The 144179-nt window shown below is 38.6% G+C and overlaps 1 protein-coding gene across 1 annotated transcript; it reads right to left on the minus strand.

The window, feature by feature from the left end:
• Positions 1-24906: 24906 nt before the first annotated feature.
• Positions 24907-99474, minus strand: LOC131066214 (thioredoxin-like protein CITRX, chloroplastic). Its single transcript, XM_058000926.2, has 4 exons — positions 99146-99474; positions 76767-76889; positions 25415-25495; positions 24907-25267 (listed from the first exon to the last, which is right to left on the minus strand). The coding sequence occupies exons 1-4, from the start codon at positions 99458-99460 to the stop codon at positions 25151-25153; spliced, it is 636 nt and encodes a 211-aa protein (XP_057856909.1). The 5' UTR covers positions 99461-99474; the 3' UTR covers positions 24907-25150.
• Between the last annotated feature and the right edge of the window lie 44705 nt (positions 99475-144179).

A 144179-nucleotide genomic window follows, 5' to 3' on the forward strand; every position in this document is an offset into this window, starting at 1 on the left:
GTTAAACCCTAACCGATCAAGTTTGTTGGTTTATTATTTGATGAGCAATAATGATGGAGACGTGAAGATAAATTCAGTTTGTTTTGGCACGTTTGTTTGTTGACTAGGGAAGGAGCAAAGTGGATTGCATCTAATGCATAGTGCGTGATGAGTTACAAAGTTCGATGAAGCGGTGATAATGGAGCGGTTGGAATTTTCCTGAAGAATGTGAAGAGATTGTTATGATTTCTAAACGGTCAAGATTGTACCAACTTGTTTGTAATCTCGATGATGAGAATTAGGTTTTTGTTGTGTTACTGACCTAATTGATTTGTATTTAAGGTCGATGAAGTTGTTTGTAAAATTGGTTGACAAGATTGGCAGAAACCTGTTGAGTGTGTAGTTGCCTAACCGGTGAATGGATCTGTACTTTGAGTAAAGGCAAATTGAAGCTTAAAAGGATCTGATCAACCAAATGTAGTGCTATTCAGACATATCAAGAAAACCTGTTGCTTTCTAACAATTACAGCAGAAGTGAAATCCCTTAACAAGGTAAGCTCTAACAAGCTTGGTTACTTATTAAATCCTCTAACAAGGTGGTCCATTAGCTTGGATTCTTAAATCTTCCAGCAAGGTTACTGCTAATAGGGTATTGTGCTTTTCATCAAGGCATATTTGTAAATCTCTTTACCGGGTGATTCCTAACCAGAATTAGTTCTTAACAAGACCTATTGTAAAGCTTTAACATGCTTGGCTCCTAACAAGGCGAACTTCAGAAGAGTTCAGATAGCTATCCTTGTGAGTCTCATCTCACCGTGGTTTTTACCTATTTGGGTTTTCTACCTATAAACATTTGTGTCAAGTGGTGAATGTTTTTGTGGTTATGATCTTATTTGTTGATTTGATTAACTTCTGATAAGGCATGATAACTAGAAGCATTAAGAGATGAATATGTTGAAATATGATTAAGCATTGTTGATGTTTACAAGATTGGAGTTGTTTACTGTTAAGTTGTCATAACAGTCAAACCGGTTGATGTCAAGTATTCTTATGAATATTGATCTTAAATGTGATATGTTTACTTTGTGTGATTGAATTTGAGTTTGGGAACTTTGTATCAGTCAAATTGTTGTTTATGACTGTCAAAGTAATAAGTGATGCATTGTTCAAATTGATGGTGATTACTTCCATTATTTTGGAGTTTACATGGTTCTTATCCCTCATCATAGTTTAGATTTTATTTCATGTATGTTAAACGAATGCAAAATCTGATAAGTATTGATTTATGGTGAATCTTCACTCATACTTTTGATGAATAGATGATTTTTGTTCATTGTGTAAAGTTAGTCTAAGCTTACTTTGTGGATGGCGAGACAAGCCTAAAGTCCGCCCAGCTAAGGAAGGTGTCCAAATATTCATGAGGTTTGCATATGGTTGGAAGACTATGAAGTTTGGCATAGACACAAAGATGATCAAGCTCACCAAAGAGAAGGAAAAGATGGCTTGAAGAGGTTAAAGTTCGCCGAACACCTAGAGAAGTTGGCCAATCAACCTACACATGACCAGACATCTACAAAGTTCGCCTAGGGGAAATTGAAGGTAGCAAGGTAAAATGGCACAAAGTTACTATGTCCAAACATGTGCAAAGTCCACCATGACTAGAAAATGATGACAAGATAACCAATTCGGCCTAGCAAGAGACCAAATTTGCCATGAAAGAGGAAAATGGCTAGAGGAACAAACAAATTGGCCAAGAAGCATGAGATCCACCATTGAAAAATCAAACAAGATTGAAAGGGTTGGAAAATAAAGCTCGACACCTAAAATATTTTTATATTTTTTCCAACACTTAATTTGAAAAATTTTGAACACGCGAATTTCTAAAGACTCTTTGGCAACACATTCACCTACCCAGGGAAGGAAAGGAATTTCCGAAGTTCGACCCAAGTGTTGGAATTTGCCAGAATAAAAAATAAAAAAATGGCTAAGTGTGGAATTTTCCACAACAAAAGAATTACATTTTGACTAAGTGTTGGAGAGAAAATGGGAAGAAAGAAGAAGAATAAAGAGGAAAAGTAAAGAGGAAATGAATAAAAAACCTTGTTCAAGGGTGGAGTTTGTCCTACTTAGCACAAGCCAAATTCAGAATTGAGGTCAAATCCACAAGCAAAGTTCATTCGAGCATAGAGATGGCCAAAATCTCGGCTAGGTGTTGGAAGGTTCACACGAAGGTGTCACAAAATGAAATTGAATAGGCTAAGTATGGGAAATGCTTCACTAAGAAAGTTTTGATTTCCTCCATTGTGGCGTAGGCACACAGGAGTTCTTCTCCAAATTCAGGGCACATGAAAGAATTCCAAGGCATCAAGAAAGAAAAGTCCTCAAACTTGGTGAAAATATAAAAAAAATATCAGACTTCTTGGGAGATTTCATCTACAATCCCAGACCTATTGAAGCAATCGGGGCAACTTCTTGAAGGATTTCATCTCTTCAAGAATTAAAGACAAGCTCCCAATCAGAATCAGATGGCAACAAGAATGGTATTCCAAACAAATTTCCATACTTAAAAAATTTCTCGACAAAAATTGGAGAATTTTAAAAAGATATTCAACAATCAAATTGTTTCAAGTCAACATGTATAGGTTCAATGAACCAGACTTATCTAGAAGCTTCTAGAAGGCACACTTCACAATGCAACAACCTTCTATTTTATTATTGGTTTATATTTAGCAAGAAGGACAAGTGTCCTCAAATGTAATTTTCTCATTGGTTGAGGGGTAGCTAGTTGTAGCAAACCCTAATTAGGGTTTTATTTTGTAATCCCGATCGTTGATTTGAAATCAATCTTGGCCATTGAATTGTAATTGGGGAGCCTATAAATTGAGCTCGCCCCTCATTTGTAAATCATGGGAGCATGTTGCAAAACATGATAAGATAAGCAAATTATTGTTTATGACTGCCAAAGTAATAAGTGATGCATTGTTCAAATTGATGGTGATTAATTCTATTATTTTGGAGTTTACATGGTTCTTATCGTAGAGCTTAATTGTATAGACCTTCATTGTGAATTGAACGAGCCAAGCGTAAGTCCCCCTTTTATTTCAGCATGCATAACCAAGGTAGCTATCCAACACAAAGTCGCCCATTTGCACATATAAACCTTGGAGTCGTTGTGTGGACTTTATTTGCAATCTTGGCACACGTAGTGATTTTGTTCAAGAGAGGGTAGAGTATCCTTGGATATTTTATTCTAATGTTCGGTAAATGATGAAACATGAACCAACAAGGTGGAAACGTGTTTCCACCTTGTAACACTGATAAATACACATTGTGGAACAACCACACAAGTAATCAGCACAAATCAGTTCATGGCATTGGCAAGAAAGAATCTTTTCATTATCTATATCAGATTCAAGCAGCACATGCAAGGTCCTAAAAACTTTTTATAGGACAAAATCAAGCAAAGAAGAAATTACAAATAAGTTTATCTATGGAATTTATATTCAAATTGTATCATAGTTTATGAATGATTCTTCATTGCCTATTAAATCACCAATGACTAAAACCCACAAAAATCAAATACTAGAAAGTTGTTAAATGAATAGTATCAAAGATTAGAGCTCCCACAATGCAAAGTCTTTGTAATGTTTTTCCCTGGATGAAACTGTGTTGAAAAACATTATATAGTTTCATAAAGAAAATTTTATAGAAGGATATTATCTCCAATTTATTTGAAGCATAGTTGCAGTAATATGCAAAAAATCACAATTAATCGCCATTCCCCACCATTGACAATCCAAGTCAGACTGGATCACCAATTTTTTTCCAACACAATGGCATGCATTTCAAGGCAGATTTAAATTATGGTTTAACTAACTCAACATTTATATTTTTGGAAGGACTTGGAGCTTAATTAAAAGTGATAAAATGATGACAAATGAGACACACCATGAAGGTCACCATGGCCTCAAAGCTTTTAATTTGAGCTTGATTGCAGAGGTTGTGCCCTTCGACCAAACAAGAAGGCCACCATGGCCTTGAAGCTTTAATTTAGCCCTATAGTGGAAACTGACTCAGATCTACATTTAAAAGGTCCAAACAAGAAGCAAAATTTTCAAATTTTGTAAATTTGTAAATAGAAGATAATGTGAAACATCCGCTAATATGGAGGAACTATGGTTCAACACACCATCACTAGGTCATTTGCCTCCTGACAAATTCCAAAGCTAACATGATTACCTTTCTTTGAGTTCCCTTGTGATTACTGGGTGAACAAGAATTCCACCCCTAGTCTCATGGAATATTTCTACTCTCACATCCCCTTTTTCCAAAAATAGAAACTTCCTAAAAATAGTACATCCACACTATCCAGAAATAGTAAGTCGGGTTCATAAAACAGTTTGAAAAAAATAAATATTAATTTAATAAGTATTTGTTTTGATACAAATCACATTTATCAAACAAATAAATATTAAATTGATGTCCTATTTGGTGGCATTGGTTTTTGGAAAGTTTCCTTGGCATCTTTGGGTATCTTTGGCTAAATTATAAATTTATTTTCTTCTCAAAAGATATTTAATTTAAATGTCTTCCCACCTTTTGGTGTGGAGATTTGGGAAACTTCACTTGGAATCATTGTTGGCTTCAATGGTAATTGGCAATTTTGGTAAAGTTGAGACACTTGGCAAAAGGAAAGTTTCCTTTCCTTTCCTTGGGAGTGGCATTTTGGCATCCAATTTGAGTTTTGAAAGTGATTTCATGTGTTCATGGATTTCGCTTTGTTTTTTATCATTCTTGTTGCAAATTTTATCAAAGTTTTTGCTTGTTTCTTTAGTGGCTGATAAACCAGTGGAGAATGAGACTATAGAACGAGAGTTTGAAAGTTTCCAGGTGATCTAAAGACGGAAGTCAGATGATTACTAGGTGATCTAAGACAGAAGTCAAGGATTGCCTTAGTATAATCTCATTCAAAGATTATCATTGTGCTGAACAGTTTGAGATTTTAGTTTTGCAATTTGTTGGTTGTGAGTTCTTTGGGGTTTGGGTATTCAATTGTTGCAGTTATTTATGACAGATTTGTGGTAGGTGGTTGTTATTCCATTGTAAATCAGTCAGTATATCATAAGAAACCCTTGTTGTAAGTTTGGGGAAGTTTTCTTGATAGTTTATGAGCTTGCAGAACATTTCGGGCTTCATATTTGCTCATAGTTTTTGGATAATTTGTAGCAGATGTACTTTGCTATTTATAACAGACTATGACAGCAAATATAATGTACTTCCATGGAAAAAATCAATGAGATTTCATAATACATTAGTTCTGTGATTGTTGCAACTCTGAGGTGTTTCAATGTCCATTCCTAAAAGCTAGTCCGCATTAATTTTGTTTACTTGAAAAGTTCAATTAAAGAAGTTATAAAAAGTTTTAGATCTGATAATTTATTTGATAAGGGACATTACAGTGGTACCAGAGCCTTGATTCTGCCAAACTAACGGTTTACATAATTCTTTGAATACTGTGTAAAAAGAAAGAAGATCTTGCCATCTTGCAGATTCCTAAGTTGTTGATCGTGGAAGGATTTTTCAAATCTATTTTCAAGAGTTTGGGAATGCCTAGAATCTCTCATTGATTTGATGAATATTTAATGAACTCTAGAGACTTTAAGGCAGCCCTTACATTTTACAAATTTGCAAAGCTTACAGGAAAAGATATGCCAAAAGGAGAGGTTTACAAAAATTTTGTTGAGTACCTTTCAAAGAAAAGATTTGAAATACCATTTTGTGAATGCCACATGAGAAGGAAAGAACAAGATCAGTTGAATAAGGTTGCAAAAATCAGGGAGCTGGAAGAATTGTTGGAGGAGTCGCAGAGTATCACAGAAAAAGAACAAGAAGGTAAAGATTCTTTAATCTTTCAGTATGCATCATTAATTTCTAATGATTTTATATGCCAAGAAAACATGCTTGAAATCAACAAAGAAGAAAATACTATTCAGGAACCTACAACAATAATGGGTACACTTGAAATGAATATACAAGAGACGGCCAATACAAATATGGCTAAGGAAGACCCAAAATTGAGGGAAAGGAAAATATTTTTTAGGAAGCTTTTCAGGTATGTGAGGAAATTCCAAAAGAGATCCAAATTAATGAGCATGTTTTCATGAAGGTGGATGAACATGTTTATTACATTATTTCAGCCCTAGGTATGAATTAATATATCCTACCATGTCTCTACAATATTTCTATCATTTTGGAAAATGTTCTAAAGAGGAAGATAGGAACAAAGATGTGAATTGCAGAATAGAGAACATAAGTTCATTAATCCCAATTCAAGATTGCCTTTGTATATGGGATCCAGGTGACAATCTATCCAAGGGTGATACAAATCATTTTTCTATGGTTTTGACTTATTCATGCATGCTGGTATGGGACCCTGGTTACTTTTCTGATCAATCACAGGGGTAACATTCAGATTCATTTGAAGGCTGAAATAATTGATAGGTTTGCTGCCATAGTCACAAAAAAAATATCCATTCTATGCACTTGGATAGATAGAAAGCTGATTATAACCTTGAGCAAGTGTAAGATATGTTTTGAGTTCTTTGCTAACAAGGTTATTTAAGTCCAGTGTCTATAGTTTTTGGAAAACTATCTCATTACAAAAGATAAAGAAAAGATAAAGAAATGATGAAGGGAAAGATATTGTTTATCTTTTGGAATGAACAAAGGTTTGGTAGAGGCTTCTATATCATGGTTCTAGGAGTTGCAAGATTTTTGAGATTGAAAGATCTTTCGATAGACCTTTCATACTCAACTCGTATCATCCATATTTTTGACATGCATTGAAATGCAACACTTGTGTTTTTTGACATAAAATGGAGGTAATCAATTCATGCTTTGAGTTTTATATTTTTGATTTATCAAATCCTTTTATAGAAGAGTATAGTGTTTCAGGGGACGCTTGTAGGAGAGTAAGCTATTTGGTGTTTAAGAATATTGCAAGCTATGCTATTCTTAGGTGAGCCTCAATCTATCATTTATCTACCATCAAATCAGCAAAGGAGAATTTTTGGATATGTGCTACTAGAATCATTTGTGGAGCGGAGATTTCAGCATGTTATTGATAGTGAACACACCAATATTTCTATATATTTTGAGTTGGTATCAATGTCATGCCCCCACTAAGAACATTACCTTACAGGTCAGAACATACCAAAACTAGAGACATTACAGGAGCCGTTGAAATAAGTGGATGTTGGAGGATCGTGGCTTTCATAATTTGTCAAACTTGGTTTTGTGAATTATACCTGCTCACGTGGCTGTGGCATCTTTCTCACTATTACTGCTTGGTGTGAATATTGGTGTTGTGAAGGGGCTAATTAGCATAAAGAAAATAAAAAGGTGAATCAACTACAGAGAATCGCAGAAGTGAAGGATACAGATGTAAGTGATTTTATTCAATGAAGACAGAAGACAAATGCTGGGAGGGCAATTCATATTTCATGAAGAATGGCAACATTATTAAAAGCTTAAGCAGTGATCAAAAGGACAGGAACAGTTTCATGTTGTTTAAGTAATCAGCAGCAATTAAAGAATGGCAATTAAATAAGATACAATAATTAAGACAGTTACGGAAAAGACACAAGTAATATGCTGACCCAAGGGCGATTCATTATAGTGAAAGACATAATTAATAAAGGGGTGCGATTTCATCTCTCTTTGTTTATTAACAAACAAATATTAAAAAGACAGCAATTATCATATTGAGAAAAGGTGTGATTTGGAAAGTAATGTCTCTCTTCTATGAAAAGGCATTTTGAACGATATATATATAATATAGAGGATTGTTTGAAGTGTTAGGAGATGGGGAAAAAGCATGGAGATAAATATACCGTCAGTTTATAATATCAACTATTGTAGGGCATCAGATGAGCAAATCATTATTAATGACTGGCAAGTCATTCTATATAGCCCCTCATGAGGGTAGTTTGGTTTTGTTAAGGGAAAGGCGGAGTAAATCCATCCCAAAATAGGTGAGCACCAAGAGGTGGTATGGACAAGTGTTCCTGAAACCCTTGGGCCTATTTGTGGAGGTGGTTTCCTAGCACCCTAACAAGTAATTCCCCATCCTCTATGAGGGTTGATAGTTAGGAAAGGAGTAAGGATTGAGGGCTAGAATATGGTAATTATCACTTGTATAATGAATATTAATTGTTCCTTAGTATTAATGATCTAATTGAAGGCATAATGACGTATAATGATGTATGTTAATTACTAGGAAACAGGCAGCCTCCTAGTAGGGGACATTACAATCAAGCTACCTATTGATTTGCAAGGAGCACATAAAGTTCAAGTTTATGCCTAGCTTGACTTACCAATTGAAGGTGAATGAGGTATTACTTTTTGATATGATCTTTGCTGATAACATTCTAGGTTTCAAGACTCTAGTAGATATTTTGGAGCATTTGGGAAAAGTTATGTATATCAACAGCATGAACTACAAAGAGTGTCAACAGTATGGGAGACTGACTTCTTCATATTGGGTCTTGTCATAAGTTTCCAAGACATTCAGGAGGTTGATCACAAGAAGCATTAAAGGAATTTGTTATGGTAATCATCTCATGTTATATACTTAGCATTCCATATTTCTCATGTGCATTATCTTTGAAATGTGGTGCTTCAAGAAAAGGAATGGTTTGGATTTCAATGCAAATATGGGAACCCAATAAATCTTATTTCATCATGTCCCAAGTTTTGAAAGATGGATTCACAAGGTATGATGAGGAATTTCCTGTTAGTTATGCTTGAAAGACTTCATATATCCTATGGTTCATGAAAGATGTGTGATGGAGATAGATCACTTTGAAAGAAGACTCTTTTTGGTTTGGTACTATGGGAGTGATGGGTCACAAAAAGTAGCAATACAAATGATGGTGGTAGATGATTATTTCAGAATGATTACTTATTGGCATTTTTTTATTTTCCATAAAGGTAAAAGTATTTCCATCATGTTAGATTGTGCTGTTGATACGTTTGCCACTAACTCTTTATATGGAATAGAAAAGGGTGTCAAGTATATGCCAAATGATGTTTCTCAGGAGTTCATCATCTTCCTTCAGAATAAGTTGTTGTTTTAACTTGTGGAGACCAAAGTGCCAAGAAATGAATGTTGCTGCTGTTTGATTCCTCTACTTCTCTATATTAGATCCTATAGACCAATCCAGGAGGCTAAAAATGATTTCCCATAGGTTGAGGTAATATTTGGGTCTTTGGTTATGCATTCTCATGATATGTATCTCAGCAGTATAGTAAGAATGGAAGATCTTTTTCCAAAAGATGTATTTGTTGTGGTAGAAGTTGCAACAATTGTTATAACAGTCATAAGAACAGAAAAAATCAAACCCATTACATTAGCAAATGTCTCAGAAGTCTCAAATTCAAGTTGCCAAATGACAGTGCACTTCTAGCTATAGATCCAAGACACTATTTGATTTGCAGAGAAAGATTGTCTTGGAGGTGTTTCCAGGAGGTAATTATCAAGCATATGAGTAAGTTTCCTAACATGGTAGAACATGCCATAAAATTATTTTTGACTATCATGTTGAAAATTTTATTTGAAGATCAGTATGTGCTACTGGAAGGGTTGAGGAAGTGCATAAACTTCCATCAGAATGCGTTACTGTTTGAAAAGTCAATTGTAATGTCCCCATTTTTGTGAGCATCAGAGTTCGAGGGATTAGCCTATTATTTTGGCTAGTATGGTGGATTAGAGGGTCCAGTTTTGGAGCTCTTCACGTGGTCGTTGTAATTGTTTATCTCACTAGATCTTTCAGTTGTTTTGAGGCATTGATATTCAGAGGTTTCTAGTTCCGTTTTGAGGGACTTACTATTTATAGTAAGTCAGTGGATGTTAGAGAGGGACCCTTACTATTTTTAGTAAGACATCCAAATTGACGGTGGGAGCAGTGGGCTAGCCAGTGATGAAGTCAGAATCATTAAATAATGGTTATTAACGGAGTTATGACTGTTGAAATGTAGCTAGGTCGAATCCCTAGCATAATTAATTTTAATGTGGCCCTTGGCCTTAAAATTAATTGTATTGATATAATTGATTAATGTTTAGGGCTGAGCCCCAATCTGGATAGCTTGTAATTGGGCTGGGCCCAAATAGATATCAATGTAACTTGTGAATGTTAAGGGCAGGTCCTATTTGGGCGCTCAACTTATGTAACTTATAATGGTTATGGGGCAAGACCTATTCATTGTATAACTTGTAATTCAATAGGTCAGGACCTATTGAATATGTAACTTGTAACTTGGGGTAGGTTCTATGTAATTTGCAAATTGAATTTGTAATTTGGCACCAAGGCCAACCTAGGCATAAGGGTTAAAGGCATGTATAAAGGAAGTGACTTGAGGTCAGAAGATACACATTTAGCGAATATCCTCTATCTTCATTAAGTAGCAAATTGCCTTTTGTAATCAGCGAATTATCTTCAGTGATTAGCGAATCAGTATTAGAAGTCAGCGAACTTGATTGGAAGATCAGCGAACATAATCTAGAGGTCAGCAAACTCCTTCCAGTTGTGAGCGAACTACTAGTCAGCGATCTGCCCTTGTGTTCTAATCTGCAATCTTCAGCAAGCGAAGTAGAGTTACAGCCCAGCGAACCCTATCAAGACTAAGCGAACATCTTGCAAGGCTGAGTAAACCTCATACAAAGTCAGCGAACTCAAATCTGGGCTGCCAAATGAGCTACAGGGATTTGATTCTTCAAATTGTTATATCTCAGATAAGGTGTGCTTCTGCCCTAGAAGGCTATATTGTAAATCTACTCTGTGGTTAACATAATACATTCTGAGATAGTGGTTGCTAGGTTTTTCACCTCCAAGAGGGAGGTTTTCCCAGGGTACATGTGTGTTATGCGTATGATTTACTTTGCATTCTGATTTTCTGTTCTATACTGCTAATCTGATTGCTAAAACTAACACAAGGTACATGTGTGTTATGCGTATGATTTACTTTGCATTCTGATTTCCTGTTTTATACTGCTAATCTAATTGCTAAAACTAACAATGACATTTAATTATTATTAAAGTGTTACTTTAATAATAATTAATTATTTTAAGGGAATATTATATTGACTTCATGCGATTTTATAATTAAAGGGGATTTAATATCATAAAATCAAATTATAAAGTGAGAGCATTTAATGACTTTATTTGACTTTATTACAGAAGGAAATTTAATGATTATAAAGTCAAATTGTAAAGTGAATATGAGGAATAATATAAAGTACCAATTGCAAGGGAGATATAAGTGATTATTAATATATATACTTTATATTATTTTGTTTTGCACCAAACGAAAAGATCGACCTTTTTAAAAAGTTATTATAAAGTTTTAATAAAACCCTAAAGTGGATTTCAAAAGGGAATTAAAGGCATTTAAGAGTTGAGAGGTTATAAAAGGTTTCAAAAAAGCAAATCAAACTCGTTACTGTTGACCATTTGTCTTTGTTTTTGGGTGTTGTGCATTGAGACCTAGGGTTTCAAGCAACTTCAGCATTGGAGAACGAAATCTCTTCAGTGTTTATGCAATCTTGAGGCTGTGAAAGACCAGCTGAATCATTGCTTGATAGTGGGCTTCATACAGAGGTCCAGTTGGTGCTTCATTGGATAAGATTTACATTTCTTTCAGAATCTTCAAGGGGTTTTCAAAGAATATCTTTTGCAGATTTAAATACATTGAAAGAAGACATTGTTAAAGATCTTCATTATTGCTGCTACGACTTAATATCAGAAGTTCATGCTAGAACAAGGGCGGCTGCATGAGAGGAACGATTTGGCTTCAAAGGGACTCCATTCTTTGCACAAGGATCTGCCACATCTTCATCAATCATAAGAACTTCTTTACATTAGGTTCGTGTAAGCCGTAAAACTAGTTATATTAATGTAATAGTAATAATTAAGTTGTTATATGGGTGGGTAGTTGGTAGTTGTTGGCGGTTGATGGCTCAACCAACTGCAGACTCTTTATATGCAGCCTTGTAGCACCTTTGAAGGTGTGGGTTTTTGGAATGAATAAAAATACATCTCTCAATGCATCTATTCTATGAGTGCTTATATTCTGTAATGCGTGCGTTGGCTTATATTCTGTGATGTATGATTCACGACTGCAATACCTTATACTTAATTCCTCATCAGTGAGCCCGATATATTTATGGTTAGAGTTCTAACCGACATAGGCTACTAACATTTTGGCGCCGTTGCCTAAGTCGAATCTGAAGGTCTCAGGAGGGAAAGCTGGCGAGATGGAAGTATAATGGGTCGTCCATTCAACCAAAGCATCCTGGTGATAGACAGTGACGTAGAGGATAATACGGAAGTAACTAGGGAGGATCAGTTGACACAAGACCTGATTCACGCGTGGAACGTTTCCGTGGACCGGTATGTACAGCGAGAAGCAGAACTGAGCGCTGTCTCGGCTGGTACGGTACGGGTGGAACTCAACACGAACCAGGTCGTGCACGATCTCTTGGGTAGCCTTCCACGGTTGTTGACACGTGTACTCCTGGAACGTGAAGAGGAACGAGAGAACACACGGAGGGAGCAACGGAGGCAGCAAGTGCTTCAATAGTATAGAGAAAGGAACCGAAGGGAAGAAGAACAGAGGGACTCCACTCAACGACGAAAGCACCGTAGTTCCAACAATTAATGCCAAATACACTCAACAAAGATCGAAGCCGACAACCCCCAGAGGAAAGAAGAAGGGAGCCACGAAGACATAGTGAGAAGGTCCCTGCGCATCCAGGAGCAACTGGAGAGGCGCCTGAAACTCTACCAAGACAAGAGCCACGACAGCCCACAGGGAATAGAAAGTAGTGAGAATTGGGAGCAAACAACCGCGTCGACCAAGTCAATCAACAATTCCCAAAGTAAAGCAGGGAGTACGAGAAAGATGGCACACAACCCCGAAAAACAGAAACTTCCCAGGTTCAACGGACTTGGATCAGAGGATCCCGCTCGCCACTGTAAAACTTGTGTCACCATATGGCAGGCCAATGGCGAGGATGATGAGGATAACTGGCTGAAAGCATTTCCGGCCACCCTCCGTGGAATTGCCATTGACTGGTACACGAACCTGCCCACCACTTCAAAGGATACCTGGAAAAAACTCGCCAAGGCATTTGAGCAGGAGTTTCGGCTACTTAGGGACGATGATGAGATCGTCGCAGAAATATACAACACTAAACATGGCAAGACTGAGACCGTACGGTCCTATTACCGCAGACTAAAAGAATTAATTGGAAAAAATGGACAATACGCCAGTCGATGGGTTGAAGAAGCGATGGTTCATCGAGGGTCTGCAACCATCCCTGCGGAAATAGATGAAGGTAGTACCTCCATCTACTTTCATGGACGCTTACAATAGAGCCACGGATATTGAAAGCGAGAACAAGACATCGAAGGGCAAGAAGCGCACAAGTGATGAAGATAGTAATGATCAGGAAAGGGAGGAGGAGTCACGAACGATACAAGCACTCCGGAAGGATATGAGACGGATGATGCAGGAAATGCGGACGCAAAAGGAAGAAAGTAGGGAGAGCAGGGACCTCTGGTGCACAGAGTGCAAACTGGAGGGACACACAAAAACCAATTGTCCAAAGAAAGCTTTTTGTGACATCTGCCAAGTGTTGGGGCATGCTATTAAGGAATGCCCCTACAACTTGAAGGCAAGGAGTGCCCAGGTACTATATACTCAAGAACAGGCAACACCACCCACTACACCCTCCAAGAACACAAACTCAAACACATCACCAGGTGGCTATAGGAGCAGTCGGAGGGGGAGTAACAACAATAGTAATAATAATACCCCACGGGGTCGCATCCAATACGATGCAAAAGGCAGACCAATGATACAATGTCGACAATGTAACGAATGGGGCCATTTTGCACGCGACTGCCAGAGTGGTGTCGGGCAAGGAGGAGGACTACTCTGCAAATGGTGTGGGTCGAGCAATCACGAAGATGCGGAATGTCCAAGGCAGAAAGGCGTGAACATGCTGGAGGTAGTACGGCCAGAACCAGAAGTACTGGCCATTACCCGATCCCATACAAGGAAACTAATATACCCTGACCCAGGTACAGAAAAGGAAAGACTAAAGGAGGCACAAAAGGAAGTAGAAAGGGAAATGAGTGAGGAACGGAGAAAGCCAGTATCCCACAAAACCACCAACACCATACGAACCGAGTCCGAAGCAACCATAATGAAACAACTGCTACAAACACCGTGCCGGTCCGCGTAGTAGATCTATTGCAGACACTACCACAACTGCGGATAGCTATAAACCAAGTGGAGGAGACTAGGAAGGAGGGGAAGACACAGAGCCACGGGGAGGAAATGGAAGAAAGGAACCACTCAAAGGAGACCAATGACCCTATGTTGATGACAATAGGGGTAGGCAGGACACCAGCCGTAGTAGAAATGGAGATTCTCGGGTTCAGGCTTACTAACACCATTGTAGACGATGGGTCTGCTATAAACGTGCTACTTGAGGAGACATAGAAAACCTTGGGGAAGCCGACGCTCTGGCCACTTGCCTTCCACCTCGTAGGAGCCGATCAACATGGCATCAAACCATTGGGCACGCTTATGGGCCAAAAGGTAACTATCGGGACACAACACTTCTTTTTAGATTTCATGGTCATATCGTTGGAGCGGAAGGGATATGATGCACTCTTGGGAAGGGGATGGCTTATCACGGCCAAAGCAGACCATAACTAGAAGAAAAATACCCTTTCCATTGAAAGTGAGGGGAACAAATATGTCATTGACCTTCGGAACCAGCAGGTGAGTCAAGAAGTGGCCTCAGATTCTCGCTCAGAGGAGGATGCCGCAAGGGAAAAAGGCGAGATAGAGCCGAATGAAGAAGGGGTACTCCACCTCGGTAATTGTTCAGAAGATGAGACGAGTTCTCTTAGTGGACTATTCCACTGGCAGATGGAGGACTATGAGATCTTCCAGCCAAAGTGCAATGTGTTAGAAATCCTCAAGTTGGAAAACGATGACACCTACCTGCCACAATTTGCTGAATACGAGGAAGGAGGGGCAGAGGTAGACAGAACCCTGGCACATCAATTTGAGAAAGAGGTGGCACAATACGAGGAACCAAAGGTTCAGAGCACCAACCTGGGGGATGACAAGGACCCAAGAGTAATAATGGTTGGAGATGACTGGGACCCTGTGCTAAAGACGACAGCATTTAAAATATTCTTGGAGTATAAAGATGTGTTCGCTTGGACTTTAAGGATCTGAAGGGAGTACCCCCAAAACTATGCATACATTGGATACCTTTGATGGAGGGGGCAAGGCCTGTGCGGAAACGCCCCTATCGTATGAATAAGAACTATGCGGCCAAGGTACAAGAAGAGATAGAAAAAATGCTAGAGGTTGGGATCATTTTCCGAGTGCAAACTAGTGAATGGGTTTCTCCCATTGTTATTTCCCTGAAGAAGGAAGGAAACCAGATCCGCATTTGCGTAGACTTCAGAAGCTTAAATGCTGTAACCATTAAGGACCCGTTCCCGATACCATTTACGGATAATATCCTGGAAGAAGTAGCGGGGCATGAGATTTACTCCTTCATGGACAGCTTTTCCGGCTATAACCAGATCAGCATCGCGGAGGAAGACAAACTCAAAACCACATTTGTTGTAGAAGATGGAGTTTTTGCGTACAACCATGTGCCATTTGGGCTATGCAACGCCCCAGCAACTTTCCAGAGGATCATACTCCACATTTTTGACAAAATAGCCACAGGGAACTTTAAAGCCTTTCTGGATGACTGGTCAATATATAGTGATAAGGAGAACCATTTGAGGATACTGGGGGAATGCATGGACCGGTGCCGACGAGCAAGACTTGCACTCAATCCCAAGAAATGTTGGTTCCTGGTGCCACAAGGGAGATTACTCGGCCACATAGTTTGTAAAGCAGGGTTAAAAACAGACCCAGATAAGATCAGAGTTATCCTCGACATGGATAGCCCAGTAGATGTTACAGGGATAAAATCCTTCCTCGGCCATGTTGGGTACTATTGATGGTTCATTAAAGGATTTGCCGAAGTGTCCCTTCCACTTGAACGCCTAACAAGGAAAGGGGAACCATTTGTATGGAACAAGGAACAGAAGGAAGCGTTCGAAGAACTCAAAACCAGATTGGTAACTGCATCCATTTTGGCATACCCGAATTGGGAGAACAAATTTCATGTACATGTGGACGCCTCTAACTTTGCGATTGGAGCCACCTTGACACAACCTGGATCCTCAGGCTTTGACCACCCAATATATTTTGCTAGTAGGTTACTGTCGAAGGCAAAAAGAAACTATAGCACCACAGAAAGGGAAGCCTTAGGAATGGTATATGCAGTACAAAAGTTCCGCCATTATCTTTTAGCCACACCATTCACATTCTTCGTGGACCACCAAGCACTTATGTACTTGGTGAACAAACCTGTTATTCAAGGACGGGTAAGCCGATGGTTGATCTTGCTTCAGGAATTCACCTTCAACGTCGTGGTGCGACCAAGGAAAAGTCACGTAATGGCTGATCACCTATCCAGAATAAAATCCGGGGAGTCAGCGGAAGGAGGGGTGAGCGAAGATTTCCCTGATGGTCACTTATTCAAGATAGCCGTATTACCTTCCTGGTACGAGAAACTTGGGCAGTATCTTTCTGCAGCAACATTTCCAGGCGACATGCCCCCAAGCGAGAGAAGGAAGCTAGCACTAAAAAGCACCACGTTCCAACGGATCCAAGGACTCCTATATAAGCTGGGGCCGGACGGTATCCTGCGGAGAGGTGTCCTAGAGGAAGAAATTCCTGGAGTCCTAAGAGAATCTCAAGAAGGAATAGCGGGAGGACATATGGGACCGGATACCACGGCACGGAAAATCTTGTTAGCAGGGCTCTGGTGGCCTACACTCTATGCAGATGCGAGGGAATGGGTGACAAGCTGCGACACATGCCAAAGGGCAGGTAAGCCACTCAAACGAGACTTCATGCCTCTTTTTTCATCCCAACCACAAGAATTGTTCGAAAGATGGGGACTTGATTTCATAGGACCACTTAGGACCAGCAAGGTGCATAGATGCCACTACATAGTGGTAGCCATAGAATACCTCACTAAGTGGGCCGAGGCCAGAGCTTTACCTGACAACATAGCCATGAGCACCGCCAAGTTTCTCTATGAACAGATTGTGACCCGGTTTGGAATACCCCTGCAAATCACAAGTGATAGGGAGGTACATTTTGTCAATCAAGTGATACGCAATATGACAATAGAATTCAAGATATTCCACGCATTGTCTAGCCCATACTATCCCAGGGCAAATGGCCAAGCGGAGTCGACCAACAAAGTACTCGTATCTATTCTCTACAAGACGTGTGGAGTGGAGCAAGGGGACTAGGAAGAGCGGGTGCCTGCAATATTGTGGGCCTACCGGACAACGTACAAGGCAACAACGACACACACTCCTTTTCAACTTATGTATGGACAAGAGGCAGTGATGCCAGCAGAATACACTGTGCCAACCTTGCGGATAGCAGTACAGAACAGATGGGGGGATGAGGAAAGCCTAAAGGAATGACTCATGACCTTGCAGAAATTAGATGAGCGCCACCTAATGGCACAATGGGCCACAAAAGTCGCTCAAAACAGAAGAAAAGCTTGGCATGATAAACATCTAAGGCGGATGAAGTTCTCGCCTGGACAGCTAGTACTCAAGTACAATGGCCGTAATGAACTCCAACCAGGTAAATTTCGCCTCCGACGGCTAGGACCATACAAAGTAAGGGAGGTGGGAAAAAATGGAGCTATTAAATTGTCTAACTTGGATGACAGTCCCATCAATGATCCAGTGAATGGATCAAAACTAAAAATCTACAAGGAAAGGGAGTCGATAGCCATTAATATGGTGGCCATTAAAATGGTGGAACCCACAGGTGGTCACAAGGACAAGGTGATGGAAAAAATTAACGTATCAGATTTCCACAAAACCCAAACAGAAATATGGGAAGGTAGATTAAAGTGGAAAAAAGAAAAAATGAAGAGAGAAGAGGATGGAGAGAGAAAAAGAAGGAAAATTACAAGGCAAAAATATTTAAAAATAAAAGGCCAAGGCGAAATATCAAAAAGTAAAGTCAAGACATTAAAAATTAAAGCAAGGGAAAAATATAATAACATGGCAAAGTGTGTACTATCATTGTACGCTAAAAATCAAAAGGTGAAGAGCGACAAGAAGCGGACGACGGAGTGCGAGTGCACGCAGGGCGGCACAAAGCGAAGGCAAGGGAGGGCCGAGTGCACACAGGGCGGCACAAGGCGAAGGGAGACACGGCACATACGGGGCAGCACGCACACACGCACAAGCGAGGCAAAGCGTACGCAAGGTGGCACAACACGTAGGGGTTGGCGGACGCAAGGCGGCACAACAGGCGGCACAACAGGTGAGGTGTGGCGTACACGCAGGGTAAAGCGTATGCAAGGCAGCACAAAACGTAGGGGTTGGCGGACGCAAGGCGGCACAACAGGTGAGGGGTGGCGTACACACAGGGGGTGGTCTACGCCGGGTGGCACATACACCGGCGGGCAACAAGGTGCGCGGAACAGAGGGGGAAGGAGGTGCGTGCGGGTTGCACAGGCGCAGCCAGCGTACGCGTCACGCACACAGCCAGCGTACGCATCACACACAGCTAGCATACGCGTCACGCACCGCAAGGCACGCACTGCACGAGTGGCACAGGCCCTCCAGTGGAGGAACGTACACACAATCACTAGGCATACGCGTACGCACAACAACAGCAGCGGGAAGCACACCAGCAGGCTGCACACAGGGAAACCTATGCAGGACCTATCAAGCAAGTGGAGCAGTAACCCTAGCATCGCGCCGAACAAAATAATTAAAGATAACCGGGTTGGACAACAATTTGGGTTCGATATGGTGAAAGCTAGTCTGGGTAACCCTAAGACTGGAAGCTACGAGATCAACTTTAGAGGAAGCAATTCGAACAAACAAAACATGACCACCTCCAACAAGAAAGGCCAGGAGAAGACACAGGAACAGGTGACTACAGCGAACCTGGTATTTGAAGGAGTGACTGGGTTGGAATGCAGAAGGTGGTGGGAAAGTACCAGAGATGATCATCCCTTAAATGTTTCCCTGAAGAGGGCAGAAGTGGATAGAATCATATTTATGCCAATATTCAACTTCAAGGAATTCGAGCTCATACTGAGAGCCATGGTCCATGGATATGAGCAGGACAAGCACAGATCAGTAATCGACTACTTGGGGCACACAGTGGTCATTTCATACGCAGCTAAGGAATTCAGGAAATTTTTTGGCATTCCTAGCAAAGGGGATTCAGCCATGAAACCATCCGCGAGAATGGCGACTGAAGAAAAAAAGAGGCTATTGGAACACATATGTGGTGATACACTCACAAAAGACCAATGGAACAGCTTGTGGCTGAACAATAATAGAAGAGGCTTGAAGAAAACATATATTACTTCCCTAGAATGGAGGTGCGTGATGGATGTCCTGAAGAGCAAACTTACCGCCGCAAGCCGAGCATCAGATGTGGCCATATGGATGTTGCACCTTATGTATGGACTGAGCAATGGGAAAATATACAACTGGGGTCGCGTTCTATCCAGTCGGGTAAAAGAGGCTATGCTTCTGAATCATAAGACATTTTATATGCTACACCACATCTTTGCCCTATTTCTCAAAGCACTGAGAATGCAGGTGGCACCTGAACACAGAAAAAAATTTATAGCTACAAGCCGGGTGGAACCATGCAAACCAGCCATGTAGTACTGGGTACATTTGGACAAATGTGCGCAGGCGGAAGCCCTAGGAAAAAGGGTAAGGCTACAACCATCAGGTAGCATGGAGGAAGGGTTGGAAGGAGAAGGTAGCTCTGAGGAGGAGGAAGAAGAAGAAACAGGGGAAGAAGAGGCACTTGCAGTATCCTCATCAGAGGAAGAGGGAGGAGAGTTTCGACTCCAGCCAGGGCCAACCCTTGCAGAAAGAGTGGAGGGGAAAGGAAGTGGACACACAACAAATATGGAGGCCTTAGGCATGGCACATGGAGGAGTAGGAGCAGGACAAGAGATGGTAGCACCTGGATGGGGAGCAAAGAAAAGAATACTACAGTTCCCGTGCACAGCACACCTGGCACAAGGAGTGCAGGGTACCGCCCACACTCTCCACATAAACACATCTCGAGGGGTGGAAGCGGCAAGAGCCATAACCTTGGTGGTGGCACTAGTAGCCGATCCAGGTAGTAACACACCCACAAGAGGAGACTGGGGAGGGGCACACCAAGAAAAGGATATGGAGGTAGTAACTCACCCACAGGAAGCAGAAGAACATCCATAAGGCGAAGAGGATATGGAGGCCAAAGCAGATAGCCTACTGGCCAGGTTTGCTATGGACGTGGAAGTCCCACCACCGTCACCGTCCCTAGGGTTTGGCAGACAGGAGGAAAGCCCAGGGATGGGGGGAACTGCACAGGAAGAGAGCACAGAGTGATGGAACTGGAAAAGGACACAGCACAAGTACACCAGAGGAAGGCACCAGAGGGTTCGAGGCTGCTGCGCAACAATTTGTCTCAGAATTGGAGGTCATGAGAGCAGCCACCCTGAGGATGATTAACCACTCTCGAGGATCTGATATGAGTACTATAGTAGTGGCAACCGAGGCATTGCTGGCTTTTATGATGGAGGGCTGCGAGAAGGAGTTCTCTGAGCATATGAGAGACCTGGGATGGCCGGATAGGGCAACTTCAGAAATGACAGGAAACTGGGTGGTGCCACAAACCCTGAGAGGATATGTAGCAGATCCAGGAGTGATGAGGGCTCTCACTGCCATGGAACAGACCTTCCACACTATCTTTTTGCACCTCCAAGAAGTGACAGGGAAGGCAAGCAGGCTAGAAAGGGAACATGCCTTATCCTTGCAACGAGAAGGTGAGATGCAAGAAAGAATTAAAGCCCTCAAACTCGAAGTGGCACAAGAAAAAACTGCACGGGTGGCTAAGGAACAGGAACTGGCAGTTTCGGAGAAAGATCGGATGGATGCTCTTCGACTACTGAAGGCCACTAGGGGAAAGCAATTGGCTACTGAGAGAGACCTACGAGCTCTTAGGGAGCGGACCACAGCAGGAATAGGGATGCCCTCTTGTCCCTCTCAGTAGATAGTTCCTTAATTTTGTTTTGGTTGTCGTTTGGAAGACGACAAGTTTTGAGGGGGGGATGATGTAAGCCGTAAAACTAGTTATATTAATGTAATAGTAATAATTAAGTTGTTATATGGGTGGGTAGTTGGTAGTTGTTGGCGGTTGATGGCTTAACCAACCGCAGACTCTTTATATGCAGCCTTGTAGCACCTTTTAAGGTGTGGGTTTTTGGAATGAATAAAAATACATCTCTCAATGCATCTATTCTATGAGTGCTTATATTTCGTAATGCGTGCGTTGGCTTATATTCTGTGATGTATGATTCACGACTGCAATACCTTATACTTAATTCCTCATCAGTGAGCCCGATATATTTATGGTTAGAGCCCTGACCGACATAGGCTACTAACAGTTCGGTTCTTTCATGTTTTTCTAGTGTAGTTGGCATCATTTTTCAGTTGTATTAGTCGTTGTTCTTAAGTAGTTGTAGATGCACATTTATATCAGTTTGGTACTTGCATTGGATACATCATTGTAAGCCAAGAATCTTGGCCTTTTGCTTGTCATTTCAGTTCGTAAGCAATCTCATTGCATTCTAATATCATTGTAGTCACAAGGAGTTTGAATGTCAAGAGTTGTCTTTCTCATATTTAGTTTGCATGCCAACTGTTTCTATTAATGTCTAGCTGTTGTAGGTGCATATTTACATTGTGTGGGTCATCTATATGCATTCAAAAAGACAAAAAGAATTGCATTTGCATTATGGTTCTTTGCCTCGACATCTTAGTAACCATTTGAAAGCATTTAAATCACATTTGACATCATTTCAAGCAATTATTACCAGACTGAAACATAGAAACATCAAGTAAAGAGGTTGTATGCAAAGTGTTTGATGATATTCCTTGAGCCTCTAAACAGCAGTTTGAGGTCAGAACTAGCAAGGGATATTACATCGATATCCAGAGTTTGGTGGAGTATGGGCTGCTATTATATTATGCTAATTTTTGTCCCTCAATTGTACCATTTTTGTTCAAGATCAGATCCTAAAATTGCATCTAACATCCTTCAAGCAGAGGCAAAATTTGGTGCAATTAGTAATGTTTCTGACAAGGAATATCTTTATATTTTGAAAGTGAAAGAGATAATTGTTTGCAAATTGTGTACTCGCTATGTGGAGGATGCATTAAATGTTGTAACAGTCCTATAGGTTGCAAAAATCATATTTATATCAATAGAAGTTGCAGGAGTTTCTGGTACAAGTTCCCCAACGTTTGTGCAGTTATACAGTTTGGAAGTCAAGCTAGGAAAGATAAGTTTCTCGAGGAAGGAAATTGGAGAATGATTGCATGGAAAACTTGGTTATGCATCAAAAGGGTTACAAACAGAGTCACTTGACATAGGTACACTTTTAAAGGAACTTTCAAGATGCGTAGGAGGAAGATGCAACGTCACACAGGTATAGGGTCACGATTTGATATGCAGTTAGATATGAGTCATAGACTCATATGACTGATTACATTGGCATCAGAATCCCGAAGCATCATAAATGCAATTGCTTGAAGACAAGCAATTTTGGGAAGGGAGGACTTGTCATGTCCCCTTTTTCCAAAAATAGAAACTTACTAAAAATAGTAAGTCCCCACTATTCAGATATAGTACATCGGGGTCATAAGAAAATTTGAAAAAGAAAATTAACTTAATATATTATTTATTTTGATGCAAATCGCATTTATCAAACAAATAAATGTTAAATTAATGTCCTATTTGGTGGCGTTAGTTTTTGGAAAGTTCCCTTGGCATCTTTGGGTATCTTTGGCTAAGTTATAAACTTGTTTCCTTCTCAAAAGGTATTTAATTTAAATTTCTTCCCTCCTTTTGGCGTGGGGAATTGGAAAACTTTGCTTGGACTGATTGTTGGCTTTAGTGATAACTGGCAGTTTTGGTAAAGTTGACAACTTGTGGGGAGTTTGTGGAGGTTAGGAGACACTTGGCAAAAGGTAGGTTTCCTTTCCTTGGGAGTGAAATTTCAGTGCCCAATTTGAGTTTTGAAAGTGATTTCATATATGCATGGATTTGGCTCTATTTTGGATCATTCTTGTTGCAGATTTTATCAAAGTTTTTGCTTTTGTTTTTAGTCGCTGATAAATCAGTGGAGGAGACTGTAGAGCAGAAGTTTGAAAGTTTCCAAATAATCTAAAGATAAGAATCAGAGGATTATCAGGTGATCTAAGATGGGAGTCAAGGATTACCATAGTATAATCTCATTCATCAGAGATTATCATTGTGCTAAATAGTTTGAGATTTCTTTAGTTTTGCAGTTTGTTCATAGCAAGTTCTTTCGGGTTTGAGTAATCAATTTTTGCAATTATTTATGATAGATTTGTGGCTGTAGGTTGCTGTCGTTCCATTTTAAAATCAGTCATTATATCATAAGAAACCTTTGTTGTAAGTTTGGAAAGCTTTCTTGATAGTTTGTGAGCTTGCAGTACATTTTGGGTTTCATATTTGCTCATAGTTTTTGGATGATTTGTAGCAGATGTATTTTGCTGTTTATAAAAGATTATGACAGTAAATATAATGTACTTCCATGATAAAAATCAGTGATATTTCATAGTAGTTCTGCAAAGATCGTTGCAATTCAGGGGTATTCCAGTGTCCATTCCTAGAAGCTAGTCCGCATTATTTCTGTTGATTTGCAAAGTTTAATTAAAGAAGTTTTAAATTGTTTCAGATCTGATAATTTATTTGCTAAGGGGCATTACATCTACTATGGATAGAAAGCAAAGAGGCCTGGAGATTGTGGATGTGAGGGTGGAGATCCGTATTCTGGTGACCAAATACATTGTTAGCATTATCCATGGAGAGAAGCAATGTGACAGGTTCTAATCAGACAAAAACTATTATCAGCAAAAACCATCTTTGGCATCAAGGGTCATTTTTATATTCTTAATCTGCAATGCTTTTGATTTTAAAACACATAAGAGTCATTGTTTTGAAAAGAATCCAGAAGGCCCAACAACCAGTTTCTTCCTGCCTATGATGATATGTTTTGGACATTGTATAGGATTTGGCATAGTACTTTTTCCAAACAATTTTAGCTTAGTTTTAGCAAATGGCCCCCACGTATTTTTCGCTGGCCTGTGTATTGAGGACCAGTCTTATCTCTTTATCCTTCATTGAGTAGGCTATCTGCATGGGTCCTTCTGCATTTGATCTGGCTATCTGCTCTCCCCTTCCTATGATGGGTGAGATGTAAAAAACAATCAAGAATGGACATTGTAACATGAACTTCTTATTTGATGTAGGCACTTAAGTTCAAGGTAAGCTTTCATTGCTTATGGAATATCGTCAATATGCTGTGTGTGGAGTACATAATATATGCTCTCTTCCAAATTGGGTAGGAAAAGGTGGTCCCAGATTTCCAACAAAAGAAAAGTCAACCAACTAATGTCATTGTAATATTTAATAAACCTCTTTTGTGAAGTCTTTCTGGATGCACCTAGCAACCTTCTTGATATGACAGTTCTCTAAATTAAGAAGTATCCATCTACAGAATACTGTCAAACAAATTTTCTATCATATATGATCTATTGTCACACTCAAGCAAACAGGAACTTAAAACGCCAAAACTCTAGGCGAAAAAAGAGAGGACCCTGTGTAACTTTTGTTTCCAATCTCTAGGCAAAAAATGAGCTCATATCTGATTGCTATTTTATTTTTTGCATAAAATTGTATAAAACAAAATCTAAATACACTACTCAAAGGAATCCATATGTTTAAATGCATTCATGGAGATGGGACCTAAGTAGTAGACTTATCTCCACTTTCTGTAAACACATCAGAAATAATACAGATGAAAAAGAAAGTATATTATGCTCACAATGTACATTGTATCTAAATATTGTATTGGACTTGAGCATTGCTATGCTCACAGTTCAGTGTCAATTATGCTTTTCATTGTTTCATTAGGAAGCAGGCCCTCAATTCGAACTGCATTTTTCTTATGATCTGGGCTGATAAAGATCACAGTGGGAAGACCACGAATCTGAAAACAACAGTTGAGGAAAAAGCTTAACAAAATAACTGAATTTGAAAACAAATCATAAGTGATTCTAACTTGCAAGATATAGAAGATTATATGACAAATTTAAATCTGCCTGCCACATATAAAAGACACAAAACATGCTATTACCTGCAATTGACTTGCAAGTTCATATTCTTCATCAGTGTCTATCTTGACAATTGTCACTGAATCACCATATTCCACTGCAAGCTGCAACAAATTAAAGAATGATAAGTAAACTTGACCATAAGTAGAAGTAAAGATGATTGAGACATTGTAAGAAGCCTAATGGACATTGTAAGAAGCCTAATAACCATGATAGTCTGGAATCTCTGGATATTACCAAATAAAAAGATTTAGTAAGAAGAAATCAAAAGCAAGAAGGTAGTGTGACAAAAGTTTATAATCTAGTTCAATGAATTGATTACCATCTACAACCCCAGTGACAGGAATTAAAACAGGTAGAAATCCGATACAAGGGATATTCAAACCCTACTAGAAGGAACATACATGCTCAAAATTTGATATAGTAGGTAGGAGCAACCTGGACAATGGGGGAGGAGGTATCTGTCAAAAACAGAATGGAAAAGTGATATTTGTATTTACTTACCATGTTGTACAAGAAACTAGTAATCAAGCAGACAAGGCCCTCATAATAGAACTCAGAATAGTTATGGTTCTAGACCACTTTGATGTGGATCAGCACTCCAGTATCATTGTGGAGAAGAACAGAAAGAGGAGAAACCAGTCAGAGGAGAAAGAGGACAGACTCTCAATATCATTGGAGGCCTTGGCTGCACAACTGGAACAGAAAAAGCTTCTACACAAGGCAGAAGAGGAAGCAATGAGAGCAGAAAAAGCCAAGGAAGCCCAAGTTTTGGAAAAAAAAATGAACTAGGATGGAAGTAAGAGGTACATCAGTGGCAACACAACTCATAGTCGTCGGGGAGATGCACACCAACTTCAATGGGGATATCAAGCAGGCATTAGATTCAAACTGGTATAGATGCATGGCTTGCCAGGAAGCCAAATGAGCAAGCTACAAGCAAATTTGGCAGAGAAGAATCTCTCAGATGGAGAGATCAAGAGCATAGAGACACAGGTTCAAATGCAGATGACTCAAATCAAAGAGAGTGGTGCCTACACTACAACACAGTTGAAGGAAATTGCTCCCTTACTGCCTGCCACAATTAAAAGTACACTTGAGAAAGCAAAGAACATGCCATCCAGTTTTTTCCGAGCTGAAGTGCCAACTTGGCAAGCTCTGGCCTAAGAAGTGGCATGTCCTTGAGCAAATTGCAGGAGCTGTATGGATTCTCTAGGAGAGACTGGCAGGTGCATCCAAGACGCGGTAGCAGATTATGGATGTGTAGATTTGAAAATTGAAACCCTGCCCCTAAAGTTTCTAGTCTACTCTCTAAAGGGAGTTATTTTTTGTGTTGTATCGTTTAGTTTCTGTCCATATTTTGACTGTTCTGATAACAAAACATAGGATTGTGCGAGGAGAATGTTAGTGCCAGTTTTGTAACAGTTTCTATCGTGTGCCAGGTATAACTAGGTTGTAGTTAGTTGCACCAAAAATAGATGGAAGCACATAATAGGATGATATAATTTCTACAATTCGATATTTTGCGCAGATGTAAATACAGATTGCATAGGATACAATTGTGCAGCTATCTTTTCAGATAGGCAATGGAATTTTGGGGCTATGAGCTCATGAATGAATTTTTAGGATAGATGAAAGATAAGTTAGGTTTAAAGCAATACAAATATAGTTTGAGTTGTGGGGGAGAAAATGTCTATATAATCATGTCAATGTAAGTTAGAAGAAGATAGTAAAGATCTGGTCATAAATAACATCATGTGACAAAACTAGCTTAGGAGTGTTGACGGGTGTTTAGTGACCACACCAACACAGAATAAAGTTTCCAACGGCCACTCTATCCTCTCTTGATCAAAATCATGTGTATGCTAAGATTGCAGGAAGATCATATAATGACTCCAAGGTTCCAACTGCGTACTAGTGACTTTACGATGGATATAGACTCGTTTGGTTGATGTTGCTGGTAATCCAAGGGGACTTACGCACGCTAAAGAAGACTCAAACAAATTTGTGACTTCAAAGAGATTTTTGCGAATGATTTGGCGATGGATAGCTCTTTTTTGGAATTTTTCAATAAGATAATGCAAAAAGTAAATGGGAAAGGGTTGAGAAATTCTAATCTAGATCTAAGAACTCAACAAATAACAATGACTTGGGTAAGATCGACCACACTTTACTTCACCACTTTCAGACAACTACATAAAGAGGGTGCAATTTTCAAAGGTTGTGCTTGTAGGATTTTAAACCATCAATGAACACCATCAAAGAACAATGTTCATCCAATAATGTAAGTTAAGAACGCACATGTAAAAGCTCAGTCCAACCTTGCACTGTAGATAGAAATCATCTATCGGCAAAAGGTATGAGCATATGATCTCACCACAAAGCAATGCAATCTATCTCATTCATCTAAATACTTGAAGCAAATCTAAACTAAGTGAAGAAGATGAAACCATGCAAGTTTTGAAACAACACGAGTGAACACCAAAAGCCAATGTATCACTATTATTATCTTACAAACTTATCGCAACAATCTCATACAATTCTCCCTCTGTTAAAAATGAAGTGGTGAACCCCTTTTAGAAGCCTCCAAGAGGAAAATGGACGACCCAAATTACAATCCAATCAACGGCCAAGATCTAACATGCAAAACCCTAATTGGGATTTGACCAAAGATTCCCAAATATGACGCCAAGTAGTGGGGGGGAGCAATTAATGAAGAATCTCACCCACTATGTATTAATTGCCTTTTGCTCTAAAAATGGCATCCATAATGCAATAAATTCCCATCACTTCTCAAATTGCTTATCATGCATTAAATGAGCCACTATCTGCTTGAATATGGCAGCCACCATGCAATAAATCAACCACCACCTAGTCAAAACGTCCACCAGCAGAAAATGCGCCATCATGCCCTCATGCAATCAATAGATTCTTGTCCAAAATTGGACGACCATTATCCCGTTCATTGATGACGAATGCAACAAACCTAGCCATGACGGCTTCTATCTCTCCTACGGAAACACTTGGCATAGTCTCCAGTTTGAATTCCAGCAATGAAATGTCCTCTTCACACTTGGAGAAAAACTTCTCCCATCCTGATGTCACTTCTTGAGTCCTGCGCATTGTGTTGGAGAATAAGGAAACATTTTCCAAATGTTCCTTTGAGAAGGATTCCACGAAGAAGAATTCATGTGATATATCCTTCAGATGGTCAACCGTCATCTCTTCCTCGGTCAACCTTCTTGCAAACAATGTTTCAACTGCATTGAAGATTTCTTCCTAAACCTTTCTAACTAATTCCTTCAATGATGCTAACTCCTTACTGAATCTTTCAAATAACTCCTTCCCAATACAGATTGCATCAAACCACCAAGGGAAATCATATATTTCATTTTCTTGGACAACCTTCCCATCAATCAAAGGCTTCTCGAGAATTCCCATTAGTGCCTTCAGGCGCGGAATTGTTAAGTCCTAATAGATATGTGCATCCTCCCGTGAGCTGTCCACAGTCTCAAGCCTATTCAGGATAGCCAGAATTCTCTAGTGGGAGTGAGCCAAGCCTTCAATGAATTTGCCAACTGAAATGAAGACATCTTCTATCCACTCCTTAGAGCACTGAGCCCTTCTCCTTATTTCTTCAATGCTATCAATAGATTCCTTAGGAAGAGAAGAGGGAGGAACAAATGATGGATCTTCTTCTCTAAGTGGATGTCATGTCCCCTCCTTGATCATTATATATATCCTAAATGAAACAATTATTATTATTAATCAATATAATAATTAACAACAAATTATTTGACATTAATTTATTAAATATTATTATTTAATTAATATTTATCACTAATAATATTCTTGAAATATTCAAATAAAAATAAATTAATCTTATATTATAAATTATAAACATAATTTACATATTATAAATTATAAACATAATTTACATATTCTTAATTGTAAACACAATTTACATATTTAAAATAATAAATATATAACATATATTTAATATTGCTGATCAAGAAGATAGAATATCGCATGGGACAGCAAATTCATATATACCGAAGCATCCATAAAATAATGTATCGTATCAGGTATAAGATGACAAGAAATTAATTATCGCACTAAGTAATGTTTACATCGAGCCAAAGGGTAATCCACGAGTCATTGTATTGGATAAGCAAGCATAATATCAACATTATCGCCATCCATGGGAGTTGTCAAATATGTTGAGTTTTATCAAGTGATCCCTTGGTTAATAAACAAAAATGGCATTTAAGAAGAAGATAGCAATTAGCATGAGGAAAGGTGCAATTTGTATCGAGAGGTATGTTTGACTAATTAATAAAAGTGGTGACTAAGAGTGGCCTCTATTCATGAAAAGGTACGGTAAGGTATATAAGACAATGGAGTAGAGTATTAAAAAGGGGGGAATAGATATTATCTGGCAGCCATCGATCAGATCAGATCAGAATTGTTATTAAGTTACAGGCAGTAACTGTTGTGACCTATTTCACACCGCCCCATTGTAGATGGGACCCATTGTTTTATGCTTTTTAGGGTTTTGTCCTAGCTCTGCAGTTTCATAAATCTATTTTCTTTGAGAGTTTTGGAGTCATCCCGAGCCAAGTACTGAAATCAAGATCGCAATTGCTTTGGGTCATTTCTAACAACTTTCTATTTTTAGAAATTTCATTTTTGTTTTTTTCTAAATTTAGAAAGTTTTGTTTTTGGCACTTTGGGCACAATCCGAGAAGCAACTTTTTTTGGCTTGCTTTTTGCTTTTTTGCTTTTTTGCTTTTTGCTTTTTTTTTTTAAACTGAGATTAGGGTTTTGTTCCTCGAGTCATATCCTCAATGCCCATGTTCTTAGAATCGAAAAATTTGGTCTCTAAGTGTAAAAAGCAGGCTAAAAACCCTAATTAGTGTTTTGTTCCAGAACAACATTCCTCAAGCCATTTCATCAATACCCATGTCTTCAAAACTGAAAAATTAGGTCTCCAAGTGCAAAAAGCAAGGTGGAAACCCTAATTAGGGTTTTGTTCTAGATGAATCCAATATTGATATGGCAAATCATATACGAACATAGTAGCTCAAATAAATGTGTTTGGAAGAAAAACTGGCATCAAGGACAAATTCGCCCAAGGAAAGGAATGGCAAACAAAGGTTGCCTAGAAGTTTGGAAGATTGCACATCAACTAGCATGTCCAAGCTCTCCTCAAGTCCGCCCATGGCAGGGGACCTCTCAAGTCCGCCTAAGTATGTTGGAAGGATGGCTAAGACTCTTTAAAGTCCGCCCATGGCAGGGGACCTCTCAAGGCCGCCTAAGTATGTTGGAAGGATGGCTAAGACTCTTCAAAGTCCGCCCATTTACAAACAAGGTTGGCAAGCGAACATAAAACTCCTACCTTCGGTCAACTAACTCATGGCAGAGGTCAAGCTAACTCCTACGTGCAGTTGAAGAGGAAATCAAATCATGTCAAAGGCTTTTCAAAGTCCGCCTTGGCAAGACTTCAACCAAGTCCGCCCATGTCCAAGGCTTCTCAGACTCCGCCCAAGCATGTATGAAGGACATGGCTAATAATGTGCTAAGTCCGCCAAGGCACAAGTCAAACATGGCACAAGAAACATGAAGTCCACCCAAGCATCATGCCAACTCCGCCCTATCTTGGCAAAGACTAAGCCAAGTCCGCCTAGAAAGACATAAGGATGGCAAACACTTGGAAAGCACGTCCAATGAGAGCCAAAGTCCGCCATCTAAGAGAAAAACGAAAGTGAAATAAAGCATGATTAAAACATGTCTAATGCACTTCAAACTCCACCTTAGCAAGCTGTCTATCAAGTTCGCTATGATGAAGACAAAATAAAGCAAGACATGGTTGGAATAAAGCGAATCTTATCTTCAAAAAGTTAGCAAAGGTTTGAAAGATGAAAAGCTAAACAAAGTTGATAAGTTAGAAAGGCTGCAAGAGATAAAGCAAATCAAAACAAACATGTCTTGTCCACCTTCAAGTCCGCCTTGGAAAGAAAACACTTGAAGTTCGCTAGGCATGGAAAAGGATTAAAGCTAAAGAAAGTTGGCATGATGTCTTCCAAGTCCGCCCCATGTCCAAATAAAGTTGGCAAGCACATGATAAACTCCTACTCGAAGTTAAGAAACTCATGGCGAGAGTTAATTAAACTCCTAATTGAGGTTAAGCCAGCAAGACCAAGTTGAAAAAAAAGAAATAAAGCTAAGGCAAGAATTGAGAGTAAGAAGAAAGCAAGGAGTTTGGAATGGCAACATGTTTCCAAATTCGCCAAATTAAAGCAAAACATATATTGGCAAACAAACTTCCATGTCCGCCAAACCTTGAGAAAGAATGGCAAAGCACATTCCAAGTCCTCCAAGAAAGCATAAAAACATGGCATGAAAAGAAGACAAGCACTTGGGAAAATAAAAGAATTAAAGCAAAGTTCACCCAAGAAGGAAAGAAAAGAGAATTGAAGCAAACCATTGTCCAATCACCTTGAAAGTTTGATCAGACTTGGACATTCCAATTTATCCAAGCATAAATGGAATATATGAAGAAGCCTAAGCCAGACATGAAAATTTGGTGTTCGCCCAAGATTTGAAGATCAAACATGAAGATCAACTTACCATGGCGAAAGACAAAAATTGGCTAAAAGAAAAATAATTTTGACAAAATAAGCACATGAAATCAAGGGTCAATCAAACGATCGGGTTGGAAAACAAATTTTGACACATGAAATATTTTGAATATTTTCCAACACTAAGAATTATTTTCTAAGGAAAATAATTTCAACACTTGAAAGATTTTCGAAAATTCAAGAATTTTGGAATTTGGAAGAAAGATCTAGAAGGTTCCTTGCTATTTTGGAATTTTGAGAGAGAAATAAAACTTTCCATTTTGGAAATATTTAAAACATTAAAACACAAAAAAAAAATTAGAAAAAACAAAAAAAACACAAAAGTGAAACTTCTAAGTTTAAAATCCTTAAACTCTATATATTTTCAACTAGTCACTTTCAAAATTCATTATTCAGGTTGGAAATTTGGAGAGCAATTGAGAAGAAGTTTTCTCTCTCAGATTTCTATGAAAATTGATTTTTGAAGAGGAATTTTGAAGGAGTAAAAATTTTGAAGTGTTGAAACACAAGAATAAAGTGTTTTTTCTGATTTTGAGACAGAAGATGAATTTCAGTCACAAAGAGCAATTTCAATGATCCAAAATCTGAATTTGACTGAATTCTTCTATTATTCTATCTTGTTTCTCTCAAAATTCATCAATTTCTAGACCAAATTACTCACTTTCAGTCTTCTTTTTCGCAGAAATTTAGCCTTTTGACAAGCTGAAAGTGAAATTTTCAAGTAAAAGGGTCTGATAATTAGAATTAAAATCAGCAAGTTGTCTTGATTTTTCATGTGTTATGCAGGTTAATGAACACCAAAGGAGCACCTTCCAAAAAACCACAAATGAAGTTTGCCAGTAAAGGAGTACAGCCAGAATCCAAGATCAAATCTAAATGGAAGAATGTCACAGACACTGACCTTGGACATGTGGACTTCGAAGAATTCAAAAAGAGAATGTACAGGCATGATGGATACCTACCGACACCCATTGCTCGCCGGATGATGAGAAATGGCATTGTCCAAGTAGCTGGATTTCCTTCGGCTAAAGAATGTGTTGAGTTGATAGTTGAGTGTGCTATACACTACAATACACAATCAAGAGAGATCATTGCACCTAATGGAAGGGTTTTAGCTAATCTTTCAGAGTTAGCCATTCAAGAGACGTTTGGAATACCGAACTACAATAAAACTTCATACAAGACTAAAGAGGATACCAAGAGGATTTATGATAACCAATCTGAACTCTGTGCGGCAAATATTAACAAGTCATGGTTGGAAAAGAAAAGACCCTGAGGGAAAGTGCCAAGGAATCTATTGCGCCCATACTTCAAAGAGGAAATATGGTGACATCATCTTATTGCTGAATAGAGTAATGGGCAGCCCTCAGGGAGCACTATTTGAGACATAGATGTACTACTTCATAGATGAAATTACCTCGAGAGTCAAGATGTCCAATTGGTCCCGCATAATCAGCAACAATCTTCATGAACAGTTGATAAATTTGGAGAAGACAAAATCATTCTACAAGAGCTCCTACATTATCTACTATTTGGCCAAAAATTTTAGATATTCCGAACTGATCTGCAAAGGCATAGTTGACAATGGAGAAAATGAATTCAAGTCTTATGACTATTACCCACAGCTGCAGCTCAAGGAGAAAAGCCATTTCAAACGAGTCAATGATGCATTCCTGATGTACATCACAAGGACATTACAAGGAGGAACTCACCAAAGGTTATCTCCTGAAGCCAAAAGTTTAATCAGCAAGTATGGATCCTGGTTTATCCAGTTTCCGAAATTTACATATATAAGAGTTCAAGGTTTTGACGGTCGTCCTTACTGACTTCCGATCTATCCAACCAATAGAATGGTCCTACTTGAAGTTCTCAAACAATTGGAAACATATCAAGGCTTCAAAACAATAACACAGAAGGCAGCAATTACCTTTCCAATCTTTATTGGAAATATGCAAGAGTCTTGTTCGATAGCACAAGCAGCTGAAAGCGCCAAGCTAGAGATACAATAGTATCCTTTCACATTCTACCAGTCCAAAGCTAACTATGATCCTTACAGTAATATCGGGGCGGTAAATGGCGAGAGATACAGACATAGAGTGGACATAGAGGATTTTGGGGCAAATGTTGCTGATGAGTTTGACATCAAGAAAAGACTATGATTCAGACTGCCAGGAAGCTTGATCAGAATGACTGAACCTTTCCTTGTGCCAGATCAGCAAGAAGATAATGCAGAATATACTCAGCCTAGCTTTGATGAGCATGCACCTCTTTCTCCTATCAAATGGCCAAAACCAGAGCATGCAAACTTGACCACCTTGATGCGGCCTATTATGAAATATTCCAAGTGGTGGGTTGATCAACAGAGTCATAGATTAAGACGGAGAAATATAACCTTGACTTATGACCTGATGGGTGAAGCAGGAGAATGCTCTTCAAATGCAGAGGCATCTCAAAGTGTCGGGCCAATCGAAAGTGCTAAAAAGAAAGGGAAGGCAGTTGTGAATAAAGGACCTGTTCAGAAGAAACAAAGGCTAGAACCATCTTGTTTTTCTGCATCAGCAAACATAAATGACATATTGGCCATTGATGAGTCATTGGCAAAGATGGAAATTCCTTCCCCAGTTCATGGAGAAATAGAGTCAATCCATCAAGAAGATGAGCAGCCTTCGTCTCCTACCAGCACAGAAGTATTGGAGTTGGACAATGAAATGGATGTTGAGGAAGGTGAATTTCAAGAAGGAATGATTTCCGCCCTTTGGGGTATCACATGTGAAGAAGGCAATCAAGAAGTGGAAGGCATTGAGCAGCCCACTATTCCTGATTGGTTGAAGGAAAGATTGAAAGTAAAGACACAAGAAATAGAAGTTCAAGAAGAGGATGATATGGCCGATTTCCCGGCCAGGTTAGAACGGGTTGCCACAAAGAAGCCAGCCAGAAGGTTTTCCACCATCCAGAGAGATGAAGTCAATGCAAATTGTTGTGCCAAAAGTAGGCAAGGCAAAGGGAGATATTGGTCCCCGTGAATATGAAATCACTACAATTAGTCTAAGACCAACTACCAAGAAACAGGAAGCTGTAGACTTGGATAATTCAGTTGCTTCCATGAAGGCAAGACTGGACAAGGAAGTAGAAAAGAAGAAGGAATCTAAGAAAGAAGTTGAGCGCCTAAGGGATTATATTCAGCATTTGACTAAGCCGCTTGATCAAGCAAACCCAGAAGCTCCTCTACTCTTGAATTCACAGGAAACAATCAAAAATTCTAAGGAAGAAGTAGTGACGGCCAGGGAAACTAAAGAATGGATAGAAAGCACAAGTAAAGAAGCAGCCACATTTGTGGAAAGGTTAGCATTAACATATGGACAAACCTCTTCTTTACTCTCCAGGATTGCAAGCATGGCACTAGCGTGGGCTAATCTCCAGAATATTCAAGACAGAATTGTCCCATGCCTCAGAGAATTAAAAGGAGTTTCGAAGCAAGAACTAATTGATGTAAATATAATTGAAGCAGGAGCTGCATATGATTTCAACAGTTGGCACTAGACATTGGTTGCATGCAGTGAAGTCTTGGAGAAAGTGAAGGCAGATGCTGACAGAGTTGAGGAGCAGATAAAAGAAATTCAAGACAAGGTTTACCTTGTAGCTGCAGAGGTACTTGAAAAGGAAACTATTCGAGAGAAGGATATGAAGCTGGAAAATCTAAAGACCAAGACGCAAGAGGTCTTCACCACTGGACCAATCCTGAAGCAGAATCTGGCTAAGGCATCAAACCTCCTGTCCATCAGAGATGCTTTCCAAAAGCAGGAATTAGATTGGGAAATCACTTTTGTTGTATGTGCAGATGATTTGGAAGGATTAGAATTCAGAATCAATGTGCTGACACATGTCACGATGGAAGAGGTTGATCAGATTGTGTCCAAGTTCATTGAACATTCTGCCTCTCAACAGGAGAAGGGGGTGCAATCCTAAAAGATAGCACCTTGTGCCATTTGTCTTACATGCACTAGATATTAATTTTATTTTGGGAAACCCTAATTAGGGTTAGGTTGTCTTAATCTCAACCATTGATCTTAGATTGATCTCAACCTTTCATTTGTTTTCAGAAACTCTATATAAACTCATTCTCTCATTTCATTCAGTGTGGAGAGATTTATGAAATTCGTAGAGCTACTTGAATAATAAAAAGTTTATTATCAGTATTGTTTTGAAGTCTTGTTGTTATTAGGTGGTTGCATGGTTGCATATTTTCTTCAACACTTAGAATAGATTTGCTTTGAGTAATTTGCTTTACAGTTGTTAAATGAATGAAGGATTGATAGTTTAGATTGATAAAACTTTTGCTCATACTTTCTTTGGATGGATGATTTTCATTCAATCTGTAAAGTTAGCCTGAGCTTTTGATGTGGATGCTTAACTTTTACTTTGAGTAATATTGTTCAATTGTTGGTATTATTCATAAGTGTGAAAATCTTGAGCACAACCTTAGAAGATTGCATATGCTTTGCGTAGTTGTCCAAGAGTGGTGAAACAAAGTGTTGTTTATTGGTTTCACCCAGTCTACACCGTCTCTTGAGTTCTTAGCAGTAGTTTGAATTCCTAAACCCTTATCCTTTTTATCTTTTTTTTTGAAATCCCAAATCAGAAAATCCAAAAACAAAGAGCATTTATTGATAAATTCGCCTAAGTCCAGCTTGTGAATGATATTAGTTGTCAAGCATAAGTCCCCCTTGTATTTCAGCACACACTACCCAAGAAGCTATCCACATAAAGTCGCTCCTTGTGGTCTTTCTCGCAATCTTAGCACAAGTAGTGATTTTGTTGAGGAGAGGATAGAGTATCCTTGGATATTTTATTCTAATGTTCGGTATATGGCAAAACGTACACCAATAGTAACATCCTTGTTTTGGGTGGTATGCATGGAGATGTGCTTATTACATATGCTTAATATATGAAATAATGTTTTTATGCACAATTTAATATTAATATTTATAGACTGCAATACGTATGACAGTCATATTTAATATCAATTATAGTGGCAAACCAAATTTGACGCATGTCAGATCTGTCTACCTTTACAGCCACTAGATAGACTAATAATTAGTGTTTAGGCAATGCTAGCGTTAATAATTTATATAATAGGTAATATTATTTGATTCATTTATTTACGTATATATATATAGAAATATAATGTTTGATCAAACAAATAACAATATTAGATTATAGAATCAGTATAATAGTGGTATTACTTTAAAATATTTCTGCCATTGCTACCAGTAACTAAGGAGAGGTGATGGACTTGTTTCCAAGAGAAGCAGTCTAAATACTGTCAATAGGTTGTTTCCCAAGAGAGGGTGGGGATGAGCGACCTGAGAACCTTGAGAGTAGGGTCCAAAATGGGATAAGGGCTTGGATCTGTAAACTTCGAGGGAAGCCTATTGAAATCGGTATCAAAGCGCTTGGCAACATAGTCATTCTCTTCCTCTTAAACTGGAGTAATGCAAGGGTTAAAGGTTATAATTGTTGAAATTAATCATCTTAAATTAATTAATAAACAATTTACTTATCAATCAATCAAATCAATAGAATATGGAATGACACACATTTGATTATTTTTGTTGAGTTAGTTTCTTATTTTAACTAATCTAAGTCATATTGAAATAAGATTAATTATGATTAAGGGGACATTACAGTGGACACTTCAAGCACCGCAGATATTCGTACAAGGCTTTGTTCTCGCTCTTTAACTTCTTATTCTTCTCTTCCATTCTTTTCATCTACTCCTTTAGTGCTAAGGATGATTCATCAAAATCTTCCACCACCTAAGCCTTGAAGGCGCACCCTAAGTCGACCTTTGTGATCCAATATTCATCAAGTGTAATCTCATTCTTGTCTTTGTTAACTCTGAGCACAACTAAGTGTAATGTCTTGGCTCCTGACTCATTCCTTGTGATCTTGGAGAATTTTCTAGCCACCTTCTCCACTGGCATGTCTATCCTGTTTAGAAGTTCTTCCAATTCCTGTGCAGGATCTATCTCTTCTTCTTCTAGCTCCTTCCTCATTTTTTCCTTCAACCAATCTAGAGCGACTACTGGCTGATCTTGAACTTCCAATTCTGCTTGTTCCTATGAAACTTCCTCAAAAGTTCCTAATTCTCCAAGATTTGTTTCCATGAAGCAATTTTGATCCTGCTGTTATGGATTAGAAGGAAGTTCTTGCTTTTGACTCCTCTATTGAACAGGCTTGTGGGAAGCACAAATGCTGAGAATATCTCATGCCTCTGTTGTGTCAAGATTATCTTCCTGAAGCTAGTTTCTTGAAAGTCCTTCCGGGAACATTTCAACCTCATGCACACTAGAAGAGCTAGCAGGTGACTGTGCTTACTCTAACCTTCGCCTCTTTTGCTACGGCTCTTCCTACTGAATTTCCTTTCTCTTCTTTGCTAGTGAATTCCCAAGAATGCTTTTCTCTTTCCTACGCTCTAATCATTCCTGTGGAATTTCCTCTTCCCTAGCCTAGGCTCCTGATGACCCTTTTGTTGCCTCGCTATGAGAGTCCAAGTTTCCCATCAATTGGTAAGTCAGGTGAGCATTCTTCGCCTTTAACTTTGCAATATGCCACTCAACCCAATGCCTGGTGAATTTCACGACTAGCCTACTTAGGATATTTAAATCATCAACTTCTAGCTCTGCCCAATCTGGAGCCTGAAAAGGCCTATACTTCTCATTTTCATATTCTAGTTGAAACATATTTTCATCTCCTTCCACCTGGTCCGACACTTGTATAAATTCACAAATTCTTATCAGATTGAGAGGCAATCTGGAAAACATCCTCTTCCTGACTTCAAAGTCATCTTTGGCATTGGCCCAGTAATCTTCCAGCCAAATCTTGTGTTTGTGTTTTACTCTAGCAACCATCCCAATTTTGTTGTATGGATCAAAGAATATCCTTGCAATATAAAATGTCAAGTGATAGAATAACAATTCGTCTACTAACTTTTTGGCTGTCGCCAGTGTTGGACACATTTCCACGTAATCTCCTATGACAATTGGGAATTCAAGTGACAACTTCTTCTTGTAGATTTTGACATAGGCGGTCAACTGCTTGGTAACCTCCAACAGTACCACCTTGTCCATTGGATATCTCGACAGCTTATATGGTTGGTCAAAGAATCCTTGGATCCAAATGTAAGTGAATTTCGAGAATTGGATATAGCAGGCTCCATACTTCTTTATTAACTTTATAGCCTCCTACGACAACCTCGTATGAAGTCCTCCTTGTAATGATCTAGTGATGTACATTGTGAAGGTGTCGCTTACCATCTTGAAGGAAGAAGTTTCATACAAGTGCAACTGAGGATAGCACTCATGAACTTTTGGCTGCCTTGGTCCACATCCCATGGGTACTTTTCTTGGCAATCCATTGAACTTGCCCATTCTTGCCCATAGATAAATAATATACGAGCTCATATAAAAAGATTGGGATTGCTTTAAATTCTTCAGTTGCTGGTCCAAGTTGTGGTTGATCATCTTTGCCCAATTTATCATTCCTTCACCCTCCATCACTTTGCCCACGAAGTAATCAAACATGAAGGCCTACAGACATCCCATGATTTTGCTCAACATCAACACAAGGTCAATGTACTCTTGCTTAAAATCAATGTTGGTGATTTGCTTAGGTAATGTTGTGACGTATTCACACATCGCCCCATTGCAAATGGGGACCCCTGCTTTTTGCTTTCTAGGGTTTGTTTTCTAGGTCTTTTAGGGTTTTGTCTGTTAGCCTTTGCAGGATGAATGTTGTCGAGGGGATCGTTGGATTGCAGGCTTTGCTTGAGCCAGGGGAGTCAGCAGGTGCTCCAAGTTAGGGTTTCTTTGAGAGTCTGCCTTAGAGCCTGGTTTTGCTCTTGTTGCTAATTGTGTCTTGCTTTGTGAGTGGGTATCATTCTTGAAGGTCCGAGCTAGGTCAAGTTGGTGAGTGATGAAGTCTGGAATGCCCTGATCCTGATCTTCAAATGCCCTGAAATTTGGCTAAGTCTGGAATGCCCTGATCCTGAAATTTGGCTAAGTCTAGAATGTCTTGATCCTGAAATTTGACTAAGTCTGGAAAACTGAAGAATCCTCCAAAAACTAAATTTTGCAATATAACTCCTGGAGGTCCGAAACCACTCTCAAACATCCTGGGAGTATATATGGAATATAACTTAAAGTATAAGTGACATTTAAGGAAATGTCACTTATACTTAAATGTTATATTCCATAAAATGATCCTGACGGAGAGTCCAAAATGTCAAATTTCGCTCCTGACCCTTCCAAAGGGTCCAGAGCGAAATTCTCCATAAGACATTCTACTTTGACCAAAACCTAGAACTAATGCATTCCTAGGCTTAAATGAAGGCAAAAGCACTTGTTTGAATGAAGAAATGCGAAAAAATGAAGTCAAGATCATGGCCTAAGGTGAATTTCGCTCTTGACCCTTCCAAAGGGTCCAGAGCGAAATTCATATTTCCTCTATTTTTCTCCTTAGCTTGACCAAGTTTGTATACTTTTGAGGCATAATTGAGAAGGTTTGATGCAACTTTTCCTTGGAGAGGAGATTTTAGACTTTGGGATGATGGATTCTAGCCTAGGAGAGGAATTTCGCTCCTGACCCTTCCAAAGGGTCCAGAGCGAAAATCCTTATAACCCTCATTTTCCTTCCTTGTTTTGGATGGGCATTGGTTTATTAGGCATTGTGTGTGAGTCTTGATGTGTTCTTGCCTTGAGAAGTGTTTTGAAAAGTGAGGATCTTGTCCAAAAATAGGAATTTCGCTCCTAACCCTTCCAAAGGGTCCAGAGCGAAATTCTTCATAAGCCTCATTTGCTCCCTTGTTTTGGATACCAACCTTGTTCCATGGGCGAATTTGGGAAGGAAATAACATGTCTCTGCCTTTTGAGGTGATGGAACGTAGAAATGTGAAGGATTTTGGCCAAGATTAGGAATTTCGCTCCTGACCCTTCCAAAGGGTCCAAAGTGAAAATCCTTATGCACCTCAATTTATCACTTGTCAAGACCAATTTCATAGTTCCTTAGGCATGTTTGGGGGATTTTTGACATGTTCTGAACTTAGGAGGTGAGTAAAGGTGGATGAGATGAAGATTTTAGCCAAGAATAGGAATTTCGTTCCTGACCCTTCCAAAGGGTCCAGAGTGAAATTCACTATAATCCTCATTTGCTACCTTGAATGGGCTTAAAACCTGGTTCCTCAAGTGGAAAACTATCTAAATTTGCCTCCAGGAGAAGATTGAAGTTTGAAAAATGAGCAATTAAAGCCTAAATCAAGATTTTCGCTCCTGACCCTTCCAAAGGGTCCAGAGCGAAAATCAACCTAAGACTCATTTCTTGCCTTATTTGACCAAATTTTGATTTGCAAGGCATTTTGAAGGGAAGAGTAGACATGTTTGGACGTTGGAAATGTTTGAAAGCCTTGAAAAAATGAAGGATTCTAGCCAAGAAGATGAATTTCGCTCCTGACCCTTCCAAAGGGTCCAGAGCAAAATTCCTTACAAGCTTATTCTTTTGACCTTGTTTTGGCTTAAGACCTTATCCCTTGGGTGAAGGATGATGTTTAGTTACCTCTTGAGGTGATTTTGAGTTGGAAAAAGGAAGAATCAAGCCCAAATCATGATTTTCGCTCCTGACCCTTCCAAAGGGTCCAGAGCGAAAATCCTCCTAGACCTCATTTCCTTCCCTATTTGACCAAATTGTGATGTCCAAAGCATGTTGAAAGGGGAAATGGACATTGATCTTGCCTTTGAGAGTGTTTGGAAGTTGTGAAAATGAAGGATTTTAGCCAGGAACGGAAATTTCGCTCCTGACCCTTCCAAAGGGTCCAGAGCGAAATTCCTTATAAGCCTACTTTTTAACCTTTCTTGGACATGAAACCTTGTTCCTAGGGCAATGAAGGATGAGATTCTACCTTGCAAAGAAGTTTCAAGTTGAAAGAATGATGATTTTGGGTCAAGAATGAGACATTCGCTCCTGACCATTCCAAAAGGTCCAGAGCGAATTTTCTCAAAACCTCCTTTGCTATCATTTTTTTGCTAGATCAAGTGTGGGCTAAGGTAAATTCAAGGAGAAGTTGCCCCTGAGAGTGACTTTAAGTTGCTAGAAACCATGAAAGATGAAGGAATTGAGCCTAAAAATGATTTTCGCTCCTGACCCTTCCAAAGGGTCCAGAGCAAAAATCCTAAAAACCATCTTTTCTTCCAAAATTTGAGCAAAGTCAAACCTGGACAAGGGTGAGAGAAGTCATTTGGATTGCCTTAGAGTGAATTTTGGTCGCCAAGAATGCAAATTTTGAAGCCAAATGAGAATTTCGCTCCTGACCCTTCCAAAGGGTCCAGAGCGAAATTCTTAAGATCACCCTTTTTCCTTGCAAATCAAGTCAAGATTTTGGTTTTTATGACCTGGAGAGGAGTGAGACAAGTTGTTCTAAGTCTTGGAGGTGATTTGAAGTTGAAAGGATGGTGAAATAGCCCTAAAACAAGATTTTCGCTCCTGACCCTTCCAAAGGGTCCAGAGCGAAAATCCTAAAATCTACCAATTCCTTTCAAATTTATGCTAAGCTATGCCTAGACCAAAGTAAAAGATGCCCTTGTGATTGCCCTTAAGTCGATGGTTGTCTCCAAAAGTGATGATTTTAGGCCAAAAGAGGAAATTCGCTCCTAACCCTTACAAAGGGTCCAAGGCAAAAATCCTTCAATCACCTATTTTGCCTTGCAAAATCAAGATGAACTTGGGTTGGATGAGAGAAGAAAAGTGTTTCCTTGCCTTGTGAGGTGGATTGAAGTTGAAATGATGAAAAAATGAACTACAAACAAGAAATTCGCTCCTGACCCTTCCAAAGGGTCCAGAGCGAAAAACACTAAAATCATCCTTTTCTCCAAATTTTGTGCTAAGTCAAGCCTGGACTAGGTTGAGAAAAGCTATTTGGAATGCCTTGGAAAGATGTTTGACCTTCAAAAATGTGAATTTTGACCTAAAGTTGGAATTTCGCTCCTGACCCTTCCAAAGGGTCCAAGGCGAAATTCTTATAGGGTCTGTTCCTGGAGAAAATCTTGGGCAAGTTTCATGTTAATATCTTTTTGTTGATGATTTAAGTTGAAAATGCTATGTTGAAATGAATTTATCATGTGTCCTTAATCATCTTTTGGTTTGTTTTGGCAGATGAAAGAAGACCAAGCCAAGACAAGGACGGCTTTCTCCAGCCCAGCATCAACAAGGACGACCTTCTCCAGCCCAGCCTCATCAAGGACGACCTCTTCCAGTCCGACATTTGAAGGAAAGACAAGGTGGCATCCCAATCATCACTCCTCCAGTCGGGTTGGTCCACTTCAGCATGTCCAGATTCAATGTACCTGACTCATCAAAGATGGCACTAACTTCGATGTACCTACCCCGGCTATCCATTGGTCGAATATTCCAGAGAAGACGTGTCCAAATAATGCAATTATTTCATTGGTCAGAATTAAGTTTGTTGTAACAAACCCTAATTAGGGTTTCATTGTAAAATCTTGGCCATTGATCTCAAATTGATCTAAGCCATTGAATTGTATTGTGGGCACTATATAAGCCCTGGCTCCTCATTTGTAAAGGCTGATAGTTAGTCGGTAGTTAGAAGGTGAATAGTTAGAAATAGTGAATAGTTAGTTGATAGAATAGCAATTGAAGTAGAATAGAAAGAGAAGGCAAAGATTGTTGCCAAGATGTTGTTGTAAAAGACTTGTAAAACTTCATTGAAGAAATGGTGAAATCTATGGGTCGATTCAACAATTTGCATGGTCTCTATACTTCTCATATTTGATTTCATGTTATTAGATGAGTGGAAGAAATGTGTTGGATTGATGGTGAAATTCGTATATCCATACTACTAGCAGTTTGTTGATTGCAGACTCGCCTTGTGTAGTCAACTGGAATCATTCAGTTTAAGCTTAACTTCAATTGTCGCTTCTTCACTGATATGCATCAGCCTGATGGTGTCTATGCCTGTAGCGATGATCTAAACATCATAAAAGTTTTCCTGCGAAGATCACACTAACCTTGTGGAGATGGTCTTGGGATGTCAAAACAAGACTTAGTTAGAATTTCATCAAAGATCATTCATTGCTCCTACATTCTTAGTGTCAGAATTAGATCCTTTCCCCGCCCTCATCCTTTTTCCTTTTTTTCAAAAAATCTAGGCTAGTGAAATCCTGTGTTCCAGCAATGTTCAAAGCAAATCAGACGTTCAGTCATCAAGCGTAAGTCCCCTTGTGATTCCAGCAAAATCACATCATACCACAAAGAGCTTATCCACGAGTAGAGATCCTACAATGCAGAACCTTGAAGTCCTTCCGATTGATCCTTTTTGCGATATCTTCAGCATTCGGAGACTTTACTCGAGAGGATAAGATACCTCTGGGTATTTTATTTTGTGTTTGGTCATGTACAAAATACACATCAACAGGTAACTTGGAAATATGTGGCTTTGGCCTCTACATCCATACTTTGTTAATTATTCCAGCACATCTCTCGAAGCCAGCATTGTATATCATCGTTTTTCTCTCTTTGCTCTTGTATGTCATGGATTGGTATGTTGGAATACCAAAAGCTTCTCTAATTGCTTCAGCTGAAAGGTTGGCCAGGAGTTTGCCATTTGGTGCCAAAATTGCCCTTCTTTTTGCATTGTAATGCTTCGCACACTCCATAATCAGCTCGGAGCACTGGATGGTTGGAGGAAAGTCGGCACGTGCAACAATTCCAACCTTGACAAACTTTGTAGCAATGGCTGACGGAGGACCTCCAGTTGTTCCATAAACTCTTCTTCTGAATTCTCCCAGCTTGAAAGTTCCCAAGTTGGTGTCACTCACCTTTTTCCACTTCAAAATAATCTTTGATTCCGGAAGAAATCCTCTTTGTTCATTCTTGATTTGTGCCTGCCGGGAGGTGTTTGCAGCTTTGCTGGATTCCGCCATTCCTACAAAATAAAATAACAAACATTAGATTCGTAATAAGGAAATTCAATAAATCCATTGAGGAAGGAATTCCAAGCTACGATTCCAAACTTAGAATAAAAAAACCTCCAAGAATGAGAACTTCTGGAAAATAAAACTTCGCTTTTAACTTTTCTCCACTTCTCTCTAGCTTCCAATTTCTCCAAAAACCGTTGTGAGAAATGAATTCCAAAATGTCATTTAAATAGAAGTCTTCCACTAAGCTGCTAAGTTGGCGAGGGGTTAAAATTGGCAATTGCATTGATTTTCTTCAATCATGTGTCATGTTTCTTTCGACAACTCGCCATGCAAGTGGACCCCGCGATCATTTTGAGTTCAAAAATGGAAACTTTATAAATTTTCAAGTTGTGTCATAAATATGGAATATTCCCTTTACATGTAGCCAACTCATTTATTACGAAAATCTTTCCATTCAAGGCACATAAGGATATTTTGAAAGAATTTTAACAATTTTGTCCACCTTTGAAGGAATCCTGCAAGTCTAGAATTCTAGGAGAGAGAAAATCTTTCTAGAGAGATTTTTGTCCTGAAGGAAGAAATTTGTGGTCTTGTGCACATTTTGTCCTGAAGAAAAAATTTCCTAACCACTAACCATTTTTTCCATGTCTGGGGAATTTCGTCAACCTGAGTCCTGGAGAGAGAGAATTCTCTTCACTTAGCTAAATTTTTCCGTGCCTTGAAATTCTTCTCCTTGGGCGCAATTCCACCTTGAGGAAGGAAATTTGAATTTTTTTAAATTTTCCCCATAGCCTTGAATTCCACATTTTGTTTTATCCTCGAGCACATTTTGAACTGGAGAAGGAATTTTGTTTGAGGAAGAGAATTCTTCCTTGGCCATGTTCTAGCGCTCTCTCTCTTCCCTGGGCACACTTTGCCCATAGTGGAGGAATTTTAATGAGGAAGAGAATTCCTCCTTGACTCCATTTTGGCACCATACCCTTGCCTTGACTGCATTTCACCACAGTGAAGGAATGTTTTGAAGTTTTGAAAATTCTTCCTTGCCTTATGCATTTTTCATTCATCATCTGGACTTGGATGCCAATTCTGGATTGAGGAAGATTTCTCATTGATGTAACACTTTCTTGCCTTAGGATAGATTTTTCATGCTTTTTCAATTCAGGAAAGGATTCCAGACAGCCATTTTTTTATCATCTGGTTGCTTTTTTTAACTTTTATGGATTTAGAACTTGGATTTTCAGGAATGCTCTGCCATCAATGTCTTGCCCACTACCTAAGATAGACCTGCCAAAAATAGACTTACTAAAAATAGTAAGTACTTTCAAACATCAAATTAGGGCACAAACGGGGACAGGGTGACACTTACTTAAAATAGACACTACTAAAAATAGTAAGTTTGTTTAAATGCAAAATTAGGCCAATCCAGGACACAATGAAACTTACTAAAAATAGTAAGTGCTCAAAATTCGCTCAAATTTCACTGGTCGCTTCCTTGAAGAGTCTTGACTTCATTGCTTCGTTCAAATTTTCCAAAACCCTAAGCTACTGACCTCGGATCTAAGTTTGAAGGGTAAAAACCCTAAAATAGACAAAACAAGCTACAGATTTAGTCATATTTACTCAAAACACTTGCAGACTCGACCAAAATTTGTCGAAACACTTGCAAACTTAGGGAGATTGAAGAAATTGTTGCTAAAAGACCCAAAAGACCACAACCAAAAGACCAAGTGGACCAAAAATGTAGGGGGTCCCCATTTGGAATGGGGTGACGTGTGATTAGGTCACAACAAGGAGCAAGTAGCAAAAAGGAGCACTCTTTTTTTAATGAAAAATCTCACCCAAATGTCTAACCCTAAGGTAGATAATACCGATGCAGCTAAGAGTTAGACATTGGGGGCAACGATGTCACTTTTGGTTGACCCATTGAAGAATTGAAAAATGATTTTTGATGGAGATATGCCACTGTTGGGGTCCTCCGTGAAGGGTTCAAAAGGACCAATGGCCCTGAAATCCCTTCCAAGGCAGTGTCATTTTTGCCCAAATCTTTAGCAAGGGGGCAAGGATTGGTTCTCAATAGCAAGGTGAAAAAAAAACTAGATAAGCAAAACAAAACAGGGGATAGTGTAGGAGGGAAGCAACACATTATTGCTCATGACATGACACTAAGAAGTGCAAAAATTGTCCCTTGTATAGACACACCTCCTATCTTGTTACCAGGTAAGGAGGTCCTCTATGAGGAAAAACTTGGGAAACATGCCCCTAGTATGTAAGTTAAATTCTCGCTAGCCTAGTTGGGCTCTCTAGCATGAATAGATCTCCAATACATAGAGAATGCACATATAGAAAACTATAGAGATATTCCCTTGCGCTCAAGATTTTTTTATTTTGTTATACGAATCTGAAGAAGATAGAGCTTTCATTTTTGTAAAAGAACCTTGGCACTAAAAAAGCATGTATTACTTATAAAACTTTTGTTTCCTGAATTCGATCCCATGATAGAATTTTTCTCAGTAATGTTAGTGTAGGTATGCATCCCTAATTTTCCTTTACAATATTGGGTAGATGCATGTTTTCAAGGAATAGGAATAAGTAAGGAAGGTTCATAGTTTTAGCCCTTGAAAAAGATGGGTCAACACACTCCACCTCTACAGGTCATTAGTCACCTAGCTTCAGTGTGTACAGTGGAGAGAAATCTGAAAACAAACCATGTGAGATGGTGGAAAGGAGCGATATATTCACACTTATTGGTTAAGAGTTCGGTGGTAGTGAAGGTAGTTAATAAAGGCATAGCAAAAGCATCTTCTCCAAAAGATGTCGCAGAGCTGACAACTCAAGCGTTCCCAATAGGTAAAACACCCCTACTCCCCTCTTCTCCTCATGCATGTGTTGATGTAGTCCTCACCTTCTCTCCCAAGGAAAATATGGCTTGAAAATTGCAGCAAGCCAACAAAGGGAAAAAGACATCTAGTCTAGAAAAATTGAGGAAGAATAAGATAAAAAACTTTTTGTCAATTGCAAACAAAAAGCAAAATAGAGCTAAAGATCAGATGTAGTAAAAATTTCCTATCCAATATAGCATTCAAAAATTAGTATAGACACAAGACTATTGAAATTAAAATATATAATTCATAAAATTCAGTAGGCATAAAAACTTCCAGATGGCTCACAAAACTTCGCATTCTACTTCGATCGTTTCAAACTCCCGTCTACTTTCTCTTCGCGTGCAGTCACTGGATGGATGCACTAGTTCGTTGGATGCAAGGAGAGGGCTCCCCATGAAGCCTCGTCTTACTTGGATGGAGGTTTGAGGTTTGTGGCACCCTGCAACAGAAGGATCTTGCACCCTCTCAAGTTATCTGTTGTGCCTCCCACCAAACCCTAGCTTGCACTTCCCGTCCAAAATGGAAAGGAATAGATCATTTGGTAGCCAAAAAAACTTCAAGGAGGCGTTGCGCCAAGGTCTTTAAGTCGGTGGTGGGGGTTGCAAGGATTAATCTAATGCACAATTCTCTCAAGACTAATTCTTGAAGTCCACTTCGACGATTTTGCCAATACTAGGGAGGCTCTTTTGCAGGATCATGCCCTAATCTGTAGTTTTACAAATATTTTGCCAAAATTATGTGATCTACACTCATGGGTTTCTAACTAAGTTACCGGTTCGGGTTCGGATTCACGGATTCGGCCAAAAAAAAAAAATCTTGGGTACGGGTACGGGTTCGGGTTCGGGTTCGGGTTCGTCCGTACATATATATATATATATATATATATAAAAATCTTGGGTACGGGTACGGGTTCGTCCGTACATATATATATATATATATATATATATATATATATATATATATATATATATATATATATATATATATATATATATATATATATATATATATATATATATATATATATATATATATATCCATTTACTATATATATGGTCAATATATACAATCCATACAAAAATAAAATATACAATGTGACTTTCCATACATAAATGATAAATCATAAATCATAAATCCATAATTATTAATTGCCAATGCCAATAAATATTCATATATCGCAAATGTAATCAGTAAACTAATAACTAAAGTCTAATATCATATTCATAATTTGCAAAAAAGATAATATTCAAAGTTTCGAGTCTTTTTTAAAAAGTCATAAAGGGGCGAATTAGAGTTTTATTATAAAAAAACTATTTTAAAAAGTCCTTTTTTATTATTTTTTATTGTTTTTTTGACCCTGGGCCCCGTTTTTGGGAAACCACGGCCTTGGGTTCACGCGGGTCCTCTTGGGTTCACGCCCCAGGCCAAAAGGGGAAGAACCGATAACTTAGGTTTCTAAGAAAGAAAAGCGCAGGACCCACAGGGAACCCGGCCACCTGGGAAGGACCTGGGAGGAACCCAAGGAGAACCCGGGGAGAACCAAGACCGAGCAAGAACCAGAACCGGAACCCAGGCCAAAAGGGGAAGAATCGATAACTTAGGTTTCTAAGAAAGAAAAGATTATATGGCGGGAGAAATTTGGATTTACCCCTGTGCCAAGGGGTTCTTTATCCTAGAATTTGATTCTCAAGAGCATAGAGAGTTGGTGAAGGAGAATGGCCTTGGATCTATCAAGGCGGTTTCCTATGTATGAAACCTTGGTTCCCAACTTTTCATCCACGCACAGAAATCTTTTGTACAGCTTATTTTTGGGTACAGTTATCATTTCTCCCTTTACAATTTTGGGAACTTGACTGCTTGAGGGCGATTGGGAATGGCTTAGGGAAGTATCATTGCACTTCCAAGGAAACTATCAATTATGAAAATTCCACTTGCGTTGGAATATGCGTTGCAATGGATTTATCAAACAGCCTCCCGGCAAAGATACTATTGAAGGTGGGTAATAGAAGTTGGAGGCAACTTGTTGACTATGAGAAAATTGCCTTCAAATGCAAGAGATGTTTCTCAACTAAACACTTCACATCCCAATGTCAAAAACAGCAAGTTGTGAGAAATTAGACTTCATCTGGCAATCTGTCCTAGTTTGTTGGGGCTAGGCCTCAACATTACGCCATTCCTCCCAACTCCTCTCAAGACTCAAATCAACTCCATGTTCCTTCTATGGACACCAAGGCTTGCTCCCCTCCATCAGGTGCTCATCCCTCAACTCCATCCATTGTCCACCCCGATGATGGTTCCACTACGAACTCCCAAACTTTGCAAAAGTCACCCACTTTGTTAGATCCCTCTCCATTGATCTCTCTCGTGCTGCTAGAAAATTCAGTTGTGACGAACTGCGAGGATGATCCAGAAGTTGAGGGTTACCATCCAAAAGAACAAGGGTGGACAGAAGCAAAGAGGAGGAAACAGAATCCTCAACATCAAATGGCCTTGAGGTCCTCCAAAAAAAGGATAACTATGGAGTCTTAATAGTTTCAGTTCAGCCATATGGACTGGAAGATAGTTTTTTTGGTGGCAACAAGCATTTGCGCTTGCCAGTGGTTTAGCATAGGCTTTGTTACTATAGGTGGCAATAGTATGTAATGTCCCCATTTTGAAATAGGATTTAATAATAAATACTAATAATAAAATTAAATATAAAAGAATAAAATTAAAACGATTAAAATTTAATTGAGTTTATTACATGATCAAAAGGCATGAAATGAAGAGTTGTCTCCCTCAAACATGAGGTATAAGAGGGATAGAAATGGCACTTTAATCTATAATCACAAGTGCAGATCTCATTTGAATAATAAGACAGCAATGAGGAGACATGGCCCTTTAAATGGATCTCTTTCTAAAGAGATGTGTCTCCTCAATTAAATATAAAAGTATAAAAGGATATAGAATGGAAAAGGGACACAATGGAAAATCATTTCAAGTTAGAGAGGGTCCAGAGCAGAATTAGGCCTGAAATATACGTAGATAAAGCAGAAATAAGGAATAAGAATTCTGAGATCTGCATCGAAATCAGATGTGGAACTAAGGTAGAAACGGTAGAAAATGGAGATCTGATTTGAATTATCAGGCAATAAGAAGATACAGCAGTTAATTCAGAAAGGACCCCCATCTTTATGAAGAGGAGAGAATGGAGGTTACAAGTCAAGAAAGGATTAATGAAAGAAGAAAGAAATGGGAAGAACAAAGGTTGTGACTCTTTCAAAGGGCAGAAACTATGAAGGGTTGTTTTGTTTCGAAGGGTGGTAATTGTGAAAGGTTGTGAATCTTGCCAAAGGATAGACATGAAGAAGAGGTGTGACTTCTCCCTCATATTGGAAGATGTAAAGGGAGAAGGTTTCGTATTGGAAGACATAAAGGGAGAAGATTTCATTTGAGGAAGATATCCAAGGGAGATCAATTTGGAAAATAATTAATTATCCTCAGAAGGCAGCAATGGGGGGTGTGGTGACTTAATTCTTATGAAGGGTGGTGACCCTTTCACTAATAAAGTATAAAGGAGAATTCATTCGAAGTACTGAAGGGGGCACTTATCAATCATACTCATGGATCCACAAAGCAATCATCAATTATCCAATCAAGCAAACACTCAATTAGCAAACTATCCTATCAATCAGCATCCATTCAATCATTATTCACCAAGATATCAAACCAGCCTTCATTACATTATCACTCATCAATCATCTAATCAACAACCACTTAATTATCACTCACCTCAAATCAATCAATCAATCATTCATACAAATATCAATCATTCAACAACCATGCATACATCGAACAAGAGCAGGAATTCTCATACTCTATATATCTGAGTATAAGCAGCAGATGAGATTGATATAAGATATCGACATTCGGGCAAACAACAAACCTGTGAATAAACAAGTATTTGGTATGCAATGTGGATAAATGTTATTATGCATCTATCTATACTCTTTAATATATCTTTGACCGAGATATTAATAAGCTTTGTCAATCTATTATGTTTTTTTAATTAATAAATTATCTATTCTTTGTCCCCACAAGCAACATATGTGGAATGGAAGGAAATATGTTAGAGAGAGGCTGTAAACTGGTCGCCTCATTAAGTAGGGCACCCCAAGTGGATGTATATGTCTTAGTTGGATGTTCCTACCATTTGTGGGCCAAGGGGTCAGTTGTCTTAGTTTGGATGCTCCACACTCTTGGGTTTAATTAGGCTGAACGATACTTTTGTGGTTTTCCACTCCAAACTATACTATGGTTGGCTATGGGGAATAGGCTAGGGTTTAGGTTCTAGTAAGTAGTAGCAAAGTTATTTATTATTTCATATGATGCTAATTGTTCATCAACTCTCAAACTCAATAACTTTTAAATGAGTTAACTCTGGAATGCGATTGGTAAAAATGAATTATATTGTTGGAAATGTTAAATTTGGGCAAGAACCTCAATTATCGATTCGGGTACAGGTACAAGTACAAATATGGGTTCGAGTATGCGGATAAAACAATTTTATTTTATTTTTTCCCTTGGGTACGGGTATATGTATGTGTGTGTGTGTGTGTACACACACACACACATATATATTATCATATCATATATATAATAATAATATAATTATATTCTGACCTGTTAATGGGCCTATTCGGGTTGATCCGGACTTTAATCAAGGAAAGGAGGTAGAATAGACTAGGCTGAATGAAGGATACACACACACACACACATATATATTATCATATCATATATATAATAATACTATAATTATATTCTGACCTGTTAATGGACCTATTCGGGTTGATTCGGACTTTAATCAGGGAAAGGAGGTAGAATAGACTAGGCTGAACGAAGGATGGCACAAATTAAATTTTGACTAGGCCTCAAAAGGCAACCCCGGACTGTCGAGGGCCAGATTTGTGGCAAAAAATTGGGGGGGCAACATTGTTGCCTTTGGTGCTGTGAAGCTCACAGAGGGCACGAATAAGGAAGTTGAGGCCTAGGTGATGATTGAAGCTTTGAAATTGGGTAAAAAATTTGGGTTTCTCAAAAATATTCCTAGAAGGGGATTCTTCAATTATTATTAATGCATTAAGGAAAGGAGATATTAATGCATTGAATTTTAAAAAGTTTATAATTATTACAAAAAAAATTTGGCAACTTTTGATGATTTTGAAATTGGGCACATGAGGAGAATTGGGAATTGTTGTGACCTTTTCGCACTGCCCCATTGCAAACGGGGACCCCCTCTTTCTTGCTTTCCACGCTTTGTTAGTTTAGGGTTTTGGCAGTGAGGTGACAATTGTGAGCTTTCGAGTGCTCGAGTCTCAGTTTTGAAATGATCTTGCCTTGGGGTTTTGTTGTGACGTATTCACACATCGCCCCATTGCAAATGGGGACCCCTGCTTTTTGCTTTCTAGGGTTTGCTTTCTAGGTCTTTTAGGGTTTTGCCTGTTAGCCTTTGCATGATGAGTGCTGTCAGGGGGATCGCTGGATAGCAGGCTCTGCTTGAGCTAGGATGGGTCAGTGGATGCTCCAAGTTAGGGTTTCTTTCAAGGTCTTCTTTAGGCTTGGTTTTGTTGGTGGTGTCACGTTTGAGTTCGAGGAAGTCAGTGAGTGGTTGAACAAATTTGGCTATGACATGGAAGGAATGAATCAAAAATCCTCCTAAGGCAGAGTCAAGTGAAAAAGGAGGTGAATTAAGCCCAAAATGAGGATTTCGCTCCTAACCCTTCCAAAGGATCTAGAGCGAAATCCATTTTTCCTCCACTTTGCTCCAAGATATGACCAAAGTTATAGACTTTCAAGGCATAATTGGGAGGGTCTAATGCAACTTTGCCTTAGAGAGGAGATTTTAGACCTTGGGATGATGAAAGCTAACCTTAAAAGAGGATTTCGCTCCTGACCCTTCCAAAGGGTCCAGAGCGAAATCTTCCCTTCTTGCCTTCCTTTGGCCTTAAAACCTAGTCTGACCTTGCCTGGACCAAGTTGGGTGATAGATTATCTTGATAGTGAAAGGAGGAAGTTGATTTGATCAAGTTTGGAGGAGAATGATGTGAACCTAAGTGAGAAGCTAGCCAAGAACATGTTTTTCGCTCCTGACCCTTCCAAAGGGTCCAGAGCGAAAATCCTTGAGGACCTCAATTTCTTCCTTGTCTAGGTCAAGTTCATAGTTCCTTAGGCATGTATAGGGGTGTTTTGAAATGTTCTAGCCTTAGGAGATGAGTAAAGGTGAAAAGAAAGAAGGATTCTAGCCTAAAGGGTGAATTTCGCTCCTGACCCTTCCAAAGGGTCCAGAGCGAAATTTTTTAAAACACTCACTTTTCCTTTAGCCACAGTCAGGACCAAGGTGAAAATGAAAGGAAAGTAATCTATGTTTGCCCCCCAAAGAGGATGAGAGTTGGAAAAGTCAAGGATCAAACCCAAAACATGATTTTCGCTCCTGACCCTTCCAAAGGGTCCAGAGCGAAAATCTTTGTAGCTCTTATTTTCTTCCTTATTTTGGCTAAGCTTTGGCATGATGGAGAAGGAATTAGTATGTTTTGGCCCTGAGAGGGAGTGGGAAGCTTTGGAAGATCAAGATTTTAGCCTAAAAGAGAATTTCGCTCCTGACCCTTCCAAAAGGGTCCACAGCGAAATTCACTATAAACCTCATTTGCTAGTTGATTTGGGCATCAATCCTTGTTTCTTAGGTGAAAAATGATATAAGTTTGCCTCTTGAGGTGGTTTGAAGTTTGAAAAGTATGTGATCAAGCCTAAACTAAGATTTTCGCTCCTGACCCTTCCAAAGGCTCCAGAGCTAAAATCCTCCTAAGGCTCATTTCCTCCCTAGTTCGACCAAATTTTGATGTCCAAGGCATGTTGAAAGGGAGAATGAACATGTTGTGGCCTTTGGGAATGTTTGAAAGAGTTGAGGAATGAGTGTTTTAGCCAAGGAAGGAAATTTCGCTCCTGACCCTTCCAAAGGGTCCTGTTGGTGTTTGTTCTATCATCTACCAAACATTAGAATAGGATACCCGAAGGTATTCTATCCTCTCCTGAAAAATCACTACTGATTCCAAGGTCTATATGTGCGAACAAGCGACTTTAGTGGAATAGCTTCTTGGGTAGTGTATGCTGAAATTTCAAGGGGGACTTACGTTTGACAAGTATCTTGAACTGTTGGACTTAGATGAATTTAGCAATTTTAGGCTCTTCTTCTTTTTTGGGGAATTTTCTGGGATTTAGACTTTCAAAAGGAAGGGGGAAAAGGATAGGTTTAAGAAGGCTAATCTAATCCTACGAACTCTGGCGACGGTATCAACTGGGTGCTCTCGAGAAACCAAACCTTGTTTCGCCACACTAGGGACAACTACATAAAGCCGGTGCAATCTTCAATGGGTTGTGCTTATGATTGAGTTGTTGGGATGCACAGGGGATGGGCTCAGACTAACTTTGCACGGTAGAATGGAAATCATCCATTTACCAAAAGTGTGAGCGGAGATACACCATCAATTGACACTTATCAAATCCTTCATTCAAATTAACAACAATGAAAGCAAATCTAAATTAATTCTAACTAAGTGTTGAGGCAATTGAAACCATGCAAATCATTCAAATAATAGAGATTACAAAGCAGCGCACATGCAATATATTATCTGGAAATGACCTTAAGCAACAATACATCAAAAACCTCACACTTTCCAAATGAGAGGAGGTAGCCTTATATAGTTTTCAAGAATAAATGAACGACCGAGATCAAAAAGTGATCAAGGGCCCAGATTGAAAGCTATAAACCCTAATTAGGGTTTCCCAAAACTAACTACCCTCAACCAATTACATTTGGGACACTTGTCCTTCTTGCTAAATATGAACCATCAATGAAAATAGAAGGTTGTTGCATTGTGAAGTGTGCCCTTCTAGAAGCTTCTGGATAAGTCAGGTTCATCGAACCTAGACATGCTGACTTGGAGCGATCTGATTGGTTGGAAAATGACGAGGCGCCACCTCAACGTGTTGGATGTCTTCCTTGAATTCTCCAATTTGTGTCAAGAAATTGTCTAAGTATGGAAATTTGATTCCTTCTTGTCACCATTTGATTTTGCTTGGGAGCTTGTCTTTTTAATTCCTTCAGGAGATGAAATCCTTCAAGAAGTTGGAAGTTTATCTAACTTTTCCATATTTTCACCAAGTCTAAGAATTTTTTCTCATACTTAGCCAAATTTTGGCCCTCTCTATACTTGGACGAACCTTGCTCGTGGTCCGGTCTTCAATTCTGAATTTGGCTTGAAACTCCATTTGTGTTTTCTGTGATGATCCTGCCTTCAGCTGCCAATTTATGTTGCGTGGGAGGAGGGTAAAAGCTCTGGATAACCCCTTGCAAATATGAAATGATAGGATCAAGTTGTTCAGACATTGATGTGATCATGCCCTCCCTCTCAATACCCTGACATTTGGAGAAGAATTTCTCCATGCCTTCATCATAATTGAGGAAATTGGAATTTTCTCTGTGAAACATTTCCCATACTTAGCCAAATTTTGGCTATCTTCACGACCGGATGAACCTTGCCTATGAACTTGTCCTCAATCTTTCGTTTGGCTTGAAACTCCAATTGCGGTCTCTATGACGATCTCGCTTCTATTTCTTCCTGCGACCTGTAAAACCAAAGGAAAATAAGTTAGAAATCTATCTTGGATTAAAGAAAATCGAGGCTGCGAACGGCTAAGTGTTTGGAAAATTTCACTTCATTTTCATACTTAGCCATGAGAATGGGATTTTCACATGTAAATTCTCCAACCTTCAAGATAACTTCAAAAATACTCAAAAATTCAGGAGAGATTCAATAATTCGTCCTTATACTGGTTGTCTTTCTCCAAAAATCTGTGAAACTTTTGTCAAAAAAGTTTATCCAACTTCCAGCAATATCCAAAACTTTCTCCAGATGAACTCCAAACTGAAAGTATTTTACTATGCTCTCCTTAATATTTTTGAACTTCTTGGTGTAGAAATGAAGTTTACAACGAAGTATTTGTAAATAAAGTTAAATCCTCAATCAGAGACCCTTAAAATCTTCCAAATCATGTTTCCAATTTTAACTTCATTCTTTTGCAAAGTGTTGTCATGTTTCCAAATTCGAAGAAAATATCTTCCAAAAGTTTCCAATTTGGCTATAAGTTTGAAATATTTATTAATCTTCCAATATTCTCTATAAAAAAACTTTCCATTTTGGATTTAAGTTTGAAATCCTTATCAATCTTCCAATATTCTCCTTTTGAAAACTTTCTATTTTGGATTTAAGTTCGAAATCTTGAAGAATTTTCATGACATCACTTTGTATTTTCGTTGATTCTGTTTGACTTTTATGTGTAGGCAGACTTTTGGAGGCTTACCTTCATCTTCCTCAAACTTGGGCGGACTTTCCTTACCTCTCCAAGGCATGACGGAGTTTGAGAAGGCTCTTCAACATCATACTTAGCATCTACTTCCTTGGGCGGAGTTTTAAAGGGTCCCTTCAACATGGAGGGCGAACTTTGAGCAAAGCTCAATCAAGGTGAATTTTTAGCTAAGGCATAGGGCAGACTTTGGAACACACCCCCTAGGCGGACTTCTAGACATCTCCAACATGGGCGGACTTCTAGACCTTTGCTCTTCATTGTGCTAGGGTAGGGCGGACTTTAGAGGTGGCACCAAAGATATGGCGGAGTTTAGACTTCCCTCCCCTTAGTCTTCCTAACCTATGGCGGACTTTGGAGGGTTGGCCACCAACATGGTAGGATAGGGCGGAGTTTCAAGTGTTGGCCACCATTCACTCAGCAGCACCTTGGGCGAAGTTTTGGATGACCAGCACCATGGGCGGAGTTTTGGATGGTGTTCTCCTTGGGCGGACTTCTGGGTGACCTCAACCAAAGCGGACTTTGAAGGTCTTCCTCATGCATGGCGGACTTTGGTGTTCCCTCCGAACATGGCGGACTTTGAGCACCTCTCCATCATGGGGCGGAGTTTAGAGCTCTCTCTTCAAGGCGGACTTTTGGAGGCTCTCAAGAGGGGGGACTATATATGAAATATAACATTTATATATTGTCAGGATGTTTGAGAGTGGTTTCGAACCTCTAGGACTAATAATGCAAAATCTAGTTTTTTGAGGATTCTCCAATTTTCCAGACTTAGTCAAATTTCAGGATCGGGTTGACATTCCAGACTTAGCCAAATTTCGTAGAAAAAATTCAAAATTTCACAGCTTAATCAAATTTAACCGGATTAACTTGAAATTTGAAATCCATGCCTAGGTGGATCATCTGAGGCATCACGCCCCCTAAAATCTAGGGATTTGGCTTTTTGGGTCAAAACTTAGAATTTCTGAGTTCCGATCGAAGCCGGTCAGTGGTGTAAATGCAAACCCTAGATTTGCATCCTAAAAAAGCAAAAAAGCCTAAAATCTAGGGATTTAGCTTTTTTATGTCAAAACTTGGAATTTTCGAGTCCCGGTCGAAGCAGGTTAGTGGTATCAGTGTAAACCCTAGGTTTGCACCCCGAAAAAGCAAAAAGCCTAAAATCTAGGGATTTAGCTTTTTTGGTCAAAACTTGGAATTTTCGAGTTCCGGTCGAAGCTAGTCAGTGGTGCAAGTGTAAACCCTAGGTTTGCATCCCGAAAAAGCAAAAAGCAAACATCCCTAAAAAATAGGGAAAACTTTCTAAAAATAGCCATACCGAGGATTGGGCTAAAAATGCCAAAAACGAAACTTCCTAAAAAATTGGAAAAAGCAAAAAAGCAAACTTTCTAAAAATGTCCAAATTCGTCCAAATCAATTGCGATCTTCGTCCTTTGGCCTCTCTAAGCACTCTGGTGGTGTTCGCATTTCGGAATCACATAACTTGCAAAAACTAACTTTCAATCGTCAGGGCCTGAAATGCTCTGAACTGGACAAGGCTTGGTGAAACTGCAGCAAAAGGTCATAGGAGACTAACAAAAACCCTAGAAAGCAGGAAAAGAGAGGTTCCCCATTTGCAATGGGGCGATGTGTGAAAAAGGTCACAACAGGTCCAGAGCGAAATTCCTTACAAGCATATATTTTTAACCTTGCTTGAGCTTAAAACCTTGTTCCTAAGGCGAAGAGAGAAGAGATTTTACCTTGCAAAGAAGATTGGGATTGAAAGAATGATGATTTTGGTCTAGAAAGGGAAATTCGCTCCTGACCCTTCCAAAGGGTCCAGGGCAAAATTGTGCAAAACCTATCTTTTCCCTTAGTTTCATGCCAAATCTAGTGTGGATCATGATTAAAGAGGGCCTTAGGAATGACTCCAAATTGCCAATGATTATCAAGATTGAAGGAATTGAGCCAAATGATGAAAATCGCTCCTGACCCTTCCAAAGGGTCCAGGGCGAAAATTCTCCAACCACCTATTTTCCCTTGCACAATCAAGTCAAACTTGCGTTGGATGTGAGAGGAGAAGTGTTTTCTAGCCTTTAGAGGTGAATTCAACTTGAAGTGATGGAGGAATAAGCCTAAATTAAGAAATTTGCTCCTGACCCTTCCAGAGGGTCCAGGGCGATATTTCACCAAAACCACCTTTTTTCCAAATTTGTGTCAAGACAATTGCAAACTAAAGTGAATTGGGATGGAAGAAGTCTTTAGCAGTAACTCTAAGTTGCTAGGAAACATTGAAATTGAAGGAATTGAGCCAAATCAAGAATTTCGCTCCTGACCCTTCCAGAGGGTCCAGAGCGAAATTCTAAAATCCACCTATTCCTTTCACATTTGTGCCAAGCCACGCCTAAACAAAGATGATAGAAGCCCTTGAGATTGCCCTTGAATGGATTTTTGTCTCCAAAAATGATGATTTTGGGCTAGAGGAAGAAATTCGCTCCTAACCCTTCCAAAGGGTCCAGAGCAAAAAACACTAAAACCATCCTTTCTCCAAATTTTGTGCTAAGTCAGGCCTAGACTAGGGTGAGAAAAACTATTTGGAATGCCTTGGAAAGATATTGACCATCAAAAGTGTGAATTTTGAGCTAAAATGAGAATTTCGCTCCTGACCCTTCCAGAGGGTCCAAAGTAAAATTCTGGATAGGCCCTGTCCCTGGCTAGGTTTTTGAGCGAATTTTACTTTTTAGGCCTTGTGAAGATCAAACCAATGTTGCCAAGTTGGGAAGTGGATTCAATGTGAGGGAGTCCAGATGAAGTGAAGTGAAGAAAATGAAATTGGGTGTGAATAGGCAAGCAAAAAGTGAATTTCGCTCTTGACCCTTCCAAAGGGTCTAGGGCGAAATTCCCATTATCACCTAATTTGCCCATGTGAGAAACTAAAAGGATGGATCCCTAGACTTTGTTGGACTAAAACAAGCATATGCTCACCTTCCGGAGGATTTTGAAGTCAAAAAATGGAGTAATTGAGGCCTAACCAAGAAAATTTGCTCCTAACCCTTCGAGAGGGTCCAGGGCAAAATCCTTTGAAACTACTTTTTTCACCTTGTTTGGGCCAGGCGAAGAGCTAATTGTACCTACCCCGGTTATCCATTGGTCGAATATTCCAGAGAAGACATGTGTCCAAATAATGCAATTATTTCATTGGCCAGAATTAAGTTTGTTGTAACAAACCCTAATTAGGGTTTTCATTGTAAAATCTTGGCCATTGATCTCAAATTGATCTAAGCCATTGAATTGTATTGAGGGCGCTATATAAGCCCTGGCTCCTTATTTGTGGAGGTTAATAGTTAGTCAGTAGTTATAAGGTGAATAGTTAGAAATAGTGAATAGTCAGTCGATAGAATAGCAATTAGAGTAGAATAGAAAGAGAAGGCAAAGATTGTTGCCAAGATGATGTTGTAAAAGACTTGTAAAACTTCATTGAAGAAATGGTGAAATCTATGGGTCGATTCAACAATTTGCATGGTCTCTATACTTCACATTTGATTTCATGTTATTAGATGAGTAGAAGAAATGTGTTTCATTGATGGTGAAATTCGTATATCCATACTACTAGCAGTTTGTTGATTGCAGACTTGCCTTGTGTAGTCAACTGGAATCATTCAGTTTAAGCTTAACTTCAATTGTCACTTCTTCACTAATATGCATCAGCCTGATGGTGTCTATGCCTATAGCGATGATCTAAACATCATAAAGTTTTCCTCCGAAGATCGCACTAACCTTGTGGAAATGGTCCCGGGATGTCAAAACAAGACTTAGTTAGAATTTCATCAAAGGTTATTCATTGCTCCTACATTCTTAGCGTCAGAATTAGATCGTTTCCTCGCCCTCGTCCTTTTCCTTTTTTTTTTCAAAATCTAGACTAGTGAAATCATGAGTTCCAGCAATATTCAAAGCAAATCAGACGTTCAGTCATCAAGTGTAAGTCCCCTTGTGATTCCAGCAAAATCACATCATACCACAAAGAGCTTATCCACGAGTAGAGAACCTACATACAAGAACCTTGAAGTTGCCTCGACTGATCCTTCGACGAGATCTTCAGCAATCGGGAAACTTTGCTCAAGAGAGGATAAGGTACTTTTAGGTATTTTATTTTGTGTTTGGTCGTGTACAAAAAACACATCAACAGGTTTGCCACATGCTTGTTAGGGTTTTTATTTTTGAGGTCAATAGGATCATAAGTTTTAAATGCCCTAAATGTTTTTTGTGATCCTAAATTTTGCCTAAGATTGAGGTCACAACAGGTTTTAAATGTGAATAAATGTGTCTAAATGTTGCAAATCAGGGTTATTTTTGTGTTAGAGCGTCTAGAGACCCTTTAGGAGTTATTTTCTTGCTCCTAGGAGGTAAAATTTGATCAATTTGCACATAGTCCCGATGGCCCTTATTTTCCCCCACTCAAAATGATGAAAGTCCTAATGCAAAGTGGTAAAATTTGATAAGTTTTGACTTTTAAAGTGTGAAAAACACCATTGTCCCAATGGAAAGCGTTTCTCCCCATGAAATTAAGGTCATAAAATCAAGTTGTCCCAATGGAGGACATTTTTCCATTGGGTTTTGAAGATAAATTGGATTTTGTCCCGATGGAGGGCATTTTTTCCACCAAGTTGAAAGAGTTTTGGTGGAAAACCTAATGCATCTGTATTCTCCCCTACAGTTGTCCAGATGGACCACATTTTTCCACCAAGGATGAAAGTGACTAAGTACTGTACTATATTTAGTCCAGATGAGGTTTGATTTTCCACCAAGCTAGAAAATGAGTGATACGGAGTTAAGTGCGGACAAAATTTTGTTGTCCCGATGAGGTGCGCTTTTCTCTTGGATGAACTTATGAGGTTTTAACATGATTTCATTGTCCAGATGCAAGTCGAATTCCCTCTGGAGGCTGTTTGATGAATTTTGACAAGATTTTGGTGTCCAAATGAGCCACGTTTTCCCCCTGGAGACCGATTTGTGGACAAAGTGAATGAATTTATGAACTTTTATTGTCCGGATGGGGATCGATTTTCCCCAAATGATATTTTTGGACAAGTTGAGCGAAATGAATGAAAATTTTGTGTCCAGATGGGGGTCGGTTTTCACCAAGAGGCTTTATGTGATGAGTTATGATGAATTTAATGAATTTTGTTGTCTAGATAAGGATCAATTTTCATGACAAGTGTGCCCCAACTTAAATTATTTTTGCCTTGTTGCAAACATTTAATGATATGTGGATTACATTTAATGTCAAATGTGGTATCCCAATATGAATCGATTTTCCACCAAGCTGTTATAAGAAGAGTTTTTTATCCCACATTGCTTGAGTGGTGAACTTTCAAAGTGAAAACATGAATAAATACACCCAGCCAGCATTATAATATTATTATATTGCCTTGATGTGACAGTTGAAGATGCTGATTGGAGGTGTGATTGAAGACAATTTTGTCCAAGTGTCGTAGTGCCCCATGATTGGAGGATCTACATTGTTGATTGGAGGGCACTATTGGTGATTTTGGTGATTCATGTGTTTGGCACCACCATAAATACGAGCCACTATTTTGTGTGTGGCAGATTGCTTCACATTTTGGGGGCGATTTGTGGGCATTTTATTTAGCGCCATTGCTGGGAGTGACTTCGATTTTGTCTAAGTGTTAGCTGGGCGCCATTGTTTGAAAGTTTTGACACCATTGATGAGCGCCATTGCTGGTCCCTACCTCAGATATTGCATTTCCACCTATCATTTGCACAAGGCGACTTTGTTTTTGGGCATCATTATTGAACAATTGAAGGCAATTTTTGTTGGACACCATTGCTGGTCCAGTGTGAAGCATCATTTTCAAAACTATTCTCAGACTGATATTTCATTCCCAGCCACTTATTTGTGCCCAGGCGTGGCCATTTTGCAGCTTTAGATGACAAAACAACTTAAGTATGAGTGTACACCATGACTGTGACCACTTCCAGCCACTAATATTGATCATTTTCTGAGTGTCTAAAAACTTTTGGAAGCCATTTTCAGACCTTGGGAAGGTGTATTCAGACCTTATTATAAGAAAATCAGACTTACTTACACCATTTTCTCAGTGTGTTCAGAGCTGGGTATACTTTTTTGAGCTCCAAATACTTAATTTTTTTAGTATACCAAGGTTTCTTCAGACTTATATTGATAATCAGACCTTAAATAAGTCTAAAAATCAAGTTTTTAGGAGGGTTTTATACCATATTTTGATTGAAAATCATGTTGTTTTCAGAATTTATGTTACTAATTGGTGAAATTTCTGATTTTATACCTTTAAATTTGACAAAATCATTAAAAATCAGAGCTTAAGAAATTCTGAAAACAAATTATTCGAATTAGTTTTCCATGATATTAACTTCGAGCTTCGTACAAGTACCATGTCTAAAGCGGGGATAGCAGCAACAAAGGAACAATTGAAGATCGTACAAGAGGGTTTCTACTTGGAATCATTGTTGTCATCCCGATGAAAGAGGATCACGGATACGAACATGGAGTACCTAGACATGAAGCAGATGAGACAAAGAATGTTTGGAGTGAAGAATCATCTTCCCTCAACCCTATCAGCTAATATCATGAAGAGTGGAATTTACCAAGCAGTTGGCTTTCCACCATCCGTACAATGCAGTGAACTTGTTGTTGAGAGTGCAAAGCACTATGATCCAAGAACCAAAATGATCAAGTCACCGAAGGGGGCGGTGCTTGCATACTTAGCCAAAGAATTGATCACATAAGTGTTTGGAATTCCCAGACATATGGACATGCAAGAAATGACTAAGGATGATGCCTTAGAAAAATTTGTGAAGAGAGCAGATGCATGTATGACAGTTGTGAACAACGAGTGGGTCATTGAGCCAAGGCGTCACCACTCCAGATTGCCCAAGAGACTTCTATGTTCGGACTTCAAAGATGAGTACAACTACTTAGTGTTTTTACTCAACCGCGTGATGGGAGCACCTCAAGAGGCATTGTTCGAGAATAGGATGTACTATTACATTGAAGAAATATCAAAGGGAAAGGTGTTCAACTGGGCCAAGATAATCAGTGAAAACCTCAACTTCCAGTTGAGAGGTTTGGAGAAAACGTGAACATTCAGTATGACCTCCTATCTTGTATACGTACTAGCCAGATTTGTTGTGTACAAAGGACTAATATGCAAGAGCGAAGTCGGGAATGGGGTAGGGCAATACAGAGTTTATGAGTGCTATCCGCAACTCCATATGCACAAGATTGAACATTACAAGAGGGTGAACGATACTTTCACCATGTGCATCACCAGACTACTACAAGGCGGGATCCACAAATGGTTGTCCAAGGAGGCAACGAAGCTTATTGAGAAGTATGGATCGTGGTATATACAGTTTCCTACCTTCACATACCTATGGATTCAGGGATTTCGATCCGAACCATACAAGCTTCCTAGGTATCCAACAGATAAGATGATTATACTTGAGGTAGTGACACAACTTTTGGAGTATGATTTCCTCCAAAAGGAGAAGCATAAAACGGAAATTACTCTCCCAATTGCACTTGGGAAGACATTCGAGGTATGCCACATCGCAGCCGCAGCAAATTCAGTTATTGAAGAACAAGAGTTCTATCACCTTGGAACCTATAAGAGCAGGGATCAATTTGATCCATTTAAGAATATTGTAAAAATCAAGGGAGGAAGATTTACACAGAATCGACATTGAAGACTATTGGGCAAATCTCATGGATGAGCAAGCAGTTTGAAAGAGGATGTGGTCTCGTATGTCAATGGATTTCATGAGAAAATGTAACCTTTTCTCCATTCTAAATCAGGTTGAGGATGATGGTGACCATGCCCAGCCATAGTATGCAAATGAAAAGGATAGGCCCTTCTTGTCACCCAATTTGACACAGCCTGAGTTGGTGGATTTGAATGTATTAATGAGAGAAGTAAATGAATACTCCAAGGAGTGGGTTGACAAGTACGTCAATGAATTGAGGAAGTTGAATGTCACCTTTACCTATAAGAAGATGAAAGATGAGGAGTCATCTCTCAATGATGACAAGAGAACAGTCAGTGATATAAGGACACATGATGATGAGGAGAGTCAAGCTCCCAAAAGAAGGAAGGGAATGCTCGGAGAATCACAAGCAAAAGGCAAGGAGACTATTAGTCAAAGTTCGAGATAGAAGAAACATAAGTCTGACACTCCTTTATCCACCATGAGTACCTCATTTGTGAAAAAGAACGATATGATAGAGGAGGATGAGTCCAGACAAGGTTCTGATACAGAAATCCTACCAGAGAATAATTAGGAGTTACATGCTACAGAACAGTCAGCACCACATGATGATGATGAAGAACAATTGGGATTCCCTACAATCCAATTGGAGGTCAACTTGGGCAACAATGTGGTGGACTTAACCAAAGATAAGGATACAAATGATGATGTCATTTCAGCCTTGAGAGGACTTGATCAGGACATGAGCCTCGAGGATGGGATGGAAATTTCTACTATTCCCGATTGGTTGTTGCAGAGCATAGAGAAGAATAAAATGATAGAGGTACAGCCTATAGAGGACATTGATGATTTCTTAGCTAGGATAGACAAAGGAAAAGAGCAAAAGAAGGCTAAGGTGCTCTCTAGGATTGCTAGAGATGATACAGGTGTGCGTATTGCACAAGTGGTTGTCCTGACGGGTAATAAGACCAAAGATGTCGTCACTTCTATGGATTATCAGATCACCACGATTGACCATGAACCAACTGCAACGAAACAAGAGTTCCAAGAACTTGATGATATGGTCAAGGCAATTAGGGCGCGGTTGGATAAAACTATTGAGAAGAAAGATATGCTTGAGAATGAGAACAGGAGACTGCAAGAATACATTGAAGGGATGAACTCCCAAAGGCATGAGGATCCTACTTTTGTCTCACCTATTGCAATTGATCGCAGATTCCCTTTTGACTATGAGGGCACATTTAGAGGTTGGAAAATGGATTGAAGATGTATCGAAACAGGCGGATGATTTCCTAGCTCAGTTTGTCCAAGCATTTGACAAGACGTCAAAGCTCATATTCAGGATACAATACTTGGAAGGAGTTTGGGATGATTTCCAACCAATGCAAGAGAAGACAATTCCTCACCTCAAAGTGTTAAAGTGAATCTCGATGCCTACGATGATCTAGGAGAGAGTCGTGCATGCAGGTGATGTTTATGATTTTCAATGATGGTATCGTTCCTTGGCTATGCGGAAATTCGCTTATGATCATGCAAGACAATATTGCACGGAGATGGAAGGATAGATCCAAGAGATTCAATCCATGATCCTTACATCAATTGATGAATTATTAGGGATGGATGGTCATGCATCCAACAATTTACACTTAGAAGAATTGAAAGGAACGATGAAGTTTGTTTACTTCAATCGGTTAGAATCTTTGAAGAAGAGTCAGATAGCTGATTTGGTTTCTCTTGTGGTTCACATCAACAAATTGCAAAAGCTCATGCTGGATTGGGAAAGTGTCTTTGATGCTTGCTCAAATGCCTTGGATGTGATTGATGTGCAACAAGAAGCTTTACCTAGTGTCACCATGGAAGAAATCAAATCAGTCTTAGCCAGATTCCTGCAGTGTGCAGCTAGAGAGAGGGATGCAAAGCGAAATCTTCTAGAAGATTCCTTGCTTGATGATTAGGTGTCATCCTATTGGAACTCTTCTTTTTTATTGCAAACCCTAATTATGGTTATTTTAAGGCAGTATTGGCAAGATCTTGGCCCTTGATTCTAAATGAATCTTGGCCCTTCATTTCATTTGAGACTCTATATAAACCCATTTGCCTCTCATTCGTAAGAGAGATTTTTGAGAATTGACGTCCATATGTTGCAAGTTTGAATACAAATCATTGAAGTGTGGTTGTTTTGTTTAGATTTTGTATGCATTTGTGGTTCTTATTGCCTCCAAAATTTAGATTAATTTTTATATAAGAAATTTGTTTCAAGTATTTTAGATTAGAAATTTGTTTCAAGTATTTTAGATTGGACGAAAAGTGTTGAATGCATTTGAATGAGATTCGTACAATCCATACCACTAGCTTCTTGCTGATTGTAAGTTCCCCTTGTGTAGTCAACTGGAATTGAATTGTTAAAAAAAAAAAAAAACGAGAGGGGGAGGGAGTGAATCAGTGTTTTAAGAACAAATAAAAAAATTATTAACCAAAAAAGAGATGCTCAAAACTAAAGAGACAAAGACTGAGATTTTATCACGTGGAAAACTCAAAAGGGTAAAAACAACGGTACTCACTATCAAATATGGGCTCCAACCTGTTGACGTGTATTTTGTACACAATCAAACACAGAATAAAATACCCAAGGGTACCTTATCCTCTCTTGAATAAAGCCTCCGAACGCTGAAGATGTCGCGAAAAGGATCAATCGGGATGACTTCAAGGTTCTTGTATGTAGGGTCTCTACGTGTGGATAAGCTCTCTGTGGTATGATGTGATTTGCTGGAATCAAAAGGGGACTTACATTTGATGATTGAACGTCTGATCTACTTTGAATATTGCTGGAACACAGGCTCTTAGTAGCTTAGATTTGAAAAAAGGAAAAAAGATGAGGGCGAGGAAAGGATCTAATCCTAACACTAAGAATGTAAGAGCAATGAATGATCTTTGATGGAATTCTAACTAAGTCTTGTTTTGACATCACAGGAACATCTCCACAAGGTTAGTGCGATCTTCGAAGGAAAGCTTTATGATGTTCAAATTATCACTGCAGGCATAGACACCATCAGGTTGATGCATATCAATGAAGAAGCGACAATTGAAGTTAAGCTTAAGCTGAATGATTCCAGTTGACTACACAAGGCAAGTCTGCAATCAACAAACTGCTAGTAGTATGGATATACGAATTCCACCATCAATCAAGCACATTTCTTCCACTCATCTAATAACATGAAATCAAATATGAGAAGTATAAAGACCATGCAAATTGTCGAATCGACCCATAAATTTCACCATTTCTTCAATGAAGTTACAAGTCTTTTACAACAACATCTTGGCAACAATCTTTGCCTTCTCTCTCTACTCTACTCTAATTGCTATTCTATCAACTAGCTAATCACCTTCTAACTACTCTCTATCTATCTTCTATTAACTGCTTCTATATCTATATTCTAACTCCCTTTTACAAAATGAAATGCCAGGGTTTATATAGTGCCCTCAATACAATTCGATGGCTTAGATCAATTCGAGATAAATGGCCAAGATTCAACAATGAAAACACTAATTAGGGTTTGTTACAACCATTACATAACATTTAATGCTTGACCAATGATAAAATTGTATTGCTTGGACACATGTCCTCTCTAGAAAATTCGACCAATGAATAGCCAGGGTAGGTACATAGAAGTTTGTGCCACCTTCCATGAGTTAGGTACATCGAATCTGGAAATGTTGAGGTGGACCACACTGACTGGAGAAGTGATGACTAGGATGCCACCTCGTCTGACACTTGTAACTTAGTAAATATTCAACTTGATGTTGTTGAGAAGCTAGCTTTAATTAATTCATCTGGTACTATCTGCTTCTTCAACGAACCCTTGTTCTAACTTCTTGTGTCCTTGATGTGCAGGATGATTGATGTACCTCGCCTTGGAATACTGGATTGGAGAAGTCGCCCTTGATGACGTTAGTCCAAAGAAGGCCGTCCTTGTCGATGCTAGACTGGAGGAGGTCGCCCTTGTCCTTGCTTGATCGTCCTTGGAGGAGACCGTCCTTGATCTGGCTTGATTTTACAACTCCGGGATCTCCATTTGATGCGTACACAAAATATTAAAGTTAGTCTTTTGAGCATCAAACCTCAAAGCATGAAATTTAAGACCTTTCAACGGTAAAACTTAAGATATTAATTTGAAAAAAGTCATGATAAATCAAGAACTACACATTTTCAAATTAATAATGAATGGAATTTGGATCTTCAAGACTTAGACTTTACAAAATTGCAATGGGATCATAATAAGTCTTGAATAAGAACTTCAAAAAAATGATTCTTCATACCTTCCCTTTGAGTATTTAAGTACAAAACCTTGAAAAATGAAGGAAGAGGACCGGATTTTGTTGGGCAAGATTTATAGTCCTTCCTTGGATGAAGTACGCCTCCTCTAGTTTGAAAAAGAATAAACTCCACTAGCCTCTTCAAAAATCTGGAAATTCGCCTTCAAATGTCTTCAAAAAATCTAGAAATTATCCTACAATCTAGCTAGAAATTCGCCTCTCCAAGAGCTTTCAAGATGAATTTCGCCCTCCACTAGCCTCTCCACACTTAGTAGAAATTCGCTCCACTCCTCTGGATTTCGCTCCTCAAATTGCTCTCCAATTTCGCACTTGAAAGGATGATTGAATGATTTGAATTGTGAAACAACACCTCCAATATATAGAGCGCTCACCTTCTACATCTCCCATAGGCCGACTTGACAAAATAAGCCAAAAAATAAAATATAAAAAACACTAAGAAGAAGGCTGACTTGATAAATAAAGACAAAATAATGCCTTGTGCGCTCAACTTTTAATTTTTTATTTCACAAAAATTAATTTTAAATGCCTTTATAATAGAAATTTGATTTTTTTGAGGCCCAAAATTAATTTATTAAATGCTAGTTTAATTTAATTTTTTCAAATATTTCGAAGTTGATGATTTTGGCATTTCATGCGATTTGGAGGATATTAACGCCCAAGTAGAACATAGTGAATGCCAATAACTTCGCTCTGGTCCCTTGGAGAGGGACAGGAGCGCCTTTTCACTTTTGTCCTCAATCCTTCATTTTTTTTAATTGCCAATTCACGTTGTGGGGCTAGCAATGATCCCTTTCGTCCCTTCAGTGCATGTTCAACTCGTTTTTTGCAAGGCAAAATTGATGTTCTAGAGATTTTCGCCCTGGTCCTTCAGTGAGGGACAGGAGTGCCTTTTGCATTTGGCCTAGGATCATCAAGTTTTTGGAGTCAAACCTTTGTTCATCATGATTTAGAAGACCTTTCCAATCTTGCTCAACTTTGCCTTAGCATAATCTCGGAGAGAAATTGTTGATTTTATAAAAATCGCCCTGGTCCTTTAGTGAGGGATAGGAGCGCCTTTTGCATCCATTGCGCAAATTCTTGATCATATCAACCTCAAGGCATTTTAAACATCATTTCAAATTCGCGCCTTGGCTTAGATTTGTCCAAACTTGGCGAGAAGGACTGGATATTAGGTTTTTCGCCCTGGTCCCTTGGAGAGGGATAGGAACGATTTTGCAAATCCAAGCTTATCCGTCCTTTGTTAGCCTTCCAAATTATATTCAATGGATAAATCATGTTTTCCTTGGTCTCTTCAAATCATAAAATTGTCTTGATCCTGCAAGAACAGTGCAAATTTGAAATTCAAGCTCCGGTCCTTCAGTGAGGGACAGGAGCGAATTTTGTCTTCTAGGCCAAAATGCTTCACTTTTCACCATGAAATGTCTTGGGTAAGGAAGATATCATCTTGTTACACACCATGAATAAGAGTTCAAGTCTAAGAAAGGTCTAAAAATGTGTATATAAAGAAAATCGCTCTGGTCCCTTAGTGAGGGACAGGAGCGCTTTTACCTTTGTAGACAAAAACTCCATCATTTCATTGTCTTTGATCAAGTCTGGATGCTCTATCATGCTCATTTCGTCCTTCACCATGCCTTTGATGTTCCAATCTGACCAAACAAGGCCAGGAATGACTCAAATAAGCCTTTCCGCCCTGGACCCTTGGTGAGGGACAGGAGCGCTTTGCCTTGGTCCCTTGGAGAGGGACAGGAGCGAAATTCGCTCTGGATCCTCAGTGAAGGACAGGAGCGAAATTTGACTTTTTGAACTCTCTATCAGGATATTTTTTATGGAATATAACATTTAAGTATAAGAAAGAAGAAACATTTCCTTACTTTAAGTTATATTCCATATATACTTTCAAGATGTTTGAGAGTGGTTTCAGACCTCCAGGAGTTATATTGCAAAATCTAGTTTTTTGAGGTTTTTCAGTTTCCAGACTTAGTCAAATTTCAGGATCAGGACATTCCAGACTTAGCCAAATTTCAGGATCAGGACTTTCAGACTTAGCCAAATTTTCAGGATCAGGACTTTCAGACTTAGCCAAATTTCAGGATCAGGACATCACTCAAGCCGGACTTGCTATCCTATTGATCTCCCTGACAGCACTCAAAATGCAAAGGCTAACTAACAAAACCCTAAAAGACCAAAAAACAAACCCTAAAAAGCAAAAAAAGCAAGGGTCCCCATTTGCAATGGGGCGATGTGTGAAAACGTCACAACACAACCCAGTTACAAGAAAGAGCTTCAACTCTACATAGGTAGAGACACCAACCTCAAATTACACAAGACTGCCAACCTTCACACACAGAGGCACTTACCTTTACATTACAAAGTTCTCAAAGTGAGAAACAGTACAGCTCTTTAACAGCTGTTGATTTTCTCAGTTGCAGACCAACAAACTCTTCTCATCATAAATTTTTGCAGTTGAAACATAAAACAGTCTTCACATAATTTACTCAAAAAGGAACACATTGTCATGCCACATTACAAACATACAGCCACAGTAACTGAAAGTCTTGGCAATAACCAATAAAAACTTCAGCTCCAACAGCGACTCCCTACAAATAGAAGAAAAAGGCCGAAAATAATATCTATTCCCACAGATTGAAACCATCCAGCCACACAAAGGATAAGTTTTCTCAGGTTCGAACAACTCCCTGAAACTCAGAACTTGCTCTCTCCCACTTCAGCTTCAGACATACAATATTATTAAGAAGATGCCCCCAAAACAGTTACACCAGACATCTTCAGCTAGACAATGAACAGGATTCTTTTGTATAGCAGCCTCTGTAATTTTTGAACATTCATCCAAACTCACATAGGACACACACTGAGAACTATTATCCACGCCAAACAAGTATATGAGACTCACCACAGAAAACCCACAGCAACTAACCATGCCAAAACTTCAACATTCTTATCCCACAACTTGATGAAATCTACAGCAGCAACCAAAACGACTCACTTCCCATTCGCATAGACAATAGGTTCAGGTATCGATCAGGTAACGCCTTGCACAAATAATTTTTTAACAGCAAACTCACACGCTATGAATTTAAAAAAAAAGGTCTATCAACTTCCATACTAACAACACCTTCTCCATCACACCATTCTTTCATCTATCACCCACCAAAATAAAATCTTCTTCAAAACAAATCTGCGACTCCAGAAAACTGCAGCTAACCCTGCGACTGTCACTTTCGACAGCATGAAAAATGATCATTATTCTTCAAGTGAATCAGAACAGTTTATAAAAAGACGAATTGCCTCCCAAAATTCTTGCAGGAGTCAAAACTATCGAACCTCCTTCTTGACAAAAAATCAGTTCAAGAAAAACGGCACAAAACACTTTAACAACTCTGTAACAAAAACGCCCAGTGTGACACAAGTAGCAGAAGAATATCGCACATAAACTGAACTGTGAACTGTGACACAAGTCATAGAAGAATATTGCAGGTAAACTTCACTGCACAAATAGCACAGATGGCACAAACTGAAGTAGCAGAAGAATATCGCAGGTAAACTGAACTGTGAACTGTGACACAAGTTGCAGAAGAATATCGAAGGTAAACTTCACTGCACAAACTGAAGTAGGAAAGTAGTGATCAACTCAGACCCACTACTATCTTCCACATGGCACAAACTGGTGCAATCTTGACATCAATGACTCTCTACAAATTTGAACTTAACTTCAATTATTGCACGTCCATTGGTATGCATTGCCTTAATGGTATTGATGTTGATAGTGATAATTTGAACATATATAACCCTACCTTAGATAATTGCACTAAGCATGTGTTGAATTGTTCTTTGATAGTGAAACCTTGCCTAGTTGAATCTCATTGAATCATTCATTACGTCTTGCATTCTAGGTTTTAGACTAGAACTTCTAAACCCTCATTCCTTTTGCATATTATTTGAAAATTCTTGTTAGATTAGAATCAAGAGCTATAAATGAAAAATCATTCGAAGTCATTGGCAACCCATCCTCATTCATGATAAGTTTGACAAATCTGAACGATTGCATAAGTCCCCAAGTGAAAACAGCATATCACATCAAGCCATTGAGTTACCCACATGTCAAGAACTGACCGTAGAAACCTTGGAATCGTCTTAGTTGATCAGATATTTAGCATCTAAGGTGATTTTGTTCAAGAGGGGGTAAAATACTTAGGTATTTTATTCTATGTTCGATTGTGCCTAAAACACACATCAACAGGAATGAAGTGGCGGATCGAGTGTCCAAAAGGGCAATAAGTTTTGATGATGGCACAGAGGACATTTTTTTAGATTCTCATAATCTGGAGTTGATGTGAGGTTAGGTGGATCACTGCCATTTCAAGAAGTCGTTATGGCAAGATATGGCATTTTATCAATGTGACAGGGGTTGGATGGATATCAAAGCCTGCAGGCGATGCCTTTGCAGTCATTGTTGTGGACAGGTGCCAATTGTGAAGCGGGATGGAGGCTACTTTCTCTCTGGTCACCCCACGACAGCAACTTGCTTTCATGGGAAAAATTAGTGAAAAAAGGATGAAGCCTATGTTTAAATTTGAAGATGAAACCTTTTTGCAGATAATGGAGGTGTTGCTCGGCGAGGACTTCATGGCGACTAAGCATAGATATCAGACAAATATTGACATCGTCTCGATGATGGTGGCTTGGGGGCTAGAGGTGTGAAGGAAGGAGGATGTCGTATGGGTCTTAAAAGTGTGTGTTGGTGAAGACTGGTTGTATGGGCTACAGTCTATGTTGGAGAGAGCCATGGCAGGGATGGGCTTCTTGGTGGTGGAGGAGGGCAAAGGTTCAAATGACACCCCCCTGCAATTCATGCCCTGCATTCAATGGGCAAAGGGAATGCATAAAGATGAAAGGCGTGTTGAAGCCTTTATAGGCTGGGACTCTTTAAAGCACTACCTACATGAGAAGGGGAAAGAGCGTGCTCATGGGAAGCGGAAGCTTGGGATGGAGGAGGAGAAGAAGGCACTTCGAACTGAAGGATTACTGGGTCAATCAACCCCTGAAAATGGTGAAAAGGAATTAAATGGATACTATATTTTTTTGTCTTTAGTACGCTATTTTTGTCTATATATAGATGCGTTTATATGAGATAGGTCAAAATATATGGTAGAAGGGGTGGGGAGGGTTGTCTGGTGTTAGCTGTATGGGCCATTTTTGTATGGGTTTGTAGAAATTTCGGATGATATAGATCTCATGGTGTATAGGGTTGATGGTTGTAGGATGTTTATAGCTATGGGTAATTTCCTGCTCTCGGACTGTTGTTTTGATTTTGATACAGATATACGGAGGATGGTTGAATGGACTCCATTTTTGTAACTTTTTTTATTACTAATAAAAAGCATACTATTACCGACAAAAAAAAAAAATTATAATATATATTATACTATAATAGATATATATATATATATATATATTATACTATAATAGATATTATATTATATATATTATTATAGTTGTATTATATATAATAATATTATATATATATGAATTTACGGATCAAAAAGAAATATTATATATATGAATTTATAAAAAACTTTAAAATTAATAAATAAATAAAAAACATATTTTACTAGACATTATTAAATATATAAAAATAAATTTATAAAAACTTTATAGTGTTAAAGACTTAAAGTTTTTTAAAAAAATACTACGTTAAATACCGCTATGGTAAATCCCTAAAATTATACAAAACTGTGTACCTGAAGATTAAATATTGGAAAAATGATGATTAAATACAGCGACTGAAGATTAAATACAGCAAAAATGATGATTAAATACAGCAACTGAAGATTAAGTACAGCAAAAATGATGATTAAATATGGCAAGAAGTAGAACGCGTCCAGCGATTCCCGACAATCTGCTTTGATTCTCGGCGATTTGCAGCGATTTCACTCAACTATGAACCCAAGGCCAAACTAGATCCAAATCCAAACCCAGCTCAAACCCAGCCCTGAACCTAGACCCTGAGCCACAATTACGGTAACTCAAGCAAGAACAGATGTATCCCAATTTGGGGATATTACACAGTAACCTTTTAGATTTGGCCCAGATAGGCCCTTTTGTTGTGAATCTGTGATGCATCCCTATTAGAGGGTTGATACTTTTTGTGCTTTTCCTTATCTATTTATATGGGAAAGGACCCCATGTCCACAACTTATTACAGATCAAAAAAGAAAAAAAAATTAGTATGGACACATATTTTACCTTCAGCAGAAGAGTGGAGTGTAGGGGACTTCATTCCTGATTCCATTCTTGACTCCACTAATCAGTCCCTTTCCCTTTGGCCTACTTCTTTGGAAGGCGAAGAGGAGGTGGCAGCAAAAAATCGGACAGAAGTTCAAAATCAAAAGAAATTTTCAAAAGTGATTATTGCTGCTCATATGGCTCTTCAACCCCATAATAAGAAAAGGTTAATAATGAAGTATACTATGTTATGTGTTGTTAGTTCATACTAGTTTGTCTTTGTTTGGATGGGATAGAGCTCCTTAAATTGAACCCTTGTATCTTCATCTAAAAAAAAATATAGCAAAGTCCTGCTGGTTTTCATATGTGATGCATTATCATCTTATGCAAGTGTTTTCAAGAATGCCTTGTTAGAGTTAGATTAACAGTGTGTAGGTCTGTTCGAGGGTTATAAAACTCATCCATTCCTCAAGGGAAGCAATCTGTGACTGATACACTGATGTGTGGGACTTATTAAGTGCTACCCATTAGATCTGAAAGCACAGATGGGGATTCTAGATAAATTTCATCATGGAGAAAAACAGAGAGAAGAAAATCTACGCTTGGCACCTAAAAAGCAAGTTGGAATAAAGGATTCAATCTCTTCAATATTGACAGACACTAACATTAATCACATGTACATGTAAATGAATAAAACTGTAGACCAAGAGGCCAATGAGGGAATTGGCCTGAGAAGCATTGAAGGGTGACGTTGGAAGCATTGCAATCCTATGTAAGAAGGGAGGCCGACATGGAATAACATAATTCTGTAGCATGAATTGAATGTGAAAATGAATAGCAGACTTGTAATGAATTTGGTAAATATCAATGGTTATGTTGTTACATAAAGGAGGTCTGGTAATTATGTTGAAGAAATGTTTGTAACCATAACAGCAGTAAGAAGAATGACCTTGGCCAAATTTTGCAATATTTTGTAAAAATTATATAGAACCTTCTTTCACCTTTGCCAAAGAAAAAAGTTTGTCAATTCATTGAGTTCCACACTAAATGCTTGCCACATGTTCTTCCCCTAACTCGGTAAAAGAAAAAAACTCTCTGCAATCTAAATGAATTTGTATGCAAAGAAGATATAAAGACAACTTTTTATACCAGTTCCAACTGTTGTGCAAGCAAAGCACAGGGACCGCACCATGTTGCATAGAAATCCACCACTAGAGGAGTTGCTCTATCAGAATTCAGGAGATCATTTAACTCCTTGCCAGTAACCTTTTTCTGTTCCAACAAATACAACATAATCAGTGCCACGACTACCTGAATCTTGAATAAAGTAAAATTACATGCAAGATCAACTCTATATAGTTATATTATCTTTGGCAGATAAACAGGAAACATGGCATTTACCCTTGGCAAACTGTGAAAGTATTAGCATAGATCCTCTGGAGATTGCGGGCTATATTTTCAAATTTAAACATTTACGACCTACTACTAGAGTAGGACCTATGATTTCAGACTGCATAATGGCTCCATGACGTTAAGGCAGTAGGAAATAGTTACCAAATATCACTAAATAATTATAAGACCCCAACTCTAACATAGGAAACAAAATACAAAATCAATGAAACCTACACCATCAAATCATAATAGAGTACTGGTTTGACCAGTAGAAGCGATAATAGTTGTGTGACTCCCCAAGTCAGTCACAAAATACATAAACAAAAAGGATCAAATTGCAAAGACTCTCTGAGTCTGACCATGAGACTTGCCTGCACAAGAAAATAGAGAAATAGAGCCCTCATTTGCAGGTCAAATACCCCAATAAAGTAGCCAGGTATATTGCTACGTAGTTTGCGGGGGGCCACAACAATAAAATTTGACACAAGAAAATATCAGAAAAAAAATGGTTAAATTCAACTACATAATTTTATTTTATTTTGAAATATAAGTAATAAATTGAAAAGAAATAATTTTAAAAAATCATTATCTAAAAATGGCTCACAATGAAGATTCTGCACAAAATGAATATGCCCAAAGGGACTCTTGGCAACTGAGCAGAACCTTGTGCAAGGCAAAACGATAAAAGGAACTTAACCAATGAGGCAGAGGCAAACGCTGACATGCTAAAGGAGTTTGCAATAATATGTCGACTGAATGGCCTGAAGCAAACAAGGGAAAATGTTATGATACGGGCATGTGAAAATTGGCAGTGTCGCTTTGTTCTGAAATTCCTCCTCAAAGAGTTCTTTGTTGTAGTCTTTCTCAACAAGAACGGGAATCAGTCCTCACAAGCAAAATCTGAGAAATGAATGATATCCCTCTTTATATGCAAATGTGGGTGTTGAATTTTAACCATAATAATTTTGCCCCCTACGACAGCCCCCTATTGGATTCGTTTATAAAATCTCCCAATGGATACTAGTCAGAAGAATGCTTGACAAAAATCAGGAGAACCCCTGGAACATTGATCGATTTAGACACAAACATCTTAGAAAAGATTCCTATATTTATAGAAGATAGAATGTGGTAGCGATTAAGGAATTGTCGAGTAAAATATCCTTAGTAGCACGGGACAAACCTTGGAAACAATCGATTCAGATGGATGAGAAGAAATTCTATTGTGTCAAATGCAAATGAAGAAACCGTTCCGCAGCTATGTACGTTTTCACACATCGCCCCATGGCAACTGGGGACCCCCTCTTTTTGCTGCATAAACCGAGTCTTTTGCAGTTTGTGTCTTCTCCCGACCATAAGGAATGAGCAGTAAGGTTTTGTCGGTCTAGATTTTGATCTTTGAAAGTAATGAAATGCCCAAGTAGGGGATGGATGCTTAAGGAATTGTAATAGGTGAAAAATTAGGGTTTCCACCACAAGAAGGATGAAATCCGCTAATTTTTACTTAAAGACCATTACATTAGGGAAAGATAGGAATTAGATAGATCTAAACCTTAGATGTTTGAATGCTGATCTAATTCCAAGGGGTTTGGAATGAGCCTCCTCTTTCCCTTGAGTTGAATTGATTTGTTGAATTTGCTGAAATTAGGGCAAATGGGCTGAAATTGAAGTAATTATGTGTAGACAGTGAGCTACAGTCGTCGGATCGAGCCACAAACCTGGATCTGAGGATTGTAAGAGGATTCGGACCTATTCCCAAAAGGAGCTCTTGATTTGTCGGGACCGGTGTGAGGGTCACTCTAGTCCTCCAAATTTTTCGCACTCCAAAGGGGGATTGATTCATCTCTGTAAATAAAGTTTATCCTGAAGATCGCAGCTCCATACCTGCTTCCTACACACAGAAAGAAGGGGAAATAGGTTGGAAATAGGGGTTTGCCTAGGTCAAACCCCAGTTTAGGAATTAACCTTGAGTGAAATATTGCAAATACAGAAATAATAATGGAAAGATATACCTCAAATCTGCAATGGCTAATAATGATGCTTTGCTTCTTGAATGTAATCACATATGTAGTATGAAATGACATGAACATGACAAAACCCTAATCACACACACATGCTTGCATATGGATGTTGCAATTTGCTCCAAAATGATTGAATGAAGAAAATGCAGCCTTGAAGACTTCTGAAAATGCTTGATGATGAACACTTCAATGCTTGAATGCTTGATTGCTTTAATGTGAAGACTTCGATTGAAATGAATTGATTAATGTCTTTATATAAGAGGATCTAGGTCAATTTATTGATTAGGCCGACCTCCAACAGTCATATTGAACCACCAATTTATTTTCCCACCGGAGAAGTAGGTCTCACCCCCTCCTTGAAAATTGGGCCTCAAAGAGGGGGACCAAGGCGCTGGGCGCTCTAGTCCAACACCAAGGCCCTGGTCCTCCTCAAGTTGGGACCAAATTTTGGGCCAAGGGAGGAGGACACCTCTCTGGGGAATCACTTGGTAGGTGTACTAAGCATAAAAACAAGAGTTTAGGCATTGAATGGACCCAAATAGGAGGTGAGGGGGAGACACGCTAAAGCAAGGGCACAAACATGAGGTGTAAATCGGCCCGGTGACAATTTACGATGCTACAGGAATATACAACCTAGATAGGATACAATCTTGATATCGTCATCAAGTTGAGATTTAAGGTTTTGATGTATTGAGAAATGCATTGTGCTTATTGCTTTATCCTTCGAACTTTGCATTTTGCTAACTATGAACTTGATTGATACTTGTACTTATGACATTTCCTTGTCTTTTTCAGGTACATTGCAAGAAGCAGGGCTTTGGATGTTGAGAGGAGGACATCATTGAGTGGATGATATCATCATCCAAGGAAGAGATTGCAGTGATACAACAAAGAATGTACGTGTAGAGGAATGGAATGATGGATATTTGGCTAAGTGTCAGGATAACCCTGAGAATTGATATGAAGAAATGAAAGAGAAACAACCAAATTTTTGCTAAGTCTGCAAGTGTTTTTGAGAAATTAGGATTAGTCTAGAAGCTTGTATTGTCTATTTTAGGGTTTTTACCCTTCAGACTTAGAAATAAAGTCAATAGCTTAAGGTTTTGTTAAATTTGAGCGAAGCATTTGTTGATGGATAGCTTCGGTCAGATCCTTCTAAACCCGACTTTGCCATCAAATGTGTGAAGGGCCTTTTGGCCTTACACATTTAATTGTTCGACTTTTATTCATTACCGACTTTCTTATTTAGAATGAAACGGTTTGTTAAATAAAAGATAACTAATATATATTCCACCACCTTGGAAGATGTATCCATTATATTATAACCGATTTCTAATAAAGATGAGGAGACGTGATGGTTTATAAGAAGCTGACTATTGGAATAATCGCATTGTTTGGATGTACACTTAATACAGGTATAAAGTTTGGTTCACTTCTCACTTCCAAGGTAATTCGAATATAGATAATATCAACAGATCGGATTATCATCCTTCAGCAGTTTCGATATCATTCTTTAGCACTTTGTGTCCTTCTTCTTCAGATCGACTCCTTGTGTAGCAGCGTGCTCTCATCTTCAAGACATATAAAATTGATATTGAAATCAGATTGATCTAGATAGATCATCTCTCAGCATTAATACTGCAATGTGAATTGTATACAGCAGTCTAAGAGAATCTATATCATCATATAGCTTCATAGAGTGGAGCAGATTCATTGTAACAACATCTTGTCTATCAATATATATAAAAGAACTTCTTTGCTGGGTTTTTCACCTTCAAGAGGAAGGTTTTCCCAGGGTAAATTTTGTGCATTTGTGTTTGACTTACTGTCTACCTATCTGATCATTAAAACTTAACATGGTATCAGAACCAAGTTGAAAGAAGATCGTGATCAGATTCTCTACAACTTCTCAGTTTTCTCTTCTCTCTCCCTCCTTTAAGAAGTATCCTCCAAGTCTCAAAAATGGTCAACGGCCTTAAAGTTGAAGATAGGCTTGAAGGCGCATCTAACTTCACCTCATGGAAGTTTAGAGTGCTCATTGCACTTGAAGAAAATGATCTTCTTCAATTCGTGGAGGAAAAGGATTTATCCGAACCTGAAGATCATGAGGAGAAACTTCAATTCAAGAAAAATGCCATCAAAAAAAAGAAGATATTAACCAACTTCGTAAGGGATCACTTGGTGCCTCTCATATCCAAGATGACAACTGCGAGAGATATGTTCAAAACCTTGGAAGATTTATATGAGATTAACAACGTAAGTAGGGCTCTTGCCTTGAAGCAGCAACTCCACCAAGTGAAGATGGCAAAAGGAGATTCAGTCATCACCTATTTCATGAAAATTTCAGAATTGAGAAATCAACTAAGTGCAATTGGAGATCAAGTGATTGATAAAGACCTTGTCATGCTAGCCTTGAATGGTCTGCCTCATTCGTGGGAGCCATTTATCCAAAGCATAAGTGGAAGATCCAAATTACCTAAGTTTGATCGACTTTGTGCAGATTGTATTCAAGAAGAATCAAGATTGACCGCTAGAGGAATTGTCAAGAGTTCTCAAAATAAAGATACACATATTCTTGCCACTCAATCTACCAAGAAACGTAAGTATTGGAAGAAGGGCAACTTCAAAAAGAATACAGATTTCAAATCAGATTCTGCACCTGATTCTAGGAAGAGGAAGAAAGATCTCTCTCGCATCCAGTGTTTTAGGTGTGACCAGTTTGGTCACTTTGCAAAGGATTGTTTGACAAGACCTAATCATCAAGGAGCAAACATCAATGAAGTCTCATCTCAGAAGGAGGTTGAAGATAACTCCAATGGTTTTCTTTTCATATCCGCATTATCAAGCAATGTTCCTACGGACAGTGATACATGGTTAATTGATAGTGGACCCTCTCGACATATCACCGGTTATCGGGAGCACCTTTCTGATCCAGTGGAGAAAGAGTCACATCTTCAAGTTATTATTGGGGATGATGCACGCTATGTTGTAAGAGGAGTTGGTGCTACATCTCTAAACCTTGAATCTAGAGTTTCTCTACACCTAAGTGATGTATTGTTCGTGCCAGGGATCAAGAGAAACCTTGTGTCTATTTCAGCCTTGGAGGATAAGGGCTATCAAATTGCATTTTCTAAAGGAAGAGTTCTTGCTTGGCCTAAAAACTCCAGCATGAAGACTGCTCGTGTGATCGGAAATCGACATGAGAGTTTATACAAACTCTCCACCCTCCTTGTTCAAGATCTTATTCATGATTCTTCCAGTTCCAGCGAACTCTGGCACAGAAGACTTGGACATTTTCACTTCAAGGCTCTTCCATCATTGGAGAAGATGGTAAAAGATATTCCTAAACTTATTCATGTAAATGATGGTACTTGTAAAGGTTGTGCTATGGGCAAAAATATTAAAAGTCCTTTTCATACCAGTGAAAGTAGGTCTAAAGAAATACTAGATCTTGTACATTCAGATTTATGTGGTCCAATGTCAATTCCATCCCTAAGTGGATGTTTGTATTATGTAACTTTTATAGATGACTACTCTAGGAAGACTTGGATTTATTTCTTAAGGTCTAAAGAGTCTGATGAAGTCCTAGGTAGGTTTAAAGAGTTTAAAGCTCTTGTAGAAAATTTATCTAGAAAGAAAATTTAAATTTTAAGTTCTAATAATGGAGGTGAGTACACCTCGGGTAGCTTTCGTGAAATCTGTATTGAGGCAGGGATCAAGAGGGAGTTTTGTGTTCCTTACAACCCTCAGCAAAATGGTGTTGCTGAAAGGAAGAACAGATCTATTGTTGAAGCTATAAAAGCTATGATTCATGATCAAGACCTTCAGACTTTTCTATGGGCAGAAGCCTCTAGAACAGTAGTGTATGTTCAAAATAGATGTCCTCATCGGATATTACAAAATATAGCTCCTGAAGAAGCCTTTTCAGGTATCAAGCCTAATATCAGCCACCTAAGAATATTTGGTTGTCATGTGTATGTTCATATTCCCAAGGACAAGAGAACCAAGTTGGAACCTTCTGGCCAGAGAGGAATATTTGTGGGCTACAGTGAGACCTCCAAAGCCTACCGCATTTATATTCCTCATCAGAAACAAATAGAAGTTAGCAGGGATGTCACATTTGAGGAAGATGTTGCATTCAGGAAATCAAAGGGCTCATGCATGGAGATAGATGATGAGACTCCTCAAGACATGGATGTCGATCATGCTCCTGAAACTCAGAGGGAGACTACAGAACCTGATATGAGTAATGATCCAATTGAACCTTTGGATCCCACTGATGGGCCTAGAGATATTGTTGTGTCTCAAAAGAGACCTCTTTGGGCGAGAAACACTATACAAGAAGCATAACAGTTTGCCGCTCCTAGAGGCACTTTCAAAGAAAGCAAAAGACCACAAAGATTTTCTAGTTATGTTGCATTAATGTGTAATATTATTGAATTTGAACCTTCTAGCGTAGAGGAATCCTCAAAACAAAAAGTTTGGAAAGATGAAATGGATGAGGAGTATCAATCCATTCTCAAGAATAATGTGTGGGATATTGTGCCTAGACCAAAAGGGAAGTCTGTTGTATCTTCCAAGTGGTTGTACAAAATAAGACATGCAATTGATGGTAGCATTGAAAAGTACAAGGCTAGATTCGTGGCTTGTGGCTTCTCTCAACAAGAGGGAATAGACTATGAAGAAACATTTGCTCCTGTTGCTCGCTATACTTCCAATAGAACCATCATTGCTATTGCAGCAACTAAGGGATGGAAGTTGCATCAGATGGATGTGAAGACTGATTTTCTCAATGGTGTGATTGAAGAAGAGGTCTACATCGAGCAACCTGAGGGGTTCGTGATTCATGGGAAAGAATCTCGTGTGTAGATTGAAGAAAGCCCTATATGGTCTTAAACAAGCTCCTCGGGCTTGGTATGAAAGAATTGACAAATACTTAGTGGGTTTGGGTTTCTACAAGAATGATGTTGATCCAAACCTTTACTTCAAGGTATTCAATGGTGATATGTTGATCTTGGTACTTTATGTTGATGACCTATTTGTTACTGGAGAAGATCATCTCATTGATAGATGTAAGGAGTTGACTTCCGAATTCGAGATGAAGGACTTAGGACTCATGCACTTCGATATCTTGAAGAGATTTGGAATGACAGATTGTAAATCCATGTCCACTCCAATGGAAACTAACTTGAAGAAATTGAGGGAAGCTGCAGCTAGGTCAGATCTTGTGGACCCTACTATGTACAGGCAATTGATTGGGTCCTTGATGTATCTAGTTAACACTAGACCAGATATTTGCTATGCAATGAGTGCACTTAGCCAGTTCATGAGTGAACCTAGGCAGATACATCTAGTTGCAGCCAAGCATATCTTAAGATACTTGCATGGCACAGTTGGATATGGTTTGAAATACTCTTCCAGTGTGGACCTGATTCTTGACGGATATTCTGATTCTGATTGGACAGGAAGTGTTACTGATCGGAAGAGCAACTCTGGTTGTTGTTTTAGCTTGGGATCTGCTATGATTTCTTGGTGTATCAGGAAGCAGTCTTCAGTAGCTCTGAGCACTGCAAAGGCAGAATACATTGCAGCATGTGCGGCAACTCGCGAAGCAATGTGGCTTCGTAAGCTCCTTGCAGGATTGTTTGGACAATCATTGGAGCCTACTACTATACATTGTGATAACCAAAGCTGTGTGAAGCTTTCAGTCAATCCAGTATTTCATGACAGAACGAAGCATATAGAGATTCAATGCCACTATATCAAAGATATGGTACAAAGGAATGTTGTTCAATTGAGATACATTTGTACTGAGGAACAGACGGCTGACATTTTCACCAAGCCTCTTGCGAAAGTGAAATTTGTGCATTTTCAAGACAAGCTTGGAATTGTGGAGAATGAAGCCCTTGCTGAGAGGGAGTCTCAGCATCAGTGATTCCTTGATATGTATTATAATACATTCTTCTCTATGAGAGAAGTTTGAGGTGCAAGCCCTTGTCATGCATTATTCTCTGTGAGAGAAGTTTGAGGTATCAACCCTTGTTGAGCATTCTTCTCTGTGAGAGAAGTTTGAGGTTTTCAGCCCTTGCTATGCATTCTTCTCTGTAAGAGAAGTTTGAGGTTTCAACCGTTGTTATGCATTCTTCTCCATGAGAGAAGTTTGAGGTATCAACCCTTGTTGTGCATTCTTCTCTGTGAGAGAAGTTTGAGGTTCCAGCCCTTGTTCCACCCTCTGCGAGTAGGTATGGTGGATCCACCCTCTGCAAGTAGGTATGGTGGATGTCATGTGAGAGACTCCATGACTTAGCATTTGTGTGTACTCACCCTCTGGGAATAGCCATGGTGGATGTGACTATGTAACTCAGATGTCGAGAAGGATTCCTCCCTAGCTAAGAGGGAGTGTTGATGGATAGCTTCGGTCGGATCCTTCTAAACCCGACTTTGCCATCAAATGTGTGAAGGGTCTTTTGGCCTTACACATTTAATTGTAAAACTTTTATACATTACCGACTTTTTTATTTAGAATGAAACGGTTTGTTAAATAAAAGATAACTAATATATATTCCGCCACCTTGGAAGACGTATCCATTATATTATAACCGATTTCTAATAAAGATGAGGAGACGTGATGGTTTATAAGAAGCCGACTATTGGAATAATCACGTTGTTTGGATGTACACTTAATACGGGTATGAAGTTCGGTTCACTTCTCACTTCCAAGGTAATTCGAATATAGATAATATCAACAGATCAGATTATCATCCTTCAGCAGTTTCGATATCATTCTTTAGCAGTTCGTGTCCTCCTTCAGATCGACTCCTTGTGCAGCAGCGTGCTCTCATCTTCAAGACATATAAAATTGATATTGAAATCAGATTGATCTAGATAGATCATCTCTCAGCATTAATACTGCACTGTGAATTGTATACAGCAGTCTAGGAGAATCTATACCATCATATAGCTTCAAAGAGTGGAGCAGATTCATTGTAACAACATCTTGTCTATCAATATATATAAAAGAACTTCTTTGCTAGGTTTTTCACCTTCAAGAGGAAGGTTTTCCTAGGGTAAATTTTGTGCATTTGTGTTTGACTTATTGTCTACCTATCTTATCATTAAAACTTAACAGCATTGAAATTAGAACCCTTCAAGGAAGCTACCAGTGAAATTTGAGCGAATTCTGAAGACTTACTATTTTTAGTAAGTTTCACTGCGTCCCAAATTGGCCTATTTTGCATTTAAACAAACTTACTATTTTTAGCAGTGTCTATTTTTAGTAAGTGTCCCTGTGCTCTGGTTTGCCCTAATTTGATGTTTGGAAGAACTTACTATTTTTAGTTAGTCTGTTTTTGGCAAGTCTATCTTTGGCAGCCGGTAGGACACTGACGGCAGAACATTCCTGGAATCCTGAGTATCCAAGTTCTAAATCCGGAAAAGGTGAAAAAGCAGGCGGACGATCAAAAATTTGGCTGTCTGGAATTCTTTCCTGAAATGGCAAAAGGCATGAAAATCTATGCTAAGGCATGAGAAAATCTATTTTGAGGAATGGAAGAGTCTATCCTTGGGCACAAAAACCAAGAAGTCATGAAGGAATTTCTCAAAATCCTCCTCTACCCCAAAACGGCACTCAAGGAAGGTTGGAGGGTGCTAAGAGCAAGTTAGGGAGGAAATTCCTCCATCACCCCAAGAATGCGCCCAAGCAAGAGGTATGGGCGCCAGAACTTAGTCAATGAGTAATTTTTCGTTTCTCGGAAATTCCTCCACTCCTTCCAATATGCGCTCAAGGACAGAATTGGGCACCAAAACCATGCTAACGATGAATTTTCCTCTTGAAAGAAATTCCTCCACAACACCAAAAATGCGCTCCGAGATAGGTGGATAGCGCCAAAATCCGGTGGAGGAATTTCCAGTTTTTATAAAATTCCTTCACCTCATAAAAAATGCGCCCAAGGAAGATGAAGAGCACCAGAATCCAATCAAGGAGGATTTTCCTCCCAGGATGAAATTCCTTCACCACAGCAGAATTGAGCCCAAGTGTGAAAATTTACAGGACAAGAAAATTGACCAAGTATGGAAGATTTCTCTCTTCAAGACTCCGAACGAGATAAAATTCCTTGGACGTGAAAAAATGGTCGATTGTCAGAAAAAACTCCCTTCAAGACAAAGTATACATGAACATTAAAAAAATTCCTTCAAGGCAAAATTCCACTAGGGAAGAATTTTCTCTCTCCAAGATTGACAGGCACTCAAGGATTCCTCAAAAATGGAAATTCTAAAATTTGACTAAGTATGGCGAAATTCCTTCTCCAAGCCCCAAATGCGCCCAATTGCAAAATGTCAGAAAATGATAAAATAGCAAGAATTCATCTATCCAAATCCAAAGACAACATCAAGACGTCAAGAGGCACGAAGGTCCAAAATGAGCAAATCCAATTTATGACATCTAAGTTTAAGAAGAAATCTAGTCTCCAGAAGTTCAAGCATAAAGGAATTCCAATTCCAGAGAATGCCAGTTGAAAGACCTCAAGATTCAAGCAAGTACAAATGAAAATAATTTACAACTATCTTGAATTTCCTCCAGAAGTCCAAGATCCCAATCAAGAAAGAGCAAGGAGGCAAAATTCCAATTCCAGACATTCAAGGAAGACATTCAAAGTTCATGAGATCCAATTCAAGTATGAAAGACTTGAAGAATAAAAGAATTGTCGACAAGGAAAGATATTCCAAGAAGGTGAATTCCCAAGCAAGTACATGGAAGGAAGAAAACGATCAAGGAAAGATAATTTTAAAAAAGTTAATCAAAGTTAGAACCTTGATCACAAAATGATGCAAAATGGAATATTCCTCATAATATTCTTCATGGTGAGTCATCAAGTCCACATGGTGTCCAACATGTTGAGGTGGTCCCCTGTCACCCTCTCCAGCCAATCAAATGTCTCCCAGCCGTCATGACCAGATTCATTGCACTGGCCACCAAGGAAAGGGATAGTGGGCGCCCTATTTTGAGCAATGAGCTATTAAATGAATAATGAAGTGGTGGGCTATTTAATGCATAGTGGCTGCCTTACTTGGAATGATGGGCCATTAAATGCATGATGAGCGAGATGCCTTATTAATTGATAGGCCCACTACTTCACACCACAAAGGGTTCATTTTAGTCTAAACCCTAATTAGGGCTTGCATGGTGTAATCTTGGCCCTTGATTTCAAAGCAATCTTGGTCGTTCATTTGTGGGAGGATCTCTATAAAAGGCCCTACCTTGTCATTTGTAATTCATTAGATAGATAGCTCATTAGTTCAAGTAGAGAGCTCTTGCTCCTTAGAGTAGAAGTTGAGTAGGAGAAGGAGAAGACATTATTGTAAGACTTGGAGAAATAAAGTTTGATTTCATTGAAGATATGGTGGATTCATGTTTATTTCAACTTGTTGCATGGTGTTCTTCCAATTTCTCAATTGTTAGATAAAGTGCTTTGATTTCAATGGAGAATGTAATGGTGTTTGATGAATTTCCATGGCTCATACTTTTTGCATCTTATTGATTATAAGTTGCAATGTAAAGGTAGCCTGAGCCTTTTTATATTGATGCTTAACTTCAATCATTGAATGTGCATTGTTCGTTATGATGGTGTTCATTATGATATGGAAATTCTTTGCATAACCCTTGGAAGATTGCACCAGTTCTTGTGGAGTTATAATTGATCTTGGCAAAGCAGAACTTGGTTTATTTGGAATTTGTCCATTAGAGCACTATCCATTGATATCATTGTCCTTAGGAGTACATTTAGATCCTTCTAACCCTTTCCCCTTTAATTTCAGTTCATTTCAGTTATGTATGTTCGAAGAAGAAGCATCACGAGATTGCAAAATCCAATGAAGAAGTTTCAGCCAGCATTGCAAAAGAAGTGAAGAACAATTCAAACGTAAGTCCTCTTGGATTACCAGCAAAAAATCAAGCCAAACGAGCTCATATCCAACATAAAGTCGCAAGTTCGCAATGGGAACCTTGGAGTCACCTCTATGATCATCACAATCTTAGCACACAAGGGGTTTTTGCTCAAGAGAGGATAGAGTGTCCTTTGGCACTTTATTCTGTGTTGGTGTGTGGTCACAAAACACCTATCAACAAGAAGATAATGATGAGCACATGATTATACTGAGAGGGGGGTTAATCAAAATAACAACTTTTATCAATTTAAACTTTATCAATCACAATAACATCATTTACTCAATTTCAATAATCATGCACATGAGAAGAACACAATAACACAAAATTTATGTGGAAACTCTTACGGAAAACAACAACAATTACTTGATTATATAATAATCTTTTATAAATTTCATAGGCTCAACCTACTAGAGGCATCAACCCCTCATTCAATTCATGAGCACTAGCCCACTAGAGGCACCAACCCCTCATTCCCATTTCCACCTTATCAAATATTAGAAGCATGAATAATCTTATTTCTACACAAATTTTGATCTCTCTTTTTATTCAAACTGTTATAATCTACTTCTCAAATCTACTATAAATTGATCATAAATCTGCCAAGACTATGATCTCAATCTTCTCATGTAAATTTGCTATATACTTCTTATTAAATCTGCAATCTATCTTCTCATACTCTTCTTATCAAATCTGCAATCTAATATCTTATACTCTTCTTTTTAGATCTGCATATACTTCTCTCTCAAATCTGCCTCTGTATGATGCATGATATAATCCTTCCTTTACACACATGATTATATGAGATGTATCATCTTCATATTAAAATCCCCTTTAAACGTTTCTGCTCTTGGTCTGCTCAAACTGAGGTAATTATCATTGAATGACTTCACATACACTTCTGCTCTCTTAATCTGCTCTAAATCTGAAAGACGTACTTATATATATGCTGGTGTATACCTGATTTATCTTCAAATCTCCACACTCTTATCTTTGCAAATCTACTGGAATGATATTGCATTTATCCCTTTTCAAATCTGCGTAAATCCCATTTATTCTTTTGCTGTTATGCTTCAGAAAACTGCTAATGTTTGATTGATTTATCTTTTATTCACTTCTCCATTCATATCTCTTTTTCTTCCACACAAAATTTATTCTAGACTGCTGTAGATCTGCTTTTATTTGAACTGATATATTATTGTATTTCCACACATCTTCTTATTCACTTCTTCTCTTTTTATATCTTCTTGCCTCTATGAAGGAAGGCATCTCTTAACAAAGAGACACAAATTTTATCAAATATTAAAACCTCTGAAAACAAATCACAACTCTTCACTAATAAATGCTGCCTTTGGATTATTAATTGTTTTAAACAAATCATTGCATTTATTAAGCTGTAAATGCTTTTTCTAATTGCTACCTTTTAGACTTTTTATTAATCTTTAAATTCTCTCACATCTCATTGTCTTTTTATACTGAATCGCTCCACTTTAATTAGAGCCTTTAAACCATATCAATCGCTACCTTTTTAAAACACTTTAATTTGGGTGATTATTTATATCGCACCTTTCTCTTGCATATTAGATAAAACAAATTGTCTTATATGAAGGATGGTTTTGTATTATTCAATATTTGTCTTTTATAAGTTCAAATCTGAATCATACCTCTTCTTCATTTTGAATAAGACAAATTTGAATGCGACAAAATTTGTCTTATATAGCTTTTGTTTTTTTATAAATTTTTGAACATAATTGCTTTTACTATATGTGCAATATCGTTGCTGTTCATATTGATAAATCATAATCATAATATTAACTTCTCCCATGATAATTGCTGTCCATTAGTTATGTGTACAAATTACCGAATCTGAAACTGCAATGGTGTAATGCCATCCACAAGCAACCATGCTGAATTTCTCTGCATTTATTGCACCCATCTCTTTTGGAATGAATCAATCATTTCTATCAGCCAAACCTATGTTACCATAACAGCGCCAACACACAGTTATCCATATCCTCAACAAGAATCATCATAACATCAATGACAATATTTTTCCTTAATCAATGCTCATATACTTTGACATCAGTGACGACTTTGAATCGTCTATAGCCTTGACATCAATGACAACATTTCCAACAGATAAGATCGCAAAAGATCCAACTGTTGTTCTGATCATCGATGTCCTACCCAAAGAAATGAGAACACAGCTAGAGAAGCCAAATTTCCTTGCTCCTATTACCGCCCCTAGCATGATAGTCCCGGGTCATGAAATTGATGTTGCAAACCATGCATTGATCTCCATCACTACTGGTACACATCAAGTTAACAATTTTGAACTAATTCAACAGGATTCAAATGGTTTGTCTAACGATTATGGGAAAGAGGATGAAATTGGATTGTTGGATCCTCAAACAATCAATCAAGCCACTTCAAAGATTTTGAAGCCAAACTTGAAAATAAGCAAAAAGAAGGGCCAAAAACCTAGCACAATGCAACATGCGAAAGATGTTGCTATAGACAGTCAAACTACCACTAACAAGTTTTTGATGACTAAGGGAGGAAACCCCTCCCTTAGAGCTCAATTGGAACAAGGAATCTTAGGGGCTTGAATACCCCTAACAATCAGCACCTACTCAAGCGCCACTTACAAACGATGGACATTGATATTATCCTCCTCCAGGAGACAAAACTCTCAAAAGAAGCTAGAGAAATTTTCAGAAAGCAATGTTTTGGATGGGATGATATGTTTGTTCCTACTGATGGTGCTTCCAATAGTATTAGCACACTATTAAGACCTTAGTGAGCTAGGTTGACATCCTGAATCACTCACAATGGTTCAAATTTCTCCATCACGCTCATCAATGTGTATGGACCAATCAAAACAAAAGAAAAACTAAACATATCGTCTGAAATCTCAAACTTCATTTATGGTTTCAATAATAAAGAAATTATCATTCTTGGGAGGTATTTATAAACTATTCTATAACCTACAAAAAGAAAGGCAGGTTAAATCATGAAAGTTGAAGTCAGATAGATTTCAAGAAATTTGTTGATAATAATGATCTTATTGACTTTCCCCCAAAATATGATGAGTTCACTTGCACAAATCATTGAAAAGGTTTTATCAACATTGAAAAATGACTACACAAATTTCTTGTACCATCAAATTGGTGTCAGCTCCCCATCTTAGTGGATTCTTTCATTTTACAAATTTCAAGATCTGATTGTTTCCCGGTAACTCTCAACATATCTAATGATAGCACCCCTCCTAGGAATCCTTTGAACTTTGAAAAGATGTGATTAAGAAACGAACCTCATAAAGGACTCATCAAAGAATGCTGGACAAGTACCCAAGTTCCCAAAGGCTTGAAAATGTTCATGATAGCAAAGAAATTTATTGCAATTAAACACAAATTGAAGGACTCAAATATCAATTCCTTCAAAAATATATTTACGGAAAAAGAGAGAATAGACGCAAAATTAGATGCTCCAAATCAAAAGGTGATCTAACATGGGAGTTTTTTGAGGACTGTGAAAAAAAAAAAATCCTAAAGGACTATTTAGAGCTCTTGGGTAGGGAGGAGATCTATTGGTGATCCAAATCTTGCAAAACATGGCTGCGAGATAGTGATTTGAACACAAAATTCTTCCACATTTCCATGAAGATATGAAGAGCACAAAATAGAATCACTTCAGTTCATTAATCAGAAACTACCCTTCTCAGTGGACAAAGAGAGATTCAAGATGATGTAGTGAGTTGAGTTGGTTGTTTTTCCCAAAAGAAACACTTGTTTAGGAAAGCACTACCGTCCCAATTAAGGATCTCACAGAAGGATACCAAACCATGTCACAAATCCCAAGAGGGGATGCTGGACACGTTCCAACAATCTCCCCCTCAGCGTTGCCCAAAGGGATTCGAACCCACAACCCCACTCTAAAACTACTTGTAGTCAATTGAGCTAACCATTTTTCCCAAAAGGCGCATATGTTTAGAAAACTACTACCATCCCAATTAAAGATCTCGCAAGAGGCTATTAAACCATGTCATGAAGAACTCCGAAAGGAGACATTGGACACGTTCCAACAAATGAGGCTATTAATTACTTTCAAAGCATGTTAGCATGCAGCAATGCCACAAATCTTCCCGAGCAAGAAACATTCTGCAATTTCATCCCCACTATAATTTCAAAGGCTGACAACAAAATGGTCATAGATTTGATATCAAAAGAAGGGGAAAGAAAAGTTGTTTATTAGCTGCACCCCGATAAATCTCTCCAACTCAATGGTTTTCCAGCCTTATTTTATCAAAAATACTGGGATGTTTTGGGTGATGATGTCTGGTCTGCGATTGAATATCTTAAGGAATAGAAAGGAATGCTCAAGGAAATCAATTCAACATTTATTGCATTGATATTTGATACTGAAAAATTCAGATCCACATTCCTTTGTAGACTTCTGCCCAATTTCACTTTGCAATACAATATACAAGATTGTATCAATAGTAATGGCAAATCGCTTAAAGTTTATTCTGCCACACATTAATATCTAAAGAACAAAGTGGATTCAAACCAAGTTGGGACATTATAGACAGTATAATTATTGCACAAGAAACTTTGCACTCCATATCAAATTCTAATCAAAGCATATGATTCTGAAACTTGATGTCAACAAAGCATATGATAGAGTCAATAGGAGATTCTTGATAAAAATTCTAAAGAAATTTGGTTCTCATCACGATTGGTTAACATGGATATACAAATGTATCTCTAGTGCACAATACCTTGTCCTGGTTAATAGTAGTCTGTGTGGTTTTTTCGAGCCTAATTGCAGTTTGAGACAGGGAGATCCCCTCTCCTATTCTCTTTTTGTAATCATGGCTAAGGCTTTGGGACATGCAATAAGAACCTTCACCAGTCAAGGGATATGGACTAGTGTGATGGTGACCAATGATTTTCCATCTATTACTCATCAGCAATTTGTTGATGACACAATATTATATGGAGAAGCAGGCTTGCAAGAAGCTAATACTACCAAGCTCCTATTGGAAAAATACACTCTAGCTTGAAGACAAATCATTAATAAAGATAAATTCAATATTTTTTTCTTCAACACAAGAAAAGGTCTCCAAAATCATATTTTATCCATACTAAATTTCAATAAAGGTGTTCTTCCAAGTAAATGCTTGGGAATCCCTCAAGTGGGCAATGAAGACATGTCTATGGGACAAAATGGTTAACAAATGTAGAACAAAGGCTACGTCATGGAAAGGGAAATGGCTAACTCTAACTAGGAAAATTCAGATGCTCAAGGTAGTGCTATCTGCAATTCCAATTTACCATTTATAAAGTACTCAAGTAACCAAAAAGCCAGTTGTCAAATGGAAAGTATCTTGAATAAATTTCTTCGAGAAGATTCAAACAAAGAAAACCAAACCCCACTAATTGGCTGGAAAACTATTTGCAAGGAGAAAGGTTTTGGGGGTATTGGGATCAAAGAGATAGAAAAACAAAATAAAGCCCTAGGTGCAAAGCTTATCTGGAAGATGTATGAAAATCCCTCAATACAATGGTGTCAAATAATACAAACGAAATATCTTAGATTCAGAAGATAGAGAATGAATCCTCATTAATCAACAAATCCTCACTAACCCCAATCCTTCACATGGACCTCACATTTGGAACTTTATGCTAAGATATACAAGCTTGATAACAAATCATATCTCATGAGTTATTAATAATGGTGAAAGAGCTAAATATTGGATGGATTCATAGAATAGCCTTCGCCCTTTGATTGATATTCCAGCACTACCTGCTCTCCGTAATATGGTTTTAAGCATACCAACATATGTTAAGGATTTCATAAGGCCTTTACACAATGGCACCAAATGGGATTGGGCGAAAATTGATGCATTACCCATATCTTGGGCCTCCAACCAAGCTTTAATCAAAGAATTGAAGAAAAGGAAGATATTCCCCAATCAATTAAATGACAAGATAATATGGACTAGATTGAAATCGGGAGCATATAAGGTCAAAATAGGATATAAAATACAATCAATGCTAGGCACAAGCTCGGTTTAGCCTATAGAATTATGTTGGAGTAAATTGTGTCTTCCAAGGGCCAGAGCCTTTGCTTGGACGACGCTACATAAAAGAATTCTTATGGGTGACTATCTTAATGCAATTGGTATTGCTGCCTAGTCCCAATGTGGTGCGAACCTATGAAGGAGACTACCAACCATCTACTAATCGATTGCCAATTTGCCAAAAGATTTTGGGAACGGTTATGCTCTTGTCCACACTGATGTGAAGCTTTACCATGTGACATTCAATAACTCTTTATAAGTTGACCTAGAATTCAATTCTTTGTTTGGGAAGGTATTTGGATCTCCTCCCCATCAATGTTGATATGAGAAATTTGGAAGGAAGGAACTGTAGGATTTTCAAAAGGGAAGACAACAACGTGGAATCAGTAATTAAGAAAATTGAGGAAGGTGTTGTGAAGTAATTATGGCTAAACTTGCCTCCTCTGATACTCACCCCTTCACTTGTTGGATTAGAACGATCATGGAAAAATGGAATTCCCCCCACATTCCCCAAAATTATGGCTCTTACACCCAACAACAACTAGTTGAGCTAAAACTAAATGAACCCCACCACAACATGGAAAACTAAAGATGAATTTCAATGGTGTTGCTTGAGGTAATCCTAGAACATCAAGTGCTAGCATTGCAATCAAGAACAAGAAGGGCGAATTGAAATGGGCAGTTGCAAAGAAACTTCCGGATGGCACAAATAATGAAGCAAAATTCATGGATCTATTAATTGGACTTCAATTATGTATAAGAGAAAATATCATAGACATAGACATAGACATTGAAGGAAACTCCCAAATGTGCATGAACACAATTTGCAACTAGAGAATAATTTATTGGAAGCTTAAGAATATTGTCGAATCGATACGAACATTGCTCAACAAGGCTAGGTTCATATCCCTTTTCTCATTTTTTCCATGAAGGAAATCCCACAATATCTTGGCAAATAAAGAATGTGGCATGGATTCTAGTGAGATTAACCTGAAAAACTATCATACCTGGGACAATATTCCCATGTGAGATCAACTCATCGGAAGTTGATGGATCAAGGAATGACAAATTTCAGACCAATAAAACAATACTTCACTAAAAGCAAAAGGTTAGAATGGTATAGATTGAGATTCACACAATTCCTTGATATCTCCTAAAGACACATAAATATCGCACCTCAACATCTTCCCATCACAAAATCCACAATGCAAGTCTCAGGGATAAGGTGCCTATGCAATAAAGAAGAGGCCTCTGCATAGCTTTGGAGAGTATTCAGGTTCGAGTACACAGACGTTGAAAGCACAATCAGGAAGATTATTGGACACGAGATGCTTGAGGAAGGCACATTAACAACCACCAAATACTAGATACCTTTTTGGAAAACTTCGCACTTGTGATGGGAAAAAAAATGCGGGGCTCTTTGGTTGCTAAGAACCTCACTAATGTTCAACTGAAATCAAAAGCTTCAAATGGTATCGAGGCCTTAACATTTTGCCACAGGTTGATTCCATTGCGAGGATATTCGACATAGCTAATGCACGTGAAAGAAAAGAACTCAAGCAAGTTATTACATGTTTTGTGAAGGTATAGAAGAGACAACATGGAAACATTTAATTTCTTCATTGCCCATACAAGTCACATCCTTTCTCCTATTTAGATAGAGCAAGCTTTTGAGCTATCTGAAGGCACGAGATTTTTGATTCATCACGGGCACTAAAGAACCCTTGCTTTAATAGTTTACTTAGGCTCTAAATCTGTGTAATTGGTAAATGAATTCCTAGCTAAGGAAAATATAAGTTGTTGACAATGTATAAGTGCTACCCCCTTTTGGTAGCAACTTAACAATCAAAAAAAAACAAATATACTGACAATAAAATATAACAATATAATGTAAAATTTGAATACATTATAGTTAAAAAACATTGTAATCTTTGTGTGTGTAAAATTTTAATTTTAATATTTTTAATATATAAATAATAAATATATTATTATTGAAAATCTAATTTAAATATAAATATTTAATTTTAATATCAAATAAAAAAACAAATAGTTTAAAAAACAAAATATAAAGATATTAAATTTTATTTCAAAAACAAAACCTAAATTTGTCCTCGACAATAGCAAGTCAATTAGGGAAGTGTTCCATGACAAAGAAAGTGGTTACTGACTAATTGATTGAACAAGGACACTTCAGATATCGGAGTCACAAGAGAGAGATGCCCGCAATTCACGAACACGTTGGGGAGTCGAGCACATCTAGCCAATTGAACATGCCTAGCCAGCAATGAGATTCGGAAATACAATATTCTACAGCACAAGATTTCAAAATTTTAGTTGCCTAAACATATACTCCCAAACTCATCTTAATTGTCTAAATCTGTAGCAGTCAACATGTCGGCCAATGAATTCAACACAAGTGGCACAAATTATAAACACCCAAAGACTCCCTTTTAAAATATATATTTTAGTAGAAAAACCTAAGATGTATTCTATGGGAATTTTTGACCAAACTATAATGATTTTTTAGGTTTTCTTTTGAGTTTGCCAAATTCCAAACTCCATGGCCAAAATTTGGCAAACTCTATGACTTAGTTCAAATGTATAACCAATAAAGCCCACTTAACAAAGAACAGCAATTGAACTTAAAGACATAAATAGCATCATTAAGCATAGTAACACAATTGTAACGTAAGAGATCCAAAACAAACCATAGAAAAAGATCTCTTATTCTTTTGTGCATGCAGACAGTCTGCTAGAAGACCAAAGGGGATCATTAAGAGAAACCATACAAAAGCAACCACTCAATTGAAACTCCAATGTGTGGACCTGTCTAGTTAATAAGGCCACTTAACTACGAACATGGAATAATCTCAAAGAAATAGACATAAGCATTAAGCATGGCAATATGATTATGACCTAAAACATTCTAACAGAACCCGAAGCAATAAAATCCCTTATTCTACTATCTTCGCAACACTTTACGATGAGATCAATGCAGTTCGTTAACAGCAATAATATATAAGCACCCACTTAACTAGAACTCTGTTGCATTTAATATGTATAACCAATAAGGCCACTTAACTAAAAAGACATGGATAGATGCATCAAGCGCAGAAACACACAAGTGACCTGAACATATTACGACAACCAATGGCATGGAGTATCTCCTATTCTTCTGTGCTTACACATTGTCTGCTGTAGGCATTGTTTTTGTAGTTTTAAGAAAAACTTATATTCTTCTGCTCTTGCAAACAGTATGTTATAGGTATTGTTGTTCTAGTTTTTAAAAAAATCTCATTTCTTTCTGTACCTAAGCCTTGCAGACAGTCTAATGGGAAGGATGTAGTCCAAGTTCCTGTTCTTATTCCATTAAGCTAGAACTAACAATCACAAGTAGGAAAATGATTCAAAACACGAATCCCTACACCTAATTCTAGCATAGGTGATTTAAACAAGAAAAAACCCAACTAACCACTCAACCACATGGATAGGCTACCAGCTACATAAACTTATAAAGCACATAATCCCACATGGACAATAGGACAGACTGCCCATATCTGATTCTTAGGATTACAGAAAAACCTACTTAACCAATTCTATTCGATACAGAACTTGGATGAAGAAAAAACCAAATTGCATAGTCATTGTGGATGAAGAGGACAATGCTTGCATTCAGTTGGTGTTTTTTTGGCTTTTTTCAATTCTTTTCTTTATATTTGCATTTCATTTTCAAATCCAATAAGCTTGTATTCGCAACCATTGGTAGGCAAATGCAAACAGTGTCATTGCAGCTAATTCTATCAGAGGTTAACCAGGGAGAAAAAACACGAAAAAAAATTCAAGTATGAATCGATTACCATCAACTATACAGCGCAAAATCCCAAATGGCCAATAGGTCGTACCGATCACATTTTATTAATCAAAGCATTGTACCCACTTGACCAATTCGATTCTTCGATGAAAGAAAGAAAAAGCACCCACCTGACCACTTATTCGGAAAATAAAAGTACCCATTTGACAATACAAGGACTTGGCGAGGAAAACCAAAATTTTGTGTGCTGGATGTAGCGAAGAGAGAATAGAAGCTTACCACTAGATAGTCTGGTTCGACATAGCTTGAGCTTGTTGCCGATGACGGCTCAGAGATTGCAGACACCTTTAAATTTTGTATGTAGTGTTGCTTGTGTTTGTAAGCCGTAAGGGAGATTCCTTCTCTTTTGGATGAAGATATAGAAATGGGAAGGGACTGTCTACCCCTTCCACCAGTTTGGAATTTGAATGGTGATGTTCCTGATGATGGAGCTGGTGATGGTGTCTCGAGATTGGTATGGATTGAGGGTGAGATGGAGGCCATTCTTTTTGGGTTTTCGCAAAACTTGGTACCTATGTGATAGGATATTTGCATGTATGAAATTGTGTTTGTAAGATTATAATTACTCTAATGAAAGCAATATATAATATTAATTATAATCATACTAATTTTTATAATATTAAATTTTAACAAGTACAACTTTGGTACTTGTGTAGATTGTTTTTATAAAAAAAAATTCTATTTTTTTATGAGGAAATTGTAGTTGGAGAGTGGTTTCATTATATTGATATTAACAAAAATATATACATTTTTAAAGCTTCGAAAAGTGAGAGGATGAATCAAAATCTTTACATTCGACTATTAAGATTATAGTTAATTATAAGTTTATACAATAAAAAACTTCATTCATATAGACTATATCGATTAATAGAGCCATCATGTTTAAGATGTTTCATCACCTTCAGCTCCTCACGCACTAGCAACATCCTCCTTCAGCAGTAAGTCCCCAGAAACAAATGTGAATGACCAATCTACCTTTAAAGCACCAAACACTGCACTAACCTCCTTACAAAAATTTACTCCCCAATTTGTTTTCTATTTTTGCACTTTCACATCAATGCCCACAACTCCAACAATGAAGGAAGCCCACAAATCGTTATAAGGAGGGAACATAGCAAACCAACACTCTTATCAATCGCAAAACCTAAATACAAAATTGTCAAATCCAAAACTTCCTTCAAGTTGCCACACCAACTTGGGAACATTGAAGCCTCCATTACCCCTCTACTCACATCTTTCTCCCCCCCTTAATCCAACATTATGACAACCATTGTGGACGAGATGTTTAATTTAACCCAATACCTATGGGATGTATGTAATTATAGATACCTAAAAATGCCCTCACTTTCCTTTTTGGGGGGCTTTAGTCTTGATGGACGTGTAAGAGTTTCAACCTAGGCAAAGTGAGGAAGGAAGTGGTGAAAAGAGAGGGGGTGTCAAAGTTATCCATACCTATTGACTTTAATGTGGATCAATTTCAAGCCATGGTGGGTCATCTTACCTCACATTCACCAAACATGATGATGTAGTTGCTCAACAACCACATAATGTAGCCCTCCATGTTGAAGCCTTCATTCATAAACACCAAATCAAACGAGTTGTGATAGATGGAGGAGTGGGTCTCAATATTTGCACCTTGAAATTGGTTACAGCTATGGGGTTCTTTGAAAGGGATGTAGATTCTAAGAAGAAGATCACCATAAAAACCTATAACAATGCAAAACATTCATCGAAGGGATCTGTCACATTGTCAGTTAGAGTCGAACTAGTAGTAAAAGACGTGGTTTGCCGAGTTCTAGACCTTGATCTCCCATACATCCTTCTTCTAGGCTAACCACAGATTCATGCCATGCAAGATGTTCCTTCCACCTTCCACCAATGCATAAAATTCCCACATAATAGAAATCAATATTCCTAGTTATCCAAATCCATTCATATACTACAACAATATCAAGCTCAAACCCAAAGCAATGGTACCAAACAATCGAGAAGCCACTCCTTTCACTTTGTACATTGATCTTGATTCACTTTCCAAAGCTTCCACTTCCAATTCCAACCAACCCAAGATGAAGGCTAAAATCAAAGAGCAAGGAATTGGTGAATATACCTTAGAGAAATCATTTTACATTGGACAATTGCCTCATTCTCCTATAACTTATGGCAAACCACAACCATCCCAACACGCATCCATTGTTACTATCAAATGCAAGCCAACTACCTTCACCAAATGGGGTGATCTACATGATGAAACCAAAGATGAGGACATACTGAAGTTGCTATACAAAGAAGAAGAACAAAAGAAAGAAAAACCCAAAGTCAAGATACCAAATGAAAAATATGGCAAATGCTTTAAATTTGTCGAACAAATGGGTTATGATGGTCATAGTCCTCTTGGCTTACAACAACAGGGGATTGCAAAACCTATTTAATCAATTGATCATCCTAGGTCTTGAGGTCTAGGGTTTGAATCACAAAAATATACTAGTACTAAATATGCCTCTAATGAGGTGATGCAAACCTATCCTGCAATAGAAACTAATGAGGAGAATACCATTGATGACTTTGATGATCTCTTCAACTTCTTTGAAAGCTCTTCCATATTCACCATCACTACTTTTGAGTTTGACCAAACCAATGGCAACCTTCCACTTGTCCATCCCCAACTCATTGATTGGGACCAATAGGGACCTCCAAAGCTAGACACATTCCAAAATGATAGTCATTATTGACTTCCTTGGACTAAGGGATGACCTTCCTATTGCAGATCATAAAGCTAGCTTCACTATAGAACTTAATAATGCTACTTACTTTGGAGAGGGTGTCAAGCCTTACAATTGCAAAAATATAACAATAAATAAAACATCTTCTAGTGAAAACTACATTGTAGCAATTTTAGATCCTAAAAGGGTGAAAAGAAAGGATGTATTCAAAGGTGAAAACCTCTATAACGCGCTTAAGAATGGAAGGCATGAACTCTTCCCCTTATAGCATAATGAGAGAGAACATTGTTCTTATAGAGAAAACATAAGAAATTAATATTGAGATCGAAGATAATATGAAAATCATTCACTTAGCAACTTCAATAATAGGATAAGAGAATCCTAACTTAGTCAAGTTCTTTCGTGAGTGGCAGATTAACTTTTCTTGGTCATATGCAAACATGTTTGGGTCAAATCCTAACCTTGTTACACATCATTTGACAACATTGCCATGTGTTAAACTCATCAAACAAAAGTTATGAAAGATACATCCATAGAATACGTTTTTGGTTAAGACCAAACTCTATTAATTATTGGATGTTGGTTTTATTAGACCTATTGACTATCCTGAGCGGGACTCCAATCTCACACCAATGACAAAACTAGATGGTGGCATCACACAAACTTTAAAAACTTGAATAAATCTTGTCCTAAGTGTTGGATTTTGCCAAGATCAAGGGCACAATGAAAAGCATAAAAAAGACAATAGAATGACAAGAACAAACTGTATTCTCATCAATATAAAAATGATCAACTGGATTAACCAATACAATGAATAGAGGCCTAGTTATATAGGCAAGGCCATATGGATGTATGAGCACACAAATATGACATGTGGCTCAATGAGAAACAAGGGTAGGTAGGAAATAGGTGTGGGTAGGTAGGAGAAATAATGTAATATTCCACATGAGGTGGATCACCCACCGAAGGTGGAATTATCACTCCACAATAAGTGGATATGATAGTGTAATAACAAGATCAACACCATAAGAGGTGGAATTTCTCCTACACACACTATCCCAATGTGACACAAACACCCAAGTGTCTCATATCCAAACTACTATAAAATGCATTATCCTAAGTTAACTTAAGTAAGTGTAATAATATCCATAATGAATATTTATTTACACCAACACCCCCCCTTAAGTGCAACTTAGGGGAATGAAGACTCAAGTCAACAAATGCAAGATGGGTCCCGGCTACTAGGCCATGATAGGAACCCATGTACAAAATGCAAGCAAAACAATGCAATGCAATCTCTCACAAACAGAGAAAGGGAGAAAACCCAGTGGGAAAAAACTCCCCCCCAAAAGAGAGATGAATGTACAAAAGAATCTCAAAGAAGAAGGACAAAACCTCAAAGAGGAAAAAGTCCCCCCCATAAGAGAGGAAGGAGAAGTCAGCTGACCCCCCCTAATGACACATCCTGCACCCCCAAGAGAGCTCGCAACTGCTGGAACTTACTCTCGGTGAAAGGTTTGGTGAATATGTCAGCAACCTGCTCTGCTGTAGGACAATACTGCAAATCAATGACCTGCTCCTGGATGAGCTCTCGGATATAGTGCATATGAATTTCGACGTGTTTGGTCCGCTGGTGCTGGACCGGGTTCTTCGAGATGGCAATGGCACTTTGATTGTCACAATGGAGAACTGTCGGCCGTGGAGTGGTGAAACCAAACTCTGTGAGAATCTGTTGGAGCCAAATGGTCTCAGTCACTGCGTTAACAGCGCCTTGATACTCAGCCTCAGTCGAAGAGAGAGCAATAGCATGTTGCTTCTTGCTCTGCCAACAAATGGGGCCCGAACCAAGGTGAAAACTGTAACCAGAAGTAGACTTACGATCAACTAGATCGCCAGCCCAATCGGAGTCTGTGTAACCAACCAAGCGAAGTCCTGTGCCTGATGCATAGTGAATCCCATAGTGATGTGTACCCTGGATGTAATGTAGAATGCGTTTGGCGGCTTTCCAATGAAGCTCATGTGGTTCCTGCATAAAGCGGGAAACCATGCCAACTGCAAAGGAAATATCAGGGCGTGTATGAGTCAAGTAGATGAGACTACCCACAAGCTGACGATACAAAGTGGCATCAACTGGTGGAGAAGAACACTGCGCCTCAAGCTTGACTCCTGAAAGAAAGGGAGTCGGGGCAGGCTTACAATCAGCCATATGAAAGCGTGCAAGTAGATCAAGAGCATACTTGGGCTGCAATAGAGTAATCCTGGAAGGTGACTGTGAAATCTCTATCCCGAGAAAGTAGTGCAAAAGACCCAAGTCGGTCATAGAAAATCTGTCATGCAAAGCAGATTTGACCCTGCCAATGATGGATGAAGTACTCCCTGTAATGATCAAGTCATCAACATAGAGTACAAGTATCAAGTGAGAGTCATCCTATCGCAAAATGTAGACATTCGAATCGGAATGACACCTGGTGAAACCTGCGGAGAGAAGAAAGGAATCCATCTTGGCATACCAAGCCCTGGGGGCCTGCTTAAGGCCATAGAGAGATTTCCTTAGTCTGCAAACCAAGGAAGTATCCTGGATGAAACCCTGTGGCTGCTCCATATAAATCTCCTCATCAAGATCACCATGAAGAAAGGCACTCTTCACATCCATCTGATGTACAGCCCAACCATGAGCTGCAGCAATAGCAAGTGTCAAACGAATAGAGTTCATCTTGGCTACGGGTGCAAAGGTCTCAGTATAGTCAACACTTGCAACCTGTGAGAAACCTTTTGCAACAAGCCGAGCCTTATACTTATCCACACTACCATCCGCTGCAAACTTGGTCCGATAGATCCACTTACATCGAACCATCTTTCTCCCCTGAGGGAGATGGACTAGATCCCATGTGTTGTTCCTCATCAAGGAACTATACTCTTCCTCCATAGCTTGGTCCCACTCAGGAACTCCTGATGCTTCCCTAAATGTATGTGGATCGGAAGCGATAGCAATGAATGCATGTGGAAGATCCTGATGTTGTGATCGAGTTCTCCGTGTATCCGAAGGATCCCCAACAAGAAAACCCACGAACTCAAGTGTCTGTCGAGCCCAACGAGGTCTAGGTGGAGGTGGAGAACGAGGCTCCTCAACTGCAAGTGGACCCAGCGGAGGTGTAACCCTACGAGTCGGAGTTGAGGGAGTCTCATCGTCGGAATCACTAACATCACTATCCACGATGGAGGAAGGTGGAGGAGGTAGAGAGGCTAAGCTAGGAGAGCTTTCCTCAAAGTGAACACTCCTCTCAATGAATACCTCATGTGTCTCTGGATCCATCAATCTGTATGCCTTAACACCCTCAGGATATCCAACAAAAATGCAAGGTCGACTCTGAGGTTCCAATGCCTTGCGTTTCTGTGGAGGTATGCGAGCCCATGCTGGACACCCAAAGACTCTGAAATGTCTCACAATCGGTTTCCTACTAGCCCAAGCTTCAAAAGGAGTAATACCTTGTAAAGCTTTGTGAGGAACCCGATTCTAGATGTGTGTGGCACAACTGATAGCCTCAGCCCAAAAGGCGGGATCAAGAGAACGTGCATGAATCATACAGCTAGCCATTTCTTTGAGAGTTCGATTCTTGCGTTTTGCAACCCCGTTCTGCTGTGGAGTGTATGCAACAGAATGCTGAAGATCAATCCCCTCAAATGTACAAAAATCCTCAAGTCTCTTGTTCACATATTCCCTGCCATTATCTGTACGAAGAATCTTGACCACTTTCCCTGATTGCTTCTCCACACGAGTCTTGAAGTCCTGAAATCTGTCAAATACTTCACTCTTATGAATGAGAAAGTAGACCCAAGTGAAGCGGGAGTAGTCATCAATGAAGGTAAGAACATAGCGGGCCTTACTAAATGAAGGTGCTGGAAATGGACCTGCTACATCACTGTGAACAAGTTGAAGAACTTCCAAAGCTCTCCAAGTTTTCTCTTTATCAAATTTCTCTTCGGGATGCTTGCCCATGGAACAACCTGAACATACACCCTCTGAAAAGTTGATTCAAGGAAGACCTGTGACCATGTCTTTAGTGCTGAGTTGCTGAAGATAGCGGTAGTTGAGGTGACCAAACCGCTCATGCCATAGCTTACTTTCTGAATTTGAATGAGTAAGCAAGGCCCTAGAAGGTGAACTTGGCACAAAGTGGGAGAATGAATAAAGCCTTGAGTTGTCATTGACTTGTCCCACTGCTACCAAGGCATCATCATCAAGTTCCTTTACCACAACTGAATCTGGTGTAAACTCAACCTTTTTCCCATTCCCATAGTGAGTGATTTGGTAGATGGAGAGAAGGTTGGTAGACAAGTTAGGAACATAGAGAACATTCTCAAATGTTCCATCATCCATGTCAACTGAACCTTTCCCTTCAACCTCTACTTGTGTGTCATCACCTATGTAAATGTGAGGTACCTTAGATGGCTCCAATGAAGAAAACTGCTCCTTTGTAGAACCCATGTGATATGAGGCACCTGAGTCAAGTATCCATTGCTGTGAAGAACCTGTTGTAGCCACAAATGCTTGCCCTTTTCCCTTAGACTGTGAGGAAGAGGAAGGAGTTGAATCCTTCTTTGTGTAGGCGGATGGCAAATTGATGTTGTTTTTCTTGAGAAGATTGGTTAACTCATCAACTTGCTTTGCGTGGCATCGATGCTCATCATGACCATACTTTTTGCAATATGCACAAGTTGGTTTATCCTTCTTAGGTGGTGTCCCCTTCTTGGAAGAGGATTGAAAATTGCCTTGTGATGGAGAGGATGATTGTCCCTTTTCCTGGTGTGGTTGAGACTTAGATTGCTTCTTCTTCTTGTTGGAATCTTTGCCTTGTCTTCCTTGATTTCCTTGATTTGCTACCAAAGCCTTGGACTTTGAAGACTTGAGAAACCCCATGTTCAATAACTTAGTTTGTTCTAATATCAACATTTCTGTGAAAGCATCAAATGAAGGCATAACATAAGAACTCCCCATTGTCAAACGATGAGTTTGGAAGCTAGACACAAATGCTGCATATTCTGGTGCAAGCTTATCCAACAAATTGAATATCAATTGAGCATCCTTTTTGTCAATTCCACAATCATTTAGCTTTGCTCTTAGCTCATTTGCTTTGGTTACATAATCTTGGATTGTATCAAAATTCTTGGGATCTAAGTTGGTGACCTCATTATCAATCTGATAGCCTCTGATTTCATCAACTTGTCCATACAATTTCTGAAACATATCCCAAGCCTCCTTGATTGTTGTACACTTCTCAATGTGGAAAATGAGGTCATCTGATACATACTTGCGTAAGGTTCCAAGAGCCATGCAATTCTTTGTGAGCCATTCTAATTGAGCATTTGGATCAGCCTTAGGATCAGGTGGTGTTGTTATTGTTCCATCCATGTAGTGTGAGAGACCCTTTTCCATTAGTTTACTCCATACTTTAATTTTCCATGATGCATAATTACGTGGAGTTAATGGTGGAAACTTATTAGGACTCATTGCAACAAGAATGGAAAGGGCACAAAGAGAGACACAATCACACAAGACACCCCCCCAAATTCACTCAATCAAAGAACCCCCCCAAATGTGATGATTTTGGCACTTTATAAGTAGTGCGTATACAATGGGCCACTTGCAAGAAATGGCAAAGTGGACTTCTGATTTACAATTTTACAACTGCCTCAATAAGGTCAAAAGAGTCTCAAACTATTAATGCAAGAGATCTAACTAAGATCCAAGCAATTTACAAGTACTCAATAGGCCAAATAAGACCAATATCTAAAAGTACAATTTTCACTCAAAATCTTTAAAATCTGATCATAGATCCTGAAAGTAGACGAAAAAATAAGCACTTTCTAAAAAAACGACACCTGAAAAGGAGGTCGTATGAGCTCAAACGAGGCCTTTGAAGTTGCAGAATTGAGGATTGGACAGGTACAGCTGAGAGAATCCGAAAATTTTGAAAAACCTATGCATCAAAATTAGAAAATAACCACACCACTGCGAAGATCACTAAATTTTAGCCCATTTCAAAAAAAATTGCACCAAAAAAGGAGCAAAAATGAGCAAGATATGGCCTTCCAAAGTTGGACTGCAAAACTGAAAAGCCCAATGGAGAGGGGTCAAAAAAAATTTCAAAAAGTGTTGATGTGGCGCTGACATCAGCAAAACACTATGTTAAATTTGACGGCCGTATGACCGTCACGAAAACTTCGCCTCCCTGCTGACTGGGCGTCCGTACTGTACGGACTGCTGACTGTGTCACTGACTGTGCAGGCCGTATGGATGACGTGGCACTGTACGGATGCTTGCGTGGCACTGTGACTAGGCAGATCGTACGGTCTATGTGGCGCTGACGTGGCATACAGAAGGGCTGACTGTTTTTGAGCCACGTGGCGGTCCTGTTGCTGACGTGGCGGTGTCCTTTGGCTGACGCGGCGCTGGAGGCGGAGGCCGTCGGGTTCGGGTCTCGGCGTCGCCGAAAGTCTCGAGCCGGCGGATGAGGTACCGAAGCCGTGGAGCGGAGGCACCGGGGACTGCCGGAGCTGGTGAGCGGGGGAGGCGCCGGCGTTTGGAGATCCCGGCGCGGGCAGCGGCGGCGGCGGACTTCGGCGGCGAGGGGAGCTTCACGGCGGCGGGAGGAGAAACCAAGGCGGCCAGGAGAAACTGAGGCATGGGCGCGTTCGGCGGCGGTCTACGCTGCTCGGAGGTACGGCGCCCTGCAAAACCTGCGCACAGCAGGTACTTTGTACGGGGGGGTCTGCGGACCCCCAAACAATTTTCTCTTTTTTTTTTTTTTTTTTTTTTTTGCTTTCGAATTTTTTTAAATTTTTTTTCGAATTTTTTTTTTTTTTGAAAAATATTTTTCAGAAAAGAGAACAAATATTTTTTTTTTCGAAAAAATAATAATAAATCCGAAAATCCATACTATATAGCAAAATTGGGGAAAAAAAAATTTCTCACCAAAATAGGTCGACTTTATAGTCGAAATTTATGGAAATGGCCTCCCGGATTCAACGGTGATGTCCAAATCGCTGTATGATGCCTCCAAAAAATAAAGATCCCCAAATCCTGAAAATAGAAGCCTTCCACGATGTCTCCAAAAATTGATCAACGAAGCCCCAATAGCTCTGATACCATGTTGGATTTTGCCAAGATCAAGGGCACAATGAAAAGCATAAAAAAGACAATAGAATGACAAGAACAAACTATATTCTCATCAATATAAAAATGATCAAATGGATTAACCAATACAATGAATAGAGGCCTGTTTATATAGGCAAGGCCATATGGATGTATGAGCACACAAATATGACATGTGGCTCAATGAGAAACAAGGGTAGGTAGGAAATAGGTGTGGGTAGGTAGGAGAAATAATGTAATATTCCACATGAGGTGGATCACCCACCGAAGGTGGAATTATCACTCCACAATAAGTGGATATGATAGTGTAATAACAAGATCAACACCATAAGAGGTGGAATTTCTCCTACACACACTATCCCAATGTGACACAAACACCCAAGTGTCTCATATCCAAACTACTATAAAATGCATTATCCTAAGTTAACTTAAGTAAGTGTAATAATATCCATAATGAATATTTATTTACACCAACACTAAGGATGACTTTCCTTGAGCACATATAGATATGATCGTCGATCTTACAGTCGGTCATGCAATGTTATCACTCATGGATGGATTTCCCAAATACAATTAGATTATGGTCACACCTGAGGACCACACAAAACAACTTTCACATGTCCTTGGGGTACCTATTATTGGAATGTCGTGCCTTTTGGTCTTAAGAATGTAGGAGCCACATATCAAAGAGCTATGACCACAATCTTTCATGACATGATGCATATATTAATGGAAGACTATGTCAATGACCTTTTGGAAAAATCACTCGCAAGGGAAGATCATTTGAATATCCTGGATAAAATCTTCACAAGACTTCAAAAGTACAAAGTTTGCTTGAATCCAAAGAAATGTGTCTTTGAACTAACTTCAAGTAAGCTCTTGGGATACATTATTTATCATAATAGCATAAAGGTTGATTTTGCAAAAGTGAAAGCTATACTTGAAATGCCTCCTCCTAAAAATAATAGTCAACTACAATCTATACAAGGCAAATTACAATCCATTCGTAGATTCATAGCACATTTAGCTAACAAATGTCATCCTTTCACACATTTGCTTCATAAGAATCCCTTTTAAGTGGGATGACAAATGCCAACAAGCCTTTCAATTGTTAAAGGACTATCTTATGTCCCCTCCTATTCTAATGCCACCTATTGAGGGAAAACCATTACTCCTTTACATATTACCAACAATTACAACATTAGGAGCTTTACTTACACAGCACAACTACGACGGAAAGGAGTGATTTATTTACTACAATAGTTGCACTCTAGTGGGGTATGAACTCAATTACACTCTTATTGAACATGCATGTCGTGTCATGGTGCTTGGCTCACAAAAACTTCGACACTACATCCTTAGTCATCAAATGAAACTTATAGTTGAAATTGACCCTCTAAAGTATTTACTCAATAAACATGCTCTTATTGGATAACTTTCAAATGGGTTATGATCCTTAGTGAATTTGGCATTGAATATGTGGAAAGAAAAGCTATCAAAGGACAAACTATAACAAATCAAATTATGGATGCACTTATGGTTTATGACTATCCATTGGTTTCATATTTTCTTGATGAATCAATATTTTCCATCACACCTACATATTATGTAAACTCTACTTCAATGGGTGCTTCACGCAACACAAAGAAGGTGTTAGTATATTCTTTGCCACTCCATAAGGGTATTGTATTCCTAGATCATATCGATTGGCATTCCCTTGTATTGTAGAATACAAGGCACTCATCACTGGTCTTAGGATGGTTGTTCAATGGAACAAATGAATGATGATTATTAGACAAAGGATGAGAAATTAATGCCCTACAAATGAGTGATTGGCAAGTTCAAAAATTATGTCATCTTGATAACTTTTAAACAAATCCCAAGGGTTAATAACAAAGTTGTTGATGTCATGGCTACTAGTGCAAATTAAAAAAATTATTGGTCATTATAGGAGTTGAGAAAATACAACACCACAGGAGCTCAAATGATCTCTGCAAGCTGAAAAACCTGTTACAAGGAGAAGCAAGGAAGCAAATCATAGAAAGAACAAAAACACAGGAAAAATATGCTCCAAAAGATGAGAGCTCAATAATCTCCAAAATGTATTGTCAATAATAATCCTTCTTCATACAATGAAAAGAAAGAACTCAACCTTTAATAGTTCAAGAAACCCTAAAAAGGGAAAACCTAGGTTTGCACATAACAATTAATTAAAATAATTAATTATATGCACCTAAAATTAGCTTAAGTGTAAAAGAGATAAAGGGAACTTAAATAATTAAACAAATATTGTTTAATTAATCAAGTAAATACCCGAATACTCTAACACCCCCCCTAAGCTAGACTTAGGGAGAAGCTAAAACCTAGAATAGCTAATGAAAGCAATAAAGATGGGTCCTGACAACAAGGCCTGATCAGGTATCCAAATACAATGAAATCTCTATGAATTGGAGAAATAGAGAAAACCACATGGGAACAAAACTCTACTCCAAAAAGAGATGGAAAAGAACACCACTGAAGCATGAAAAACCTACAAACTCTGTCAAAGAATAACTATTGATCTGAAGAACCTCCATTGAAATAGAACATGACCAAGTAGAGAAGACTATGATCTATATGAGTGCCCTCAAATGACACTACTCGAATCAGAAGGCAAACAAGGCAAACAACTGAAATCGAAGATACAGATGGCATGAAAACACAAAAGCCTAAAGAGTTGATCAATCGAACCACGGAAGCATTAGAACCAATAGGACAAACCTCCCCATAATGCTAAAGAGAGAGAGAGGGACAGGTACACTGAAAAGAACAGGCAACAAGAACTGCATGACGAAGAACCAAGAACATCAAAGGTGCTGAGAAAAGTACATGGTGTCGTGGAAGGAACACTCACTTGACACACATCATGAGGTAAATGTCATGGAAGGAACACTCACTGGACAAAGGAAGATGGCAAACAACAGGCAAACATCAACCCCCTCATGGCACTTGATCAATAGTGCATGTACAACAAGACACACGATGTGCAAGATCTCAAGTAAACTATGCATGATGGCACTTTATCTCAGTGTATTTACATAAATACAAGCTACAATGATAAGAAGATTGGAAATAGAAATGTGAACCAAAATAGAGACATCCTACTCAAAGAAGAGATCTTAGGACCTAAAACAACCACGATATCCACCAGAGTGCTGAAAATCAAAAAATAGAATAAAATATGTATGGAGCAGAATCTGGAAATAAAACTCAAATGGTTGGAAAGTACACAACACACGCTTTCCGAAAATATAAAGTTTTCGAAAAATAGAGGTTGGATGCTCATTCTATGGCTCTCGGAGTGCAAAAACTAGACCTCACTTTGACTGGAAAAAAAACTTAGTCAAATAGCAAAATTGGAAAAAATTACTAAGACCATGAGGTCGGGCTCAGAACCAGCTTTCCGACACCTATTCGTTTTCGAAAAAATGACTCTGTATGCCCAAGATAGGGCCAAAAAACCAAACCCCCCCCTTGAAAGAGGCAAAAAAGAGAGCCTGGTGGCTGGACGGGCAGAGGAGGCCAGGGAGCGGCGCTCCGGTGGCGGATGGGCAGAGCTCCGGTGATTGGGCAATTTCCTGGTGGCCGAGTGGCGAAGCCAGGGTGGCTGACAGTTTCCTGGTGGCCGGCAGGCCGGGTGAAGGTTTTCTGGCGGCAACGGCGGTGGCTGGTGAGGCGCAGGGCCGGGCGGAGGCCGGTGACGGGTGCAGAGCCGGCGACGGGGGCCAGGGTGCAGAGCCAGCCGAGGGCTAAGTGCTGTGGAGGGTGGCGTGGGAGCTATGGCAAGCAGTGCAGAGCCGAGCAAAGGCGCGAGGCAGGTAGGTGGCAGTGAGGCCGGGGCCGGCTAGCAGCGGCGAGGTGGCCGCAGGGCGACGGAGCGGAGAGGCGTTGCGGGGAGGAAGGGTTGTTGGGAAGCGACGGCGCAGGGGACTGGAGGCGGCAGGGTGCCGGAGGTAACTGCCAGCAGGGGCCAGAAAGAAGCCGACGACAACGGGGTCGGGCCCACATGAACGACGACGATGTCGTACCAACGCCTACAGGGCCTGCAACAAGGCAGGGGCCCCACAGTACCCTGCGTACCGTGGGGGCCCCCAACAAAACTCCAAACCCTTTTTTTATTTTTTTGATAAAAAATCAAAATCCAGCCTGCATGTCGTAAAAAGGCAAAAAAAAAAATTGTTTTTTCCTCGAAATGCGTGCGAGGGTCGTACGGTCAGGATCTAAGAAAAAATACTCCCAGAGGCTCAGGAACCAAAATAGGTTGAATTTTATATGACCATAGGGGTTTTCGAGCCTATTGAGCACGATGGTGAGGTTCGTTTAGGCCCAAAGTGCTCAGAAAAAAAGGTCAAACCCTAGGTGCAAAAAAAATTCCTGAAACCCTAGATCTGCTTCCAAAGCAAAAAATTCTCAAAACAAGAACAGGTAGCTGCAGATCTGAAGCTCTGATACCATAAAGGAGTTGAGAAAATACAACACCACAAGAGCCCAAATGATCTCTGCAAGCTGAAAAACCTATTACAAGGAGAAGCAAGGAAGCAAATCACAGAAGGAACAAAAACACAGGAAAAATATGCTCCAAAAGATGAGAGCTCAATAATCTCCAAAATGTATTGTCATTAATAATCCTTCTCCATACAATGAAAAGAAAGAACTTAACCTTTAATAGGTCAATAAACCCTAAAAAGGGAAAACCTAGGTTTGCACATAATAATTAATTATATGCACCTAAAGTTAGCTTGAGTGTAAAAGAGATAAAGGGAACTTAAATAATTAAACAAATATTGTTTAATTAATCAAGTAAATACTCGAATACTCTAACAGTCATGTCATGGAAACTATCATGGACAGGTGCGTTAAGGTGTTGGAAATTGCTAGAACTAAATAAGGAATATTGATGTTAAATAATGACAGTCACTAATCAAGAGCCACCAATAGTTATTATGCCAGTAAAGGAAATCACTAATAATAAAGTTTCCATTTAGTTGCCATCACTCACCATTAATCTCCATTATCCAGGCTTTCAAAATGCAAAGAAAAAACCACCAACAATTACTTCATTCCATGAGTAAATAGAACAGGCATACCATTTGCACATGACTAGAACTTTGGAACTAATACCAGCATAATTAAAGAATTCAAGTTTTCGTAGTCAGATATAACTTTGCACTTTTGAATAGTAAAAAAAACAAATTGTCAATAGTGATGTCTAGTTATAGTGTACTACATAGTTGTCTAATTATTTTATTGCCAGTAATTATGTTTTAGTAGTAATTGTATCCATTTTTTCCCAGTTTTGAGAACTATGCCTTGTAATATATATTTGTGACATAAATTTGCCAAAACTCAGTTTAGCATTCAACTTAAAGTATCTTAGGCATTGTATGCAAATGGTATATCACAAGCATTCAAAAAAAAAATAAATAGTCAAGTGTTGTTTTATGAAATTGGCAGAAATAATCTTTAGCAGTCTTTGTCAACTGGTTTAAAATTGTTAGTGTATATGGTGAAAATGGATAACAATAATAACGATATTGAAAGGCTAAATGAATTCAACCACAAAACCCTAGCCTAACAACAACAAAGAACCACCATAACATATGAAGATTACCTAAGACAATGCAAATCAACGAAATCACAAAGATTATACCATCACAATGTCCAATAGGGTTTGAATCTCCATTCTTCCTATCTCCATTGATCTTGTTTGATATATTTGCTCTCAGATTTTATGTGCACAAGAGCTCAACAAAGAACGGAATGTGGTTGCAAGTAGGATCGTAGTGTAGCCAAGTGATCAAGTAATTAGGTCATTAGCGTTTGATAATGAAGGAAGCATCTCCTTATATAGAAGACACCATATGAAATGGAGGGATAAGATTGAGAGGTGTAAAAGGAGGTCGGCTATGATTAGAGGGTAGGTAAAAGAAATAATAAAATAATGAAAGGGGTAGGTAGTGTAGGAATTAAGAGATGAATGACATGTGTCATGGGTAGAAAAGGCTAATGAATTAATTAAATAAATAAAGATTTATTTAATTAATAGAAGAAGTGGGATCAATTAAATAAATAATATATTTATTTAATTTAGGAAAAGGACAATTTAAATAAATAAATGTATTTATTTAAATGAGAAATAAGGCTAGGAGAGGATAAATGAATTAATTAAATAAATAAAGATTTATTTAATTAATAGAAGAATTAAGCTTAGATAATTAAATAAATAAAATAAATAAAATATTTATTTAATTAGACTGGACAATTTTGGGTGTCTACATTTTGCCCCTCTTTGAGACAATGCGGCTTGTCGCGTTGTTTCAAAGAAGATAAGATGAACTGATACAGAGTTGCCCCAAGATGGGAATGATATGCCCCCTCGAGAGATTGGATGAAAACGTGTGAAAAGACCACAGACAATCTCTTGATAAGAAAGAAAGGCTAGAATGGACTGATCGGATAAAGTGACAAAGTCACGGGATAATGAAGACTGACTCGAGAAACGAAGGCGAGGGCTAGGATAGGCTATAAGATAGACCACGGGGGAAAAATACATCCTCATTATCATCTATACATCCACGAGAGCAGATTGCAGAGCGAAAATTGAGCAGCAGCAGTCAGCAGCGATGGCCTTCATTCACAGATTCGACCGCGTTCGCCGATTTCAGAGGCCAGCAGAGGCAGGAGAGCCGGTAAGTACCGCAAAACCTCCTCGTACTTTGACGCATTTATTGTTGTCATTAATGCATACTAGGTAATGTAATAAATGCACTTAGACTAGGGTCCAAAAAGTGTCCAAAAATGTCCAGGTGCGTCTGCGTTGGTGCCAGGTGCATCTGTACTCACAAGGCACGTCTGTGTTTGTGCCAGGCGCGTCTGCGTTGGAACCCGCGTCTGTGTCAAATGCTACCACGTCTGTGATGGTCAGTCATGTCTATGCCAAGAAGGCACGTCTGTGTCGCCCAGGCGCGTCTGTGCAGAGCATAGGCACATCTGTGTCGATCAGGCGCGTCTGTGTTTTTCAGGTGCGTTTGTGTAGTCTGAAAGAGCGTTTATGTCAGGTAAGCGCGTTTGTGTTTAGTTTTGTCTTCTAGGTCAAATCGGCAGTTCTGTGATGAACATACGTTGTCGATTGGATAAGCTGCTGAGAGGATACACTCAAGCAGGTCCTCTAGGGAAGACTAGGATAAATCAAGGCACTTTGTGATGAACAGTGAGTACCAAGATATAGTACTTTGTGATGAACAGGGAGTACTAAAAATATGAGCAGCACTTTGTGATGAACAGTGAGTGCAAATGTGAGTAACACTTTGTGATGAACAGTGAGTGTCACACACGTAGTACTTTGTGATGAACAGGGAGTACCACTAGGATAAATAGCAACACTTTGTGACGAACAATGAGTGTCACTAGGATAGAATACCATATGCATGTAGATAAAAAGTAGCATTTTGTGATGAACAGTGAATGCCACTATGACTGACATGAGTGATTTGCTTGACTGCAAGAGTATTTGCCAATGCTGGAGTCACGAGAGAGATTCCTGTTGACTCAGAGGTTGTGACCTGAGTTGTCATTCGAGGACAGAGCTTCTATTGAGGAGATTGGACTGAGACATGTTCTATATGTGCCCGAGTTTCAGGCGAACATGGGTTTGCTGACTGCATTAGCTGAGAGATGGCACTCTGAGATGTGCACGTTCCATTTGTCGATGGGTGACATGACAGTCACCCTGGACGATGTATATAGGATACTGCGGATACCGATTGATGGGGAGTTGATCCCATACGATCGAGATGGAGACAAGGAGGCCTTTAGACGAGTATTTCAGGACCCAGGACTGGAGATGAGGGCAGGACACGTGGCGTGGGACACCATGATAGCCACAGGATTAGCATTACCAGCAATGGTAGGAGGAGCGATCAGTGGGTTCTTGTGTCTAGATATGGCGACACAGGGGTTGGCGGTGGGTTGGGGAGGAGCACTAGAGACACTGGTGACACAGCACACCAGGTATGCTTGGGGACCGTGCATGCTGGCACACCTCTACTACAAGCTGCATCAGTTCGTCTACCATGGATCAGTGGGATTGGGCTGCGGGGTGACATTGCTGCAGGTATGGGCTTATGAGCATCTGCCAGTTACCCGACCGATACACTTCAGGGGCAGGGGACATGGATGCAGCTTTGTGCACCTATATGATATGATCACATCACAGCCACGGATTGGCAGGTTGGAGCACTGGCGGCGAGTGATAGATGACATCGACATGGTCATATGGAGACCATACTTGGGCTGCGAGCAGTGGGAGGATGACGCAGTCGAGCTGCCTTACACTTTCCAGAGTAGGTACTTGATTGGGCGGACGCCCTATGTGCTGGAGAGGCAGCTGGTGGACAGGATTGGCCGACAGTTTGGTCGGATTCAGAGGATGCCCCGGGGCTCAGGCTTGTACGCACGGACAGTCAGAGATCAGGCACAATTTGGGCCCTTGCTGTCATATGATCAGGCAGTGACACAACTGGTAGAGATGATGCCCCTACCCTGGGACATGTGGCCAGAGATTGAGGACGCCGACATGGATGCTGAGTACACAGCATATTGGGCAGAGCATCCCTTCCCACGCTTGACGGATCCGGGAGAGCCTTTAGAGGGGGATGGGGGTGGGGATGATGATGATGGTGGAGGTGATGGGGGCAGAGGCTGATGGAGGAGGAGGGAAGCAGTTAGAGAGAGGAGGGTTGCACCTCGGAGGGAGGGTGGTGAGGAGAGGCAGGCTCGGGTGGTGAGGGGTCGCGGTGGATTGCCGCTACAGGTGCTAGCAGCACAGGGTCCCAGACAGGTACAGGTGCAGGGATAGAGACAGGTACCAGTACAGGTACAGGCACAAGTACAGGGGCAGGCACCCATACAGGGGGAGCCATAGGCAGAGGCGGAGGGGGATGACCCAAAGGAGGATGAGCTACTAGAGCTGAGGGAGATCTGTTAGGGCCAGGCAGATGAGATCCAGGAGCTGGAGAGGGAGAGGGATCGGCTTAGGATGAGGCTCAGAGATACTAAGTGGGAGCGGGATCAGGCTATTCAGCGCTATACAGAGGCTGAGACAACACTGAGGGCCGGGAGACAGGCAGCGGAGGACACAGGGGCAGGATATGCTTATGTCCTGCGAGTAGGGGAGGAGATTGCCTACTGGCGAGATCTCTACTATGGTGCAGTGCCAACAGATCAGCGGGCGAGGAGCTTCCATAGACCATCGCGTACAGCGACAGCTATAGGAGGGAGCCGGAGGAGACAGGCATCGAGTGGTGGGGTTATGGGTCCTCCACCACCACCAGATAGAGGAGACAAGAGGGATGATCCTAGGGCGGGTCCTTCAGGGGCTCAGATTCCATTGAGGCCAGGCGGCTCCGAGGGAGGGAGTTCATCATAGCCAGAGAGGGCTCCCTATGTATCAGTTTTGTACCATTTTTGTATTGTAGACACCTGCAGGTGCTTTTGTAGCCATATGATTTTGACATCATTGTATCATGACACTTTATATATATATGAGATGATTCATCATTGCGGCAGCTATATGCATGTGTACCTATGTGATGAGATGTTCTTATGTGATGTTTGTTTATGATATAGATGCAAATATGTATATGATGCAATGCAATATTTTTGTTCTTTTATGTTTTTTAAATGTTATGCCAATGCAATTGTATGTAATGCAAATGAATATGATAATGCAAATGTAAATTGTGCTAACAGGTGTTGTGTGCAGGATGTGATGCGATTGTGATATATATATGTATGTATGAAATGTTTAATATGTGGGAATGCAGGTGTAACTACATGAAATGCAAAATATTTTTGGTGTGTCATTATACTCAGTCATGTGATAGCAGGCTACGCGGACTCGAGAAGGACGATGAAAGTCAATCAAGAAAAGGGGATGGAAGACAGAAGATATGCAAGTGAAAGAGCTTCTTGTGCGTTATCATCATTGAGCTTTATTATGGCAAGTAGGTTATGACAATCGAGGCATATGTTCGACCCAGAAAGTCATTGTACCTATTTGCATGGAGATAAGACAGTCACAAACAAGGAATGCCCCAGTTCACACTAGACTCACAGTGTCCTCATATCCTTGGACAAGTCATAGCATTACTAAGAGACAATCCACAGACAGCAAATACAAATAGGTGACGATACCCCATCCTCGCCTTTCTAGTCAAAGACATCCTGGAGATAGAATCTCTAGTCAGAGACATCCTGGAAAAGCTAAAAGATATGTTACCAAAAGATAAAATCAAAATAAAACCAAGACTCAACACCAACATTCACTGTAGTCCTGGAGTTTAGTGTCTCTTGTCACTTGTATAAGTCTATTTGATTGTGGTCACAATATTTACTTTCACAGAAAGGATAGATGCCACTGAACCATATGTTGTTTGAGTCTATTGAAATATTTGATTTGTTGAAGCCCATTGTTGCTGCTGTGTCTCATTTGAAACTGATTGAATCCATGAAACTAATACTTTATTGTGGAAAAGATGAAACTTTATTGTGGATCTGTGATGCAAATGTTGCTTTATTGCGGATTGTGCACGAATAGACTAAAGGAAGCTGGAAGAAACTGGACTCCTCGAAACATGTGATGTTCTCAGTTCCACACCCCTCACTAGACGTAGGATTTGCCTTAGCCACAAATAGGATCTGATTTATTATGGATGGAAAGGGATGAAAAGGAATATTTATTATGAATGGCTAACCAATCTTGGGTAGATCAATAACAAGCCATGATGGGAATGGGTAAGTTTATTATGGACGAATAGGTTGTGAGTGTGTGCAAAGTGAAAGGATGAAAGTGAATCCTGAAGGAGGGAGGAGCAATGTCTCTACGCATGGCGCTAGTGACCCAGTTTTCACCATGGTACTTGCCCAGGGCGCCACTGAAGTGGTTTTCACTGTTGGACGAAATTATTTCTCTTTACTTTTTTCGATTTTTCAATGTTTTTTGTGTCACAAGGTGCTTGTTTATCAGGTTTTCACCAAGTAACGATTTTTTTTTTTTTTAATTTTTTTGTATTTTTGAAATTTTTGATTTTTTTTGTATTTTTTGAATTAGGATACTCTGAAGAGCTATGTGTAAAACCTGCGAAGGTGCATGCTGTTGATAGGATCCTCCAAAGGTTCACCTTCTGTAGTTGAGAGCTGATATGCCCCAGATCCGTATGTTGCTGTAATGATGTAAGGACCAAGCCAATTTGGTTTGAACTTGTCCTTCTTCTCTTTGTCTTGTTGATTTTTAGGATTTTCTCTGAGAACTAAGTCCCCTACCTCGAATGTGTGAGGCTTTACCTTGTTGTTGTAGTTGCATTGTTCCTTGACCGAATGATGTGTAGCTTGAGTGTCTATCTTTCTTGATAAAGGAACTAAGATAGAATTACTAGCATGTGGACTACACAGGCCCATATGCATGTCACCTAAAGAAGTTTGGGCATCCCTGATAACAAATTCCTTCAAGGAATTTCCATTAAAGGTCCATGATGTATCACCAAAAGGGAAAGTACGTGTGGAACAAGTGGATGAGTTATGAAGGCTTATGATTGTGAAAAGAAGTGAGAGTAGGATAGCATGATGGAGACTTAGGATCAACAAGTATGCTTTTTGACTTAAAATTTTAGAACTTTTGCCCCCAGTTATTTTGATATTAGGGGAGATCATCTCTTGTTCTTTTTCTTTCGTAGAATTTTTATCCTTGAAAGGCTAAATGAATTCAACCACAAAACCCTAGCCTAACAACAACAAAGATCCACCATAACATATGAAGATTACCTAAGACAATGCAAATCAAATGAAATCACAAAGATTATACCATCACATGTCCAATAAGGTTTGGATCTCCATTCTTCCTATCTCCATTGATCTTGCTTGATATATTTGCTCTCAGATTTTATGTGCACAAGAGCTCAACAAAGAACGAAATGTGGTTGCAAGTAGGATCGTAGTGTAGCCAAGTGATCAAGTAATTAGGTCATTAGCGTTTGATAATGAAGGAAGCATCTCCTTATATAGAAGACACCATATGAAATGGAGGGATAAGATTGAGAGGTGTAAAAGGAGGTCGACTATGATTAGAGGGTAGGTAAAAGAAATAATAAAATAATGAAAGGGGTAGGTAGTGTAGGAATTAAGAGATGAATGACATGTGTCATGGGTAGAAAAGGCTAATGAATTAATTAAATAAATAAAGATTTATTTAATTAATAGAAGAAGTGGGATCAATTAAATAAATAAGATATTTATTTAATTTAGGAAAAGGATAATTTAAATAAATAAATGTATTTATTTAAATGAGAAATAAGGCTAGAAGAGGATAAATGAATTAATTAAATAAATAAAGATTTATTTAATTAATAGAAGAATTAAGCTTAGATAATTAAATAAATAAAATATTTATTTAATTAGACTGAACAATTTTGGGTGTCTACAGTTAGAATATGTATTTCAAAAAAAAATCTATATAAATTTTAGTTGGGACAACTTTCAATAGCTATTAAATAAGATCGTATTTTAAATACTGAGAGCCATCATTAGATATCTATCACATAAATATTGGAGTTCAAGTCCTCAATGCCACCTGAGTTTAAATGGAGTTAATTCAGATAGGGCACATATTCCAAGAGATAATAAAAATATAATATGATTTGATCCAATGCTAGCCAAAATTATAGCCAATAAGGAGCCATGAATAGTACCAACCGAAAAAAAATAAACAACCTTCAATTTATAGTAGACATATATAATTGACTAGATGTTAAACACCCTTTTAGTGCATTCATCTTTTAAGTTTTGAAAAATATTTTGTTCAAAACATTGTATTTCATTCATCCTCTTAAAATATAATGCTTATCCATGTTAGTGGATATCCCAATTGAATAGATACAATCCAATAATTATACGTAATGCAATAAAACTCTAGTCATAAACTTAATAGACACAATCCAAAACTTAAGTAATCTTCCATTGGCCCAGATTAAAAGTAGACCCACTTCGTACAATGCAAAATCAAATATAACAAACAAAATAAATGACACTAAGTAGTTTTCTTTTTGTTTTCCAAATCAAACATGCATGAGCAATTGAATATTAAAATTTAAACATTGTACTTACTGAAAAGCAATCATAGAAGGCGTTGTATTCTTCAATAGGGTGAGAGAAATATGGGATGACTCTTGTTTAAATAAAAAATACATGCAAATTTCATGTAAATGCATATAGAAAGTTGTCTCTATTTACAAAAAAAATATTCATTTAAATGTTGCATTATTTTTTAATCGATAACTATTTCATTTATATTAATACTAGAATAAAATATACATAATATTGTCTGTATATCAGTGTGTACAACCATAACCTACCATAACAATCATTCCATAAAAATAAACATATGTCCAAAATGACTATCCATCATAACAACCATAAAAAAAACCATCCATGGTCAAATCCTTCAAACATATACATAGCAATTTGAAAGACACCCTTCCTACGATTACTACAAACCCTATTGACTCACAAATATCAAACCAGAAGAGCATACTGATCTATAGTTCAACCCATTGGCTTCATGCGATTGAACAGTAGTCTTCCCTTTTTAAGACAATCTTCTTTTTGGCTTTCTTGGTTTCCTCCAAACCCAAAACTTGTTACATCAACTCCATGCTAAGTAAGTAGTTTTTAATGTAATTCCACCCTACTCGTGCTTCCTCGTGTCATGCTTCTTTGTCCATGTCTGCTCCCCACATGATGAACAACCTCAAAGGTGGGACAAAATCTGTAGAATGTAACCACTCCACTATTTGTCACAAACCCTTCTCTCAGTTGAGCTATGGTCAAGAAAGTAGACCCATTTGGTACTTCCACTCTTCCTTCACGCATTCTCTCATCACCCATTTAACATTTTCCTTTGTACCTGTTATGCCTAGCATATCTATTTCCCCATTTGGTTTCCTTGAGGCAAAACATGGACCCCCTTTTTTTCTTCTTTTTGGTGTCGACCTCGGAACTCCGGAGTCCCGGAATCCCAAGGTCCCTTTTTTGGTTTTACCTCGGAACTCCGGAACTCCGGAGTCCCGGAGTTCCGAGGTCCTTTTTGGTTTTACCTCGGAACTCTGGAGTCCCGGAGTCCCAAGGTTCCTTGTTGTTTCGACCTCAGAACTCCGGAGTCCCGAGGTCTTGGGTCTTTTGACCTCGAAACTCTGGAGTCCCGAGGTAGTTTAGTTTTCCTCTCTGTCGACCCCGGATCCCTGGGGTCGTGTTTATGGTTTTCGTACGGAAGGGTTTTTGGAGGCTATATATAAGCGGTGATGAACTTTTTGAGTTCATTTGTGCATTCAAAACTTCTCCTCTGTAACCCCAAGTCGCGAACCTGCGGACTCCCGAGCTCTCTCTCTCTCTTGGCGTTTGTTTGATTTTTGATTCACCAGGTTGGTGAATTAATTTTCTCTCCTTGTGTTTTTTCTAGATTAGATGTCTTTTCATGTTTGTGTTTCTTTTGTGTTTGTTGTTTTTTTTGGGCGTGCCCTAGCTCTCCACCTTGGAACCCCGGATCCCCAGAGTTCCGGGTTTCACTTTGCCTTCCATCCCAGATCCCCGGAGTTCCGGATTTCATTTTCCATTCCACCCCGGATCCCTAGAGTTTTGGGTTTTCTACCATTCCATCCAGGAACCCCAGATACTTAGAGTTTCAGGTTTCATTTTTCCTTCCACCCCAGATCCTTGGAGTTCCGGATCGCCCCAAATCTAGAGCCCGAAACCCCGGATCCCCAAAGTTCTGGGAGGTTTTATGGACTCCACCTCGGAACCTCGGATCCCTGGAGTTTCGAACCCTCTTCCTTTGTGCTTATCCCAGGACCTCGAAGTCCCGAAGTGGATCAAGATTTATGTTTAATATTGAGGACTAAAATTTATGTTTTTGCCTATAGGTTCCAGTGGTTAGATGGACTCATCCGCCAACAAGAGAGGCAAAGAAATTGACAAACTTCTAGTGACTATGAAGTATCAATATTAGGGACAGGTTCATGTTTTGAAGTTGGACAATCAAATTAAATGGGTCACGGATACCGAAGAAGTACACATAGAGATTGGGGATATTGGAACCCAATTGGATAAACCCAACCTAGATGCTCTCCACCGAAGGATAAAGAGGTCGGGTCTTGTGGAAGCTATTGTATTCCCACATTCGCTTCAAGCACCAGAGTTTATAATGACCATCACTCCATTCTACAATCCAAGGACCATAAAGTGTATTGATGCACACAGAAAGGCTATCATTGATTTGTCACCGAATATGTTGGGGTTCATCTTCGGAATCCCAACTAGGGAAGAGGCATTCTTACTGACAGAAGAAGAGGCCTTGAAAATATGGAACGAGAAGGTGTCAACCAGCAAAAGACACATAAATACCAACTGGTTGGAAGAGGAGAGGAAAAAAGGGCTCAAAGCTACAGAGGTCCTGAGGGCAGACTTTAAAGAGCCTCAAAGGGACCTAATTATTATGCTCAGCAGGACTTTCGACAAGCCTGACTGCAAGCATTTCCACCCTTGGATGTTCCAATTTATGAGTACCATATTGGTAGGAAAGTAATATTTTGATTGGCTGCAAATCCTTTCCGGCATTTGTAAGCAGATGAAGGAGGTGCAGCATACCCAGAAGTTCTTTTTCACGTCCTATGTCATTTGGGTAGCTGCCAGAGCCGGAAAGTTTCCAGGCCTACAGGTAGAAGGGCAGTTAGGAGAGGCCAAGGGACAGAAGAAGATATGGGAATATTATTTCCAGCTCACTCTAACAAATGCAAAGACGCATTTCAAGAGGGTTAATGATGCCTTCATCTTCCCTATAATCATTAAGTTGACTGGAGATGCAGGATATCGAATAAGCCCAGAAGCCATGGCTATTATCCGGGAGTGGGCATGTTGGTTCATCCAAAACCCATGCTCCACTTACATCAGAGTTAGTGGATTCAAAGGGAATCCAATGTTGTTGCCTCGTTATTGCAACGATAGGGTAATCCTGCTGGAGTATTTGAGACAACTTCTTGGTCTCCAGTCACTGCTATCTTCTAAACATAAAACAAGTATTGACTTTTCGGTGTCCATTGGGTACTTTGCCTATTCTAAAATACAAGTGGCAAAGTTGGCCGAGCAAGAGCTTCAGGATTTGAACCTAAAAGAATATAATCATACTAGGGAATTTTATGATCCCTACGGGAAACTTAAGCAAGTTATGCCTAAGGCATATGAGGGGCACATGCCCAGCTTGGAAGACTTTTGGGCCAACTTGCAAGATAGTTTTGAAGTCAGGGAGAAGAATTATAACAGTTTGTCTATGCCGCAGGTTAGAGATTTTGGTATCAAGACTAACCTCCCTAAAGACCTGAGGGATGATGGAGAGTTACTCGATCCAATTTATAAAGAATCAGGGATAGACAAGAGGCCCCTCTCCCCAGTGAAATGGTCTGCAAGCAAAGATACAGATATGGAGAAGGTCTCCCAGGTAGTCATCAATAGGACTAAGCAATGGTTAAGCCAGAGGGTCAGACCCAATGCATCAAAAACAAAGCAAAAGGAATCCACCTCAGGGGTACCGCAGTCAAGAGGCCATAAAGAGTATGCCCGAAAAACGAGGTCGGCTTCAAGACAAAATACCTCCACTGACCTAGGTGAGGAAGACAATCCTCAATAAAGCACTACGGACTTGCTAAAGAAACTCCAAGAAAAGATGAAGGAGTCTGAACTACTGAAGAAGGCTGCAGACCTAGGGTGACCAATGGGTTAGGCGTTGTTCCACTTGCTAGAGTTCTCCAACCAAGGACTGCTATAGGGCACACTGAAGCAGAGGATACTCAAGAACAAGAAGAGAACCTAGAAACCACCAAGGGAGTACTGCTCAACCACCTGCTACAGGTACAACAAATGCTTCAGGGACTATTGCTCCCACACCACCATCTGTTAATGTATCTATAGGGCAACCCGGAGTGCAAGGTTTTACATCCACTACTAAGGAAGTGAAAATTAGAAATGTTGAGTCTAACTCTGACCAAGAGGAAGAGGATCTTGACCAACAACAGCCTCTAGGTAGTGAACAAGAAGGAGGTGAAACAAAGGACATCCTGAATGAAAGGTTGATTCTAACTCCTCAAGACCAAGAAGACCTTCTTAAGGATATAGAAGCTGGGCAAGCAGAGATGGAGCTAGGTGACAAAGAGATGGCATTTAATGAGGAAGTCAGTGGTAAGCTAGGAGAGTTACACAAACAACAAGCTCTCCGAGCTAACTTGGCTCGCCATATTTCATCATTCCAAGATCTTGGCCGAACGGGAGTTGAAGCAGAGGAGCAGGTAGAGGAGCAGGAAAAGGTGCATGTTATAATTGCTGATATTGTATCATGTCAAGGTGATAAAGCTGAAGATATACCAGAATGGTTAGAGTTTACCTTTGGAAAGAAAAAGAGAAAAACAGAGCTTCCCAAGGTTACTCTACAACAAGTAATCACTGAGGAACCACCAAAGATTAAGAAGTTGAAGACGGTTCACCACCTGTCAAAAACTAGTTCCGGTGAAGTGATTGCAGATGTGGCGGTTCCATCGCAGGCCGAGGGACAAGCTTCTCCCAAATACCAAGTATCACAGATAAACTTGGGTAAGCAAACCAAGTGGGGAGAGTTAGATACCTTGGAACTAGCCACAAGCATTGTCAGGCGACGCGTAGAAAAGGAGCATAGCTCAAATTTGGAACTTAAAGCACAGCTTGGGCAGTATAAACATCTCTTGGTAGAAATGTGCAAACCTTTGGACTTGTGTAGGACGGAAGACCTACCTTCAACCTCATCCTTGCTAGAGGGAGATGTAAAGGCACTATTGGAGGTGAGATGAGTAGCTGCGGCTGCTAAATCTTGGACTCAAATGAATGCAGCCAAAATTAGGTTGTTTCTACAGGATACAATGGAAATATATCGTAAAGTGGTATAGGCGGGTGGAGCTTTGGCAACCTATTCCACACAATGGGAGCGGAAGGAGAACACCTTCAATAAACAACTCCGAATTTTGAAAAGGATACTAGGGTTAGGAGAGGAACTGATAGTACGAAAAGACCTCTTAGGAGGGGATAGTTGTGAGAATCTACAATCTTATATATACATTTTGGAGTTAAAAGCAGAGATGTATCAACAGTATGTCAAGGAGATGACTAAAATTCAGGACCCTCTCCTCAGAGAGATTTTGTCATATGAGAATTTTGTAACGAATATACTAGGGCCTTTTGGCCTCAGAATAGCTGATATTGGAATAATGGACTAGCAACAAGTTTTGAATCAATGGGATGCATATGAGGCACAAAACTTAGGGCATGCTGCCCAATTCGATGGTGCCCTTATGGATAGATACGCACAACTGATTACTCAGTGTAAGGAGGTGGTGGATACGGTAAAGGAGTTAGAGGAACAAAGAGTACATGCAGAGGAGGCTTTGAAGAAGTATAAATTTAGAATTAAGCATGTAGCTAATCCGCCAGTCCAAGCAGTTGCATGTATAATTGAGAATTATAAGGCATTTACCAAGAAATAAAGGATAGGCACATAATTGCTAAAGATAGCAAGGCTTTTTCTTGATTTTAATACTGTTTTTCCTACTCAACTCCCAATGTTGAAATAAATCTTGCATGGTTACGAAAACGTGGCTCACCCAGCATGGTCTTCGTAATACTCATGCATCATCCATTTTGTAGTTGTTAAGTGGAGTGTCGAGGCAAAAACTTGCAAGTTAACTGCGACTCCTTATTTTAGTTCTTAATTTAGGGTAGAATTATTTCCTAAATAATAGGGTGAAAAAACTTCTATAAATTGAGAAGTTGAATTCATTTGTAAGGGTCCCAAATTGATGATTTGTGGCCTACTTAGAGAATTTTTAGAGTATTTTGCAGATTGTTAAGAAGTTTGAGTTTTTTTTGTCATTCATTCATGGAGATTAATATGAAAAACAACTTGTATATTGCCTGATCTACATCTATATTCTACCAAATTGTTCTATGTAATTGGTAACGTCTATTATTTTGAGTTGGCAAGGTGGTAATCTTTTTATCTATTATGTTATGAACTATATTGCACACATCAATGGTGTATGGGAATTGATGTAATAGGCCATATTTTTTATGATTCTATGTCCACAAATTTGTGAAATTGATGATTTTGCAAGTTTTATGGAAGTCCGTCGTTGAATGCTAACTTGGATAATATCTGATAATTGCTCAAATTGCAGGGAATTAATTGAATAGTCTATTAAGTTGTCGTTATATTGATCTTCATTGTTATTTTCTTGTTTCCCTTACGCTTCACATTTTATTTCCCCAGAGAGTCTTAAATCATAAAATACAAAAATAGAGGAAGTGCAATTCTTCGTAAACCAACGAGATTTAGTTCTAACGAGCAGACCCCTTTACAGGTATAACTACATTAGTCATTGAGTTATCCATCATCGTCGAGACCCGACTATACAGACCTTGGGGTAGTGAGTTCTTCTAAACCCGTTACTTTTCAGGAGAGGTGGTGAGTGTTTGCATAAACTACCTGACTGTTGGTGGGTGTGTCAAAACGCACGTCAACAGTACCAAAATCTAGACCCCATGTAAAAACATTGAAACCAAATATGCATTTGTTTTGTATTTGAATTCCAACTCCATATAGTCTTTCCCTAGGAGTACATCCACCATTTGTAGGATTTGTGAATCTTTAATTTTTAAAACAATGTGCATCCTCTCCTTAGAAATTGCTCCCATGAAAGCCAACTATTGCTCAGTTATTATGAGGGATAAGGTTACCTCCATTGAAACCCTGCCTATAACCAAAGATGTTTGTTGCTTCTGTTAGGAATTGCATGTAGAAAATATCAATTAAATGCAAATAAAAATTAAACAAAGGAATGAAAAACACAAAAATAATAACAATGAAGAGATAGTTTTTAATGTGGTTCACCCAAAGTCGGGCTAGAGCCACCAAACATAGATTCCAATATTATTATCCAGCAAATTGAACCGATTACAACCAACAATCCCTTACAACTCAATACCATTGCACAATGCTACAAAAAACTCTATGAAAACCCTAACCCTTAGCCGTTTTATCAAGACTTATGTTGGTTACAAAAATAGGGTTTGTATATGTCAGCGAATAGAAAAATAACTCTTGACGCCTTTATAAAATAATAAATGTTGTTTGAGCTTTCTCGGGCACTGCCCTCGAAAACCCCCGCGGGGGCGCTACCCCTCGACCCTGCCCTATATCATTGCACTTGGATCCCGTAAGGGGTGTTGCCCCTTGACCTCGTCTTGGGAGTGCTACTCCCAAACCCCTATTGAATAATTTGGACTGCATCGATAAAAGGGGAAAATTTAACCTTCGAGTTTGATTAGGCTTCATATAACAACAACTTCCTATAATAATGAAGACTTCTTTCAAAGGTGTTAAATGAAGTTATTCCTTACATAACTCTCTCTAACTTTGCACTGCCAAAAATGTCATTTTAACCCATCTCTATCTTGCCTTAATGGCTCACACGCTTATCCATCATTTTGTATCGAGGAACACACCTCACCAACTACATCATAAACTCTGACGATGTAGTGTAGCTCTGCAAGTCATTATGAGGGTCTCCATGAAATGACATCCATGTGGTCGTAGAGATCCTCATTTGATCTCCTTACCTTCCAATGAATAATCAGTCATCACCTTGTCCCATCCCTCCGCCCACGTCGACTTCCTCTTCCAGTTGAGTGTCATGTAGATCATCCCACTACTATACCTTTTGCTCTTCATTAAATGCACGTCCCTAATTTCATAGAATGTTCGCCTCATAATTACCATCCCTTCAAATATGAGAAATTTCAAAATCTTGGAAAGAATTTAATTTTTGAATAATAATGTTAATGAACTTGTTGAATTTCCAACGTTGTGCTTCTCCATTTGTAATTGATTCAACCATTATCTATGATTCACCTTCCAAATGAAGTTTGGAAATTGATAATTTATCTTCCTGATTGATTGCAAGCAACGTAGCTCGAACTTTTGCTTCATTATTTGTTCATTCTACCAATTTTTGTGCTCTAATCGCTAATATGTTTCCAAGTTCATCTCTTGCAACACATCTTGCTCCTAAGGGCCTTGAATTACCTTTTTAGGCCTCATCAAAAATAATTTTAATGCATCCTCCCTCTAATCTTTGTCGTATCACATCATCTTTCTGTTTCTTGGAAGGATCAACCCTATACTTCCTATTAACAGGCCTAAATTTTCACAAAGGCCATTGTGATTGCAAAAAATTGTCTACCATGCTAAAAGGATGTTTATAAAAATTATGATTGAAAGCGGTTGCATTCACTATTTCTAAAATTGCATTTTCAATATAGACACACGTACGTTGCAATGTTTCTTCTTTATCTCAAAAAATTATCCTCTTATGCTCTTTCCACACTTCCCAAATAAGAATGGATGGAGCAATGTACCATATGCTTGAGTATATTGATTTCACTTTCTCTAAGTTCCAAGTTTGAAACACCTCAATTAGCTTGGTTGGAAGTGGGATTTACCAATTTAGTTTACGCAACAAAAAATTTCAGTAACTTAAAGAATATTCACAATCAAGGAGGAGATGATCTAGGGTATTGTAGACACCTAAAAATGTCTCATTGATCATGTACTAATTATTCCTCTAATTGATTAAATAATTCTTTGATTATTTAATTAAGTTAATTAATCTTATTCTTCTAATTTCATATTTTCTCATCATCTTACTAATTATTTCATTTTCAATTCTATCATCATTTATTCATCTAAACAATTTTCTAATATTAATTAAATATTAATTATGATTTTTAATCCCTCAATTTAAATTAATTAATTCTCTATTTCTACCTCTAATCATCTAATCATCAACCCTCTTCTGAATATTAATTAAATATTTATTATTTAATTAATTGTGATTTTAATTCCTTTAATTTAAATAATCTTTATTATTCAATTAAATTTAATTTCTAAATAATTAAATAGTTTCTTTAAATTATTTAATTAACTAATTAATTCATCTAATTCAAGTTCCAAATCCCCAAATCCTAATTTCATCTAATTTCATTTAATTTAATTAATTCTCCAAATTCTTCTAATTTAATTTAATTAACTAATTTATTCTTCTAATTTCTAATACATGTGCATGATTTCAAAAATCAAATTGAAAATCAAAGTCGAGTTCTAAATATATTCAAATAATAAATTGAATTTAAAATAAATTCAATATTTGAATTAAAATCTCATGCAAAGATTAAATTGAAAATCTACGTTAAAGTTCAAGCAAATGCTAAATTAATTAATTCAATTATCTCTTCAATCTCTATTTCTATCTTTTAGTTAGCTTTTTTCTAAATAAAACTCTCAATGAACTTTCAATCATTTAACTATCTCCTCCTCTTTATTTCCTCTAATCATTTTTTTTCTTCCTTCAGTCAATTTTTTCTCAATCAATTGACTCATTTAATCTATTCAATCTATTTTGTTTCACCTCCAAATTAGCAGTTCAACTATCAATCAGCATGTGAGCTCACCTGAGTTCCACCTCTTGATCTATCTATTCCACCTCTCATTCAATTATCATCCAATTATCTATAAATTGAGCATTCAATCTCCATTTTCGACAATCACGAACTTTGAATCTTTGTGTCACTTGCAGGTTACCAATGCGATATCTGAGAGCCACCATACCACAAAGAGGAGAAGAGCAATGAAAGCTATATCCAATCTTGGAATAGTGGATTTTGATTGATAAACTTTATATTCTTATTCTTGCTTGTTTTGCATTATTCCATTGCCTATTTGTTTGAATTCCAATTAGGATAGAGATTCGTGATTTCCCTTTCATTCCTAGTTGATTTACATTATGAATTTTCGCATAGGATATTTTGGTGAACCCGACGTGAACTAACAATAATTTAACCTTCTTTTTCTTCTGTGTGATTTTGCAGATCATACGGATTTTTTAAAAAAAATTGCAGGTTTGTACAGCTTGCAGAACAAATTTTGAATCACGCAATCACATAGATAGTCTCATGCAATCGATCACACAGGGTCACGCTTTCATGCAGACCCCATCATGCAAAAGCCTTTACTTTGTCACGCATTCGCTCATATACTGTCATGCATTCATCAGGGTTATTTATGTGTCTATTTATTTGCTATTTCTTGTTTCCTGCTCTCTATTTTGTTAAATTCTTTATGAAATTGGGTAAATCTGAATACCATTTACATTTATTGCATGCTTAATTATGACATTTATGGCACGTAAGGTACAATTCAAAATTTCAGGTGCCAAGAGGATGAAGGAACAAAGAAGACAAGTCAGACACTATTAGCAAATCCTAAAGGTAGAAAAGAAGATACCAGATCTAGAGAACCAACCAACCATTGACAGATATAATAGCCTAGTTCTCTCGTATAGAGTAGAATACAATTTTCTTAACATAGAGTGGACGATGAGAGATCTTGCTAGGGGATCACAATCTATTTTCTAGGTTCTAGATCATAATGAGCTTTCTTTTTTATTTTTTGTTTGGTTTATCTGTGTATCACGTAATCGCTCTGTCGGGATCATGCAATCGCTCTGTCAGAATTACACAATCACTCTGTCAGGTTTATGCAATCGATCATATAGGATCACGCAATCGCTCAGGTATCATCACACATTCATTTTTTTTTAATTGTTAATCTTATGTTTTCTGTAGATTTTCTTGGGTTATGGATTGTCTGTTTGCAGCTGATGCTCTGCAAAAAGGATTAGAGAATCTGTTGGATGGCAACACACGCAAGAGCACAAGAAACAAACGTTAGTATTAGCAACAAAATATTATCCTAAACAAGCATATCAAGAGAGATATTAAGCATGAAATAGAAAGCATACAAACATAGAATAGATAAACTATACTCCTCCAAATGCTAATCAAGATGCTCATAGTTGCTCCTCCCTTGTTCCTCTCCTCTCCAAGTTCTACATGAGTGTAACTCTCAGCTTTTAGCACTAGCCATGGATGCCATGTGGAGATTCAAGATGGTTGAATATGATAAATAAATGTTATGCAAGTGTAGATAGTGATGCTATGAAAAAACTCTATGCTAATACCAGTATAACAACAATACTCTAATGCTTCCTTCTTTGCTTAAGGAGAAGGGCTCTATTTATAGAAGAATTGGGGAAATGAAGGGTTAAGATTGAACAATCTTAACAAGGGTTAGGATTGAAAGATATTCAATCCATGTGAGACTTTCAACCCAATCCCATGTTGACAAGTGTCACCATGAGGAGGCTTGAGAGAAGAGATAAGGAGCATTAAATGCTTGAGGGGGCATTATGGTTACCCTGGAGGGTTGGGTTAGGGTTAGGTTAATGGATATTCCTTTTATCCAAGGGATATATGAATGTGAAAGGTTTAAATGGTTACCTTAGTCAAAGAAATAAATGCTTTGAAGAGACCCATGAGTCAAAAGGATGGTTAAGTTAGAAGAAAGTCTCTAACCAGAGGTAAAAGGTGAGTTAACCATAAATGGTTATGTAAGAGCCTTTAATGGTTTGGAAGACTTTAGAGGTTAACCATTTGAAGACATAAAGCCTTTAATGGTTATTGAAGACTTTGGAGGTTTTTGAGAAGTGACTTCCTTTTATTTAGGAATGTGACAATGATTAGGATAGGATTAGGCTAATTAGAAGGAGTTAGAAGAATCTAGAAGGGATTTAGGCATGCAAGTGGATTTTGTAGGAGAATGCAAGTGGGAGGAATTTTGGGATTTTCAATTAAAATAAAATTATTTATTTCAATTAAATGGTGTAATTTACATTTGGATAGATATTTTAAATAAATATTAATTTATTTAAACGTGAATGTGAATTTTGGATTTTATTTAAATAAATCTTAATTTATTTACATGAGAAAAAGGAAGATAAAGCATTTAAATGCTTGAAGACTTTGAGGGAAATCATTAAAGACTTGAGAAGACTCAAGAAGGAAGTCATTAAGTTTGAAGACTTTAAAGGAAACCATTAAAGGCTTAAGAAGACTCTAGAAGGAAGCCATCAAGTTTGAAGACTTTAAGAGAAACCATTAAAGGCTTAAGAAGACTCTAGAAGGAAGCCATTAAGTTTGAAGACTTTAAGAGAAACCATTAAAGGCTTCAAGTGGGTGAGGATAAATAGGATTTTAAATAAATAATTTATTTATTTAAAATAGTTGTGCAACTTGCAGGAAAATGCAAGTGGGTGGAGGATAAAGGTGATTTAAATAAATGTAAATGTTAATTTATTTAAATGTGAGAGAAGATTTAATTAAACAAATATGATTTATTTATTTAATTAATGGTCTGAATTTGGTTAAGTGAATTAAATCAAATAAATTGAATAATTTATTTAATTAATAGGAGAAGAGGGTTAAGATGAATCAATTAAATATTAATTTAATCAATTATTGATTAATGGCCAAATAATTAAATAAATACTAAATATTTATTTAATTAAGTGGATAGATTTATGTGATTACAACAGCATGTGGCGAATTTACAGAGATGATTGGATTATTACTGAATCACAAACACTCATGCTTTCACACTTCAGTTTTGGGCTTAAAATAAACCTGGTTAAAACAGACATGCATGTTATCACACTTCAGTTTTGGGCTTAAAATAAACATGGTTAAAATTGACATGCATGCATTCACATTTCACTTTGGTGTTTTAAAATTGACATGCACATGCGTATCTCACACCTAAATTTGGGTTTTAAAATAAACGTCAATCAAGTTGCTCAATAGAATAACTCACACTTCATTTTTTTAAGGGAAATAACTGTTTATCGTGTTTGGGGTGGACCTACTATTGCATTAACTACCTTTCCAACCGCCTTCAGGGTCTTGGGAGAAAGGGAGAAGGTGATAACAACTCCCAAATTTTTTATTTTAGTAGTGAGGGGTATCTTTGACTAGGGATTTCATCACCCCATAGAGGTACTTCGAATTGGGATGCGTTAGGGATATCATCTCTCCCAACGTACTCTCGAGCGGGTTTTTCGAGCCACTATATAAATATACAGGTCAGTTGACTAGAGTGTTGAGTGAATTTGACGTATGTGGGGGCCTTTCCTGCACCAATAAGCTTAACTAAAGTCTTAAGTGGCTTGCTCTGAGAATCCGTTGTTGGATCGGGACCCCTAAAATTTTTACAATAAGAACCAACTTAGTAGCCCAAATCCTACATTCAGTGATTTTGGGAGTGTGGATCATACCCCATAGATAACCCTTGTGTACCTTGCATTATGAGATACAAATCCCTCGGTGATAATAACTTTGGATCTTCAGGGTAAGAGAGACTGCCATGCCCGAGAAGTGTGTGTCGTGGAGTGGAGTCAATGCTGCTAGACTCTCTATATGTTCATATTGTTTCGGTATTTTGTTGTAGGTGCCTCATTGAATGGTGTCCACTTTCCAGCCTAAGATTGTATTTTGTGCTTTTATATGTATCATTATACCATACTAGTATTGAGTCAGTATTTGAGCTACTTTAGACCCTATCTTACGTATCTCTGAATTCTCAAAGTTGGTCAGAACACAATTCAGACAGCTATACCTATCTTCAAACAACTGTTCTCGGATTTGGAAAACAACAAACTTGTCCTACACACAAAATTACTGGAAACAAAGCTCATCTTGAAACATCAGACAACCCTGCAAACTCAAAATTTTACATACTTGTGACCATAGGCAGTCCTTGCATAGTCCTCATTTATGTCCTTATTATCGTCCTTAATCCTTGCATAGTCCTTTCATAATCCTCATAGTCCTCATTTACATCCTTATTATCATCCTTAGAACTTGCATAGTCCTTGCATAGTCCTCATAGTCCTCATTTACGTCCTTATTATCATCCTTAGAAGTTGCATAATCCTCATTTACGTCCTTATTATCATCCTTAGAAGTTGCATAATTCCTCATTTACGTCTTTAGTATCGTCCTTAGAAGTTGCATAAGTCCTCATGTACATCCTTATTATCGTCCTCATATACGTCCTTAAATTTGGTCCTTGTTAGATTTCATATGCATCTGTCTTAGTCCATCATCATTTGCATAATCATCCTAGAAAGTCATAGCATGTGTCTTAATGGGTCTCCCAGGTGATGGTTTTCTCCCCTTCGAGCAACCTAATCTAATGCCAAACGGTGGTCAACGAGAAATCATTGACGGTTTAGATAACTTGGCCTGGAAATTAAAGAGAAACACACCTCATTATATAGGAGTTGAGTACGAGCTAAATAGAGAGTATAAAATTGCCCATAGAATTGATAGAGAAATTGTTGTAGAACTTCTAAGAGAAGAGCTTGAAAAAATTGCGTTGCAAAAATATTGAATTACTCAACAAGTCTCACATCAAAATCCTCAATAGAGAGTTTGGTCTAGTGTTTCATATTCCATATTTAGGTCTAGAGTATTGCATTATTGTCGTCTTGCATTAGGTTCCAAACCATCCTCATATAGAAGTCTTGAATGCCTGTCACAAGGTCACAAAATGCAAAATGTAAGATGGACCCAAACAACGACTTGTCAGTAAATCCAACTTGGAACATGGACATATCAAGTAGTCAACAGTCAAATCCTCAGGCGATGCCCACAATACATGAACTACAATAAAATTTAACACACGAAGAGATTCAATCATCTCAACAGGACCCACATGTCCTTATGATCTTAGACGCTCTTATACATAATGATACAGACAAATATCTCTCGTTGTTATTACAAAATGGTGCCAAATTACCTGAAGATTTTGATATCATAATAATATTACCACTAGGAAATACTTTAGGTCCAAATAGGAGTCAAATACCATATATGACACAAACAAGTGATGACCTCAAGTTTTCCTTAGAATGCACTAATGTCATCTATACAAATAAATGTCATTTCAAATGCGACTTCTCAATCAAATGCATCATCCTCAACAATAAATGTTAGTGCATCAACACAGGCTATATCGATAATGTCAAGTGTCTCAGCACCTATTCAAACACAAATTCCTCATAAAACAAGTGCGACTCAACCTTCGGTATCCTATTCTATAGGATCTACATACAATCATCAAAATACAAATCCAGGTTCTGCTAATACAATGAGTACAACCTAGTCAAACATGGGTTCACATATCGCTTACTTCATAGTACCTAGCGGAACCCATAACACAAGGAATTATAATTATGGTACCTTTCAACAACCTCCTAGTTATACTACCATGAATCATTTTGTGGGAAATACACATATGCAAAGTGTACCCCTGACTCAAACATATATTTTGTCCCAACAAGTATAGAATCTACAACAACAAATGACAACTATGCAAATCGATAATGATAAAAAGAGCTACACAATACAGGACTTATGTCCTTATCCTTTTGATCACACATTATACATGTCGCCTTTCCCACCACATTTTGAAAAACCAAAATTTGACAGATACCGAGGGAAAGGTGATCCTAGAGATCACATCAGATAGTTTTTTACAACATGTATAGAAGTTGCAACTGAAGACACTTATCTAATGAGACTGTTTCCTAAAAGTCTAGGAGGCTCAGCCTTGGAGTGGTTTTCACATCTACCACCAACTATCACATCATGGGGTGAATTAGCTGAACATTTTATTGCTAACTTCTCACATAACATTGAAACCCTAGTCACTTTGATGGACTTATGTGCCGCAAAACAATACAAGAATGAAACATTCGCATCCTTCATACAAAGATGGAGAGCTCTCTATAGGAGATGCAAGACTATTATTCCAGAAACAGATTAAGTTGACATGTTCACAAAAAACTTAATACCTAAAATCAAGTACCCGATACAAATGCAATGTTTGACCACATTAAACAATTCACTAAAAAATACCTAAAGTGTGAGAAAGGACTAGTAGAACAAGGTCTCATAAAATATGGCAATAACAACAACAATGATAAATCCAAATTTTGGTCGAAAAAAAAAATGTGACCAACGATGGTGTTGTAGACGCCCGTACAGTGAACAAAACTCAACCGATTTTGTCTTTACAAGGTCCAAGTCAATCATTTAGTCCACATACAAAGAATAACACTATATCTACTAATGTAAACATTGCACAAACTATGAACACAAAATTCCCAAGGGTAAATGATCCAAAAAGGAATTACACACCTCTAGAGAAACCTATTGAATCAGCGTTGAAAAAGTTGACAGACAAACATGATCACTTTGCCAAAAGTAAGAGTATATGAACTAGGTCCTTTCAAACCTACATGGTGGAATGATAGTGATTTATGTGAATATCATCGTACTAAAGGTCACAGAACTGCAAGTTGCTATAAATTGAAAAAGTTAATCCAAGACATGATCGATCAAGGTGACATCACGATTAACACCAACAAAAATTCAACAAACATGAATCATACCATCTTTAAGGATCCATTTGTCAAGCATGATAAAGGGAAGGCATATACAAGACAACACAACTAACTACACAAAAGTCTCATACGACTATACTATTCATGCCATTAGCTCAAGAGATGTAATAAATGATGAATGGTGCAGGAACACCTAGGACTTAGGCTTAGAGATTTTTCTCATTTTGGCTTGTAATAACCCTAGCCAAGTCATATGCTCAATAAGGACTCCAGGAGGGTCCAAGAGTGAGGGTGACGAGTAAAATGTAGGCCTAGATTGAGTTAGTTCTTCTTAGGTTTGCATTTTGTGCATAAGTAGTGGTTTGAGTATGTAATTAACCTTCTTGATGGTCAAAAGTGTCAAAACTTGGTATAAGAATTAGGGAGGGTTAAAATAGTATTAGGAATGTTTTAAAATTAACGAGTAATGACTTAGAATAGGTTTCATAGATTAGAAGAGCAAAAAGTGCAAAGTTGCAAAAAGTTGTCATGACAATTTTTGTCCTAAATTGCTTAGCGATGGAGTTAGGGATAGCTCAATTCACTATAATGTCTCCACAAGTGGGGAAGACTATAAAAACCTTCTCTTTCATGGTTACCAAGGTTGGGGTTTTGTTTTTATGAGATTAGCAATCTGAAACTACTCATTTTCGAACTGTTTGTCATCATTTTGGCTTATTTTTGCTCATACTGTGAATACTAATGGATTGAATCCATTGATCCAGTAATGGATTGAGTTTCTTTGGTTTATTTCAAAGTCTTTTAATTCATTTCAAGCTTTCTAGGTAGTGTATGTTAGTGTTTTCTTGGTTTGGTTTGCAAACAACCAGTTTTGGCTTATAAATAACATTTTTGAGTAAAATGGTTGCCCCATGAATTCCCTCTGTGCTACCATCACGGCCTGTTGGGAAATGGAAGGAAACCACTTTTAAAGTGTACATACGCAAGGAAAAGTGTTGGAGATGAAATTTTATGACTGTCACCTTGTTCTAGGCGAGTCCAGGAGCAACCCGGCCAAAGGAGACAGGGTGAATTTGGAGTGTAAAGTGCAGGGGTGGATGCAAGACAATAAACTAACCTTTTGGAGGGGTCCATGAAGTTCACATGGAGTTTCCTATGTAAAGATAATCCTTGACCTGACCATTTGATTCCCAAACACAAACTTGACCAGTCATTGCTGGTTAGAAGGCCTAAAAACCCTTCAAAACCCTCATTTTGGGGTTAGGGAATTGTACGGTGGGTTGAGAAGCCAAAACCACCTAAATATCTTGGGGATAGGTGTACCATTGAAGAATATCAAACCTTTTTGTAGGGTCTTTTGGATCATTTTCCTCCAAGCCCTAGAAAACCGGATTTTGGAGGCCTAATTGGGGCTCATTCCTTGTAGCCCTTTTCTAGGCAAAATGGTGAAATCGATAAGAAGGGAAATGAAAGAAAATATCAATTGGACCCAAAAGAAATTAAAAACATGTTAGAAGATACCTCCACATCTCTGCATCAACTCACAACAGTAGGAGGGCAAATTGACAAGTTGAAGCCAAGACAACCATAATGAGCACATGGGAAACATTGTGAATTGGTAGGGTTCCTAGTGAAAACACTTGAAGTAAACACCTTGAAATTGACAAGAAGCAAGCCCTAGAAGAGATTGAAAAGGACTTGGAGGTCTTATAGCATAGCTAGGCCTAGAGAGTTGGTGGAATTGAGCAACACCAACTAGGTGAAGTGTGAGCAAGCTAGGTGAACCCCATCAATGAATCACAAGAAGCACTTGATAATGATGAGAAATATCAAGAGACTTACAATGATGATAACCAAATTTGCATGCTATCAGAAGCACCAAAATATGATGAAGAGAAGAATCTTTGTCTTATGGATTGGGGGCATGAAGAACTGTTTCATTCGGGATGGTTTAAAGATGAACTTATAACACATATCATGGATGTTAGACTTGCACATGATGACTATAGGAAGGGATATGAAATAAACCTTGATAACACAACATATGTTATAGATAGTTCCTTCACAAGAGATGATACAGTGGCTATAATCATGATAACTCCCAGAGACAAAGACTGTGCAGTAGTTACTCGCAAATCTAAGGTAACTTTACAAGGAGTACCATCAAACCCACCACTAGCAGTAGGGACCTATAATGTTGTTGAGCAACTCAAGAAAACCCCAACACACATGTCACTCTTTGAACTATTTTGTATATCACCAACTCATAAAGCTATCCTAGACAAAGCACTTCAAGATTCTGTAGTTGACAAAGAGATAGATGAAAATGCCTTCCAATCCACGGTGGGGAATTTGGCACAGGGTACCCGTATTGCATTCACAGGATAGGATATTCCCAATGATATACTTCTCCATAATGACCTGCTACATTTAGAAGCTTATATACATAAGAGAAGAATCAAAAGAGTACTTATAGATGGAGGAGTCGGTCTCAACTTCTGTACATTAAAGTTGGTTAAGGCATTGGGATATTATGAGCTTCATATTGATCCTTGAAAAAGAATAAACATCAAAGCATATGATGATGAAGAGTGTCCTTAAAAGGTATAGTTATGCTACCAATGCAAATAGGACCTATAACAATAGAGGTTACTTTCCAAATGTTGGACAGAGAACTAGGGTACAACATGTTATTAGGCCGCCCATGAATTCATACCATGCAAGTTGTACCATCAACATATCATCAATGTGTTAAATTCCCGCATAATGGCATTGAAATCACCATAAAGGGTGACCCAAATCCATTCCAACATTGTAATCACTTAAAGGCAAGTGTAGATAACCAAGTACTCATTAATCAAGCAGTACCCCTCACTACATAAATGGAGTCATTAACAATCACAAAAATACAAAAGAATGTGCCTACAACATCTTCTTTGTAGATTAAAGATATCGGTTGTGGGGAATACTCTATTTCAAGTACCTCAAATGGAAAATAGTTATCTCTTTCTCCTAGGTCTTTTGGGAAGCCTCAAAACATAGTAATGAAACAAGACAAAGGAAAAGAAATAGTCAGATACTCATATTCATGCTCTTTCATTAGGTGGGGAGATTTACAAGAAGAATCTCTGAATGAATATGTCAATCACTGAATATATAGAGAAGAAGATGACATGACAATACACATGTTACCTTTAGGTCAATATGGCAACGGATTCAAGATGCTACAAAAACATGGGTATGATGGTACCACAAGCTTGGGATTACAAAAGCAAGGAAGATTAGAACCCGTTGTACCAAATTAAAATCCAAAGAATCAAGGATTAGGATATAAACATGTACCAAATATAACAGAAGCAAGATAACGTACACTAGATATACTGAACAGGCCAAGGCTAACGTCAGAGTAATTATCTCAAAGTCAGTTGTCAAGATGAGTATTTCTCTCTTCATCTCAGACAAGCAAGAAAGTACCAACATCACCTAGTATGGAATTAGATGGTGAAGATATGAGACAACTTCTACAAGAACCTAGCACTGGTTGACCCAGCAATACAACATCTGAAACATCCGCACAAGCAAATATGGTAACAGACATAGGCTTAGCAAATGAGTCTAATCCTTGGTTGTCAATAATTTTGTCAAGGGAAACAACTGAAGATCCACCCAATGAATCAGACGAAGAAAGACTACAACGACTTATACCAGGTTTAAGAAGGGTGACCCCCATACAAAGGAGGCCCACAAATCTACAACAAAATCAGATGCAAGAACAAGAAGAGATAAGTGATACAACCTCAGAAGCTGAAACATACATAGAAAGTGAGATAGATTCTCACGACTATGAATTCCTATCTGATCATGATTCTAGCCCACGAACAATTGACATGATAGAGTATCACAAATCGCCTATGGATGATGAAAATATACTCGGTCACTCCAATAACCAGGTATGCATGTTATCAGAATCTGTTACAACAAAAGGGAGCGATGAATTACCCCTTGTACACTCACATTTGATTGATTAGGGAAGAGAAGGAAAACCAACTCTGGATTGGTTTGAGAATGATGAAGCTATTGCAGAATTCCTTGGTGTTAGAGAAGGGTTTCCACGAGGTGATCACAAGGTATGATTTGTTGTAGACCTACGTAGAACAAAATACTTTGGAGAGGCAAGTGCCTCTATGATAGAAGATATGGATCACGGTGATTGCAATGGCAAGAGTGAGTTAGACAACCTCCCTATTGAAAAAGAGAATTCAACATTACTCATGGAAGAAACTAAAGAAGTCAATATAGCAGAAGGAGAAGATGTACATAATATCCACTTAGAAAAATCATTGAACCAGGAAGAAAAGGACAAATTCATACAGTTTTTCAAACAATGTCCTATCAATTTTGCTTGGTCCTATGTGGATATGCCAAGCCTAGATCCAGAATTAGTGTTACATCATTTACCATTGCTACTAGGAATTAAACTATACAAACAAAAGCTAAGAAAGATGCATCCATAGATTGCATTATTGGTCATAATAAAACTCCAAAAGCTTCTGAATGTGGGCTTCATTCGACCTATTGACTATGCAGAATGGATATCCAATCTGGTACCTGTGACTAAGCCCACTAGGGGCATAAGAGTCTCTACCAACTTCTGAGATCTAAACAAACCATGTCCTAAGGATGATTTCCCATTACCAAACATTGACATGATAGTTCACTTAACTGCTAGGAATGAAATGCTTTCATTAATGGATGGTTTCTCAGGATATAACCAAACGAGGATTGCACTAGAAGATCAACACAAGATGACATTTACCTGTCCATGAGGAAAATACTGTTGGAACGTCATGGCGTTTGGTCTTAAGAATGCATGAGAAACATATCAAAGGGCTATGAGTACACTATTTCATAACATGATCCACAATATCATGGAAGATTATGTGGATGATCTATTGGCTAAATCATAGACAAGAGAAGGTCACCTTAAAGTCCTTGCAAAGATATTTGATTGATTAGAGCAGTACAATGTCAGGCTAAACCCCAAAAAGTGTGTGTTTGGTGTGACAACAGACAAACTTTTAGGATTTATTGTGTCTAATAGAGGAATTGAAGTAGATCTTGCAAAGGTCAATGCAATCATGGATATGCAACATCCATCAACACTTAAACAGTTAAGAGGGTTACAAGGAAGACTACAATCTATAAGAAGGTTCATAGCATAGCTAGCAGATAAATGTCATCCATTCCAGTATTTACTCAGAAAAGGAGTTACCTTCAAATGGACAGAACAGTACAAAGAAGCTTTTCAAGCTTTAAAAGATTATCTTTTGAATACTCCAGTATTAGTTCCACCTACTCAAGGAAAGCCCCTATTACTATATATATCAGCAACAAACTCATCTTTAGGAGCCTTGTTGGCACAACATGATGATCAAGGAAAGAAAAGAGAAATCTACTATATAAGTAGAACCTTAATTGGATATGAGCTTAATTACACTCCTATAGAACGAGCATGTCTAGCAGTGATCTTCGCATCTCAGAAACTTAGACATTATATGTTGAGTCACAAATTCCAACTCATTGCACGTTTTGATCCAATCAAATATTTGTTGAGTAGAGCATCAATGACTGGAAGATTGGGTAAGTGGGTCATGATTTTAAGTGAGTTTGATATAGAGTATGTGGACAGAAAGGCAATAAAAGGGCAAATTATAGAAGATTAGCTAGCAGAGGCTCCCTTGCAAGACAATCGCCCGCTACTAAAAGACTTTCTTGATGAATCTGTGTTTACATTGATAACATCTACCATGTGTAAATTATACTTTGATGGGTCCTATACAAATCATGGAGCTAGAGTTGGG

Source organism: Cryptomeria japonica, chromosome 5 (genome assembly GCF_030272615.1).
Source record: "Cryptomeria japonica chromosome 5, Sugi_1.0, whole genome shotgun sequence".
In the NCBI taxonomy this organism is placed as follows: domain Eukaryota; kingdom Viridiplantae; phylum Streptophyta; class Pinopsida; order Cupressales; family Cupressaceae; genus Cryptomeria; species Cryptomeria japonica.

Bases quoted from the DNA above. Each gene is read 5' to 3' on its own strand.
- LOC131066214 (XM_058000926.2), bottom strand. From the start codon at position 99,460: ATGCAAATATCCTATCACATAGGTACCAAGTTTTGCGAAAACCCAAAA. The intron at 76,890-99,145 runs GTAAGCTTCTAT...TTGTTGGAACAG, and splicing joins TCGAACCAGACTATCTAGTG to AAAAAGGTTACTGGCAAGGA. The intron at 25,268-25,414 runs GTAATAGCATGT...TGTTGTTTTCAG, and splicing joins AACTTGCAAGTCAATTGCAG to ATTCGTGGTCTTCCCACTGT.